Raw genomic sequence first — 144,179 nt, forward strand, 5'->3', positions numbered from 1 at the left:
CTGCTGCTGCCCATGTCGCATGGCTCGGTCGAGCACAATGGCCTCGTATGGCTCGACGAGCCATACTTCCATCATGCTCATGTTCGTGTTTTTGGTTCGTAAAACGGACCAACTTAATTAAAATTAAATTTAATTCACGAACTTGCATTAATTTTATTTTTCAAAAAAAAGTTACGATTTAATTTTCGAAAAACAACGATTTTTAACGATTTAATAAACTTTAACGACAATCCAATTTCGTAAAATTAATAAATCAAGGGCTAACAATATTCAAACTTTCCAGAACGATCGAATCAACTTTAAAGTTTGAACTTTTAATTAATAAAATCCGAAACTTTATATCGTTCATAAACCATTAAATTTCAGATTATTAATAATTTGGTTTAAGTGCGATTAAAATTAACGAAACCATTCAAAATTTTAATCCAATAATTTTTAAAATTAGCCACTGACCCATGAAATTATACCCCCTTCCCCAATTAACCGAATTATTAAACCAAAATTAATTAAAATTCAATTAGGGTTGCAAATTTTACGAATTGGGGAAAGCCAAAATTAGGGTTTATACTTATCGGAAAAATCTGAACATTTTACCATAGATCAAGCATGTACCCAGCAACATTGTGTCCAAATGTCAAGCAATTCCGAGTAATTTAGGTCGACCTTTTATTTGAATTACTGTTCAACACTTTTAATTTTTAATGAAAAATTAACAAAAACGCCCAAAAAACGATACTTCGAGGCATTTTTTCGCAATTCTATTCGCATGAGTTGATTTTAGAAAATCGTTTTCCATCAGATTAGGGTTTTAAAAATCGAAAAAGCGAAGATTTTTTATTTCGGACCTGATTATACGCAATTCATCCAATAATTCGTAAAAAATTCCAAAAAATCAACAAAAAATCCAAAATTTCGACAGATGCAAAAACAATAATAATCATGCTAATTCATGCTTTGAATACATAAGGCTCATGATACCACTGTAGGGTAATACAGTTAAACATAATAACATGTGCGGAAACAATCCCCAAAGCCAGGAAACATGTATAAAGCACAGATTAAGCAAACTTACATTCGAAGCGTATTTTCCCAAGTAATCTGTCAACGAACACGAACAAAGAACTCCACTTTTCGTTCCTCTACTTGGTTCACCGACACGATCAGATTCGTCTTGATAATCGTAGCTTAGACAATCATTCAAGAGTTTGTGCTTTTTGGGAAGAACACATCCATGGAGGCTAGAGAGAATTAGGGTTTCTCTCTCCTCCTTAGGGTTTGATGTATAATCTGAATTTTGCATTCGGTTATTGGAAACGTGAGATAGATTAATATTATAACCCTTAGGTTATAATATCAACCGGCCAAGGCACATAGGCCATGCGCCAGCCAGCCCCGTCCGTGCAAGCCCACACGCGCACAGCCACACAGGCGATGGGCCTTGGGCCGCGCTGTGTACGCTGCTGCTGCTGTTCCTCGCATGCGCACGCGCCCAGCCAAGGCTTGGGCCTTGCGCGCTGGCTCGCTGCTACGCCCAGTGGGCCTTGCGCGTCTTGGCTCGTTGGGCTGGCAGCGTTGTCCCTTTCCATATCCGCGATTAATATATTTCCGATATATTATTTATCGTTTCGTATACGACGAATCACCGTCGTACGATACGATTTATTCGTTTCGCCAAGCTTACGAATATTCGCGATACGATATACGATTCCGATGCAAGGTCGTATCGTATAATACGTTTTCCAACTAATTCCCGAAAAGCTATTAAATGAATTTCCGATTCATTTAATCTGGTGATCTGTTACGTGTCATTGGTGTGACCTTGTAGGTTCAGTCAAGTGTAAGTTGTTAGTTCAAATATGCATTAGAACTCACTGATCGGAAGCATTGCTCCAGCTAGCTGTTCCGATCACTTTATCTCACTGAATTAATTGTTCGCAATTAATCTGAACCTTGGTATTAGACTTAATGCAACTTGGATGAAGGACATATTTCCTTCACCTTCACAGTCAAGTATTGCACCTAATGCGATACGAGCAACACGTTTTAAATGGGTTGTATAGGCTTCAACCGTGACGGAGTCTGATATAGACTTGATCTAACACAATAAGTAGATCAACAAAACAACTAAAATAATATAATTATATAACAGTGAGTATTTGGAAATGGAAAACAAGACAGACAATGTAACAATAAGAATCTTGTTAATTATACTAAAAGTTAAGTCCTTCTTTTAACTATTAATTATGTACTCCCTCCGTCCCGGAATACTTGACCTGTTTTCCTTATCGGGCTGTCCCTTAATACTTGACCTGTTTCTAAAAATGGAAATATTCTAACAATATTATATTATTTCTCACTCCACCCCTATTAACCCACCTACCTCCTACTCCATACAAAAAATAATTAAAAATTGATCAACCCCTACTCTCCCCCAACCCCACCTCTTAACCCACCTCCCACTAACTACATTAAAATAATACCTCAATATCAACTACTACCTATTAAATTAAATAAGTCAATTCAAGTCCCTTAAACTCTGTGCCGGTCAAACCGGGTCGAGTATTCCGGGACGGAGGGAGTAACATATTTCAGGTCGTGTGTGGTGCAAATGATTTCTTTCAATTACAATGGAAACAGTTAGTTAACTGCTCGACAGTACTGGTTTTGAAATGTTTGGGAAATGTGACAACATTTTCTGAATTAGTTGTTGATCATAGTTCCATACATTCAAACTTCACTGCATTATTGTAGAGGAGGTGGAAATCCTAACTCATAGAAGTATATTTGACTAGTGTTGTTCTCAAGTTTCAACATCTTAAATATCTGTCATGTTTTCTGAAGTAGTAGAGTAGTAGATGATTGAGTGAGTATGTAAAGATACTGATATTCTGTATTGAGTGATGGACAGAGAATGTGAATGACACTATCCTTATAGATGATGTTTCATTGAAAATGTGTTAGATCTTGTATCTCGAATTCTCAATAGATAACTAGGAGCCTAGAATTAGGGACGAGTTGTGATTTTCGATTTGGGGTTTTTATTGGTATGAGCTTATTCAAATTTCTCTCCTCAAGTTCCGAATTTTTGGTTTCTTCTAAATTTGTGATTTTTGTTTGATATTTTTTCTGTTTTCTGCGATTTTTGTGTGCAAATTGCTGCGAATTACTTCAATTTATTATGCAATTTAAGATGATAATTATTGTGCGAATGTGCTGAGTTATTCCTCGAATTTTGTTGTGAAATTGTACGAATTTAGTTTTGCGATTTTGTTGCGAATGTTGTTTTGAATTTGAATAGGAATTTCTAGGGTTTAAAGAGGGTTTAATTGGGTTTTTTTGAGGATTTTGGTTGCTGTGATTGCTGATTTTTTTATGGTTTAATTGGGTTTAATCGGGTTCCTCGTATTGAAATGGGTTGTTCAGTTGATACTTGATATGCCTTGTGTAATTAGCTTCAACTGGTATTCTTTTTAATTTTTAATATCTGATGGATATTGTTGGAACTGAGTGCTTCATTTGTTGAATTAGCATTCATGACATAGATTCCAGTTGAGTATAAAACTATACACTGTAATTGCTGAAAGAACGTCTGTCAGTTTGATGGTAATTTCTACTTGTTTACACTGGTCAAGTGGATTCTATTCTCTATGTGTGGTATTTACAGTTGATAAAAAAAATTAAAACATGAATTTTAAGCTCCGTAATCCTCAAAGAATGGCAGACATATTGTCAGGTAATCTGTTGTTGCTGACTTGCTGCTGTATTTTTTTGATGTTGTTGTTGTTGTATTTTACTTGTTTAAGTTGATTTGGAAGAAAATTAGGTCATGTAGCTTTATGTTAGATGAAGAAAATGTTAATATTACAGGAACAATCAAAGGGGATTTATGTTCTTACACTACAACAAAAACAGCCTCTAGCGGCATTTATTTTAGGCTAAGGCGGCATATATGTAAGCCCCTAGAAAACCCAGCAGAGAATACTTGATCATCAATATACACAACACATTTGAGAATGTCGAGTCCTTGATTAGAGACTAATGTCTACTGTCTAGCATGTAGTTGATTAGTTTAAATAGTCCCCAAAAACAGATTGCAGAAAAAGAATGTCCATAGTAAGTATATTCTTCAGTGTGGAGTATGAACACAGCTTGACTCAATTCAATGAACTATGAGTACAGATTGCTGACTCATTGGGCTGTTAACACCCAGTACGGGTTTTGAATGGGATTGCTTTAACTTTTTCGGTCGAGCTCTGAACTTTACAAAGATGGCCCAACTCATATCAAGCTTAAAAAAAAGCTCCAGGGGACTGCTTCATATCAGCCTGATTTCTACTTTATCACGAATTCATAACTTACCAATATAACTATACTACTATTAAATATAAATGTAATTGACCCTAATTGTCTACTGTCATAATGTGGTAAGAGTTGAGATGGGGGGTAGTATAATAAGTAACGAACCTGGCCCAAATCAGTCCAACAATGGCATTGAATCAGCTCCAGCTAAACTGGTGTTGCTTATGAACGAACCAGACTTACTCTAAGTAAACTGAGCTTAAATATCCCAATATGTGGCCACCTCTATCACCACCGTTTCTTCTCTTTACGCCATGTTTGTATCAGCAGATGCATATACACAGAACTTCAAGCCTTCTAAAGTCCCCAGTAATCCCAACATTTGACCTGCAAGCCACCAGATAGCCTGAGAATAATTAAGTTTTTCAGTTTGGATAAATGAGATTTGTATCATGTCTAATACCCTGATTTGTATGCAGCTTGTTTCTCCTTCCTGCAAGCTCCTGCTTCTACTCACCCACCATCCTTCTTAGCTCGCTTCGCGCTCCTGGTATCAGTACCTTATTATATGATGTATCTAAGATATGAAAGAGGCGTATATTGCGGATACTGAGAGTAGCTCTATTCGAGCTCTTGATCTCAACATAGGAGGATCAAGATTGATGGTTGGTGGTGATCCTATTTTCTCATACAATTTGTTTAAGGCAAGTGTCTTTCCTGTATATAATCTGTTCTCATCTTTGATATCTGGTATATTGTGAGCATGCTGCAAGAAAATATAAAAACATGTATGATATGTAATTAGATTTATAGATGCTAGGCTTCTAAATTCTACCTTTGCTGCTTCTATTCATCGTTGTTTTTGTTGTCCTTTTGTTTTCGAGGTTAGAAGATCTTAGGGAAACTGCTGTAGTTTAAGATGTTGATACACAAGAGATGCTCCATGTCCAGTTTGAACAAATAGCTGAATATGTTGGAGATCCAAGCGACACTGGTTATTAAATAAGGATGTGGTATTTAATCCAGTATTGCAAGGTGATATATCTGCTACATTAAACTAATGGTTTGTTCTGATTTATCATGTCCAGTTTACGTTTTTTTTTGTTCTTTTTCAATTTTAGGAGCCTTTTGTTGCTAGCTGGTTTGATTCGCTTGGTGGTTTCATTGGTGTTCGCGCTTCAATTAGGTGAGTATATATAATTCCTTATCCCTTTGTATCCTCTTTTTTATTTTAATCACTAGTATATGTCCGTGCATTAGCACGAGAAGTTAATAATTTAGAAAGTTACCTAGATAATTTGAGAAATACAACGAATAATAATTTAATATACATTATATTTCAAAAAAGTGGTTATGTATTCCTTTCACATCTAAATAATACTCCAACCTAGGTTAAATGTACATTTCGTAACATCCCAATAAAAAATAATCCCTCCTTACATTAAGGTTGTTATTTATTTTACTAATTGGACAAAACCTATTTTTCAATTCATGACTGCTCAATCCCTCATTAAGATTTAAGGACGTAGAAGATTATAGAAAAACATGGTTGGTTTTTAGCTTTTGGTATTTTAAGGATGCATAAGAGCAACAAAATTTGATCAATAGGTCTCCTATAGATGGCGTTAGCATTAAAAAAACTACTTGACTATAAAATATAACCATTTTATTAGATAATATAACTATTTGATTGGAGATTATAATCTATTTAGTAATAAGTTGATCTTATAAGTTTTTGTAAACTTTGGTTAAAAATTGACAATAATTATTGTCCAATTTTCTAATGAAGTACATGTATTTTTCAAAGTTTGATTACATAGGAGAAATACTTCAATTAATAAATAAAAAAAGTGTACATAGTAAGTCCATGTAATAATTTCCCAAAGTCAAACAACCGAAAATGGACGGTTTGAACTTAACTTCACAAAATCATAATCTGTTGGACATAGCCAACAATATCAGTGGCGTGTAATTTGCAGATTGAGTATACTCGTTTGGTTCCTTTCATGTCGGCCTAATCCAACAATTTCACCAAACAACATTAACTCTCTTTGTACGTGGAACATTAACTCTTTGTACGTGGAATATTTTGACTTTACTGCTTAATTGTAAACAAAAACCCAATTGATCGAGATCAACAAATTTCACAGAATAGCAGAGTTGGTGAAGTGAGAAAAAGGAACAACATATGAGAGATCGATAAAAAAAATACATTTATAATGCAACACGTTATAGTAGTCAAATATGTAATCTAAAATAGCATGCTTATTAGTATAGCTGGTTATATTATTGGGCTGTTTATGTCTTATTTCGTGTGAAATTGACGGTGGTGTAAGCGAATTAAGATATAGAATGCAGGTGGGTGTGATGAATTGTAGGTGGATTGTTCAATTCTTTAAGGGTTAGTATTGCATGTGGGTTGTAATACTCTTTAAGGGTTAGTATTGCATATAGAATTAGTAGTATCTTCTCATTCTCACGTAGGTATGGAATGTAGGTGGGTGTGATGAATTCACAACCTGCTTAACTAAATTAACAGAGTATAGGAGAAAGGTTACTGCTTGAATCAATCAGAGGATTGTCTCACAAAAGGGTTGAGTTACAGATTAGCAACTTCAGGTTGCAATTCTCTACTGAAATACACACAACTCAATAATGATTCCCTGCTGCGTTTCACCATCTTATTTGTAAAAGCGGTTCCACTATAACTCCTTGCCTTTCCCCTATGTCTGACTGCAGTTGTGCTTCTTGTCTCTTGCTATTTCATTAATGTGTTTTGCCCACATTTTGCTGCTCTTTTTGTCTCTTTCTGGTGTAGCTATGTTGATGTTATGGGAGGCTGTTGCCAAGTCATTACAGTGGGTTGGTGGGTTCATTGCACCACACCCCCCCCCCCCCCCCCCTCTTTGCTAACCAGTAACACGAGATAGCCATATGTTTTGTGCTTCCTGTTAGCTGCATACTCTCATACCGATCACCACCACACCCCAGTGAACACAATCACTACTACAAAAATAGCCTAAGAAACCGGGCAAAACAAGGCAAAGAAACCTCACATTATACGGTGCCTAGGTAGTAGGTCTCTTAGCATAAGAGACCGGAGTTTTTGCCTGGTTTCTTTGATATATATGAGAAACCGATTTTGACAGGAAATTGGTTTCTTAGGTCATTTCCTGTGAATTTAAATACAAAAAAAAAGAGACCGAATTGAGGAAATATGCGGTTACTTTGACTGTACTAGGAAACCACTTTGTTCCAAAGTGCGGTTCCTTTGATGTTTTTTTAAAGAGACTGCATTTTCAGATCTACGGTTTCTTTGATGCTCCTCTGTTATAAACGTGCAACCTAAGAAACCAGATTTATTAAATTAATAAATCTGGTTTCTTTGATATTTTTTTATTATTATTATTATTAAATTTTAAATGGCTGCTACAACCAATAAATTAGTGACAGATAATATATTTTCAAATTACATGGTACCTATTAGATTCCATTCAATATCCAAATTGGCTCAATTTAATGGTAAAAATCCATTAACTCTATATTATATATATATGCATAAAAATACTCCAAACCGACCAATGTACCTTCTTGTTCTCCAAAACAATAAATTAAATAAAACTAATGTAATATATAACATTCTCCAAACTCCAATCACAGGCTTAAATCCAAAAGAATACTTCAAATGTATTAACTTGCTATGAGATTCGCAAAACATTTATTAAAAAGTGTCAATATGCACTAGCTACAAAGATCATTCATGATCAACGTCCAAAATATCATTTTCTTCATCTTCATCAATCTGATCATTGATAACTTGTTTTTGCTTGAAAAAATATGTAACCAAAGTATCCCGTATCTCATCAATCATCGCTTGAGAATAAGTGGCAGGAACTTGAGGAAAGTACTGCATACAAGACATAAAAACGATTAGAATAAAAGATATAAAGCCGAATGGAAGTAAAGCCATCAATAAAATTGAAGTTGAAATTTGTTTTGGTGTATTAGCAATGATAAATTTATTTTCCCTTATTTATTTTTCAAAAAATTAAACATAAAAAAAATTTATTGAAGCAAGAAAAAGAATAGTACTCTGCTAAAGTAGAGGGAGAAATAATGCAGAGGAATTTAAAGCACTGCATCAGTGTGTACTCAACCTAACTATTTCACATTTGTATCTTAAACTCTTAATCTGATGCAGGATCAAGTTTGAGCATATCACTTGGCAGCAGAAATTTTCAATTGACTTGGATAATCAAGGGAATATCTCCTGTCTCAAACAGGTCATTGTTGCTGTCAATATATCTTATAATTATAACGTGCTTCCATATCTAAATGTAAGACGTATAGGGGCAGTTGTCTAAAATGATTAGTGTCTGTATTTCTTTTTTGTGATGCAAATAGATCACGAGTTATAATCCTGTCAAAAATGAACTTAAACCAACTAGAACAAGTAGCTAGTGTTGGTTCTCAACTGAAACTAGCTAGTGTTCAAATGCAATGTTCATCTCTTGATTTGGAACTGGTTATGAGAAAGTTGCTCATTTTACATTACAGGAATATTGATGACGTGGACCAGACAATGGATGAGATCAACAAGCAGACCTATAATTTAAGACAGATACGGGAGGCACTAGCTTCTCATATTGGTGGTGCAGCTGATTTTGACGAGGTACGTAAGGGTTTTAGTCACAAATACTAGGAAAAAAATGTAGCTCTACAAAGGCATCACTTTTGTACTAACTTTTTTCTCTGTTGATTGTTGGTATAAAAGGATGAATTGGAAGCCGAGCTTGAAGAACTTGAAGGAGCTGAGTTGGAAGAACAACTTCTGCAGCCAGCTATCACTGCCCCTATAGCACCAATTAAGGCCATCCGAACTTAATTTCACTTATCTGAATTTACTAAACTTATTTTGTATGAAGTAAGTCAACAAAACAGGGCCTTATAAAGGTTTGACATTTTCTTTGTACAGTCGTCTTAACTTTCAATTTACTGCCAAGTTATCCTAGAGGTACCTCGGAATTTATAACATGGCCTTGTCTGTTGGCTGAAAATGAAATAGGGATAGATTTTATAATGAACATCTTTTCTAGTGTTTGGTTTGTCATCCCAAGAGTTATCTTACAAGACTAGAGTAGCTGCGTATTAGTGGGTGTGACTAGGTGATTGTATTAACTGTTCTTAAGGGTTTTACGATTAAATTGGAATAGAGGTAGTATTGAATTTATGTTGAGTAGAAAGCTAGGACGAAGGATGGAGGGGCCAAACCAGTCTAATACAAAGCTGCTGGAAAAATGTGTATTTTCAATTGAAATCCCAAATAACTATAGCAACACACTGCTACTTTGAGCTTTTTGATAATGATTCTTCCAGTGGCGAGGAGGCTTAAGCAAAAAAGTCATTTCTACCAACCCTACTTAGACTGCAGATTCTAAGATGAATAAAACCACAACCTTCAATGACTAATGCTAGTTCCTTTAAACAAAATTGCACTTAGTATGCTACCATAAAAGCATTTCAGATGCTGCTGGTAGAAAATCAGAATAAAGGACATATATTCGTTAATTGATCAGACTGGATACCTCATTAATCTGAAATCTAGCAATAACCCTAAAACCGGGTTCTTACACAAAACAATCAGCTGCCTATAGAGAAGTTTATTGTTCACTAGACATAAGCAACCTAGTTCCATCTAGGCAAACAGATTAGGATATTGGTTGTAGGGAAGTCGGTTGTCTAAGAGCCTGCTTACTCAATTGAAAAGTGTATTATTATACCTAAACAATCACAACCAAGAGAACAATGTCTTAAACTCATCTCTTCTAAACTAAAAAACTGCCAAGTTCCTATACGAGGCATCAATCATGACATGCAAGAAAATAGCAGTTCGGCTATTGACAGTAGCAAAGTTTCACCAATAAGCAGTGACTGTTTTTGAGGAAGCATAGAGCCACATAATGAAATTTTTGAATTACAATGCCAACTTCTCATCATGATAAAAAAAAAATTGTGCAAAAGAGTTTCGGGGAAGTACTGAAAACTTGGAAGTGAATGGAAACAAAAAGAAACATATATAACTAAGAAAAAACACATCAATCTTAAACCAAAGTGAGATATATCTTTATTTGGCAAAAAAATGACGGTTACCTTTGGAGGAATTACCAGTTGTTGTCTCTTTGATATTGTCTCTTGCATGTAACGACATACATAATATCCAGAATCATTGGTTCCTTGAGTTTGACGAGGACACTATTTCATAATGAATTTCAAATCAATAATTCAGAAAATATTTGATTGTTTTAAGGAAAATATATCATATTGTATTAAGAAGAACTAAGTTTAAGGTATGAATTGCATACTTGTGGTTGAATCCACATAATTGCTGGATTTTTTTTCATTTTGATATCCTTTCGATGAACAACGGAAAATTTTAACATTCCCCTGCAGAATTTGACAAGTTAGATACAAAACGTATGAGCAAGTATTATTTATAATTGGAATAATGAAAGATACATACGCCAAAATGATCCCCTGAACGAATTCTGGAATTTCATTTTCCTGTCCTGTTGGATCAAGCCAAAACACTGTTCCTTTCCACGGACTAATGACAGCTAACATCCAATGTCGTCTATATAAAATGTATTAGTGAAACCAACAACAAACAAAAAAGTATTAAGAAAGTTCATGAAGTGAACATAACTAACCTTTCAATGTACGGAGCAAAAAATATTTGATTTATATTTTTGCCTCCATTACACCCAAAAACATTACTCAAATAGTCAGATCAATCTTTCTCTTCTGTCGGGGTTAACGGAGAAAGAATATTAACATCGCAAAAGCCATACATTCCCGATACACTCTCCTTTCTACACCCCTCGCTCAAGTACCTTACACATCAAAGTATATATATTAAGTGTTGGTTCTTAGTTTCAAGACAAGGGATATTTTACACGGTGGTGCCTATGTGCTTTCAGGATTTCAGGACAAGTCGGATATATGCACGCATAATTTTCTATATACTAGTCATTATAAGTTCATACTGCATAAACCAAGTACATGAGATGGACCAAATGGCAGCAACAAAAATAGCAGATACAACAACAGCAAAAACAACCGAAATGGCAGCAACACAGCAAAAGCAGAACCAGCAGATCAGAAGCATTAGAAGTAAACCAGTAGCATCAGACGCATATCAGAAGAAGAATATCAGAACCTTGAAGAATATTCGTGACTTACTGATAGAATCAGACGCATATCAGAAGCATTAGAAGCAGACCAGTAGCAACACACATTAATCAATTTGTGACTTACTAATAACATAGGTACAAGTGAAATTTAGTTAAATAAATACAGAGTATGTAGCATGATACATACCGCATGAAAAGTGACATGTGAGATGCTCTAACATCTCTTTGGAAGCACCAATCAAAAATAGCTTCATAATCAAACATAGCTTCTATCTCCTTGCAAAGCACAAAAAATGGTATTGGTAATGTGATGGTCTCATTCTTCTTTCTCATTCCTATAGCTTCATTCTTGAAAACTTCTAATAGACCGGAGGTCACCTTGGCACGATCCTCATCAGTGATCTTATACTTTTTTGTGGATGTATCTTGTGATGATGATGGCGATTGCGAGAAGGGGTTGCTTTCTTTTTCTTTTAGTTGCTTAAAAAACAAATAATATAAATTATTAGTGGAATGCACATAGAAAATAATATAAATTATTAGGAGAACAAGTGCAAATACCTTTTTCTTTGGAACTAACACACTGGAATCACTTTGGCACGATTCTCATTAGTGACCTTATACTTTTTTGTGGATGCTGCTTGTGATGATGATGGCAATTGCGAGAAAGGGATGGTCTCTTTTTCTTTTGGTTGCTTTAAAAAAGATATAAAAACTATAAGTGGAATGCACATAGAAACTTATAAACACTTTATTAGGAGAATAAGTGAGGATACCTTCTTCTTTAGAAAAATTAAGTGAATCGGCCATGGAACAAAACTATCCTTTGCTTGACAAACGAAACTGAATTGTTCAGTAGGACACGGCAGTAGTGCAGTAGACACGATATCTTCCTTTATAGAGACTCGGCGATTATTAGGGGACACATCAAAAAAATGATTCTTAACCACTAATGATTCCCCTGGTATGTACACTTGTCCCGTTGCAACAATCAGGATTACTTTGTGTTCCTCAATCGCCAAACAACAGTCATGCGTACCCTTGTCATATTAAATACATAAGAAATGCAGTTAGTGTTAAGATCAGTAGAGTAGAGTAGCAATGCAGTTAGTGTTAAGATCAGTAGAGTAGAGTAGAAATGCGTTCTTGTTTAAACTTAATGAAGTCAGGAGTTGGGTTATGGGAGCTAGCTTGGTAGGGCTTAGACTCGCATAGGCATACACGGATGAGGAGATCACATGTAGTGGTCACAGGCTAGTCCTGTACTCGTGTCTAATGGGGAACTAGTTATGGACCGGTCCTAGGTCTTGCACTTAACTAGGCCAGTCCATGTTGATCTCATCGTTTTCTATTTATTGGGATTTTTGTTGTAGGAAGACAGAAGCCTTCTGTTATGTCAAGCCATGTTCTGTACATTTTTTGTGGTCTTGCTTGTTGGATTTAGAAGACAACATGAATATAAAGTTCTCTAGTATGCTGCTTGTTTCCCTACCTTATGGAGTTATGGGTAATATGGTTGGAGAGGAGAGAGGATTTTTAGAATCAGAATTCATCACTGAGTTTCTTTGTTGCCCTTGTTGGATAGGGTTGTGTTGTTAACCTACTGGTTCTGTAATTAGAAATAATTCTAGACTTGGAAAAACATCTGATTTAAGCTCTTATTAACTAAAGTTTTGTTGGAGTCTTTTTACATACCGCTTCCACTTAAGGTTTTCCGTGTTCCCCAAACATTGAGCATATCTTTGTACTACAGTTATTCTAAATAATCTGTATTTCAGAGTTGGGGAGAGAACTTAAATAAGTACAGTGTGTTTTGTAATTAAACTTAGAGTAAACTCTAAAAGAGAGAAAAGAGTAATTCAACAGAAGTACGGGTGCAATTGTTAGAAGTAATAGTTGTGTTGAATAAAGATTTCTAGTATTTTTCTAAAGTTTGATTGAATCAGTGTCACTTAATTCGGCATTTATAAGCTTGATTTGAAGATCAATAATTATTCTTCTGATCAATTTGTGCACTTACAGGTTTATGAAGAGTCTTTTCCAACATTTCATTAGATTTTTTGGGAGGATTTTTGGGACTATAGTTTCTATGCAATTAATAAAATATGCATTCAATACTTTCTATAGATAAAGCTGGTCTTAATACCTCAAGATGGTCAGCACTAATCGGTTGAGTGTCGTATGTTTCGGGCCAAGGAATACCACCGTTCTCGTGTTGCGGAGAGTAAAGTTGATGGTCTTCATGCTCAAAGGACTGTTCTGAGTGTGATAATGAAACATGGTAGGGCTGAAGTTCTTTCTCTTGCTCTTGAGCTTGAAGTCGAGTGTCTGGAAGAGGACTTATGACACCTTGACATCCCTGATGAGTACCTCCAGCAAGTAATTGGGTAAAAGAACCAATAGGTTGGGCACCACTCGACCATTGAGTTCCAAGCTCAAGGGAATGTTCTGATTGCGGCCATGAAACATGGAAGGGTTGTTCTGACTGCGGTAATGAAACATGGTAGGGCTGAAGTTCTTTCTCTTGCTCTTGCGCTTGAAGTCGAGTGTCTAGAAGAGGACTTGTGATACCTTGGCCTCCGTGATGTGTACCTCCAGCAAGTAGTTCGGTAAAAGAACCAATAGGTTGTGCACCACTCAACCATTGAGTTCCAAAACTGCCAGATTGGCCACTCCCTTGACCAATGGAACCACCAGATTGTCCCCTAGCACCACAAGCTATCAATTGCTTCAACTTCTCCTGTGCCTCGGCTTGGTTTTGGCCTGACATTAAATAAGATATTAAGAGATTTTGTTGGTTTCTCATCATTTCCATCTCTGTCCTCATACCAGTGAGTTCGGCACGCAATTGGCTAGGTGGTGTTGGTTTGGCAAACCCAAAATACTGCTTATTTGTGATACCTGATCCAACGCCCCTTACACTTCCACCATGCTCCGGCTTCTTTATTGCCCCTGCCAAAATATCATCACGGCGGCTCTTGAAAGAAATTTCACCTCTTTCAGCTTGAGCTTTCAGTGCATACTGAAATCAACAATGAGCAACCAATCTATTTAGCTATACGATAGCAACACAAGTTTACATATATGATTGAAAAAAAGGATATATACAAATCGTTACAATTTTTTCAGCAGTCTCTTGATCGATTGGATTCTTAAAGGTATATTTTCCATCTTTGAAATGTGAATGAGCTCGCAACCAAGTCTCATGTCGAGGCACCTGATCGACATGAATCCCTTTTTTCATAAATTCTTTTGCCTGACAAAAAAAACACGCAGCGTATAATTAATTATATATGCACTAAGAGGTTGGATTATATTGAACTTGAACAATAGTGTAAATGCTAATTGCTAATCACTGGACATTAAAGCAGCCTAAAACACAGATCTGAAGCTTTCTGTCTTAGAATGAAGACTAAACAAACTTTTACTAGATCAGGATAAGGCGGCCTCTGAACTTTACAGTGAACCGTTGGGTGTTCAGTAACTGAAGATTCAACTGTTTGATGTTTTGTTACTAGATTTGTTCCCCTGTAACTGTTACTAGATCAGGATACCCTTAGTTTTACACCCTAACCTGAGAATTTTACGATCAAAATGATGTACAGAGCTCAGAAATAGACAGTACATAAGACCCAATGGAATCATTTTGTTCATAATTATTTACCAACTTTGATTAAATTCCTCCACAAAGTAGCTAGGAAGAAAACTTACTATCTGGTCTTGATAGTATTGGTACCCTAGAGGGCCTCCACAGTAGCTTGAAGTCTTCAGCATTGACCTTGCTCGACTATCTTCACTCACCTCCTATAAAATAAACCAGGTCAAAGTTAGTAGACGCAAATTGTTTTACAACAACTAACATCATAACCAGTGGCAGGTGTTGATATAATTTAATTTAAAAGCAGAGTACTCCATATTACAGTAGATATCTTATTTAATAAGACATTTTATTTTACTCACATTTTGGTCTGAATTAGCATTGTACTTGGTTTGATGTTAGAGCAAGAAATATTAGTAGAATCTAACAGCAAGTACAGTGGAGCAAATGATGGTGTGGCTATAGGTAAACCTGGTGGACTAATGCCGCCACTGATCGTAAAAAGATAATAAACCAATACCTTGAACTTTTCAGAAGTACTCTGTGCAACAAATTTATTCCAAATTTCTTGAGTTAGCCAAGGATATTTCCAATCCGGTGGCCTTGCTCTCAACCTTCCAGATTTATGGTACAACCATTTCTTCCTTAATCTGGTCTTGTATGCTCTCCATCTGTCATCAGCTTGCTGCAAGATATACTTTTTACGCTCTTCTAACACAATGAATCCCTTTTGCATCAATAATCATTATTATTAAAAACATACAGTAACAAGCAATGTAATAATAAAATTATTCAAAGTTACTTATTGTGTACAAATATACTTACTTTTATGCACTCGTACAATCCATCTAATGTTTCTTTTGGAACATCGTTCCACCTCTCATATGTTATGCATACTCTCTCCCGAGTCACTACACCAATGTAAGTCGTAAAACTGAGCTTGTATTCCCCGCATGGTATACCCGAAAGTGGATCCCATTCTAAAGGGATTTTGGTCCCATTTTTAATAGCTATTCCAACCGCATTAACTACTGTACGACCCCTCTCATCCTCACGTCTAACCTGTTCTGCATCAGAATCATCCTCGTCAGTAAGATCGCCTTGAGGTGGGGGCATTTTCCTTTTCGTTCTCGCCATAAACCTTCAAAAATTCAATGTTGTAAGTTAATAAGCTATATAATTAAAACTAATAAAGAGAAATGCAGTGATAAAACTACATAATTATTAGATCAATATTAAAACTACATAAACCTAAAAAGATAGCAATATTATAAGTTAATAAGCTACTTAATCAATAGTATATTGAAATTTGGCAATATATACTGTGGTATAAATGTGTATTCTAAAGAATCATTTATTTCATGTAATCAACACTCCTACTATGCAGTCAGCTTCATGTTATAATACTTTGTTGACGAATTTTATTTTTCAGATTTGTGCGTTATCAGTCCTTCAGGCTGAGTGTTTGACTGTTCTGTAGGGGCTTACGTGCATGGTGGTCATCTGTTGGACTATTCGGCATTGGGAAACTAGTGGTGAGCCTGAGATTATTTCAGTAATAGATGATGTAATAGGCTAGCTAAGTCTCTAGACAGTTGTTATATTATGAAAACTAGTAGAGCCACTGTCCAGGAAGACCATAATCAACCTTACAGTGACAGTAGGGAAGGAAGGGCATTAGCTGATGGTGGTTTTTGCTGTCTAAAACTAAAACACATAGATGATCTTTATCCAATACTTACCATGCGTACAAATAGAAATAAACCATAACAGACTCTATACTAGAAACTAGAAATTGAGTTTGAGTTTGTTATGTCTGTAACTCTATACCAGGTTCAGTGATCTAATTAGGTACATCATCTAATCTCATTATTTCGAACCATATACATTGCAGGTATACATTCATACATGCTGACCAATCATCACAAAATATAATGTCCACCAGCAGCTCAAACACACAAATACACAATCATGCAACGGAAGAATTAGATGTATCTAGCAGATAATTGAAGGGAAGTTTCATGCACTGACACTCTATATAATTAAAACTAATAAAGAGAGATGCAGATAATAGTTCTTATGTTTGCACCTCATTTCTCTTTCCGTCGACGCTTCCGTGATGCACCCTCATTACTAGTGTCATCAACCCATGTTCCTTCACTATGGTCATCACGTATATATGTTACTGAATTATCTCCATAATCGTTGATGACATCTTGGACTTGTACCCCATTAGTGAAATGGATTTCCTCTTCTTCAATATCATCATCTTCATGGTAGTTAACAATTTCATCGATTTCAAACCGAGACCTTGGCTTTATAACAGCAGACCTTTTTTGATCGGATGGATCAGTCATGTAGAACACTTGTCTTGCTTGACTAGCCAATATGTAAGGATCTTCCTTATGACCAAGCTTGTCAAAATTAACCAAAGTAAACCCTATATCTTCATAGTCAACTCCGTTGTTGTATCAACCCATTTGCAACCAAAAACTGGTATCACAAAATCATTGTATTGCAACTCAACAATTTTTTCAATGACACTGTAATACCACATTTTACCATGGGCAGGAGAACTATCTTTAGCACTTGCAAAATACATAGCTTCAGCTTCAACAACAACCCCACTATTCTGCATAGTTCTAACTTCATCTTGCTCCTTAGTATAGAATGTGCAACCATTACATACATACCCAGAATAAAAAGAGGCTCTAAAATTGGGTCCTAACGCTAAACTCTTTAGTCGATCAGAAACAACATATAGTGGATCATTAAGCTCTCTCATCACTTTATCTTTCAACCAAGTTCTAAATGAATTGTGATGTTGACTAAGAAGTGATTTATGACTTGTCTTACGATTGAACTGCTTAAGGTGATCAATGTGTTTGTTAATATATGGTGTAACTTCATCCTCGTTAAACAGAACATATGTGTGGGCCTTGTGCCATTCTTCATAAGACAAGTCACGTTTCTTATGACCTATGATCCCCTTTCCCTCCATTCTACCACTATGTCTTGATATTGGAAGCCCAATAATCTTTGCATTTTCTAGATATTGACTACACGATCCAACAAGATCTTCATAGAAGTTCTTTTCAGCAATACAAGTTTCGGGTCTATAGGCATTCTTCACATATCCCTTATAAGTTTTCATTTGCCTTTCAAAGGACCATTGAGCTCTCAAATGAACTGGGCCACAATACCTTATCTCTCTCACCAAGTGAATAGGTAAATGAACCATGATATCAAAAAAAGATGGAGGAAAATACATCTGTAATTGGCAAATAATGATAGCAATTTCTGTTTCCCAATTATCAAAGTCTTTAGGATTAATGACTTTGGCGTACATTGCGTTAAAGAATGAACACAATCTAATAATGGCATATCGAACATTTTTAGGTAAAATTGAGCGAATAGACACTGGCAACAAATATTGCATCAAAATGTGGCAATCATGAGACTTAAGACCCACAAGTTTCAGATTTTCCATCGAAATAAGGTTGCGAAAGTTTGAAGAAAAACCCTCTGGAACTTTCACTCCAGCTAAGGATTCACATAACACTTTTTTTCTCTTTTCGTGACAATGTATAAGCTGCGGGAGGAAGGTATTTCTTGGGTTTTCCCTCAACAACGTGGAGTTCACTTCTAATCCCCATATCCTTCAAGTCATATCGAGCATTTTCACCGTCTTTTGTCTTCCCAGGAACATTCAACAGTGTGTCAATCAAGCTATCACACATATTCTTCTCAATATGCATTATATCTAAACAATGTCTGACAAATAAGCGTTTCCAATAGGGTAAGCGCCAGAAGTCATAACATTTCTTGTACCCCTGCTTAGAAATACCTGCTCTAGATTTCTTCCCAAAGGTTATCTGGATGTCCTTAACCTTTTGAAACACCTCCTCCCCACTCAAGTCTTTTGGACATTTTTTGAATTCTTGTTTCCCATTAAAAGCCTTTTTTTGCTTGCGGTATGGATGATCACAGGGCAAAAACGGACGATGATCAAAGTAAACCATCTTCTTAGAATTCTTTAGCCACTTTCCCTTCATACGATCCTCACATATGGGACAAGCAGTTTTCCCTTTCACAGTATACCCAGAAACATTACCATATGCCGGAAAATCTTGGATGGTGCAAAACAACATTGCTCTCAGATTAAAGGTCTCATTTTGATGCGCATCAAAAACTTTGACTCCTTTTTCCCATAATATCTTCAAATCATCAATGAGGGGAGCCAAGTACACATCAATGTCATTTCCCGGTTGTTTTGGCCCGGAAATTAACAATGTAAGCATCATGTACTTTCTTTTCATGCACAACGAAGGTGGTAGGTTGTAAGTAACCAAAATCACTGGCCAAGTACTATGCATGCTACTAAGAGAACCAAATGGATTCATACCATCAGTTGAAAGTGCAAGGCGTAGGTTCCGTTTTTCTTTACGAAACTCGGGGTATTTTCCATTAATAAACCTCCACTGCGGGGAGTCAGCTGGATGTCTTAATAAGCCATCTTTGTTCCGCCCATAAAAATTCCATGTCAACTTTTGTGCATCATCCGCATTTGAAAAAAGACGTTTAAATTTTGGAACTATGGGAAAATACCACAAAACCTTCGGCACTCCTTCATTCTCCTTGTATCGCGAGGCATTGCATACTGGGCAATTCTTTAATGATTCACGCTCATTTCGATAGAGTACGCAATCGTTAGGATAAGCATGAATTTTCTCGTATGGCAAGCCCATCGGGATCAATATCTTTTTAGCCTCATATGCACCACTTGCCAAGACATTATCATCAGGAAGCATGTCTTTGAAAACTTCAAGTACTTCATCAAAACATTGATCCGTTAAACCATGACCTGCCTTCACATTATATAATCTAAGTATACTAGATAATCTTGTATACTTGCTGCAACCTGGATATAAGGGTGTTTCGGAATCTTTTAACACCCCCTCAAATGTGGCAGGATTTTCAGCGAACTTATCTTGAGCTGCACGTATCATGTCTCCTAACCTATCACCCTCATTAGCATTAGGGATGTCATTAACATCAGGACCTTCATGAACATCATGAACATCGTTCCCAGAATCACTTGTACGAGTTCCTTCAAAGTTTTTCCCATGCCAAACCCAACGGGTATATGTTCTATCAAAAGTATTCTTGCTCAAATGACCGAGAATTTCATCTATCCGTCTATACAAAAAATTATGGCATTTGAAACAAGGGCATGGTAACCTAGAACGATCTCCGGCATTCTGAACCGCAAAATTGACGAAATCCCTTATTCCAGCTTCATATTGTGGGTCACCCGGTTTTGAATTTGATATCCAACTTCGATCGATCTCTAAGTATTCAAAATATAAAAATTAAAAAAAAAAAAAAAAAAAAAAAAAAAACATTACATGCACACATTCTTACGAATATGCAAGCAGCAAGCAATTTATGCTAGTAAAAATAATTCATCAAATTATTAATTGTTAAATGATTAAAATAAAAAGGAGGAGACTAAGGGATAAGGAATTATATATACTCACCTAATTGAAGCGCGGACACCAATGAAACGAGCAAGTGAACCAAACCAACTAGCAACAAAAGGCTCCTAAAATTGAAAAGAACAAAAAAACGCAAGGTTAAATTTCTAATATTAACTAACGTATGGCCAACATATAAAAACCTGAATTATTTAACACTAAAAGTTATGAGCATGGGAACAGTCTTTTTAACTAGCTTCTGCACAAACTAAAATTCATTACTTATTACTAGAGTGCTTCCTAGATAACCCGCAAAACTGGCCAACTGAATTGTGTTGTCACAATCAGAATACTTGGTCAACAGATACTTGATCTGAATTTTACATACTAGTATACTACTCTTAGCCGCATGAGGATCCCATAATATAAGTTTACTTGGACTGCCTGATACATGCTACGAATTGGAGATCACCTTTGGAAAAATAAAACATATAATAAGCCCTCTAGGCGAAAATACTCCAACTTTAATTTATAACTCTGCTCTATTTGAAAAAACATGATACTAATGACATGATGGTAGCTGACAGCAACTTATGGTAAGAGAAAATCCATAATTTAAGCAAATAAGATAGTCAATTATTATTCCTTCAGCAAGACTGGTAATGGAGGAATGGAGGGAAACTACTGCGCACAGGTACAAACGAGTGCTGCCAAGTGCTAGTAAGATGGTACCAGGGCCTGCTGATAGAAAATGACACTGGTAAGAGTGCACACTGCTGACTGAGTCATTGACATCAGATCAAAGTAGCCGACAGAAGTAGTACGACAGCAAACAAACATGACCGACAGTAAACTAGATGGTAGCACTTTCTAATGGTATAAGGCTGCCGACAGAGGTGTTTAGACTAAGTGTGTATACTGACAGAGAATGATCGGGCTGGTATGACACTTAAATCGCAGCCTACCACATAAAAAGAATTACCAATGAAGCATATTTCAAGAATCAGCAAATCCATTAATAGAGCATATCTAGAGGGTATAGCTAATATAGCACAATAGATTATAGGAGGTTATAAGGCAAGTTATTGAGCTTATAAGACATATTAGGTTATAAGACATACAAAGGCTATTTAAAGGCTATTTCAAGGATATATCAATTATATGAACAAACCGTAGGAGTCAAGGGCGGACCTACATAGACTTATAGGGGCCCAAAGGGACCCCCATTTTTCTAGAAAAAGAAAAACTGATAAATAAGTGACATTAACAGTTAATGTGCGTTAGAATCATCAAAGACAAAATAGCACAGTGGAGCTTCGAACTGTGCGTGAAACTTTACCCCGACTTTGAGGTCTTGAGTTCGAATATGACCTTCGGTATGTTTTTCATTCTTTTTATTTCTCACTTGGCGTGATCTCCTCTTTCTTTCTTGTTTCTTTTTTTTTCTTTTCTTTGTTTTGTTTTGATTTTTAACTATAACAATTTTATCACTTCCTTAATTATATACATAATGGAAATTTAGTACTAGTAGTGGGTTTCTTAACTTTTTTACTTGCCAAATTTGATGCATAAAAATTAGATAGTGCTTAATTGAGTAGGCTTTTAAACGGTATTGGTACTATATTTTTATTTAATAGTTTCTTTGAAAATTTCCAGGACCTAATAAAATAATTCTCCGTAACACAAATGCACAATGCCTCGTAATCGTTGAAAAAAAATTGACAACATTTTACCAGTGTCGTGTATTACATTTTTGGACCCCCTTTAATAAGTTCCTGGATCCGCCACTGGTAGGAGTTGTATTATGTATACTCAAGTCTAAGTTAAGTTAGGTTAAGGAATTCGCTAACGCGAAGCTATTCTATTGATAGGCTAAGCTACAAAGGCAGACTGACTGACTCACCAACTGACTGATCCTTCTTACTAATTGACTGACTGATTTACAGACTAACTGCTCCTTCTTAGTAACTAACTAACTTACTGACTGCTGATAGCAAATGACACTGGTAAGAGTGCACACTGCTTACCGCATTACACGATGACGGAGTCACTGACATCAGACAAAGTAGCCGACAGAAGTAGTACGACAGCAAACAAACATGACAGACAGTAAACTAGCTATAGTAGCACTTTCAAACGGTATAAGGCTGACGACAGAGGTGTTTAGACTAAGTGTGTATACTGGCAGAGAATGATCAGGCTGGTATGACACTTAAATCGCAGCCTACCACATAAAAAGAATTAGCAATGAAGCATATTTCAAGAATCATCAAATCCATTAATAGAGCATATCTAGAGGGTATAGCTAATATAGCACAATAGGTTATAGGAGGTTGTAAGGCAAGTTATTGAGCTTATAAGGCATATTAGGTTATAAGACATACAAAGGCTATTTAAAGGCTATTTAAAGGCTATATCAGTTATATGAACAAACCGTAGGAGATGTATTGTGTATATTCAAGTCTAAGTTAAGTTAGGTTAAGGAATTCGCTAACGCGAAGCTATTCTATTGATAGGCTGAGCTACAAAGGCAGACTGACTGACTGACCGACCTACTGATTGATCTTCTTACTAACTGACTGACTGATTTACAGACTAATTGCTCCTTCTTACTAACTGACTGACTGACCGACCTACTGATTGATCCTTCTTACTAACTGACTGATTGATTTACAGACTAACTGCTCCTTCTTACTAACGGACTGACTTACTGACTGCTCCTTCTTACTAACTGACTTACTGCTCCTTCTTACAGACTGACTCACTTACTGACTTATAAAATCAACCAGACGTAAACAGGCATTCGATCACAACCATCATAAACATACATATAACCACAGGGAGACACAAACAAGAGTGATGTAACCGGGCATTCGATCACAACTTATAATAAATACAATGTAGCATCACATAATCAGAATTTGAGGTAGTGAATAGTGCAGAGAAGAACAATGATTTGACTCAAAGTAATGAGACATTCACATAATGACACAAAAAGGCCAAAGCTAACATAAAAAAAACCAATTACAAATTTGAAGCTTTATCAGAAAATTACAAATTTGAATCTTTATCAGAAAATTATAAATTTGGTGTTCACCCGTTTTTTTTAGCTGAAATTTTCCTAACCCCTGTATTCATTTTTTACAAAAATCGTTCATATCATCATAGAAAAATTAATTTCAAATGAAATTTCAACCAAATTATCACTCAAACACATATTAGGAGAGAAAATTGTAAAATTAAAATAGGGAAAAAGGGTGAGAAGAGGTATTACCTAAAATTACAGGAGCTGACGAACTGGCGGCAGAGACGGAGATTGTACGTGATGGTGGAGACGGTCGTTGCGGTACCGGTGGAAGTTCCAATCAAACCACAAAAGTATAAGAAATTAGAAAGATGGCCAGAGAAGCGAACGAGAAGGAGACGTGTCGACCCTTCGCCGACGGTGGTGCGGTGGTGAATTGCTTTGAGCTCTGTGAATTCGTTTCTTAGGTGAATTGAAGTTATTAGGTTTTACAGGTTTTTTGAGTTCTTGGTGAATTGATAAGCTTGAGAGATCGTGGTTTTAGGAAGAAGTTATTTTGTTTTCTAATACTACGCGGGTAGGAATCGGCGGGAATTGCAGCAATTTTTTTAATTTTCTTTTTAATTTTTTTTTAGGCTAAAAAATTCACAACCTTAATTACATTAAAAATAAAAATGATAATATTTGAAATATATGAGTAGGAGACCGATTTTAAAAGATCTACGGTTTCTTTGATTTTTTTTTTAAATATAATATTATCTAGGAAACCATATATTTCACGTACAAGGTTTCTTATATTTTTTTCTAAGAAACCGCACTTCTAAGATAATTGGTTTCTTCATCTAAGAAACCTAATAAGTGACTTATACGGTGCCCTATCAATGGTTCATTAGCCCATTTTTGTAGTAGTGAATGACTACCACTCCATGTATTAATTGACTAACCATATATACGTACCTAACTAAATCAAATTCATTCTCTAAATAAAAAAAAAGATCAATTTCACTTTCTAAAAGAAAAATTAGATCATATTCCCATTAAAATTGAAATATGGCTAAAAAGAATACTTGTTCTGATGTTGAGAGTGTAAGCATTAGAATATCGTATTCCTATAATTCTTTGTTTGTGTTTATATTTGTATGTTCGCTATACTTTGGTGTTACCTATCAAGGTTTTTGCATGGAAAAATCCATTTGAGACTCCCTAAGAACCTTTTGCATGTCATGAATTAACAGAGTTTAATTGCTTTCCTATTATTGATTATCTCATGTTAATTTATACAATAGTATACATGGATAATTGCCCAACAATATTGGCGTAACGTACTCTTAGAAATAGGGGATTAGTTGACTATTCTAACTCTATTTTATGCGAAATATCCCTTAGAATTACAAGGGAATATTGACTAAATATTTACAAAATATTTCATATTCTATCATGAATAATTGAATCTCCTTAACTAAGTTTAGACATTCTTTCAAAAAAAAGTTTAGACATATATATTTATAAATTATTTTGTATATTTATAAGTTATTTTGTACTGCCTAATAGAATTTTGCGATGGTATTTCTTTTGCAGATCTCAATAGATATTTCACCGGAAAAGTTAATCGAGATCATTCGGTTAAGAATCACAAAGATGGATGAGAGGATGGATGTTGTTTTGGATAAAGCAGACCTCTTGTCAAATAATGAACAAGAAGTTCTAGAAATTTCCGACGACCTTTGCCTTTCTCCCAACATGAGAAAGAGAAAATCGGTAATTTAAGTTCTACTTGATAAATTAATTAGAAAAGAACATTCAACTTCCAAACGAAGTCATCTACAAATCATTAGAGGGTATTATTTTATATTGATTGTTATTCTATGATAGGTGAATAAGTTGATTACTAATCTTGATAAGGGAGAATCATCAACTAGAAAAAGGGTTAGTATTTCCACGTTTCCATTTTCACAAAGGTTATACTGAGCATTCTTTTAATTGATTTTGTTTGATCTACTTATTTTGTTATTTAGAGGGCTATAACACGAACTCCACAAACGGATGTAGCTGGAAAAAAAGAGGTTGTGACATCATTTTACATACAAATAGTTTTATATGTATTGGCATCAGAGGCGTATCTATGGTGTAAATAGGGTAGACAACTGTCTACCCTCTTCAAAAATAATTTGATGCATATAATAACAATGTTAAAATCCTACCTTAGTTGGCAATCTCCTTCAAGCATTGTATATAAGCAACCCGAGTTCAAGACCCATCGAGCAATTTGAGTTTTTTTTTTCTTTTTAATTTCTTTTCCGTTAATGGGTTATAACATATAATCCTCTAGTTTGTCAATGTATTTACTTATTCTGCATTTTATTTATTTAACTTTTAGAAATGAAATTGTAAAAAAAAAAATTACGTAGTACAAAAGATGTATGTTTCTATATTTATATATTTTTAAAAGAATATAATATAAAGATATTTATAACATGCATTACAAATGAAAAAAATTGATAAAAGATATCAATTAGATAAGCAATGATTTTCTAAATAAAAAAAGAATGATGAGATTCTTTAAAATATGGTGAAATTTTTTCGGCAAGAAAAAAAGGAAAATTATCAAGGACTCAATAGGACGTGACATGTGTCATTGGTGTGTCTTTTAGTATATAGTAAAATCCTATTGTCTTATGAAAAATGAATGTGTCGTATCTTTAAAAAAATACATAATAAAATTAATAATTTAAGTAAAGAAATAAGCTGGAATAGGGGTGAAAATAGGAGGAAAAAAAGTTGCAAAAAGAGTAAATATGAGACACTTTTCATAAAGAATTGAAAGAAAAAAATAATTGGCAAATTGTTACCTTATATTGAAAATAAATATGAGTACACTAATTTCAAGGAATATAAGTTTAGATAAATTTAGGTAACTTAAGGCTTTGTCTTATTCGACTTCTTTTCTCTGAACTTATATTATCTCAACTTGTTTTATCTGGAAAAAACTTATTTTGACTGAAATAAACATATTTGTGTGTTAAAGTGTCTGAAAAAAACTTATTTTTTTTAATTATTTGTTTAGGAAAAATTAAATAAATTGGTGTTGATGAACTCATTTTCGAAATATATTTTATTTTATTAACTTTTCTGTAAATGATTATTTATTATGAAAATTATTACATAAAATATTTACGGAGTAGTAATAATCGTGCGTTGCACAGGTACTAAACTAGTTTTATTTTACTTCAAACTCCGTATTAACTACTTATTAAAAAAATGTCTACCCTACTTCAAAATCCTGGATACGCCACTGATTGGCATCTATGGTATAATGTTATTAAAAAAAAAAATTACAAGTCCTCGAATTATAGGGTGTGAATATTCCTATTTGTGAAGCTTTTAGGAAATTTGGAACCTTGTGCTCTTGAAATATTACGCTTAATACTTAAGCGTCAAAGTCAAGAAAGCTTTTTCCTAAACCTAAAGGTTAATTTGTCATGTGAGCGAGGCGAAGTCTGTTCTTCTCGATCAACCGTTAAAAAAATCGGTAATTATCACTGTGTACTTTTGGATTTTTATTATTTTAGAATAACAAAATCTTTGATTATGACATGGTCTTATCAGTTTCTAGACATGCACTTACTAGAGAAGAATCTTGGGGGGCATTCGTCTGAAACTACAAAATTGTATATGCCAACTTCATTGAAAAAGTTTGTATTTTCAAATAGTTACAAGTCGGTAACTCCTGCTACCATTTATCAATGGAAAATTGCAATTTTCCAATATATTCCCTTTGGTGTGAAACCTGGAAATATACAAAAGGTGTTCCATACTACAGAGTAGTTCTCCTATCTATAGAGTAGTACAACCGTATTTAATTTATTTGTTCACGTATATTTGTCATATTTTTATCCCAGTGCAAGACCAAGGGCACTGGTTCTTGGTATTGAGACATTTTGGCGAACAAAAGAATTATATCATTGACTCTTCTGGGACTCAGCAGTACATTTAAAGTGGAAAAGTTGGTGAGTCATTAACCCCTATTTGAGGCACGTCTTTTATAATGTATAATGTGGATTTATTTCATATTGAACAGATGCTTACATTATAATTGCATTGTGTTTCTATATAGCTCCAACAAGCCAAAGATTATTTTAAAGAACATTGTCTTATGAAAATGTATTTTGAGAATGTGTTTGAGACCATCATTATTACTGTCTCTATGCAACCAAATTCAAATGAATCCGGGATCTGTGTACTGCAATTTATCGAATCAGATGAAATTGAAGATTTCTCTGGAGTATTGTTCACGGTAACTATAATAATATTCATTCTTGTTTCAGTTTCCCTTACAACTCCAGTGATAAAAGTTTTGTTTCATTTGTTTAGACGGGCAAAATGAGGAAGGATCGCATTGATTACTTTATGAAGTTGTTTAAGAGAAAAATCAACGACTCAGAGATGAATATGGATATCATGGGAACTAATGGTGTTCAACACAATTGTTAATCCCGGAGTGTTTGACTGAATTCAAGCCAGGAGAACGAATTTATATGACGTCCTATTGTAGGTTGTGGCAGTGTTGAATTTAGGTTTTTTTTGTTTGTTTGTTTACGAATACTCCCTCCGTTGTTGCATTGATAGTGGAAGTTGGTGAACAAGAAATTTGACAACTAAGTGTAGATGGAGGTAGTAAAAATCTGGCCGTTGAGATCATTTTCTTAAAATTATCGGGAAGTTGGTGAACAAGAAATGTGACAACCCTTATTATTACTCACGTATTTTATCTATAATTACTTTGAAAGTGCAGAAATATCATCGTTATTATTGGTTTCTACATAACAGTATGGGGAGCCTGGACATGCCTAAGTGTAAGACGAGTCGTTTGAACAACTTAAAATGCTAACCTAGCAAACCCTAAGATTATTCGTGATAAATCATAAAGAACCGGAAATATACTATAGCTTTTAATTCTTATTGGGACATTGGGAATGATATAAATGTTAATGGTATAAGATATGAATACTGGAAAAGTGGGAAAGATACAGATAATGATTTTCGCATACTTAGCAGTTACTATTCATATCCACATTAGTTGTTCGGTTATCTAGTTTGTTGTGAAGATGGGCATGTGACAATAGTTATGGCCGAAAGTAGTAAGTGAAGCGTCCTTGATGATACGCCACCACATTTGGGTGTCTCATTTGGCAGAGAATTGACCTCCGTTTCCATCAATTACTGACTAGCTAGTAATGGTAAAGCTAGTACTAGTATGTTTTTTCCTTAAAAAAATAAAAAATGATGATGTACGTAATTGGGCTTCAAAAACATTTTTTTGACAGTAGATTGGTTGAATGGGAAATTGATAAAAGATATACAAAAAAGAGAGAGAAAGTTAACTCTTCACGTGCCTAAGTTTTTTTTTTCTCTCTCTTTTTTGTGGGCTTTCTTTCATTATTTCACCACAATTTTGGAGCCCATTTTATCATGAAATTCATTAGGCTAATATCATAAAGTGGATATAAAAAGATATAAATAGCGCTTTATGTCCCATGTCAAAATACAATTGGGAGTAATATCATAAAGTAGATATAAAAAGTTATAAATAGCGATTTATGTCCCATATTGAAAGAAATTTTGGAGTAATGTCATAAAGTGGATATAAAAAGTGTTTCACGTCCCACATTGCAAAAAAATTGGGAGTAATATCATAAAGTGGATATAAAAAGTGTTTCACTTACCACATCGAAAAAAATTGGGAGTAATATAATAAAGTGGATATAAAAAGTGTTTCACGTCCCACATCGAAAAATAATTGGGAGTAATATAATAGAGTGGATATAAAAAGTTTTTCATATCCCACATTGAAAGAAAATTGGAACTAATTTTTATAGTGATTATAAAATTATAACCACAGTTCGTTGAATTAATTGGCTAAAACGTCATTTGGAACTAATTCAAAAATCGGACAAATGCTTTGAAACTAATTTGGTGAACCCATCTAAGAATAAAGTTAATTATCTAAAATATATCAATAACAAACTGCTAGCTTAAAACAACTTAAAAAACCAAATTATAGCATGACATTTGTTTTTATATATATATTTAATTTGTGTTTTTCTGGGAGGTCCTATAAGCATTTTAAATTACTGTACAAGATATTAAAAATAAGAACCTTCAACGTGCATTTTTTACAGTGAAATGTCAAAATAGTGTTAAAGGTAATGTCAAAACAGTGTTAAAGGTAATTTAGACGATTCTTAAATACGTTTGATGTTCAGAAATATTTTACAAACACATGTGGCATTACTTTCATATGCTCACAATTAATTATTTTCACCAGTTTTAAAATGTAATGTTAGAAAAAAAATTGATTATTTTCACACTCACATGACAAATAAAATAAATCACTTAATATTCTTTGAAGGTATAAAATTTAGGCACAACAAGTTTAAAACACTAGGATTTTCTAACCTTATCTATTAACTCATGTTACATTGCACATCTTAATTGATTGCTTTTATAAGTTTTCTTAATTCCTACCAGAAGCTATGTTAGCAATGTGGGATAACTCATTTTGTCAACTTAATAAATACCTTTTCTGTGGCACTTATCTTGTTTTTCGATGTGGGATGTCTCCATTACCTAAAGTAGACTAATGAGTTTAAAAAAAATCTTCTTCTTGTTTTCCCTTGGGGAGTAGCTATGCTAATAAAAAATGTTCAGGTTGAAGATGACCCGATTAATAAAAAATGCTTACCCCATATGATTGACGTGAGGGCTACAAGCTACATTTTTAAACCTTATACTACGTATCTACACTATATATTAAAAAGCATTTATATTACGGTCTATCCTCCCCATGGAACTCTGCTAAACATTTTCATTATGTGTGATTCACATACATATATACTTACACATACAAATTAAAACATGGTTAGCGTAGAAATCCAACCCATGACCTCAAGTTTCAACAATAAAGACTTTACCATTGGGTTATACTAAATTACGTGTGATCTTTTCAACAGAGAATATATACATAGGAAAATTTAATCAAAGAATTACTCAGTCATAAGTTTCATATAAAGTCATAACCGTAAATCATAATACATGTAATAACTCGAGGCGTAAGCAAGCCCAAAAACTAGTTATACAATTTATTATAAGTCTTCCCACCACTCAAAAAGTAAGAATCCGCTTGCTAATTAAGACACTAATTACATCTAACTTCAAGCTTACACTATATTCCTGCATAAACTACTCCTCCATTTTCCTTGATCATCATTCAAACATACAAAATCATCCGCTTTTATTTTTTCAAACCCAACAAATAAATGTTACATCACTTTCATTTAAACATTACATAATCGGCGACTTTACTTAAACACAATTTGTTCTATAGAATCGTAACTCTGTAATCTTTATATAATCAACCATAGAATAATTTTTTATTATTCACATGAGTTAATTGCTTTATCGATAATTGACTTCCACAGAGTTGATAAATGTCCATGCCTTATCCCTAGTTTTTAACTTGTGTACTTTCATATTAGCAGTAGGATATGTAGTTTCCACGATCGAGGTTCTTTACTTGGATTGTCCAACTCTTAAGGATACTACATACATTTTTATTTTTAATTGTCTCACCTCAAACATAATTAATATGGCACATTTTTTTAGTTGTGCATGCCCAAAATTTTAGGGTAAAATAAACATTTACACTATATTAGGTATTACGACCTTCCTATTTTTCAAAATTAAAATATTTATTTGAATGATGGTAATATTAGGACTTTCATATTATGATCATTTAAGCAAGAAAAAAAATCTGCATTCAAAAATTAAAAGGTCTTAAATATGTTGTATAAATCTCCTATTTTTTAAAAAAGAAAAAGAAATGCATTTGGATATGTATCTACTACATATTATAGTACTATATTCATTATTTATGTTTTTTGAAAATAAAAGGTTATACAGGTATTGTACAACTCTCGTATTTTACAAAAAAAACAAGGTATTTAAATATATACTTCCTCCGTCTTTTAATACTCGCAACGTTTGGACTTTTGCCACTATTCATATAATCTACTTTGACTATTCGTAGTGTTTTTTATTTAAGATAAAACATAGTCATGTGAGATCTTGTTAGATTTGTCTCAATGTGTATTTTCAAAATATCAACTTTTTATAATTTTTGCATAAATAGAATTTAAGATATAAATGATCAAAGTTGTGCATCGGCATGCGTGAAACTAACAAACGTTGCGAGTATTAAAAGACGGGGGAAGTATTTAATAGGTCTAATACAAAGTACAATACATATTTTTAGTATTTCGGTTTTCTGAAATAGAGGTGGTATATATTTCATATAAATCAAGTATTATACATAAGTTTCTAATACGGAGTAGAATACAAATATTAGTATTTTTGATATTGTATTTAAAGAAAAAAAATCAAAAGATATATTCTTGTAAACCGGTACTGGAAAAAAAAATCTTCATCTAACCGTTTTTCTTAATTAAAAAATAAAAAATAATTAAAGGGATTCATGTAACCGTATTTTTAAAATAATAATAAAAAAAAAGCTTCAAGTTGCAACAATGGTGCCATGATTCACGTAACCATGTTTCTTAAATAAAAAAGAAAGAAAATTAAAAGTATTAGGAATTATAATGTATATAGAATTCCTAGTGTTATGTATAGTTTCCTATTATTAATAGGTTTATGTTTTAGGAGTTTGTGGTGTTAGGGTTGTGTAACCGTGTAATATATATACGTCAATAATAGGCTAAGCCGTTTTCTCCTAACCTACTCCGAGTTTAACATGGTATCACAGCCTCTCTAAGAGATTTATTTCGATCCTTTGTCTAAACACAACCCTAAAGATTTTTTTTTCTTCAGCATATTCTATTGAGAGAATTCGTGACTTCAATTATTCGATCAAGTTATTAATTTTGATCATCTCTACGCAAATATTATCGGAGAAGTAGTGTACCTTGTCCGTTGGTTTGCGCAATATCACACAGGAGTGTACCTGCATGTTGGTGCTTCACGTTATCATACCACCGACAAATATACAAATTGTTACGAGTGTACCGTAGCAACACCAATATCACCCACCTGACAATTTAATTTGTCAATTTTTTATGGTCTCGTAGTGTAACAATACGACAGCATCAATTTTCAACTTGTCTTCCAAATCGGTAATTCAACTCTTAGGATGATTAAAATTTTGTTTGTTTTCTAACAAATTTTATAATGGTTGAAGGAGAGAAGCCGGGTAACACTGGTCTTGCTCGTTATGAGCCATTCTCAGATTATTATCTTCATCTGAGTGAAGGTACGCACTTGGTAATCAGTCATATCTTGCTTACGGCCGACAATTATGAGGAGTGGTCTAGATCTCTTCGTAATAATCTTCGAGCAAAAAGCAAACTTGGGTTCATCGATGGGTCTATTACTATGCCAGATGAGGAATCTCCTGATTTTCGACAGTGGGGTATTGTTAATTCTACTATTGTTGCTTGAATTTATAATACTCTTGATGCTAGTGTTCGATCTAATATTACTTTTCCTGATGATGCTAAAATTTTGTGGGATGATTTGAAGCATACATATTCTCTTGGTAATGGTCCTCGTATTCTCAAAATAAAACATGCTATTTCTGATTGTAAACAAAGGGGTAGGCATGTTGCTATTTGTTATGGTGAATTAAATAAGTATCAAAATTTATTGTCTAGTTACTCCAAATTGTCTGCTTGTACTTGTTCTGCTGCGAGTGAATATACTAAAATTCGAGATACTGAGATGTTGCATCAGTTTTGTATTGGTCTTGATTCAAAGAAATTTGGTATTGTTGTTTCTACATTGTTAATGAGTGATCCCCTGCCCAATATGAATGCTGCTTACGCTAAGATTATTGCTGATGAACGTAAACAAGCTATGTCTGAGGCCAATGAGGTCTCTCGTACTGAGGCGGTTGGTTTTACTGCCAGTGGTACGACATCTGGTCGTACAACAGAAAGGAAGGAATGTAATCATTGTGGCAAATTTTGCCACATTAAGGAGACATGTTATGAGCTTCACGGATATCCTGAGGGTGCTCGAGGGGGTCGCACTACTGGCCGAGGTGGTCGAGGTGGCCGAGGTGGTAGGTATAATGGAAGTGGCCGCGGTGGCTTCACAGCCAATGTTGGCGCTGACATAAGGGTTGGTGCCCATGAGCACGTATCCCAGGCAGATTGTGGGAGTGTACCCACTATCACAGATGCTCAATGGCAGGAACTTATGGTTGCTATAAAGGGTTCCAAGGCTTCTACTTCGTTAGATGCTAACAAACTTGGTACGTTTAATTCCGTTGAGTGGATTATTGACTCAGGATGCTCGAATCACATGTCTGGTAATATTGATCTGTTTACATAATTGTTTAATATTTCGTCGTCTGTTGGTCTGCCCAATGGAAAAAGTACTACTGCTATAAAGGAGGGAAATTTTATTTTGTCTGATAATTTAATTTTAGATAATGTCCTATTTGTTCCTGCTCTTACTTGCAATTTAATGTTTGTGTCTCAATTATTAGAGAAACAAAAATTTATTGTTATGTTCACTAACAAGCTATGTGCTATTCAGGACCGCGGTTTGAGTTACCTGATTGGCGCGGGGGAGAAGATTAATGGGGTCTATATTTTTCGTCCAGTTCGTGCTCGAAGTCGTCAAGCGAACAAAGTAGTGGTTTCAGATGCAATTTTGTTATGGCATAGGCGTCTTGGTCATCTGTCAATGCAAGTAGTCTCTTCTCTTCCTGGGGTGACTAATAGTCGTAGTAATACTCATAGTAGTGGTTCTTGTTCTTTCAATTGTGATATTTGTTTTATGGGGAAGCAACCCCAAAACTCTTTTCCTTTAAGCAATAATAAAGCATCTGAAATATTTGATTTAATACATTGTGATATTTGGGGTCCGAATAAAATCGTTGCAAGTTGTGATGCAAGATTTTTCCTCACAATCGTTGAGGATTTTTTTCATGCTACATGGGTATTTCTTATGGTTGGTAAATATGAAGTTGCAAAATTAATTCAAGAATTTTGTGCCATGGTAAAAACCCAGTTTCAGCGCAATGTAAGGTGCTCCGGAGTGATAATGGTCAAGAGTTTCTAAGCTTAAAACATTTCTTTGCAAAAAAGGGAATTTTGCATCAAACATCTTGTGTCGACACGGCCCAACAAAATGGTAGGGTGGAGCGTAAACATCATCATATTTTAAATGTTTCCCGTGCTTTATGGTTTCAGGAAAAATTGCCTAAGTACTTTGGGGTGAGTGTGTTATGACTGCGGTTTATCTCATTAATAGGACACCTACTCCAGTTCTAGATGGTAATACACCTCATGAGTGCTTGTTTGGCCAGATTCCCTCGTATGATAGTGTTCGTATTTTTGGATGCCTATGTTATGCTGCTAATCGACCTCGAGTTAAGGATAAGTTTGATTCACGGTCTCGAAAGTGTATTTTTGTTGGTTATCCGTTTGGGAAGAAAGGTTGGCGTTTGTATGATTTGGAGACTAATGAATTATTTGTGAGTCGTGATGTACAATTCTTTGAAGATCAATTTCCTTATCTTAAGTCACTTCCCGAAGATAACCGATTGCAATGGGAGAAATATTTTGCGTCACCACCTCAATGGGACGATGTGTCGTATGATGCAATGAATGGGCCGGTGATTATGAGTATTGATGGGTCTGCTTTACCCGCTGGAACAACCAACTTGCCCGCTGGATCTACTGATGCGCTACGAGGCGTTGTAGTGACTGGTCGAAGCGCTGATGCAGTAAGGGCGAGGCGATGAGACTTGTAGGTTGTCGCGTCAAGACAGCAACATGTTTGATGCATTACGTGACAAAATTTGTGAGAAACAAAACACTTCACGTGATATATCAGATGTAACTGGTATTAATATGGAAAATACTATTAATAATGAAATCATAATTTCTAACCCCTCAAATAATGCAAGTGGTATTATTATGTAAAATACTATTAATGATGAAGCAATTATTACTACACCCCTACATTTAAGGGGGAGTTTGCATCAGACCTCGGATACTAGTGAGACTATTGCTTTTGGTCGTGGACATCGTACAAAAATATCATCGTCTAAATTGCGTGGTTATGTCACTAATACTGTTATTACTGAAAATATAGACTCTTCAACATCATTTGTCGCTCCTCCCCAATCGTGTAACTCAGGTACTCCTTATCCTATAGCTTGTTATGTTGAATATGATAAATTTTCTGTAAGACACAGGTGTTTTTTGATGGCTATTACAAAAGGGAAGGAACCAACTTCTTTTAAAGAAGCAGTTAAGCATCATGGGTAACGAAAAGCTATGCAGGAGGAGATAGATGCTCTTGAATGCAGTGCTACGTGGACTGTGGAAGATCTTCCTCCAGGTAAAAAGGCTATTGGTAGTGGTTGGGTGTATAAAATTAAATACATTGACAAGTCGATAGTTGAACGTCTTAAAGGACGATTGGTTGTCTATGCTAATAGGCAGGTTGAAGGAGTTGATTATAATGAGACTTTTGCGCCTGTAGCAAAAATGGGCACTTTTCGTTTGTTTCTGTCCGTTGCGGTATCTATGAATTGGGAATTACACCAGATGGATGTTCATAATGCCTTTCTACATGGAGATTTGGAAGAGGAGGTATATATGCAATTTTCGCCCGGTTATAGTACTCCTACTCTTGGAAAGGTGTGCATACTACGGAAGTCATTGTATGGCTTAAAACAGGCTCTGAGACAGTGGTTTGCAAAGTTGTCAAGTGCCTTGAAGGTCGATCATCATATGCAGATTACTCATTGTTTAGTTATGTCCAAGGAGGTGCTTCTTTGCATGTTCTTGTTTATGTCGACGATCTGATTATTGCAGGCTCTTCTCATGATGCGATTGAGCGGTTTAAAACTTATTTGAGCACCTGTTTTTATATGAAAGATCTTGGTTTTTTGAAATATTTTCTGGGCATAGAAGTTGCACGTAGCCCTGGAGGTATTTTTTTATGTCAACGTAAATTGTAACGCCCCGACCTCTAATTCAATAATTAAAGCATAATTAGCAGCGGAATTAACCTAATTGGTAGGGACATTACCAGCCGTAACTTCCTTTTCGGAAATTACAAGGCAAACATCAATCATAAGCCTTTAAATACTCCAAAATATATATAATAATCCTTTATATTACCAAAATGAAAGTACATAACTTACTAAAAGTCTTTAATTAAAATTTTTAAACTATTAGAACCGTAACCAAAACTAGGTGGATAATATTAAAGTGAAACTCCTCGCCACTACTCGTGTCCATCATCCCCCGCAGTACCTAAAACGGAAAACAAAACGGTGAGCCGAAGACTCAGTAACGAACTATTCTAGCAGCGTAAATTCATTTCAATTCATTTTATTTAATAACACAGGGAGAATAGAATAAGTAAAACATTTAATAAAACATCATATTCAATTCATTCATAAACTTTGCAATTTAACATGCTAGTTGTCGGCAAGTACGAACCGTGAAGGAATTCTCCACTGGGCCTGGGCCCATAAGAGTCTGGGCTCATCATCGTAACATGGGCCTGGGCCCTGAGCCTGGGCTCATAAACCATGGGAGCATGGGCTCGTGATCCATGGGTGGACAGGTGTCCGTGGTGCATGCATGACCGATAGATAGGAAGATGGTAGTTTATATACCGCCAGACAAACCAGGTCTTTCACTTTCATTTATCATGTTTTATGTATTTTTACTAAGCCTTGGCTTGTATTTCAGTTGAAATAACATAACTCTTATATCATAAATCATCATTTTGATCCTGGGATCAATAAAATATCAATTCTTTCATAGCATTGCATAGACATCATTTTATGAGAAAATTCAATCAAATCATATTATAGGAAACAATTCAATCAAATCATATTTCATCCCACAATCCATAAAACACATCAAAACATTTAATTCAGAAATTCAATCATAACGTCATATTTTCATAAATCATATTTATAAGGGGATTGCGGGTACTAGCAATAGCCGTTACCTCACTTCCACGCTAAGGATTTTCGTTGGGTTCGTTCGTCCTGAGCTCCGAGTCCAATTTCTTTAAAAATATTAAATAATTGAATTAGTACCAAAATGATAAATAATTTAACTTAATAATTTCGAAACTTTATAATTAACCAATTTTCTAATAATAATGTTAAAAAATATATATATAATTTCATAGTTTTAATGAAAATATAATTAAACGCCAATTTTAGTGAAGAATATAATTAATTGAAATTTCAATCGAAATATATATTTTTTCCTTAATTAATTTACACGAAAATCTTATTTAAATTTTGTCCTTGATAAATCCATTTAGTAACTTATTTTAGTTAAATCGATAATATAATTTAAAATCAATATTTTATAAAATCATAAATTTTATAAGTAATGAATTTTATAAATAACGAGTTTTAATATAAATAACGAATTTTTAATAAAATTATACTTTCGAAATTTAACGAAAATGTTATTATTAATCGAATTTTCAATCGAAATACATATATATTTTATAATTGATTTTCATGTAAATAATATTAAAAATTCCGTTTTTGTTAATTCAGGCTAAGTAATTTATTTTAGTAAAATCGATATTTGGTAACTAAACCTGAAAATAATAACAATTTATTAGTAAATAATTATATCATAAAAATTATTAAAACATAAATATTGCTAAATTTAAATTCTGAAAATTCAGATTGGTCTTACCAAAGGCCCAAATGGTTAGTTGGCCCCAATTTAATATGGGTTTGAGGGAGGATAAGAATCAGGTTTCACAAAGAAACTAATTCCTCTTGTTTTTCGAATGAGGGCACGAAGGGAGCAAGAAGGGAGGAAGAGAGGAAGAGGTCGTGGAGGCTGGGCTGGGCTGGGCTTCGCCGGGGATTTCGACGGCGATGGTGGAGGTGGTTTAGCGGCGGCGGAGCAGTTAAGGGGATGTGGTGAGTGGCGCGACGAAGGGAAGAAACAGGGGATATTTGTGTGGCGGTTCTGCGGCGGTTCTAGGAGGAGTAGGGGGGTGGTTCGCTGGTGAAATTGGGAGGCGGAGGTTGGTGTGAAGGGTGGTGATGGTGGCTGGAGGTGGTGTGCGGCGTGGGTAGTGTAGCGTGGCAGAGAAGGGGAGGGAGACAGGGGAACGGGGCAGGGGAGTTGCGACGTAGGGAAGGAGAGGGAAGGAGGTGGTGCGTGCGGTGGTGTTGTGGGGAGTGACGGTGGTTAGGGTGGTTGTATGGTGTTGGACGGAGGTGGCAGTAGGGGTGGCTGGTGGTTGCAGTGGTGTTTGCGGTGGTGGTTCGTGGACCGAATCAAAAGGGGACAAGGGAGTGAGTTTGAGATTGAATTTGGTTGTTGTTGAAATTCCATCTAAAGTTTCTGAATTTGTAAGTAGGAAGAGTGAAGATCAAGAAAATTTACTTGGGGTCCAAGGATTGCATTTGGACTGAATTGAGGGAAGGAAGGAAGTTTTTGACTTCCTGGTTTGTGCGTGGGGAGCAAGGAAAATAAAGCAAATTTTTTTTTTTGTTTTATATTTAATAAATTCACAATATTTGGCAAAATTTCAGAATTTGTAATTAATTTTCAGAAATAAAAATGTTTAATTAAAATAATTCCTTAAAAATAAATAAATTATCGTTAACGAAAAATAAATAATTTCAGTTTATAAATTCGTCGTTTAAAATAAATCGTAAAAACGATTAAAATAACGAAACTCGATTATTCGTAATTTAATTAAAACGAAATCAAGTTAATAAATATTTTTAATTTTAATAAATCGAATTTAAAATTTCGGGGTATTACATCCTTACCCCCTTAGAAAAAGTTTCGTCCTCGAAACTGGAGCTCAGTAGAACTAGCCATTCATAGAAATCATACAATTCATACTTATTCGTTCTATTCGCTATACAAACATGGCGGAATAACATTATAACATAATCATTCAAATAACGTATTAAAATTCATACATCTTATCGTTTCTAAACGAATAACTGGTGATATTTCGATCTCATTTGCGCTTCGACTTCCCATGTAGCTTCAGATGTCAAGTGATTGGCCCACAAGACTTTAACCATTGGAATTACTTTGCTTCTAAGTCGTTTCTCTCTTCGTTCTAGAATTTCAATTGGTTTCTCCTCGTAAGTCAAATCATTTCGCAATAACAAGGGTTCGTGCGTAATCACATGGCTAGGATCAGGAACATATTTTCTTAACATCGACACGTGGAACACATTATGCACCTTTTCCAAGTCGGTTGGTAAAGCTAGTCGATATGCTACTGCACCTACTCTTTCTAATATCTCATATGGCCCGATGTATCTTGGGCTCAACTTTCCTGTTTGACCAAATCTCACTATTCCTTTCGTTGGCGAAATTTTCAAGAACACGTGATCTCCAACCTCAAACTCTAGTGGTCTTTTGCGTTGGTCTGCGTAACTCTTTTGTCTACTTTGTGCTGCCATCATTCTTGATTGGATTAAACGAATCTTGTCAGTAGTTTCTTGAATCAATTCTGGTCCTATAACACGTGCTTCATTGATATCACTCCAACATAATGGTGTTCGACATTTCCTTCCATAAAGTGCTTCGTAAGGTGCCATACCAATAGTGGCCTGATAACTGTTGTTGTACGAAAATCCAACCATAGGTAGAAACTTCTCCCAGGTTCCTTGAAAATCCAAAATACATGCTCTCAACATATCCTCGACAATTTGATTGGTACGTTCTGTTTGTCCATCAGTCGTTGGGTGAAATGCTGTACTGAAGTTAAGTTTCGTCCCAAGAGCTTTCTACAATTCTTTCCAATAGGTTGATTGATACCTCGTATCACGATCAGAAACGATCGAACTAGGCACTCCATGCAATCGCACAATAGTGTTCACATATAGTTCAGCAAGTTGATCTAAACTCGAATTGCTCTTCATTGCTAAGAAATGCGCTGACTTTGTTAATTGATCAACAATGACCCAAATAGCATTCATTCCCTTGGTTGATCTTGGTAAACCTATGATAAAATCCATTGAAACTGAATCCCATTTCCATTCTGGCACGTCCAGAGGTTGCAACAAACCTGCTGGTCTTTGATGCTCGATCTTGATTCTCTGACATGTCAAACATTTAGCCACATACTCTGCCACTTCTTGCTTCATGTTGCTCCACCAATACACTTGCCTTAAATCCCTATACATCTTATTTCCTCCAGGGTGAATCGAGTATAGGGAACTATGAGCTTCTTCTAAAATTCTCTTTTTCAACTTCTCATCATTAGGCACACATAATCTTCCCTGAAACCTTAACGTGCCATCCTCTTGAATGACAAAACCAGGTGACTTCCCATTTTCCACTTCACTCCTTATTCTTTCTAATTGTGAGTCCTTACATTGCGCTTCCTTAATCTCATCAATCAAAGTTGGCTTCATTACCAACACATTCAAGCAAGCATCTCCTTTGATAAACTCAATTTCCATCTTTTGTAGATCATCACGGTTGACTCGGGAAAAAGTTAGGATAGAATTTAAGTGAGACTTCCGACTTAATGCATCTGCAACAACGTTAGCCTTTCCGGGATGGTATTGAATATCAAGGTCATAATCTTTAAGAAGTTCTAACCACCTACGTTGCCTCATGTTGAGTTCTTTTTGGGTGAAAATATACTTAAGACTCTTATGGTCGGTGAAAATTTGACACGAAACTCCATACAAATAATGTCTCCAAATCTTAAGGGCGAAAACAACAGCTGCAAGTTCGAGGTCATGGGTAGGGTAATTTTGTTCATGGACTTTGAGTTGGCGTGAAGCATAAGCTATAACTTTTCCGTTTTGCATCAAGACACATCCTAACCCATTCTTGGAAGCATCACTATAGATTACAAATCCGTCAGTTCCAGATGAAAGGGTAAGAATAGGGGCAGTGGTGAGACGTTTCTTAAGTTCTTGAAATGCACATTCACAATCATCATTCCACACAAATTTGGTATTCTTTCTAACTAATCGGGTTATGGGTAAGGCAACCTTAGAAAAATCTTGAACGAATCTTTGATAGTATCCAGCTAAACCCATAAAACTCCGTACTTCGGGTACATTAGTTGGTCTAGACCATTCCACAATTGCTTTTAGTTTCTCAGGATCAACAGATACTGTTTGGTTATGATACATATGACAATTCATAAATCATGCGGAAAAACCATTTAGCCAGGAATACATATTATTTACACATAATCATATAGCATAGTCTAGATGCATACTCTTTGTTGCGTGCCTTCCCTAGCTGCGCCCGAACCGAACAAGAACAAGTCTTTAGGACTCCAAGTGTCGTCCCTCCGTAGATAGTCCACAGCACGTCCGGATCCGCCTTAAGATTGACCAACTAGAATCGCCCTTAAGGTACTAAAGATTTTCGGCACTTACAGTCAAGGAATGTGTCTGAATTTTCTCTCAAAAACTCACTTTGAATACTTGAATAATCTATTAAAATATGTGACCCTAGGCACCTATTTATAGAGTTATGGAAAGGGTTTTGGAATCCTATTAGGATACTAATTTATTTAATTATAACCCTGCTAGGACTCTAATTAAATAATCATTATCTAATAGTTTTAGGATTTAATCACACTTCGAATCCCGATTGCTTCAGGATTCCCGCACAAGCATTGCACGAGCACCGTACACCCGCGCAAGCCTTGCGGCCCACGCTAGGCGCACAGCGCTCGGCCCACTGCTGTGCTCCCGCGCGCGCGCCCAAGGCCTTGGCTGGGCCTGGCCTTGCGCTGGGCCTGGTCGAGGCTTGGCGTGCGCTGGTGTGCGTTGGCTCGCTGGGCGACGGCCTGGCTTCGTGCTGGGCCTTCGTCTAGCGGGCCTCGTCCGATGCTAATTCGTACGATACGCTTCCGATTAAATTCCCGATTCCGGAATTCATTTCCGATACGAACAATATTTAATATTTCCGATTCCGGAATCAATTTCCGTTTCGAACAAATATTTAATATTTCCGTTTCCGGAATTTTTTTCCGATTCCGATAATATTTCCGATTCTGACAATATTTCCGTTTCCGGCAATATTTCCGATTCTGGCAATATTTCCATTTCCGATAATATTTTCCGATACGTACCATGTTTCCGTTTCCGACAACATCTACGACTTGGATAATATTTATATTTCCGATACGATCCATATTTCCGTTTCCGGCAATATCATCGTTTCCGGAGTATTCATTTCTTGCCCGTGACGATCTCAGCTCCCACTGAAACCAAGATCCGTCGATTCCGAATATCCATAGATGGAGTATTCAATGCCATTAAATACTTGATCCGTTTACGTACTATTTGTGTGACCCTACGGGTTCAGTCAAGAGTAAGCTGTGGATTAATATCATTAATTCCACTTGAACTGAAGCGGCCTCTAGCTAGGCATTCAGCTCACTTGATCTCACTGAATTATTAACTTGTTAATTAATACTGAACCGCATTTATTAGACTTAACATAGAATGCATACTTGGACCAAGGGAATTATTTCCTTCAGTCTCCCACTTGTCCTTAGGGACAAGTGTGCATTTCCTAATTCCTTTGTCGCTCGATGCTTGCTCTTGAACATAAGGTAAGAGTTGTCATCCTTATTATGTCCAGAGGTGTTTCTCGGTTTCAGAGTTCAACTGATCAAATAAACAGATAATCATAGCCTATGATTCATCCGAGCACGGCCATGCATTTCACAGTTTCTAGCTCTCCGAGTGGCCTTGTACAACTTTTAAGCATCTCATCCCGATTTCTGGGAGGACAATCCCAATCTTGTGATCTTGAGATTAGACTTCGTTTGATAGGTGATTACCTGAGCGTTGCCTTTATAGCCTCCTTTTACGGTGCGACGGTTGGTCAACGTCAAAGCAACCAGTTCTCAAACACGTAATCTCAAATCACTCAGGTATTGAGGATTCAGTGTCTAATAATTTAATGAAATTTACTTATGACAGATTTTCATCTCTTACAGTAAAGTTTCATAGGTCTTGTCCGATACTAGTCTTCCCAAAGTAAGTATCTATGCAAATGATTATGACATTGCCATGTCCACATAGTTCAAGAAACAGAACTACTAGTCATCTTGCATTCTAATCGTCTAACGTTTTCTATGCGTCCAATTTTATAGAAAACTCCGACTAGGGACCATTTTCAACCTTTGACATTCAAGTTCACTTGATAGACATTTCTTAGTCACATGACTGGTCCTGACAGTCTATCTTGAATATATCGTCAAATTGAAGGGACTCATCATTTAATAAACCACAAATTAAATGGAAAAATGAATTCTTTTCATTTATTGTGAATGATTAACCAATAATGTTTTACAAAGATTTAAACTCTAAAACTTTAAAACATTAAACAGAGACATCAAAGCCATTCTCCAATATGCTTGATTCCCATAGCTGCAGTGTGCGAGTTGTGCTTCGCCTGCGGCAGAGGTTTAGTCAATGGATCTGATATGTTGTCATCAGTCCCAATCTTGCTTATCTCGACTTCTTTTCTTTCAACGAACTCTCGTAGAAGGTGAAATCTACGAAGTACATGCTTGACTCTCTGGTGGTGTCTAGGCTCCTTTGCCTGTGCAATAGCTCCGTTATTGTCACAATACAGGGCTATTGGTCCTTTAATGGAGGGGACTACACCAAGTTCACCTATGAACTTCCTTAGCCATATAGCTTCCTTTGCTGCTTCATGTGCAGCAATGTACTCCGCTTCAGTTGTAGAATCCGCAATGGTGCTTTGTTTAACACTTTTCTAGCTTACTGCTCCTCCGTTGAGGCAGAAGACAAACCCAGACTGTGATCTGAAATCATCTTTGTCGGTTTGGAAACTTGCGTCCGTATAGCCTTTAACAATTAATTCATCATCTCCACCATAGACCAGGAAGTCATCTTTGTGCCTTTTCAGGTACTTCAGAATGTTCTTGGCAGCAGTCCAATGCGCCTCTCCTGGGTCTGACTGGTATCTGCTCGTAGCACTGAGTGCGTACGCAACATCCGGGCGTGTACATATCATAGCATACATTATTGAACCAATCAATGATGCATATGGAATCCCATTCATTCATCTACGCTCATCAAGTGTTTTTGGGCACTGGGTCTTGCTTAGAGTTATTCCATGAGACATGGGTAGGTAGCCTCGCTTGGAGTCCGCCATCTTGAACCTATCAAGCACCTTATTGATATAAGTGCTTTGACTAAGTCCAATCATCCTTTTAGATCTATCTCTGTAAATCTTGATGCCCAATATGTACTGTGCTTCTCCTAGATCTTTCATCGAAAAACATTTCCCAAGCCAAATCTTGACAGAGTTCAACATAGGAATGTCATTTCCGATAAGTAATATGTCGTCGACATATAATACTAGGAAAGCAATTTTGCTCCCACTGACCTTCTTGTATACACAAGATTCATCTGCGTTCTTGATGAAACCAAAGTCACTAACTGCTTCATCAAAACGTATATTCCAGCTCCTGGATGCCTGCTTCAATCCGTAGATTGACTTCTTTAGCTTGCATACCTTTTTAGCATTCTTTGGATCCTCAAAACCTTCAGGCTGTGTCATAAACACAGTTTCTGTTAAAACGCCGTTTAAGAAAGCAGTTTTGACATCCATCTGCCATATTTCGTAATCGTAATATGCAGCGATTGCTAACATTATCCGAATAGACTTTAGCATTGCAACTGGTGAAAAGGTTTCATCGTAATCCACACCATGGACTTGCCTGTAACCTTTTGCAACCAATCTAGCTTTGAAAACTTCAAGTTTCCCATCCTTGTCCTTTTTCAGTTTGAAAACCCATTTGCTTCCAATGGCTTGGTAGCCATCTGGCAAATCGACCAAATCCCATACTTGGTTTTCAGACATGGAGTCTAATTCAGATTGCATGGCTTCTTGCCATTGCTTGGAGCTAGGGCTCGTCATAGCTTGTTTGTAAGTCGCAGGTTCATCACTTTCAAGTAATAGAACGTCATAGCTCTCGTTCGTCAAAATACCTAAGTACCTTTCCGGTTGAGATCTATATCTTTGCGATCTACGCGGGGTAACATTTCTAGATTGACCATGATTCTCACCAGATTCTTCTAAAGATCTCTGAGTTTCATCCTGAATGTCATCTTGAGAATTCTCTAGAGTTTGTTGTTCGACTCGAATTTCTTCGAGGTCTAGTTTTCTCCCACTTGTCATTTTGGAAATGTGATCTTTCTCCAAAAAGACACCATCTCGAGCAACAAACACCTTGTTCTCAGATGTATTGTAGAAGTAATACCCCTTTGTTTCCTTTGGATAGCCCACAAGGATACATTTGTCAGATTTTGGATGAAGTTTGTCTGAAATTAATCGTTTGACGTATACTTCACATCCCCAAATCTTAAGAAAAGACACATTTGGAGGCTTTCCAAACCATAATTCGTATGGAGTCTTTTCGACAGCTTTAGACGGAGCTCTATTTATAGTGAGTGCAGCTGTATTTAGTGCATGTCCCCAAAATTCTAATGGAAGTTCGGCCTGACCCATCATTGACCTGACCATGTCTAGCAAGGTTCTGTTCCTCCGTTCCGACACACCGTTCCATTGTGGTGTTCCTGGAGGAGTCAATTCTGATAGAATTCCACATTCTTTCAGATGGTCATCAAATTCATAGCTCAGATATTCACCGCCTCTATCAGACCGCAGTGCCTTAATCTTCTTGCCTTATTGATTCTCTACTTCACTCTGAAACTCCTTGAATTTGTCAAAGGATTCAGACTTATGCTTCATTAGGCAGACATAAGCATACCTACTGAAGTCATCAGTGAAAGTGATAAAGTAGCTGAAACCACCTCTAGCATTTGTACTCATTGGTCCACATACATCTGTATGGATTAAACCCAATAGTTCATTTGCTCTTTCTCCAACTTTAGAGAAAGGTTGCTTTGTCATTTTGCCAAGTAAACATGATTCGCATTTACCATAATCCTCTAAGTCAAATGGTTCTAGAATTCCTTCCTTTTGAAGTCTTTCTAAGCGTTTCAAGTTTATATGGCCTAATCGACAATACCACAGATAGGTGAGATCTGAATCATCCTTTTTGGCCTTTTTGGTATTTATGTTATATACTTGTTTGTCGTGATCTAATAAATAAAGTCCATTGACTAATCTAGCAGATCCATAAAACATCTCTTTAAAATAAAACGAACAACTATTGTCTTTTATTAAAAAGGAAAATCCCTTAGCATCTAAGCAAGAAACTGAAATGATGTTTTTAGTAAGACTTGGAACATGGAAACATTCTTCAAGTTCCAAAACTAGCCCGGAGGGCAACGACAAATAGTAAGTTCCTACAGCTAATGCAGCAATCCGTGCTCCATTTCCCACTCGTAGGTCGACTTCACCATTGCTTAACTTTCTACTTCTTCTTAGTCCCTGTGGATCGGAACATAAGTGTGAGCCACAACCTGTATCTAATACCCAAGAAGTTGAATTAGCAAGTATACAGTCTATAACGAAAATACCTGAAGATGGAACGACTGTTCCGTTCTTCTGATCTTCCTTTAGCTTCAAGCAATCTCTCTTCCAATGCCCCTTCTTCTTGCAGTAGAAGCATTCGGATTCAGAAGTGGGTTGACTGACCTTCCTCTTTACAGATTTGGCGCCAGTTTGCTTAGTTGGGCTGGCCTTGTCGCCACCTTTCTTAGCATTCCTCTTCTTTCCAGATTTCTTGAACTTGCCCCCACGCACCATAAGCACATCCTGCTTATCACTTTTGAGCGTCTTTTCAGCGGTCTTCAGCATACCGTGAAGCTCAGTGAGCGTTTTGTCCAGACTATTCATACTGTAGTTCAGTTTGAACTGATCATACCCGCTATGAAGAGAATGGAGGATGGTGTCTATAGCCATTTCCTGAGAAAATTGTTGATCCAGCCGACTCATATTCTCAATGAGTCCAATCATTTTGAGAACATGTGGACTTACGGGCTCGCCTTTCTTAAGCTTGGTCTCAAGAATTTGCCTATGAGTCTCGAATCTTTCGACTCGAGCCAGATCTTGGAACATGTTCTTCAACTCACTGATGATTGTGAAAGCATCTGAGTTGATGAACGTTTTCTGCAGATCCGCACTCATGGTGGCGAGCATTAGACATTTCACATCCTTGTTGGCATCAATCCAACGATTGAGGGCTGCCTGAGTGACCCCGTCGCCTGCGGCTTCGGGCATCGCCTCATCTAGGACATACTCCTTTTCTTCCTGCATAAGAACTATTTGCAAGTTCCTTTGCCAGTCAAGGAAGTTTTTCCCGTTCAACTTCTCCTTTTCGAGAATTGATCGAATGTTGAATGAATTGTTGTTTGCCATATTAAAAACTACAATTGAAAAGAATAAACAAATAAATAACCATTCACAGTTTCTCTTAATAAACTTAAATTCTAGCATACATGCATAATTCAATGTTTATTAAGCATTTTATTCAAGTTATGTGTTCCGGCAGGTGTGAATAAAATGATTCCAAGATCCTAAAATCATTGAAGAACTAAGCACAGTTTGTCGACTTAATCCTAAAACATCTTAGGTAAGCAAAAGCCTTTTGCTAATAGTCTAGAAACTATTCTTGGTTGATAGGTACGTCTAAGAACTTATTAGGTAAACCTATTGATTTTGCCACGACATAAAAGGACTCCTTACTTATATCGTTGAGTTTCACCAAAACTAACATGTACTCACAATTATTTGTGTACCTTGCCCCTTTAGGACCAATAAGTAACACCTCGCTGAGCGAAAACTATTACTAGATTGATGTAAAGGATATCCAAGCAAGTGTATATTCTGGCATGGCACCTTTTAACTCAATTTTTAAGTTTGGAACTTAAGGCTCTTACTATGTTGGTTAGATTTTAAGTGAACTAAAATCCTTAATCATGCAACATAATCAAGCCACAATCTTATGCATAATTAAGACATATTTAAAGCAATAAATAACTTAAAGCATGCATAAGATAAATGTGATCTAGTATGGCCCGACTTCATCTTGAAGCTTTGACTTCAAAGTCCGTCTTGAAAATCTCCGTGGGAGGCACCATTTTCTTCAAATAGGATAAGCTATAACTAATTACAACTATTTGATGGTACGCAGACCATATTTGAATTGAAAAATAACTTTGGTACTTTAGACCAATTACATTCAAATTAATGGTTCGCAGACCATATTTTCTATCCTATTTGGGCCATACTAGTCACTTCATAACCTGCAAAACAGTACATATACAATATATACCATTCACCCATTCATTATCATGAATGGCCCACATAGCTGGTTAGTAAACACATTATGCATCACGTAAACATTTGAAGCAATTAATCAAGGGCATCAATAATCTACCAATTATTCAGTCCTTATTAATTCTAATCAAGTTGTTTTAACCTTAAGGATTTGTAGACCTAATCAAGAGTTTATGACTAAAAGGGCTCCCACTTAAACCAATAAATTTATATGCTTTACTAATTTTAAACATAAAAATGTATTTCTAGTCTAACCGGAAACATACAAATTTAATTAAAATTTAAAGCTCATATGAATTTATAATTGAATCCAAAAAGTTTAATTTAATTTTAGTCGTATCTAAATTAATTCATGATTTTAATTTTAGTAAAATAATTAGAATAAATAAAATTTATTATAATTACAATATTCAAAATTAAAATCCAAGAAAATAATTTAAATTATTAATTTTTTAAAATTAAAATTACGTAAACTGAAAATTTCAAATTAAACATTCAAAACGAACTAATCGCAACGCAAACACCCTACGCATCGCACGCCCATGGGCCACACGCACACAGCCATCGCTGGCCATGTGCGCGCAGCCCATGCGCTCGTCGCATAGCTGCTGCATCTTCCCATCGCAAGCCATCACATAAGTGGTGCTCGCTGCGCGCGCGCCAGCGCTCGACGCACGCGAGCCATCGCTCGCTGTGCGCGCTCGCCAGCGCTTGCTGCGCGCGCTCCAGCGCTTGATGCACGCGAGCCATCGCTCGCTGTGCGCGAGCAATTGCGCGCGATCAACGCTGGGCGCAGCGCTCGTGGCACGCGAGCTTGCGCTCGCTGCGCGCGAGGCTGCGCGCGCTTGCGCGAGGCAGTGCGCGTTGTGGCGCAGCTCGCTTGCTGCCCACACGCGACTGCCATGCCTTGCATTCGCCCATGCCCATTCATCCATAGCTCATGGCCCACGACACAAGGCAGGGATGCTGCCTTGTGCTCGTGCACCATGCCCCTGCTCATTGCATTCGTGCCGCACGGGCGACGAGCTCCCTTGCTCGTCGTCGCATGCCCGCACTATACAACACCCCTTAAGGGTAACACGAAGCGTCCATTGCTTTGTGCGTGCAAGTTATATGAACGAATCGCATAAAAATTTAAAATTTATATTTAAAATTAATGACAAATTAATAAATTAATATTAATTTCATAATTTTAGGGCGAAAAATCGAAAATTTATTATTCAATTGATTTCCGATTATCATGGATTCAAGCCTAGGTCATAAAAATTTAAAATTTATCATAAATTTACAATTTTTATGGTGGTTTTTAATCATAGGTTTCTAATTAAATTATAATTAATTATGAAAATCAAATTAATTCTAAATTATTCTAATTTTCAACTAATTAATCATAATTACAAATTAGATTGCATAATTAACAAGGCTAGGCATTCAAACTTGTTAAACATATACAGTAGGTCAATCAAAAATTCAAGATTTATCAACAAGAATCGCAAATATTTAATTTAACATCTTAAATTTACGAAATTTTGCATTCGAAAAACTAAAACCTTCGAAAAGTCATAGTTAGGCTTCGAATTTGAGAATTCTGGGTTCGGCAGAAAAATAACTATTTTTGTCAAAAATTTAGAATGCCTTTTACATGCGGAATTGACACAAAAATCACTCGATTTGGATGAGTAACGAAGAAACTGCCGAAAAACTGCGTACGTATAATTAAATAAACGCAATTTGCAATTAATTAACAATTACGAAAATTAATCACCCCTTTTAAATCTTGCAAATTTGTAATATTTAACCATGTTCATGCAATTTAGATTATGAAAATAATAAGAGGCTCTGATACCACTGTTTGGTTATGATACATATGACAATTCATAAATCATGCGGAAAAGCCATTTAGCCAGGAATACATATTATTTACACATAATCATATAGCATAGTCTAGATGCATACTCTTTGTTGCGTGCCTTCCCTAGCTGCGCCCGAACCGAACAAGAACAAGTCTTTAGGACTCCAAGTGTCGTCCCTCCGTAGATAGTCCACAGCACGTCCAGATCCGCCTTAAGATTGACCAACTAGAATCGCCCTTAAGGTACTAAAGATTTTCGGCACTTACAGTCAAGGAATGTGTCTGAATTTTCTCTCAAAAACTCACTTTGAATACTTGAATAATCTATTAAAATATGTGACCCTAGGCACCTATTTATAGAGTTATGGAAAGGGTTTTGGAATCCTATTAGGATACTAATTTATTTAATTATAACCCTACTAGGACTCTAATTAAATAATCATTATCTAATAGTTTTAGGATTTAATCACACTTCGAATCCCGATTGCTTCAGGATTCCCGCACAAGCATTGCACGAGCACCGTACACCCGCGCAAGCCTTGCGGCCCACGCTAGGCGCACAGCGCTCGGCCCACTGCTGTGCTCCCGCGCGCGCGCCTAAGGCCTTGGCTGGGCCTGGCCTTGCGCTGGGCCTGGTCGAGGCTTGGCGTGCGCTGGTGTGCGTTGGCTCGCTGGGCGACGGCCTGGCTTCGTGCTGGGCCTTCGTCTAGCGGGCCTCGTCCGATGCTAATTCGTACGATACGCTTCCGATTAAATTCCCGATTCCGGAATTCATTTCCGATACGAACAATATTTAATATTTCCGATTCCGGAATCAATTTCCGTTTCGAACAAATATTTAATATTTCCGTTTCCGGAATTATTTTCCGATTCCGATAATATTTCCGATTCTGACAATATTTCCGTTTCCGGCAATATTTCCGATTCTGGCAATATTTCCATTTCCGATAATATTTTCCGATACGTACCATGTTTCCGTTTCCGGCAACATCTACGACTTGGATAATATTTATATTTCCGATACGATCCATATTTCCGTTTCCGGCAATATCATCGTTTCCGGAGTATTCATTTCTTGCCTGTGACGATCTCAGCTCCCACTGAAACCAAGATCCGTCGATTCCGAATATCCATAGATGGAGTATTTAATGCCATTAAATACTTGATCCGTTTACGTACTATTTGTGTGACCCTACGGGTTCAGTCAAGAGTAAGCTGTGGATTAATATCATTAATTCCACTTGAACTGAAGCGGCCTCTAGCTAGGCATTCAGCTCACTTGATCTCACTGAATTATTAACTTGTTAATTAATACTGAACCGCATTTATTAGACTTAACATAGAATGCATACTCGGACCAAGGGCATTATTTCCTTCAGATACACCTTTCTCAGAGATAATATGTCCTAAAAATGATATTTCCTTAAGCCAGAATTCACATTTCGACAACTTAGCATATAACTGGTTTTCGATCAACATATCTAACACTTTTCTCATATGCTCCTCGTGTTCCTCATTACTCTTAGAATATACCAAAATATCATCAATGAAAACAACTACAAACTTATCAAGGTATGGTTTAAAAATACGGTTCATCAAATCCATAAATACAGTTGGCGCATTGGTTAACCCAAAAGGCATCACAACAAACTCATAGTGACCATATCTAGTTCTAAAGGTTGTCTTTGGAATATCCTCAGGTTTAATTCGAAGTTGATGGTAACCTGACCTCAAATCAATCTTAGAAAACACTTTTGCACCTCGAAGTTGGTCAAACAAATCATCAATACGGGGTAAGGGATACTTATTCTTAATAGTAATCTTGTTTAACTCTCGATAATCTATGCATAGCCTCATAGTTCCGTCCTTTTTCTTCACAAACAAGACAGGAGCTCCCCAAGGTGAAACACTAGGTCGAATATATCCTTTTTCAAGTAACTCATCTAATTGTTTCTTTAATTCTTGTAACTCAGCTGGTGCCATTCTATATGGTGCCTTAGAAATAGGGGTGGATCCTGGAATTAATTCAATGCTGAAATCTAATTCTCTTGGTGGGGACATACTAGGTATTTCTTCTGGAAAAACATGGGGGTACTCACAAACAATAGGTATGTCGGTAATGGAAGGTCCAGAGGTATTTAAGTCAATAACACTACACAGATAACCAGATAAACCACCCTCAATCATTTTACGTGCTCTCAAAGCATGGACAATTTGAATCGTTGGTTTTCTTACTAACTTATGGAATGAAACTCTATCTCCATCTGGCGTTATAAGGGTCACACTTTGCCTCGAACAATTTAGGTTAGCTTCATACTTAGTCAACCAATTCATTCCCAAGATTACATCAAATTTAGATAGGTCAAAAGCTATTAGGTCTGCTCGAAACTCGACTTTCTCTATTACAATAGGGCAATCCTTATACATGGTTCTACATTTCACAATTTCCCCACTAGGAAGGGAAACACTCATAGCATGAAAGTCACAACATGGTTTCAAATTTAAATATTTTGCAAACAATGGAGAAATAAAGGAATGTGAAGCTCCAGAATCAAAAAGAACATGGGCTGGTAAAGAATGGATAGAGAAGGTACCGGTGATAACATTATCATTCTTATCTGCCTCATCCTGTCTCATCACAAAAACTCTTCCAGCTGGCGGTGGTCGGGGTGGGTTGCGGTTTGAACCTCCTGTGTTGTTTTTTTTCCGACCACGATCGTTGTTAGTTGAAACTGGTCCTCTCGTGGTTGGAGTTACCTGCTTCGGACAATCTTTGATGTAATGATCATGGCTCCCACATCGAAAACAAGTGTTCGATCCTACACGGCATTCACTCTCGATGTGGCCTCTTCTCCCACACTTGGCACATTCTTGTGCCCTATTATTCTGGTTTCCACGATAACCTTGTCCTTTGTTTCCAACATCGTTCCTCCTTTGGTTTCCCTGATAGCCTTGGTTAGGCTTCTTTGCTCCTCCTTGACTTTGGTTTTCATTTCTCCTTTTATACCCAACATTCTTCGCTTCTCGAAGCAGTACCACTCGCTCTACATTAGCTGCAATATCAACCATATCCTGGTATGAAGTAAACCTCTGAGTGGACAACCTATCCTGGTACTTAAGGTGCAGACCTCGCTCGAAACGGTTCATCCTGGACTGCTCTGTCGACACCAAGTCTGGTGCAAACCTTGACAACTCCATAAACTTATTTGCGTATTCCAACACGCTCATTGTTCCTTGTTGCAAGTGTAGAAATTCATCTTCTTTTTGTTTCCTCAAGGATGGTGGATAAAACTTGTCTCTCATTAAATTCTGTAGTTCGTTCCAACCAAATCCAGGTCCATTCTTTCGTTCCTTGTTAACTTTCCACCATAATCCTGCTTGACCCGTCAAGTAAAACACTGCGAAATCAACTCTCCATTTCTCAGGGCATTGCAGGGTTTCAAACAACTGATCAATGCGACTTATCCAATCCTCGAACTCAACTGGATCGGGCTTACCATCATAGGACGGTGGGTTGAGCGACGAAAAGTTCTTGAACATCGTTGCGCTCTCGTTCCCACTAACATCTTTCTTTTTCCGAGAATCATGGACTAATTCAGCCAACATTGCACTCACATTTTCCAATCATTCCATCCTTTCCTCGTGGCCATTAACATGGACATACTCCTCGTGAGTAATGTCGTTATCATCGTGAACATGATGCTCGTTGCGAGCTCCGTTGGTAACATCGTTGATAGCATCAATGGTCGACATTCTGCATAACATATCTTATCAGATTGAAGCGAAATAATAATATAAAATAAACCCTTTGATCCCGTTCCTACACTCACACTCATATTCATTTTAACTTAGCAGGATTTTAGAAAATTCTTTTTAACTCATTCCTTAAAATTCTTTACTTAAAGCTTAATGAATTCTATTCGTGCGAAAACCCGTAAGGTTTAGCACTTATGGTCCAGAACCTTTGCTCTGATACCAAACTGTAACGCCCCGACCTCTAATTCAATAATTAAAGCATAATTAGCAGCGGAATTAACCTAATTGGTCGGGACATTACCAGCCGTAACTTCCTTTTCGGAAATTACAAGGCAAACATCAATCATAAGCCTTTAAATACTCCAAAATATATATAATAATACTTTATATTACCAAAATGAAAGTACATAACTTACTAAAAGTCTTTAATTAAAATTTTTAAACTATTAGAACCGTAACCAAAACTAGGTGGATAATATTAAAGTGAAACTCCTCGCCACTACTCGTGTCCATCATCCCCCGCAGTACCTAAAACGGAAAACAAAACGGTGAGCCGAAGACTCAGTAACGAACTATTCTAGCAGCGTAAATTCATTTCAAATCATTTTATTTAATAACACAGGGAGAATAGAATAAGTAAAACATTTAATAAAACATCATATTCAATTCATTCATAAACTTTGCAATTTAACATGCTAGTTGTCGGCAAGTACGAACCGTGAAGGAATTCTCCACTGGGCCTGGGCCCATAAGAGCCTGGGCTCATCATCGTAACATGGGCCTGGGCCCTGAGCCTGGGCTCATAAACCATGGGAGCATGGGCTCGTGATCCATGGGTGGACAGGTGTCCGTGGTGCATGCATGACCGATAGATAGGAAGATGGTAGTTTATATACCGCCAGACAAACCAGGTCTTTCACTTTCATTTATCATGTTTTATGTATTTTTACTAAGCCTTGGCTTGTATTTCAGTTGAAATAACATAACTCTTATATCATAAATCATCATTTTGATCCTGGGATCAATAAAATATCAATTCTTTCATAGCATTGCATGGACATCATTTTATGAGAAAACTCAATCAAATCATATTATAGGAAACAATTCAATCAAATCATATTTCATCCCACAATCCATAAAACACATCAAAACATTTAATTCAGAAATTCAATCATAACGTCATATTTTCATAAATCATATTTATAAGGGGATTGCGGGTACTAGCAATAGCCGTTACCTCACTTCCACGCTAAGGATTTTCGTTGGGTTCGTTCGTCCTGAGCTTCGAGTCCAATTTCTTTAAAAATATTAAATAATTGAATTAGTACCAAAATGATAAATAATTTAACTTAATAATTTCGAAACTTTATAATTAACCAATTTTCTAATAATAATGTTAAAAAATATATATATAATTTCATAGTTTTAATGAAAATATAATTAAACGCCAATTTTAGTGAAGAATATAATTAATTGAAATTTCAATCGAAATATATATTTTTTCCTTAATTAATTTACACGAAAATCTTATTTAAATTTTGTCCTTGATAAATCCATTTAGTAACTTATTTTAGTTAAATCGATAATATAATTTAAAATCAATATTTTATAAAATCATAAATTTTATAAGTAATGAATTTTATAAATAACTTGTTTTAATATAAATAACTAATTTTTAATAAAATTATACTTTCGAAATTTAACGAAAATGTTATTATTAATCGAATTTTCAATCGAAATACATATATATTTTATAATTGATTTTCATGTAAATAATATTAAAAATTCCGTTTTTGTTAATTCAGGCTAAGTAATTTATTTTAGTAAAATCGATATTTGATAACTAAACCTGAAAATAATAACAATTTTTTAGTAAATAATTATATCATAAAAATTATTAAAACATAAATATTGCTAAATTTAAAATCTGAAAATTCAGATTGGTCTTACCAAAGGCCCAAATGGTTAGTTGGCCCAATTTAATATGGGTTTGAGGGAGGATAAGAATCAGGTTTCACAAAGAAACTGATTCCTCTTGTTTTTTGAATGAGGGCACGAAGGGAGCAAGAAGGGAGGAAGAGAGGAAGAGGGCGTGGAGGCTGGGCTGGGCTGGGCTTCGCCGGGGATTTCGACGGCGATGGTGGAGGTGGTTTAGCGTCGGCGGAGCAGTTAAGGGGATGTGGTGAGTGGCGCGACGAAGGGAAGAAACAGGGGATATTTGTGTGGCGTTTCTGCGGCGGTTCTGGGAGGAGTAGGGGGGTGGTTCGCTGGTGAAATTGGGCGGCAGAGGTTGGTGTGAAGGGTGGTGATGGTGGCTGGAGGTGGTGTGCGGCGTGGGTAATGTAGCGTGGCAGAGAAGGGGAGGGAGATAGGGGAACGGGTCAGGGGAGTTGCGACGTAGGGAAGGAGAGGGAAGGAGGTGGTGCGTGCGGTGGTGTTGTGGGGAGCGACGGTGGTTGGGGTGGTTGTATGGTGTTGGACGGAGGTGGCAGTAGGGGTGGCTGGTGGTTGCAGTGGTGTTTGCGGTGGTGGTTCGTGGACCGAATCAAAAGGGGACAAGGGAGTGAGTTTGAGATTGAATTTGGTTGTTGTTGAAATTCCATCTAAAGTTTCTGAATTTGTAAGTAGGTAGAGTGAAGATCAAGGAAATTTACTTGGGGTCCAAGGATTGCATTTGGACTGAATTGAGGGAAGGAAGGAAGTTTTTTACTTCTTGGTTTGTGCGTGGGGAGCAAGGAAAATAAAGCAAAAAAAAAATATTATTTTTTAATTTTTTTATATTTAATAAATTCACAATATTTGGCAAAAATTCAGAATTTGTAATTAATTTTCAGAAATAAAAATGTTTAATTAAAATAATTCCTTAAAAATAAATAAATTATCCTTAACGAAAAATAAATAATTTCAGTTTATAAATTCGTCGTTTAAAATAAATCGTAAAAACGATTAAAATAACGAAATTCGATTATTCGTAATTTAATTTAAACGAAATCAAGTTAATAAATATTTTTAATTTTAATAAATCGAATTTAAAATTTCGGGGTATTACATAAATACTCTCTAGATATTTCGAAGGAAGTCGGGATGTTAGGTTGTAAGCCTATTGACACACCTATGGAGCAAAATCACCGTCTTGCGCATGCGTCTGGTGACCCTTTTGAGCATCCGGACAAGTATCGTCGATTAGTTGGTCGACTGGTGTACTTGTCAGTTACACGTCCTGAGTTAAGTTATTTTGTACATGTTCTCACCCAATTTATGAGTTGTCCGCAAGTCCCGCATTGGGATGCAGCCCTTCGTGTCCTGCGGTACCTAAAGGGTACTCCAGGGCAGGGGAATCTTGTTACGTCCCATGTCAGACATGAGTTTGACAGCATTTTGTGATAGTGATTGGGCAGCTTGTCCGTTGACTCGACGATCGTTGACAGGTTATTTGGTATTTTTGGGGTGTACTCTTGTGTCCTAGAAAACAAAGAAACAACCTATTGTTTCTCGTTCAGTTGCTGAAGTAGAGTACCGTTCTATGGCCGTAGCCACTTGTGAGTTGAAGTGGTTGAAGTCGTTGTTGTCCTCCCTTGGTGTCATGCATTCCAAGCCTATGCAGTTATTCTGTGATAGTCAGTCTACCCTACATATTGCTAAAAATCCGGTGTTTCATGATCGTACTAAGCATATTGAAGTTGACTGCCATTTTGTTCGAGATGAAATTTTGAAGGGTAATGTGTCTACGTCGTATGTTCCTATAGGTAATCAGTTAGTGGACATTTTGACTAAAGCGCTTGGAAGACAACATTTGGGATTTCTGATGTGCAAGTTGGGCATTCGTGATCTACATGCTCCAACTTGAGGGGGAGTATTAGGAATTATAATGTATATAGAATTCCTAGTGTTATGTATAGTTTCCTATTATTAATAGGTTTATGTTTTAGGAGTTTATGTGGTGTTAGGGTTGTGTAACCGTGTAATATATATACGTCAATAATAATATACGAAAGGCTAAGTCGTTTTCTCCTAATCTACTCTGAGTTTAACAAAAAGCTTCAAGTTGCATCAATGATGCTACTGATTTATGTGCTTTGAGAGATATGAGGTTATCCAATATTTAACCTTTTTTCTTTCTGTATAACAATAAATAAATAAAGCTTCAAGGTGCATCAATGTTAGAAATAATCAAGTAGTACTCCGCAAATTTCGAAATAACTAATGAAAGTATTAATAAAACAAATAAAAGTAGAATAATTATAGGTTTAGGTAGAGGATGAAGGTTGAAGATGAAGGTCAAATGTTGAAGATGAAGGTGGTATGAGGTTGAAGATGAAGGTGGTATGAGGTTGAAGATGAAGGTGGCATGAGGTTGAAGATGAAAGCTTGCTGCAAGGTTGAAGATGAACGTTTGTACCTGAACGTTTGTTTATAATTTTTTATAGTGATTTTAGAATAAATAATATAAGTTAAAATAAAACAAATAAAAAATAAAAAAATTCCCCATCGTTTTAACAAACCAAACATGTTAATATATATATATATATATATATATATATAAAGAGAGAGAGATAGAGAGAGGCTCCCGTAAGAACACTTCTTACGGTGAGAACACTTTTTTACGGTAAGAACACTTTTTAATAATGGCATTTTCGTAATTTTTATAAACAAATAAACCAATTTAATTATTTTTCACGTTTTTTTCATTATTTCGGGCACCCTTCTCTCTCTTCAATTCCTTTCTCTCTCCTATTCGAACACCGCCGACGATCTTCCTCGATGATCGCCGCCGCAGTTGGCCGCCACCGCTGCTCTCCTCTCGCCGCCGATTCTTCTCTCCTCTCGCCACTGCTTGCCTCTCTCCGCCGCCGATGTTCGCCTTTCGCCGTCGCCAGTCGCAACAATTAAATCGCTGAATTCAATCGCCGTCGGTTGTAGATCTCCGGTCACCGCTTACATCTCGCCACTCGCCGCTTGCAACTCGCCGCGCCGCTCGCATCAATTCCAAATCGCCGCTCGCCGATCGCAGCAATCCGGCGACTTCACGGTTATCTGGTAAGAAATTGATTGATTGAAATAGATTGAATTGGAGAAATTGGTTGAAATAGATTGAAATAGATTGATTAAAATAGATTACCGAATTGAAATCGATTGAAAAATCGAAATCGAATTGAGGCGATTATCCGGAAAATTCAACTTCTCAATCTACGAGCATCGAGTTTTGAATTGAAATCGATTTCTCAATTCACAAAATCGATTTCGAACAATCAGGCGTTTTGAATTAAAATCGATTTTTCTGCGTCTGAGCTGCTGCTTCAGGCGTTGTTCTGATGTAAGTTGTGTCCTGCTGTTGCAGGTGTGACTGGTTCAGGTTACTGGCCTGGTCAGGTTGTTGATGCAGTTTCTGGCCTGGTAGGTTCTGGCCAGTTTCAAGTTGTTGTTTGGATATTTCTTGTTTTACTTCCTTTTGATTGTTCGAAATGTACTCGGATTTTGCAAAATGCAAAAATTAGAACATACTATAATAAATTTAGAACATGCTTGAATATATTTTAGAACATGCTTGAATAACATTTGAACACTGTTGAATAAAGTTAGTACATGCTTGAATAAATTTAGAACATGTTTGAATAAAGTTAGAACATGCTTGAATAAATTTAGAACATGCTTGAATAAATTTTGAAACACAGTTGAATAAAGTTAGGACATGCTTGGATAAATTTAGAAAAATTGAATAAATTTAGAACATGTTAGGGAATAAATTTAGAACATGCTTGAATGGTTTTAGAACATGTTTAATAATTTTAGAACATGCTTGAATTAATTTTGAAACACATTTGAATAAAGTTGGAACATGCGGAAAGCTTGAATAAATTTAGAACATGTTTGAATAGATTAAGAACATGCTTGAATAAATTTAGAACATGGTTGAATAAATTTATAACATGTTTAATAATTTTAGAACATGCTTGAATTAATTTAGAACATGAGCTTGAAATTTTAGAACATGTATATATGTATATGTGTTGACTAGGTTCTCATGTTCTAAATTTAGAACATTGTTGAATAAATTTAGAACATGCTTGAATAAATTTAGAACATGGTTGAACAAATTTAAAACATCGTTGAATAAATTTAGAAATGCTTGAATAAATTTAGAACATGAGCTTGAAAATTTAAAAAATAGTTGAATAATTTTGTAACATGCTTGAATTAATTTAGAACACGAGTTTAAAAATTTAGAACATGGTTGAATAAAATTAAAACATACTTGAATAAATTTAGAACATGAGCTTGAAAATTTAGAACATGGTTGAATAAATTTAGAACATGAGCTGAACATGGTTGAATAAATTTAATTAGAACATGGTTGAACAAATTTAGAATATGATTGAACAAATTTAGAACATGGTTGAACAAATTTAGAACATGGTTGAACAAATTTAGAACATGAGCTTGAAAATTTAGAACATGCTTGAATGGTTTAGAACATGTTAGAATAAATTTAGAACATGTTTGAATAAATTTAGAACATGTTTAATAATTTTAGAACATGCTTTAATTAATTTTGAAACACGGTTGAATAAAGTTGGAACATGCTTAAAGCTTGAATAAATTTAGAACATTGTTGAATAAATTTAGAACATGCTTGAATAAATTAAGAACATGGTTGAACAAATTTAGAACATCGTTGAATAAATTTAGAATATGCTTGAAAAAATTTAGAACATCGTTGAATAAATTTAGAACATGAGCTTGAAAATTTAGAACATGGTTGAATAATTTAGAACATGGTTGAACAAATTTAGAATATGATTGAACAAATTTAGAACACGGTTGAACAAATTTAGAACATGGTTGAACAATTTAGAACATAATTGGATAAATTTAGAACATGGTTGGACAATTTTTGAACATGGTTGAACAAATATAGAACATGGAGAGTGTAAAAGTGTTCTTACCGTAAGAAGTGTTCTTACATAAGGAGGTGTTCTTACCGGATCCCTCCCCTATATATATATATATATATATATATATATATATATATATATATATATATATATATATATATATATATATATATATATATATATATATATATATATATATATATATATATATATATTAACAAGTTAAAATAAATAAATCAATGGCTGATATTCAAACAAAATAATGAACGGTTGAGATCGTTTTATATTTAATGTAGTCGACGATAGAAGCTTCGGGCTTGGTAATAGTTTCCCACGCCACCAAATGCACCTTCTGTGACTCTTCTGTCTCCCCCCATAAAAATTTACGAGCTTTTCGATCAATGTCATCACACATTGATCTAGGCAATTTTGTCGTCTGCATAGTAAAAATTTACTTATATGAATACCAGTAACATATTTTCATAGATGAATAACCATGGTAACATGAATACGTCTCTGTTCCGTTCGACTTATTTTCACTTACTCAGACAAAATAAGTTCAGATAATATAAGTTCAGCAGAACTAAATTTTTTTCAGACATTTTCACACACAAATAAGTTTATTCCAGACAAAATAATTTCCAGATATTTTCACACAAAAATATGTTTGTTCAAGACAAAATAAGTTATTTTCAAATAAGTTCAGATAATATAAGTTCAGTCAAATATAACAAAGCCTAAATAATTTATACAATTTAGAGAGAAGTCATTCATAACTTTGTTTACTATACGACAAAAATAAAATTCCTATACAAATCGGAAATTTATTCTTTTCCTATTTTGGTAAAACCAATAGTGTTACATACAGGTATCAAAAATACAATTAGTAAGAAGTTACATTCTCAATATAACAAATACAATATCATAGCCTTATTCTTAAAAGCAATTTTAGATTGGATCGAGCAAATTACGTCTCATTTTTCAGCGGGTGTTTCACAAGGGGGAAAGTGGCAAATCGGCCCTTTCATAAGTCAAAGCCTCCACTTCTTGCCTCTCTGAAGCAAACAACTCGGTAGATAAATAACGCTCTCCAAAGCTAGGGATAAGCACCTATAACAAATAAGTGTGTGAATAAGTTGCTTGATATAAAATGTTATAATTCGTATTATTTTGCACAAATTACATTATCACGTCACGAAACTATACCCCTTCTTTTGCAAATCGTAATTCTCTTTCTTTTTTTCCCACGGTCTCCAATTCACACCTATGACTATCATTATTTTGATGCAACTTAATTTTAAAAATATGCACATACATGTATACTTCGTAGAATACTCCTTCATCCCTTAACGACTCATTACTACAAACGTTCTCCATCTCTTAAAGATTCATTACATTATCATGTGTTTGTCCCTTGAATATATTCACTTAGCATTTTCAATGTTTAAGTTTTTAGTTTTCGTCAAACTTTATCTTTCTTTATTCCATAATTTGTGTAAATTAGGAATAAATGAAAAATCGCGCAAAACCATAACTAGCAACAGATCTTTCATGCCAAGTAGAAAACATCCCACTTACAACAATCAATTTCTCAGCAAACTCAGGCTTTTTTGCTAGCTTAATAGCAGCAGCAACGGCAGCTCCCGACGATATCCCAACCTAATTTCACGTATGATGTGTGTATATATCAAAGAACACCCATCAGTAAGATATAAACAACAATGAAAATATATTAGCCCAAGGAAATGACCTTACCAGCAAACCTTCTTTCAATGCAAGAAGCTTAGCAGTTTCAAAGGCTTCATCACTAGATACCTGAAATATCAAATTAGATCTTCGTCAGATTGTTTTAAAGCCAAAATAAAGCGTTAAAGTTGGATCGAATTTATGCTGATGACAAAGTGAATATGAAATGTATTATTAGTCTAAGACTGATATACGACTTGTACCGTTGTACGTACTGCAGGAAGTGTTGTAGTCTCAACAACTCCCTTTCTTTAAAGACAAAATACCAAGTTTCTTTTCCTGTCCTTCACTCAATCAAATATTTTTCTGCAGGAAGTGTTGTAGTCTCAACTTTATCCTATGGAATGTACTGATGACCAAAGTACGGGCGAAGGCTCAACTCAATCAAGATACTTTCTGTTTAGCATTTTCCATGCAATAGCCATTCTGATTTCTGAGTGTTTGATTTGAGTTTGTGAAGGAAAAATGTTTCAGAAAATTATGTACAGAAGGAAAATGGAGAGTAGTCTTCTGAATCTTACCTTTACAACTTCCTCAATTATGTCAAAGTCCAGTAATGGAGGGATGACACCAGCACCAATCCCTTGGATTTTGTGCTTGCCTGTTGCATGTAAAGCGTCGAGTCTACTTAGCAAAATAGCAATTTGCACAAGATGCATCACAGCTCCATCAAAAATTAATTTGAAATTCAGAAGCAAAAACCAATAAAGATGTCAACAACTTTAGATTGTTGAAATAACAACGAAAGCACTTCAGCGATAACTGGGAAAGGCGAGGCTTGGCAGTTTCTCACGTGACAGGCTTTTGAACGAAAATAAATAACAATGATGTAGATATGACTGGAGGTTGATCCATAAATCTAAGCAAACTGATACTATTGACTATAGAGTCCATACACATTACAGATTTATAGACTCACCAGGCTTTTCTCCATTTAGGACTGCACTTTCAGTTGGCTCTACACCATAGACCTAATAGTAAACCAACAAAGTTAAACAGATTAGAAAAATACTAGCTCAAATTCAGCGTTTACTTTCTGAAAATATGAAGAGCAAGGGAAGTCTTCCTATATGTGAACACAGAAAGGAAACAATGACCAGAATTGTGATTAGATATCACATTTTGAATAAAGTTGACTCCCAAGGCCAATCAATAATTTTTCAAGCAAAACAGCACTACTGCACAAGTGTCATTGGCAGATTCAATGGACCAAAGCTAATGAGTTCTTCCAAAAAAAAAAGAGGTTACAAAGTTGATTTAGTAGCTCAACATTGCTTTAGTTCATGCATACTCCTCTGGGAAGATCACAGTTGCCAATTCAGAATCAAGATGGGAATTGGAATCTATTGATATGGAATGTACATAATCACTACCAATCCAAATCAGGGTCGAGAGTGGAATCAGCGTATTTGAATTGAATTGTCTCGGAAATCAGGAAGGAGAAATTCCATATTCTATAAGCACAAACAATCCTTACTTTGCGTCTACATTGGAAGATTCAATTTCCAAGCACTACTTCAGAAGACCGACTAACAGGAATACATATGTTAATGTGCATACTCTGCAATATACAAACATGCTTTCTGTCAGACCAAGGGGAGGACTATGCTGATATGCTCATCTTTTCTTTCAATAACAGGTTTTCTCGTGATATGTTTTAGGAAGAATGTTTTCTGTCAGACCAAGGGGAGGACTATGCTGATATGCTCATCTTTTCTTTCAATAACAGGTTTTCTCGTGATATGTTTTAGGAAGTATTGGTATTTAGTAGCAGCAGTCTAGATACTGAAGCATGGTGCAAAAACAAACAAGCTTTTGAAGGAAGAACCACTGTCAAGTTAGTGTTAGAATTGAAAACAGTTTGGAGATCAGCACTCAATAATTATCAGAGTTTTCTTTATCCCCGTTTTTGGTTCTTGCTTTAAACTTGCATTTTTCTCTTTGGTTATGTTGTTTACGGAATTTGGAGCACAGGAAATTTAGTTTGTTGCAACAGTTATGTACCCTTCTTAGTTCTCACCAAATATGCAAATACACCACCAACAGCAAAGCAACCATAAAACTGCTTGGATTTATCATTTGCCAGTGTATGCAATGGTCAAAACATACTCCGTTTTTCCTAACAAGCATCCCAGCCTTCCTCTCACCACCCCCACAGCCCGCCTCTAAGGCTCAAAAATAAAAGAAGAAAAAAGGGAAAGGGGATTAGACAGGCAAATGGACCGGTAAAAGAACCTTGATAGCAGAATTTTTCTCTTTAAGGAATCTTCCTGCCCCAGTGACGGTACCACCAGTCCCTATGCCAGAGACAAATGCATCCACTTTCCCTTCCGTGGCTCTCCAGATCTCTGGCCCCGTAGTTTCAAAATGAGTCTGAAAGCACAAAAACCAACAAAAATAAAATCAAAATAAACCCCTTCAACTGTGGATGTACAGTGATTTTTAGTCCAAAAACCAGCATACCTTTGGATTCCCAGGGTTTTCGAATTGATTAATGTAATAGCCGCCTGGAGTTTTGTCCAATAATTCTCTAGCTTTGGCCACGAAATCAGGAAAGCTTTTCGTTGGACCCATGAGGTGCAACTCTGCTCCCAAGGCTAGAAGGATTACTCTTCTCTCAAGACTCACATACGAAGGCATTACAATGATTAGCTTATAGCCCTTTGCAGCAGCAATAAACGCCAATCCAATGCCAGTATTACCACTTGTCATTTCTATGAGAACAGTCTTTAGAAATCCAGAGAAAAATTCTGTATTTAGCAACAATATTTTGTATCTGAACTGCGACCATAGAATACACGTACAAAAACGTAGTGAAGAAAGTTTAAAATGACAAATAAGGTATATACAGACACACCTTCTCAGGAGAAATCAAGCCTTTTTCTTCAGCATCTTTGATCATACTAACTGCAATCCTGAAAATGAAATAAGTCCAATTAAATGTTTGTTTTTTCTTTTGGTTGGACGGGAATTGATGGGTGTGCAGTTGACTTGTACAAATTCATGAGGTGGTATCACCTGTCTTTAACACTGGAGTATGGTTCCATCATTTCAAGCTTGGCTGCAATGCGTGCAACACAACCCTCTGCGACATGATTAAGATAAACTACAGGTGTGTTTCCCACCAGCTGCAAATCAAAGAAAGTAGAAACACATAAAACGCTTGAAGGATACATAACTTTCCTGTTATTGTAAATAAGCCACAAAATTTCCCTCGCTTAGAAAAAGGGAGCGAGCACATGTACTCTGTACAATTGAAGTGACTTACTTCAGTCACATCTTTTGCAATGCTGCACTCTCCCTCCATATACCCAAGCAAAGCTACACAACTGCAAAAAGTTATAGCTGTGAACAGATTTACCTTTGCAAATTAACAGAGCAAACAACAACACAATCTTCTATTCAATCAACCAATAACATGGCGTGATTGAAATGCAAAGTACAATTGAAGTGAAGAGGGGGGAGCAAGTTTTCAAACAAAAACAGCACTTATATAAACCACTTCTTATTTATTTATTTTAAAGACAAGAAATACTCCTTAAGAGGTACTACTATGAAGAATACAAATTCAAGTGAAATTCCAGCTCTCATATTGAAGTTCGAAACAAAAATAACAGGAACAATGTGTATCCAGCTATGAGCGGGAGATCCATGCACACAGATTTACATATTAGGCCTTATAACAAATCAATCTACTGCACAAGGGTTTTTCCCTAATGAATTAGGCTCCGTTTGGTAGGGTCTAACACGTTTTCATGGAAAACAATTTTCCTCTTTTCTATCATTTTACGTTGTTTGGTTTGGCAAGGAATGGAAAACAATTTTCCATAACTCACCCAAAGATGGAAAAACCTTTTTCATTTGAAAGGGAGGAAACCACTTTTCCACATTTCCTCTTTACCTCCCTCTCCCTTCTTCCCCTCAATCTTCACCATCTTCTTTTAAGGAACCGAACAAAGGAAAACTAGTTTGGAATTATGTTTTCCCTTGGAAAATCTTTTCCATGGAAAATCATTTTGCAATGAACACGTTTTACACCAAATCGTACGGAGCCTTATTGATAACGAGTCAACAATAACAAAGGGGCTTTAGTAATATCATGCAGACATGCAACATATTTAATTAAGAGGGGTTTGGATAATGTGACAACGACGATTCAATAGGAACCGTGGACTTATTTCTCTAAACAAATACTCGTATAATGTTGTCTTATGGTCTTACCTATCATGGTTATTTCGGGAGTTTTTGGTTTGGTGTAAAACGTTTTAATGGAAAATATTTCTCCCCTTTTCAATCATTTTACATTGTTCGTTTGGCAAATGATGAAAATCAATTTTCCATAATTGTCTCAAAGGTGGAAAACCTTTTCCATTTGAAAGGAAAGGAAACCACTTTTACTCCTTACATCCCTCCTTACCTCCCTCTTCCTTCTTCCCATCCATCTTCTCCCATTTTCCTTTTCTATGAAATATTTTTATAAGGAACCAAACAAAGGAAAACTAGTTTTGAATTGTGGTTTCCTTGGAAAATCCTTTTTCACTTAAAAAGTTTTACGCCAAACCAAATGGAGCATTTCATGGAGACACTACAATCAAAGTGAAATGTATCGTCTCCACGGCTCCACTAACCTCCGATTCCACAACAAACAACAAATATAAACCTTTCTATCTGAATTGATTTAGTCCACTAATTTGTTCATAATTAATTTTAAATTATAGCCCAAACCTCAAAAGTTTATACACCACCAGTAGCAGTTTTTGCCACTACAATTACATTACTCTAAGTTTCAACCCAATTAAAACGGATAGATGGATAAAACACTAAGGTGGATTAAAGAAGAACATAATCCGGCACCACGAAAATCAGACTCGAGTACACTAAGAAAATTTCACCATGTTCCCGGGTGCATATATAAGAAATTCAACTAATAAAAGGGTTAAACAATCAACACAAAAGCACCAAAAAACAACTCCAGAATACATGAATTACTAACTTCACTTTATTTTCTTTTTACCCTTTTTCATTTCTGGAACCAACTTAGGAAGCAATTGAAGTTAAGAAACTAATAAAGCAAACGATCATCGACATTAAATTAAGAAAGGAAAATAAAAACAGAAAGCAAATTAGACAAGTGTTTTTTACTTCACAGCTTCAAACAAACAACCAATAACGGGAGAAAAAAAAATTGAAGCTGGAAGATAATTGGGAAAATAGAGAAGAAATATACCCAAATTTCCAAAGTAGAATCAAGAGAACATGCAGTTGAATGTTAGTATATGAGAGCTTTCTGTATCACTTGAGTTTAAGGTTTTGGATCTTGATAAAGGTTGGAAGTCAAAGGAGGTTAGCACTTAGCAAGCAGGCAGGAGTGGCGGGTAGTGTCTAATTAAATACCCCATTATTTGTGATTTATGGGTAAAGAAATATACAGTCATGTGGGATTTTGTTTGATTCGTCTCGACAAATATTTTCGGAATATCAACTTTAAAAAAAAATATGAATACAAAATTAGAGATATTAATGAACAAACATTTACATTGGCAAGTGTGAAAAGGTGAAATTGTTCCCATTATTTCAGAGCAGAGGGAGTATGGAGTACGGACTGCAGAGTAGTGTATTATTTTCTCTTACTCCCTCCGAATCTAAATGTTATTCCCGTTTCTTTTTTTAGTGTCCCAAAATAATCTTCCCATTTCTTTTATTTCCTTTTTAATCTCTTCCTTGTAATTTGAACTTTGTAATTTGAACTTTGTAATTCTATTGGTTTATTAATAAAAAACCTTGTAGTCTCATTGGTTGGTTTAAGTTTGGATGGATTAATGAGTTGGCATTTTTATTCCTTGAATTCTATTGGTTCAACTATTTTGTTTTCTTGTGAAAATGGAATAAAAAAACAACAATTCCCCATAAAACTACATTAATAATAGTTAATCTTATAATGTTTCTTTTTCCTTAATAACCGCGTAAAATGACAAACGGGAATAACATTTAGGTTCGGAGGGAGTAGCATTTATCTAATTCATATACGGCCAAGTCCCAACTGGGAAATATTTGGGAGGTGGTGGTTCAATAGGGTTTATTTTTCGTTAATTTTTTTTAAAAAAAATGTATGTACTCCTTCGATTTTATTTATTTATTTTCTTTTAAACTCCTATAATCCGTACGTATTTCAGTTTCGTTCTATTCAACCTGTTTTATTTAGTTTATATTAATAGAACTTATCTAAATCAATTCTCTAAAAACGGCAACAAAGTAATCGACTTTTCCTTTTTTAAAAGTCAAATAGACGAGTCACAAGGTCAAAAGGCAAACCTCAAGAATAAAGATGGTTGTGGGGCCCGGCACGAGCACGAAGTCGTGGGCCATGGGTCGGGCCTGTGCCTTGTTTTTTTGGGAAAAGCACGACAAGGCACGGCACGACTCGACCCGGCATGACAAAGCACGTTAAATTTAATCAAATTCGCCTTAGGCATGACGGGCCGGCACGAAAGCACGTGGGCTTGGGCCGGGCCTGGGCCTTATTTTTAACTTTTCGGCCCGACACGGCACGACACGAAACAACGTGGCCCTGGCGTAGGCCCGACACGGTTAGGCCCACGACCCGTGGGCTCGACACGAAGCACGACCCGGCCCGGCCCACAACCATCTTTACTCAAGAACGTACCTAATTCTTCATAATTTGTTGATTTAACCCAAATATAGATGTTTAACAAATCAAAAGCTTTAGTTCGTTATGCTTATCCCTTCTATAAGTAATTTTTGTATAAATGCTTTTAGTATCCCTACATCAATCTACTCCATGTCATACTTGGGAGTGACTCAAGCGATGACATGCATAGTTGAACTGGTTAACTTGTGTTAAGTGTTGGTTCAGTTGGATCATTCTTCTTACCTATTAAAAATAATCTACTCCATATCATATACTCTCATCTTATATTTTTTATCCAGCCTACCTACTAGATTCTCCTTGTTGCTACTCACTTTCTGCTAACCTCGCCTACAACTAACACAAGCAGGCCATCATCTACTTGATGAGGTTGGTAATCACGCTAATCATTAAATAAATAAGAATTGATTTAGGAAAGAACAACGTGAAGATTGAATTGGTTTTGGATTTCAAAGTAATAGAGTCCCACATGGGAAGAGAAAGAGAAGTAGGAAAAGGAGAAGGGTATAATAAGAAAGGATAAAACGACATAAAAACTTACATACCTGGACGGGGCTAATGGGTGATCAGGAAGGCCCATGGCCTAGGCTGGTGGCTTCCATTGCACATCATTGGCGAGGTGCACCCGCCTAACATCTCCCTTGATGGGAGACTGTACGTCGTAATTTGTTGGAGAGAGGGCCTGCGCTCGTCGCGGCCCTTACCTAATTTGTCATCACTAAATTTTGTTTTTTCTGGTTTTCTTATCATAAATGTACTGTTTTGATTTATGGTCGTCGACTAGATAAAAAAACTAAAATTTGTATTTTAGGCGGTTTAATGGAAGTAAAGAGCGAAGGGTGAAAGAGTTAAAGAAAATCACACAAGGAATGTATACAATTGGAGAAAATTTGAATTAGTTAGTCATACATAAATGTTTCATCTATTTTTTTCATTTTTTAAGGTGGTAAAAAACAAGTTTTAATTATTTTTAGGTGGTAAAATACAAGTTTTAATTTTTTGTAGGTGGTAAAAAAAAAATTGTCCTTAATGGTATGAAAAATAGAGTGTCAGGATACATAAATCATATTTTGGTGCGAGAGACAACTTATTCCCACTTTCCGTCATTGACTTTAATTTCCTAGTCTTTGACCATCTGTACAGGTCATGTATTGTGAAAGTTGACTATGTTTATCCCTTTTCCATCAGAAATTCCCACATATAAAAGCCAAAAAAAAAAAACCCTATATTTTCCAAGTAAAATCAGGTAATCTACAAATTTACAAGGTACCTTTGTGGATTTTATTTTATTTTTCTCTAATCAATCATTCGGTAAATCCCCATCATAATTCGAGTGTGTTCGTCCACAATTTGGTAAGATTGGTGTTGTAATTTTGTGTATTTTTAATGTAGAAAAATTAGGGTTATTCCCTAAATCTGTAAATTCAATTGAATTGGATGTTGTTTAACATTCGTCATTGGGAGCATACCGTTGTTGTCTCTTTGACCATTGGAACAAATGCGCCGACATTTCACCATCGTTGATAGTCTTTATTGCCTGAATTACCCGCGTCATGTTGGGTACGGTACAATTTGAAGTTTGTCCAATTTGGGTTTCCATTTCAGGCCCCCATTTCCACCTCTTCACTATCTCCACAAGTTTTGCTACTGTTGAACCATTCAGAAACGACTTCTTAACCCCATCTAACATTACATGATCATCAACACCCGGTTCGACGGAGGGAACGCCTTTACCGGCATAAATAACACTACCCTTCTCATCTAAATACTCTATCTCCTCGGTCCACTCACCCGAATTCGGCTTGTCGAAGCAGAAACTTCTCACAAATCTAGGGGTTTTATCTCCTTGTTTGAAATATTTTACGTAGATTAAGTAATGGGTAAGTAGAGTATTATTTTGCATTAAATGAGTACTTGTAGTTAATTCAGTTTTGAAGATTGAATTGTTGATTTTTTTTCAATTTTTCTTCAAGGGTCAAGGTGTTAATTGGATTAAAGGTGTATTCTGCTCATCTAATTTTCATTTGTGTTTCTAAACTTATATGAACTTAATTGCGCTTATTAGAATTTGTTGTGACTTGTTTTAGTTACAAGTTGTACTTAGGTAGCCTTTATTTCCTTTGAACTTATTTTATATAGACTTTTCTTGAAATAAGTAGAAAAAAATAGTGTATGACATGCTTAGTATAGGTAGCTTTTTTGTTCATGCGATAATGAGTAAACATGTGTTGAATAAATGTTGGGAGTGGTAAAGGTGGATTGATTAAATTTTTTTTAAAAAAACATCGACTCAGCAAATAGAAAATGAATTATGACACAACAAAAGTAAAAAAGTTGATGACAAATGGGTAAATGAAGTTGTATAAATATATAGAGACTATACACGTTAAAATATTTTTGATACACACAATTAAGGAACACAGGAAGATGAATAGGAAACAGAGGGATATCAGCATATCAAGACGAAATTAATAAGACCTTACTAAATTTTTCTTAAAGGGGCGTTTGGTTCATATATTTATAGGGAATGAGGAGGAATGGAAAATAAACTCTTTTGATATGAGGTGTTGTTTGATATTATTTTGTCATTTCACCTCCCTTCCTTCTCCCTTACCACCGTTCCACAACAATGTTGTCATCGATCCTCCCCATTGATATCTCTGTCTCTCCTTCCCAATTAACGTTGCCGCCAACACTCCTCTATTGATGCTATCGTCGCTCCTCCATTGACCCAACCGCCTCAAACCCCCCCCCCCCCCCTCCATTTTCTTTTTTTGACACCCATATCTCTCCCTTCTCGTAATTGTGTCACAACCTTGTCCAATTTGACGCTTTAAACGTCAATTCGACCATGAAAGCTTCATATCTTTTACCATTTAAATTATGTTTATGTTGGTTGGTGAACTTTGGGTTGATGAATGTTGGTTTCGGGTGGTTGCGGGTGTTTGTGGTGGGTCACAATGATTTTAGTTGTCATGTGGTGGTTTGCATGTTGTTCTACGATGGTCGCATATGTTTTACAGGTGTTTTTTTTCCAGAGTTGTCTTAGGTTGTTGTGGTTGGTTTCCCAATGGTTGTTGGGTGGTTTCATGGTGGTTTCCATTGGTTTTGGGTGGGATATATGGTCGATCGGTGGTAGGATGGTTTTTCGGTGGGTGGTTAAAGTGGCTAATGGTGGTGGGGTATGCTTTGGGGCTGGGGTAGATCCAGATGGTGGTATATAGTACTATAAGGTTGGTCAAAGTTGGTTAAAAGGAAGTCAACGTTTTAAGGGGTAGTGGGGGGAAAGAGAGTGAAAATACTTGGGGGAGGGAGTGGGAATCTATCTAGAAGATTTTTGGGTGGAGTGAAAATGGAAAGAGGGCGAAGGGAATAGCCAATTAGCCCAACAATAAAGGGCATTGTTCCAGTTTATTCTCTTATCTTTAAATAAATATCTCGAACCAAACGACCCCTAAATAAACATAACAATAATTAGTAAAGGGTAAGACCTTAGTGTTATACGTATTACGAAGTATGTTGCAATGGAAGGGGGAAAATAGGAACTTTTTTACGTACTTATTTTAGTTTACAAGTCCATGTTGTTGCTATTATGTTGTACTGTTTAACTTGGCATCACTAATCTCTTCTATAGAAAAAGAACTTTTGAGATCTTTGATATACATGTAAACTTTCTGGATTACCCTGTTCACTTACTCCCTCCGTCCCTTAATACTCGCACCGGTTTGACCGGTGTGGAGTTTAAGACATTTGAATTGACTTATTAATTTAACGGTGTTAGTTGATAGTGGGGCATTTTTTTAATATTGTTAGTGAGAAATGTGTAAGAGGTGGGGAGTGGTGAGTGGAGGATGTGAATTTTTAAATATTTTTTTGTAAATAATAGGGGTGTAGGTGGGGTAGTAGGTAAGTGTGAGAAATAATATAATATTGATAAAAATTTCCATTTATAGAAGCGGTGCAAGTATTAAGGGACGGCCCGAAAAGGAAAGCGGTGCAAGTATTAAGGGGCGGAGGGAGTATTATTCAAGTATATTTTGGAATAATGAATAACTTCATAAATACAAATGCAAATATAGGAATGAGGCTTCTTTTAAAAATAGAGTACATGTTTTCCCTTCCTTTTAAATGAAATGACTAACCCGACCCATAAAGTAGGTCAAATTGTAATAAAATACAAGTGAAAGTGAGAAAGTTTACATGAAAAAAGCTCCTATAATACGAAAATGAAATAAAGTGACAATGAGAAAAATTTCATGAAAAAGTTTGTAATGGAAAAGCTGGGAAAATCTTCAGCGTTTTTTTAATAGCGCATTGCCCATTTCGCTGTTAAAGATATCAAATAATGCATTTAATAGTGCTTTTAAGATAAACGATGTCATATGTACATTCTACTATAGTGATTTCAAATAAACCGCTATTAAACGTTCAAGAAAAAAAATAAAAAATAAAAGAACCGTCTATGAGAAAATTAAAGGACGGCTTATTCATGTCTCTCACGGAGATTGCTCTACGCCCCCTAACCTCACCTCCTCGCATCTCCATCTATCTCCTCCTTAAACCAGCCCCTCTCTCCTCCTCTACCGTCCTTGATCTTGTAGCGTCTATGGAAACGGTATCGCGACGGTGGCGTTGTGGGCGATCGATGTCGGTGCTTGTGGCTCTGTAATTCCAAGATTAGGGTTTCTATTTTGGTTTATTCGGGTATGAGCTTCTTCAATTTTCTCTCATCATGTTTTTAATTTGGGTTCTTTTGCATAGTTCACTAGTTTAAATGTTAGGTATCATCAGACAAGCAAATGGTTGCCAAATTAATGAATGCATTCGGTATTCTCGCTATGGCGGCGGAACTACTGCTTTAAAGGTTGTTTTTTTTCCTCCCTCGTTTCAGTTTCTTATTGTTAATAATTTTTAATTTTGTTCACTTTGTATGAATTGTTAGGTTATGATACATATGACAATTCATAAATCATGCGGAAAAACCATTTAGCCAGGAATACATATTATTTACACATAATCATATAGCATAGTTTCGATGCATACTCTTTGTTGCGTGCCTTCCCTAGCTGCGCCCGAACCGAACAAGAACAAGTCTTTAGGACTCCAAGTGTCGTCCCTCCGTAGATAGTCCACAGCACGTCCAGATCCGCCTTAAGATTGACCAACTAGAATCGCCCTTAAGGTACTAAAGATTTTCGGCACTTACAGTCAAGGAATGTGTCTGAATTTTCTCTCAAAAACTCACTTTGAATACTTGAATAATCTATGAAAATATGTGACCCTAGGCACCTATTTATAGAGTTATGGAAAGGGTTTTGGAATCCTATTAGGATACTAATTTATTTAATTATAACCCTACTAGGACTCTAATTAAATAATCATTATCTAATAGTTTTAGGATTTAATCACACTTCGAATCCCGATTGCTTCAGGATTCCCGCACAAGCATTGCATGAGCACCGTACACCCGCGCAAGCCTTGCGGCCCACGCTAGGCGCACAGCGCTCGGCCCACTGCTGTGCTCCCGCGCGCGCGCCCAAGGCCTTGGCTGGGCCTGGCCTTGCGCTGGGCCTGGTCGAGGCTTGGCGTGCGCTGGTGTGCGTTGGCTCGTTGGGCGACGACCTGGCTTCGTGCTGGGCCTTCGTCTAGCGGGCCTCGTCTGATGCTAATTCGTACGATACGCTTCCGATTAAATTCCCGATTCCGGAATTCATTTCCGATACGAACAATATTTAATATTTCCGATTCCGGAATCAATTTCCGTTTCGAACAAATATTTAATATTTCCGTTTCCGGAATTATTTTCCGATTCCGATAATATTTCCGATTCTGACAATATTTCCGTTTCCGGCAATATTTCCGATTCTGGCAATATTTCCATTTCCGATAATATTTTCCGATACGTACCATGTTTCCGTTTCCGGCAACATCTACGACTTGGATAATATTTATATTTCCGATACGATCCATATTTCCGTTTCCGGCAATATCATCGTTTCCGGAGTATTCATTTCTTGCCTGTGACGATCTCAGCTCCCACTGAAACCAAGATCCGTCGATTCCGAATATCCATAGATGGAGTATTTAATGCCATTAAATACTTGATCCGTTTACGTACTATTTGTGTGACCCTACGGGTTCAGTCAAGAGTAAGCTGTGGATTAATATCATTAATTCCACTTGAACTGAAGCGGCCTCTAGCTAGGCATTCAGCTCACTTGATCTCACTGAATTATTAACTTGTTAATTAATACTGAACCGCATTTATTAGACTTAACATAGAATGCATACTTGGACCAAGGGCATTATTTCCTTCATGAATTTGGACTTGGGTTTTTTCAATTTTATGATTTTATAACTGCGAAATTGAGGGATGGGGATGATATTTGGGGAAATCAGAAATTGTAATTAATTAGAATGGTGATCGATTGGTATGTTAATTTGGTACAATATATTTATAATTATAATTTTTATGTTCAACGGAATTTAAAATTTGAAATATTGCATCAGTTTAGAGAAATAGCTCATTAGAATTTCAAATGTGTTGTATTGCTTGTATAGAAGAATGATAGAAAGGCTTGAAGAACACTGTGTATTTCACAATGATGTTGTTAGGTGAATTTTACAGTTGTTTATTCTAATCTTTTTGGGACAAAATTGAAATGTGGGTGGTTATGATTCAGGACTAGTATCTCTCGACTGGTTAGAGGTTACTATGTAGGTTTTTATGTTCTTGGTTATCTGTTGTTTTGGCATTTCTATTCTTGTTTTAAATATTTTGATATGGAATACATTTGGTGATTATTGTTGATCAACATAATCCTTATCTATTGGTGCGTCGTGGGATATCTTTAAGACTTTTTGGTTTAAAGGAAACCCTCATGAATTAGCAAAAGAGGGAGGAGCTACAAAAGTTGGATCATAGGAACCAAAGTATAGTAGCTCGATAGAGATAAGTAAAACAATGAATGGTTTTCGTTAGAGGTTTTAGGCTTATTAATTAATCAGATAAACAAGTTTTAGCGTAAGAACTTGGGGTTATGCATAAAAGCAGTTACGGGGGTTAAACCTAAGTTATCCCGGGGGAGTTCATCCTCTGAACTTGGTGTATTTCGTATATTAGCTAGATATGCATCAATATGGAACATTTCAATTCTTCTTCTTTGTTGTCTTATGTGTTTTCCTTTGAAGCTTAGCTCTGGTTGTCCAGATATTGATATTGTACTTATTGAGGTTAGTTTTGTGAACAATTAGGAAACGAAGCCATCTGCTTTACTCTTAAACCTCTTCTCATAATCACTTGATTCAGCATTGTATATAAATTTTTGGTAACTGGATTTATGTAATTGTGTAGTCTTCTAACGAGGGTTGTTGTCTATGTTTCAGCGTGTTAAGATTGATGTTCCTGATCCAAAGGCCGATGAGGTTTTGCTAAAGGTTGAGGCTGTATCTTTAAACGCATTTGATTGGAAGATACAAAAGGGCATACCTCGTCCCATATTACCCAGAAAGTTCCCTTATGTACCAGGTTTGTCATACTGCATTTTTTCTCAATTTACACAATTTCCTTGAGGCTTCACTTCATGCTATTAAGATTGCATACTTTTACAGCAGTTTGAATGTCATCTTCTTTTCAAATTTTCAAAGCTTGATGTTGCAATGCACATTGCAGTTTTCTGAGCATGAGGTTCGGTATGGATGGAAGGCATTTCATCTCCTTTCTTCATCTGATACATTACTTGATAATATAACTGCAGTTCTTGTATATCTCTTGACATATTAAGTTGTTTTGTTCTTCAACCTTCCCCTTCTCCTTTGAGAAATCTGTGGATGGGGTACTTACTATTTTAGTGGCGTTCTTTTCATGGAAAATGTGATTTACTGATTTGTAATGGAAAGCTCAAAAAATCTTATAGAATCTCATTTACACGAGTGCCCAGTTCAAATTTTAGAGTATTACATATTAGTGGTCTGTTTCAAGAAATAAATGATTCTTGTTCTTGCCAGGATGTATTTCTTGCATTACTCTTCATAGCTGAAGGTCAACTCTTGTTGTTTGTTCAGGGACTGATGTTGCAGGGGAGGTAGTCAAGGTTGGGTCTTCTGCAACTAAGTTCAAAGCTGGTGACATGATCCTGGCCTTGTTAAGCCATGATGTAAGTTTCTTGCTTCTCAATTCCCATTATTCTTTCAGGCAGTTTTGGGAACAATGCTTAGAGAGAAAACTATCTCCTCTAAATTTATACTCAAAGGACTGGCCTTTTGCAATGTGTGATAAAAATTATTTTATGTACTGGATCTATAAACTCCTAAACCTTTGTTAACTTATTTCATTGAAAAGCTTTATGATTGAATATTGGTGATGAACTTGTAGCAACAGTATATCCTTACCTGCACATATTATCATCACAACGGTACTAAAGACAGCAGGTGTTGATGGTGTTGTGGTGAGTATGTGTGTAACGATGCCTAGGTTTAGATTTAACCACTAGTAGGTATGCCTAAGTGATTGCTGCACGACGGAAAATCTGATAGATAGCCATAGTTCATCCCAGAGAGGTGCAAGATAATTAAAGTAAAACTTAATTGTTGATCCCAAAGAGGTTAGTCTGAATTCTGAAATTCTTTTGAGTCACTTTTTTCTTACACCAGCTCTATGTAAGTTGCATTATTAGTTCCATTTTTAATATGTTTGTTGGGGGACATTGCAGCCCATTGTATAATTAATACTAGATTTGTTCTTCGGGTGGTTATTATTGTTCAGGATCGAAGGAGAGGGAAGAGAGCTATAGAGGTCAGTGAATTTTACATTATGTGAATTATTTTTTAGCACTTACAGAGATTTACATTGGCTAATTATTTAAGTTGTTAATTTTTTGTTGGCATCAGGTGTTCAAGAAATTGGTTCGTTGTAGAATTTTTTTTATAATTCTTATTGCATGTAAGTTCATGGTTATGTCTCTTCTACAAGTCTACAACAAGCTGGTGATAAAGGCTCCGAGTTTACACTAGTTCATGGTGTAGGTTCCTTTCTGTTTACGCATTTTTTCGCACTTTGAACTCCTGACAATTCGCGTGACTTTGAAATTTACACAATTTCTTCTTTTAATGTAGTATCATGGGGTTTTTTCTCTAAGGCACTGCCTTCATCAATCACATTGGTTACCAACATTAGAAGCTACCCTGGCTCTTGATGAGGAGTCTGTTCGAAAAGTGGGGGATGACAACATTGGAAGTCATGCTGTTTCTAGGAAATTGTGTCTGATTCGATTACTTATGAGGGTCTCTTGATAGGAGTATGATTATCATTACTATTACGAGTATTAGTCCATCCACGTCTTATGTATGTGCACTTTCTTGGAAGGTTTTGCATAGTTTAATGTTTGTAATATTATTTTAGAACATATCTATGTAATCAGTTTTATTAGGGTGACAATTACAAAATTCTTTTAATCAAGGCTTAATAATATTAAACTATTTACTGTACTTTTTAATATATGGTGTTATTTTAAAATGTATAGTTATTTTGTGGTATAAAATAAAATATATTGCGGTGACCGAAATTATATATATAAAAAATTTAAAAATTACTTTAATAGCGCTTCATGTACATTCCCTAGTAGAAAATAATTTAAAAGTTGGCGGCAAAACTTTAATAGCACATCTTTTATAACGCTTATAATGTGCTATAAAAGAATCATTTGAATTTTCATAACAATATTTTTACAGCGCTTTTGAAAAGCGCTATTAAAGATACATTTTAATTTTAATAGCGGTGCCATCAACAACACTCCAAGAAGCGCTGTTAAATGCAATATTAAGCGCTATTAAAAGCAATTTTTGTAGTATAATATAACTTTTTATTACTCAGTAACATTTTTTGTAAATAGATGATTAAACATATTACGTAATACTATTGCCAGGAAAAATTGGCTTGACAAACGATTTTCCGGCTTACTTTTATTACTATAACGTAGCTAATTGTGGTCGCAAGCGCTCGTATTTCATGAATTATACGACAAATCTTTGGTTTCTATAGCTCCTCCAGTGTTTGAGATTTTGTATAGCTACCTTGCAATCTGATTTGACAATGACATTTGAAGTGTGCTTATTTCCTTCCTTAAGGAAAAAAACAATAACGAGTCATTCAGCTTGTAGAGGTGAAGAGGTAAAGATACATTAAGACCCTAATATGTTGTTGAAACTACTTCTTTCCGCAACCCAAGCAATTGTTGCACCCCAGACATACACGAAATTATTTTGCATTACCTTTCATGTCGCATCAACCCAATTGGGATGATAATAATGGTGGAGTTGAGGAGACATATTTTCATAAAGTAATTTGATTGTGACTCGAATTGCAAACTACGTTCAATGAGCCTAAATACATAATCTTTGTGGTGACCCATACTACTCCCCCATCTCTCTCGTTGGTTGTCAATGCCCTGTAGGACCATGTTAACGTCTATTTTGCTACCTCTGAAGATGATCTCATTCATGTGTATCCAAAATCCCCAGGTAGTAGCCAAGAACTGAACCACTCACTCCTTTTTCCCATCTCCCTTTGCAATACCCCGTATTTTTATTATTGTATAAATATAGTTTCAATATATTTATAATTTAATTAAGCATTTTAAAAGCATTTGCCTAATTGTTAAATCACATGAATAATAAAAGAGATTTTAAATTCAATTAATATTTATTAAGTTTTATTAAATGCATTTTAGAAAAAGAAAAGTTTTAAATATTTCCTTAACGGAAAAAGTTTTTATAAAAAGGATGAAGAATCTAAAAGTGGAAAAAGATGGCAATTTAATCATTAAGGGTAGTAAAGTGTTTTCAAACTTGGTTTCCAAATCCTACTTGAATCCCATGTATGGGTTAGTACAAACAAGGCCATGGTTCAAGGAATATAAACCCTTAAAATCAAATTGCCTCCCCACCTAAATTCTCTCCCTCCCCTCTCTGTTTTCTCTCTCACTCTTCCCCTTGGCCTTGCGCGAGAAGAAGGAGCAGTAACAGCAGCCGACCGCTGCCCCTCCCTGTCGCCTTCGTAGTTGTTGTCGCCCCGCAGTCCGCCCATCGCCGCCTTTGTGGTCGCGCACGGTGGTGTGTGCCATTCTCTCTTGCGTTTCGTTTTTCATTGTTTTAAAAAAATAAAAAATAAAAAAACCTTCAATCTTTAATTTTCTAATTATGCTTGTTAAATTAGCTAGATTTCATATTTCATGCATAGAATTCAAATTTATATATTAGTTAAAGTATGCATGTTTTAAACCCTAAAATGTGGATATTTAATGTTTTAATTGCATGATTAGCATGTGATTTGATCATAGTAATTTATTAGGGCTAAAGAATGTTTATTTAGGGTTTTAATAACTCTTTAAAGACTTAAATAGTTGTTGAAAATTTATTAAAGGATGAATAATAATTAGTTTATTATTTATTTTAGGAGGAACCTTTAATTGATTAAATTATTGAGAAAAGTGGCACCTTTGAGAACGTAATCAAGGTAAGTACATGTTTAAATTACGCTTATGTGTGTAGTATTAATCTTGTAGCATCATGTCATATGTGAATGTGGTGGTTACTTGATTCAAGAAGAAGTTATGATTCATATTTTATTGTGTAATCATTTTTAGAAGAGGGTGTTTGTCATTAATATATGCAAGCATGCGTTGTGGATTATTCTAGTGTCTAACTTATGCTAAAGTCAAGAAGTTTTACATTGCATGTGTGTCTATGTACCCATATAATTGACAAAGATATTTGGTGGCAAGTCAAGGCTTCGTTTACTAAATAAATGAAGGTCTAGCTAGTAGATAGGTTATTTTGGATAAGCACTAAAATCCCATGTACCGTATATCTGAAGTGAACGTACATATGGGGAGGTCCCTATTCGCAACCCTTTGAAAATTTGTTGTAGTTTAGGATGTTGGTCCATATTTTATTATTTAATGCGCTGGAATTCTGTCACAGAACTGTGACATAGCCTGGAAGCATGTGTAGCTCCCGTCCTTACCTTCCCTTTTGTGGACATAGTATTAAGAAACTCGGTTCTTTGCTTATATTCCATCTAGTAGAAAAGAAAAAGTTGATTAGTAGAAAGCCAAGAATAAAGTCAAGCATAAAGTCAAGAGTAATGTTCATTATTAAATGTTGTATTGCATGTGGAATTATTAAGCATGTAGGTTGTTAGTGACCATCTCAGTTGTCAAGTTTAGTATGTTTAGTTGCATTTCTATTTCATGTATGTACTCAGCTTTGCTAATTCGTGCTTTCTTGATGTCTTGGTCATGGTCAGTGCCTTAACGACCCCGTGATGATCCATATTTTACACTTGTGATTATGGTGAGAAGTTCACAAGTGTCTTAAAACAAGAAGCATTTTCAAGTATTTATTATCTTGAAGTGTCAAAATAATATGAGTGTTTTATGCTTCAAACGCTTTTATTTCAAGCATTAATTATTTTGAAGTGTTTAATGAATTTCAATGATTTTGAATTGCAAGTTTTGTGGGCCTTTAATGGTTCCAATTTGTATGGACTTTAATTTATAGTTGGACTTTGCAAAGTAAGTTTTAGTACGTAGTCAAGTTCCGCGGTAAAATTCTGAAAACAACCTTAACCATTTCAATGGTAGCGGTAATGCCTTGATAATTCCTTTTATTTATTCAAGAAAATAGTTTTAGAAAAGCAAGAAATTATTAGGGTGTCACACCCTTGAACAAGTGTAGAAGGATATTTCTTACCCATTCACATAGAATAAGAGAAACTTGTTGATTTTAAATGATTCTAAGAAGACCGCTAGCCATATTCTAACACAAAGTTCACAATTCATAAAAATAACTTCTTGTGTTTCAAGTTTATTTTCATATAAAAAACATACCCCATCAATTGGAATCCCTCTCTTTAGCAAATTATCCTTCGTAGGCACTGCTTTGTTGACAATTTGGATTCACATCCCAAAGGGCTGCCCCTGAAATAAGGTGTCCGACTCGTACCAAAGAACTATCCCGAGTTATCCCGAGTATGATATTGCTATTCTCTCTTGACCAACCCAAATATCTTGTTCAATACTAGTATTGCACCCACATCCCGCCAAATTCTGGAGACCTCGTTTGAATGAGCTTACACTCTGTTGAATACTTTGTGCTAGCCCAACTCTTGTTGGAGTGTAGGTTTGCAATTGATGGTGCTCCAATGGTGGAGCCTTTGTATTTAGAGTGGTACAACTTCTTGCCAACAAGGAATTTTTTGAATGAATCCTCCACTCTAGGTTGAAAAGCAAGGATGCGTTTAGGAACTTGACATTCTTAAGCCCGAACCCTCCCCGATTCTTGTGTTTCAAAAGGAGTTCTTTTTTCCTCCAATACACAGGTTTATTTTCCATGGAGGAAACCCCAAAACAATGTAAAAGAATTGAGGTGATACGACTCAACACTAATTCCACTAATTCCAGGAACATATTAATTGACATTATATGTGATACCTTGAAAGCCAAGATTGTGTTGATCAACAAAAGTTTTCCCGGATAAGAGAGATTATTATACTTCCATTTATAGACCTTTCTAACAATTATGTCCACCATAGAACCAAACTTTGCATCTGATCGTTCGTCTATTTCCATCGAGTATCGCAAATACTCTCCCAAATCTTGCTTATTTTAGATTCCTAGAAACTCGTGAAGGAATCTACTAAATCTAGTTGGAGTATTATTGCTGGAAATTTCATAAGACTTATCATAGTTGGTAATTTAACCAGATACTGACATAACCCATATATACATTTCCTTATCTCCTTACAAGAGCCCGATGTCTCTCTAAAGAAAAATAATGCGTCATTGACAAAGAACAAGTGTGTTATTTTTTAGGCATTCCTAGAAACCTTGATGCATGTTATCTTCTTTTCAATCTGTAATGTTTTCAACCCTTTTGAGAGCACTTCCATGCTCAAAGAGTCTCCTTGTCTAAGCTCCGCCTTTAGTTTGAAAGCTCTTGGAGGCTCGTTGTTGACCAAAACGACATACGACACCATCGTGACACATTGCACTATCCATTGAATCTAGTTAACCGGAAAGTTGAAGGCCCCCAAAGTATTTGCCAAAAATTCCCGACTTAATCTATCATACACCTTACTAAGACCCACCTTCAAGAAAATTTTAAAAATACAACATTTCTTTCTTCGCTTCACCGAGTTCACCAATTATGAGCAATAAACAATTATCCGTTAAAAGCCTCCTTCGGAACAAATGCGTTTTGGAAGTCTCCCACTAAATATGGCATGATAAGCTTGAGTCTCCCCACCATACATTTAGCAATGATTTTATAAGTTGAGTTGCAAAAACCGATCGGTATGAATTTTCCCACTGTTTAGGGTTTATCCTCTTTAGGAATCATAGTGATGAAGGTCTTAAATGTGTGTAGAGTAATAAACCCAAGACCATAAATGTTAAAATTCTATACTAATATATTAAAAAGAGTTGTGAATAATGTTTATATGCCACGTAGTACTATCCTCTTTAGGCCACGTCATCCATTTTCCAAGTGTTATGTTATGTCATGGACCACCAAAAATCAATACAACGAGGTTCGGACACCAGACCTCAAGCGTGTACGATGATCTCATTATCATCTTAACCAACCACCAATTTTGGTTGATCTCTTTACATTAATTTATAATTAAATGTTAACATGAATTCTAAATCAACTAAATTTTTATGTGACTTTATTTTCTATGACTATTTTGGAATAAAAATAATAATTAAAGTATTAGGAAAACCATGAAGAAACATGATGTCATAAGTCGCATAAGCATCAACTATAAAAATGTCTTGCATATATCTAATTCGGTTTTTATTAATTTGAAACACTTAGTTCCACTAGGGAAAAAATTATACAAATTGTAAGTAAGATGATCCAATTGAAAGATTACTTGGCATGACAAATGATGTAGTGTGTTTGTGTTTTTTTCACTTTATGAAATACAGTATTTAGTCAAATATTGAGCTCATGAAGAATCTAGAATTTAGTTATTCAATGTAGCAACCGGAGCACCGCCCGTACCACACATTAGTTTAAAAATCATTTGAAGGTTACTTACCTTTAGCTCTTTTTTTCCTCAACAATAATTGAAGATAAAAATCTAGAAAACAAGTTTCTTCACGAGGTGTAAAACACTGGTGGTAAAGAAGTTAATTAAGTAGAAGAAAATTTTGAACACATAATTTAATAGAACAATCTATTTGGGTTACAAAAATTCACACAGACATCACGTACATAAATATTAAGGCTGAATTAATGAATCAAAATGCTCAATAGTATTTTTTTTTCTAGAGTTTTTTTTTCCAATGTGGTGGAAATTGGAGTTGGTTGTGGAAACGAGCTGAGCATGATACTACCACATTCATTTAACTTAGTCCGAGTTTGAGCTTTCAAGCAAACTCTAAAATTTGTTCGTTTTGTAAGTTTAAGGGGACTTTCATTTCATCCGAGTTCACTTATTTGAATTGAGTATAGTTGTAAATTGTACTGGTTGGCCCTTATTTCTCTCAAGCATATCGTGTCTAGACTAATTTGAATTTAACTTTACTTATTTAAATTTATACTCCGTATTTTTTTTCATGAAACGGTGGAAATAAGGTGAACAAAAGTGGCCTTAGTGGTCGTGAATGCAAGCGACTTGTCTTCATGAATGAGTTTTATGCTTTAAATTTGTATACATAATTGTATTAAATTGATGGATCATAATAATTGTAAATGTGTTGTTCATTTATTACTTGGGTTATCACTATTCATAAATACTCCCTATGTTCCTAAATATCCGTCTCTTTAACATTTGCGCAATAATTTAGGGTTAGAAAAAGTAGAAGTTTTATTTGTCTTACACTCCACTAAACGCGTTTGGGTTAGAAAAAGTAGAAGTTTTATTTGTCTTATACTCCACCAAAAGCGTTTGCTATAATATCAATCATTTAACTCATGCAAATATGAAAGCGCACCAATAAGCGACATAAACATTTTCTTTCCAATGGATACACACCTATAGAAAGATAAAGAACTATTTCCCAGAACACAACTCTTTAAAACAAAGAAACACGTACCATTGACCCATCACTCACAAAAGAACCACCGCAAACCAAGTTTTACAAAGCTAAAAAAACATCAATACAATGAAGCCGCTGGGGAAAAAAACATCGTTTGGAGAAACGAACACATGCAGTATGAAATACAAATTATTATAGAATAAGTTGTCATTTTTTATGCCCTCTTTGCATTTCACAGTTGAAATACTAAGCAAAAGTTTTTGCACGCACAAGGTGTACAATAAATTTATTATACAACGAAATAACTTTTATCTAGTTTTTTGTAACGTTTACCAAATTTTTGTTTGTAACTTTTAACATATTTTTATTAACTTTTATATTATGAAAAAAAAGTTGATGGATAAACATTTAAAGGGTTAAATAGTTACCTTTTATACATTATTAGTGATTTTTAAGGAATGATTTTTATTTAAATGAAAAAATTAGGACAAATTTTTTTTACCACCTAAAAAAAACCAAATTTTGTTTTTTACCACCTAAAAAATAAGTTGTAAAACCACCTAAAAGAAAGTTGTGTTTTACCACCTATATAATAACGGGAAATTTGAAGAAATCGTTATGTGGGGCCCACTTATTCACACTCCCTCCAAATTTCTATGTTCATTCTACAATTCTCAGCCTTTACTCCCTTCACCCTCCTTAACCTCCACTGTACATCCATTCAATTCTCCATTATTATGTTGTTGTACCTAGAAATGTAGAGCGAATCTTTCCTTCTCTCTCCCTCGTTGTCACGTTCGTTTATGGTCCCTGATTTTCGCATAGGAGGTGGCACCACACAAGGACAAAGACACATTCATTTCCCATTCTCCATCATTGAAAGCTTGGTCTTTTACTGCAAAAAAGTACAAATTCATCTTTAATATGAATAGTGTGGTCCAAATTGACAGTCAATTTTGCAATTTTATTCGTAACTAATTGTTGGACCGTGCGCTAGCGCGCACGATCCCCCAAGATATAAAAAATTGTTTCTTAAAAATGTTACATAAAAGAATAATTACAATTTTATGATAAATTCAAGATGTACACTAAATGCTTAAAACACGATAAATATTAGAAACACTATGCAAGAATGCATGCTATTGTTGGATTTGCACATAATAGGTAAGACTAAACCATTAATACCTACATAATGATGGATTACCGATAAATCAAAAACACATTAGCAAGCCAAAAAAGTATGTGGGTATTTTTTAGAAATATTGCAATTACGACTGCCACTTCTCCATGGTCCTCTAAACCCAAGAAAAGTAAGTGTTAATACTAAAGTTTTCACAGTAATGCACAACTAATGTTTTAATTTTGTGCAGAATGCATAGATGCACATGATAATTAAATTACAACTAATTTACTCTACACATGCTAAACATGCTAGCTAGACAAAGCAAGGGAAGATATGTATCTGCAAGCACGAATTCTTCGGCGCCATCATCCAACTGTTTAAGGCGATGACATCACTGCAACAAAATGCACTTGGAAAATGTCGTTGGCCAAGTTTGATAAGAACATGTTTGTTGCGGATAATGCTTTTCCCAGGAGGAATTTGAGACTTCTCATTCCTTCCTTCCATCAAATCCCTATTCCCAATTAGTTACATTAGTAGTGGTATAAGCCGAGAATGGAAAAAATATGCTAATAAATGGCAAGAACTAATAATCATTGACCAACAATGGAGACTTGAACCTTGACAACCTGTATTAAAATGTCTTGTTCATAAGACATATAAATAGAAAGAACACTAAGCATCTATATTGCAAATTTAAAGATAGAGGAAAAGGGTTCTGAACAAACCTCTTTAAGCCTAACAATATTTGGGTGTCTCAATGATGACCTCTCTTTAAACATTCTCGTCTATCTGCAATAAGACATAGCCAAAAGAGAGACGACTCAAAATCCTTGTCAACAGTTTCATGTTCAATACTTGTTAGATTTCACATTGTTAGTTCAAACAATACCAACACAGTACCAACTTATGCTTTATGAAGGGAACATTATCACGAATATACAAAAATACTACATTGGTAACCCATAAATATCTAGATCGATAATAGTATAATACCAAAGTAATACCCCCTCACCACTTCATTTATTTTATTTCGTCACTTGTGTCTTATGGTTTCACAATTTTCTCAAAGACTCTTGCTATTTGCTAGTGTCACATTTATTTTGATGGAAAAAATAGTATTCCTCTCACTCTCTCTTCTTTACAAGTTCTATTCTCGACCCCTCATCTTCATTTTTTCCCCTCTTACACACTTCCTTCCCTCTCTACCTCCTCACCCTCAATCTCTTCTCTACATCCATTCCTCTATCACTTTCTATTGTCTAAGGAAAAATAAACTTCCTAAAAGTATCTCTCCCCTCCCCCTCTCTCTCCAAGACCTAACATGTGAGGATAGTAGGCATGCTATTAAAAATTTATTTGAGTTAAATTTGCGTTGAGATCGCAATAACCAGTGGGTCTTTATTCTAAATAAGCTAAATTATTGTAAGCTTTAAAACTGCATGACTAACACAATTGGTATCAAGAACTATGTTTCGAATAACTAATCGTAAAAAAACATATGCTAAAACACTATTGTATCCCCTTATTGGCAAGAATTTCAGGAACAACGTAGTTTGTCTCCCACAAGTTGTATTTAGCAAGCCATTAGACTGTAAAATGTTCTTAGCAAAATGGTAAGATGAAAAGGTTGTATGCGGTTTGAGAAATGCCTAACCATGAGTGGATTAGGGACAAATGAAGAAATAAAAATTGCAGGGAAGACACTGACTACAACTTACAACTTACTGTAAACAAGCGTAATCAAGAGGAAACATTTAATAATGGCACATACAAGATAGAAAACCTAGAGGAGATAAGAAATTGTAACCCATATGTGACTTGCCAAGTCATAGTGTTGTGATTGTGTGACCAAGCTCAAGAAAATATCTACCTAGATTATGTTAAAGAACCCCATTTCTCAATGCACCAGCTTGAGCAGAAACTTCGCCGTTTCGGACTGATGTCACGGATGTTGCAGCCTGCAAGCTTGTTTTGAACAATTTGGATAGTAAGCATCATTTAGGGATAATCAAGTATAACACATCAAGACCTCATGCATCATTTAGCTCTGACTTTTGTTTTATAGTTGTGTTAAATCATGTTGGGTAATAAAAGGAAACAATAAGGAAAATTTAAAAACATTGCCTATCTTCAAGAGTTGGTATTCAAGCTACTTAAATGAACCACATCATTGTTTTATTTCAAGATGGATGAAAAATAAGACCCCCTCCGTTCGATTGACTTATAAGACATTATTCATCAAGCAAAGCGATCTTGGGAGAAAAAAAATGCAGCAGGAAGTATGCCGCTCTATGAAAGGAACATGTAAAGTATTTGAATCCCCGAGTTTCTGACAACTTGGAGTTTGACACATGAGTCACACAGTCACACTTGCAAGGTCGGCATTTAATCTACACAAAATGTTGGCCTTTTAACATAGTGAATAAATTAACAAATTACCAACACACCTTTTCCCTATATACTGACACCAAGTCTTCACGGCCATATAAAGTATTTGAATCCCGAGTTTTTGACAACTTGGAGTTTGACACATGAGTCACACAGTCACACTTGCAAGATCGGCATTTAATATACACAAAATGTTGGCCTTTTAACATAGTGGATAAATTAACAAATTACCAACACACCTTTCCCTATATACTGACACCAAGTATTCATGGACATAAAGTTTTTCTTCATCACCGATAATTGGATCACAAAGTGAGAAGTAAAGTGATGGAAGAAAAATCAGAAAAAAGAAAATCGTTAGACATTTTATGGCCTTTATGCACAAGAGAACATAAATAATTTAACGACAGCTAGCTGAAACAGAGCAAACGAAATTCCAAACAAGGTACAAGAAGCTTAAATATTGTAATACCCTAAGTTAGAATTGTATAATATGATTATTGGTGTTTAAAATAGTAAAAAACTAACCATGTCCATGAGAATAGAAACCTAAAAGAATAAGATAATCACACACTATTTAGGTTAACAAAGTAACCTTTCACTGGTACAGTTATGCTAGAAGTTATTCTGCATTGGCCAGAGTATTAGAGAAAATATAACACCCTTGAAGTGATTTATTTTTAACGAACATCATACACGATGTAATATTATACTATGGAATGACAACATCCATTGAAAGAGAATAAATAACACTCTATAGTAACCCAAAAAAAGTTACACACTTAGTAATTGTGTTCAAAATCAGTTCTTTCATAATAAGGATTATCTAGAAATTCAGTTTACAAAACATAAGATAAAGATGCTAACACATCAGATTACCCATATAGAGACATATATACTAAAGGCACTTCTGTCAATTATATTTTAGTTGCATATCAATACAATATCACTATTTTCATCTCAAAGTGTAGACGCCATCCCTAATAAAAAAAAGATATTCTTCTTCTTATACTACATGTCAAGGCATTTCTTTCTGAAGATCGATTTTCACCTCCCATATTACAGCCAAAATCAGAATATACACACAATGTGTGCTAGTATAAAAAAATACGCAAAAACCCTTAGTAATCTATAAAAATGAATTTGAAATTACCTGGTGGAATAATGGGGAAAATCTAAGGTATTCATTTCTTTCAATGCTGCAACTTTTGGGTTTAATTCTTGCAGACCTAGCACAAAAGAGAAACACAAAGAAGAGTCAGAATTTCGAGATCACGAGCTGTTTGCGAAATACAATTCAAAATACGGACATACAAGAAAATTATTTTATGTGGATATCAAGGGAGGAGGTTCAGGCTGAGGCTCTGGCTCAAGATCAGGGTTTTCTTCTGGCTCTTATGGTTTCTCTTCCTCTTTTTTCTCTTGATTTTGTTCGTTCACTTTTGTTTTGGGGATCCTTCTCTTTCTTGATACTCCTGCACTTCAAATAAAGATTAGTTTTAAACTCTGAAAGTATTATATGTCTCACAGGCTCACAACATGCCTTTAATGTAAAAGAAACCTTGAACATCAAATTGGAGTTATATGAGTGTTATGTAAGCAATAGACTACGAAACAGGGTATTATGATACTTAAAATGTACATTTAATTGGTGAAAATTCTCTCCAATCTAAAAAACTAAACTAACTCACATTAAACACAACCCATGAGGGAGCTTCAGACTCCCATAATTGATCTTAGCAAAATATCCATGCAGCATGTTTGAGATGTCCATTACCTAGAGTAATAATGTCCTCGATGACGAATGCACTTATATGTTAAGAGTCACGAACATTTGAACATTCAAAACAAGAGCATGGCTAATGCAAGATGAATCTGTTGTGATGGAATGTCTTTCATACCTGTTTTGAGGAGTGAATCCAACAGGTGAACATGAAACGGGGCAGGGGGGATTCAAACACTCAAACTCATGTCACTTGAATTTTGAACCCTAAATGTAATTTCATGGTAAAGTCGGTAAATTTGACATCTAAAACAATTACCAGGAGCTAATTTCTCTCACTTATATAAAGCATAATGCAATTTACACATGAACATAACTAAGTTTGTGACGGTATAATCAGCCAATGTTCACAATATGATACTTTTTTCAAGTACTTGTTCAAAGCACTAAAGATTGAAGTTCCGCATCCCATTTTCATATCATGAGGAAAAATTGGGAAAATCATCAAGTTTATTTCCTATGATTTTTAGTTGTTAAAAAATGCATCAAATTTATTTCCACAAACCTAGGTTCAAGAATATATATTCGACACCTACAGAGAATGCGATTAATTGGCTCAACCATTCAGAGTTTCATTTACGAACTTCATGTGAGCAATCAATGTAAAAAAAGACAATGGTGGACTAGTTTAATCAGTACTAATTGTCACCCAAGATTAATCTCATTAGTTAGCTTGACAAGAAAATACTACTTATATTAATTAAGGAAGATATGCACAGAAATAGAATGAAGTGCTCAAATTCATACTGACCTCTGTCTCATCAAATAAACACCACACTACATTACACCTGAAAGAGATCGGGAAAAAAACAAATAATTGTAGAAAGAGGGAAATTACTCATTCCCATTCTCAGAAATCTCAACCTCAGTGTGTCGATGCATATATCTCTGCAAATCAAACATCATCAAACAACAACAACAACAAAAAATTAAATACCCTAATAATAAATGCAAAATCCAATTCCAAGAACTGTTACCTTCGCAAGATTAACGCAGAAGAAAAGAGGCTTTTGTTGATGGAAACTTGAATTCAGTTCGGGGTAGTAGGAGAATTAGGGGGGAGAAGGCAGGGAGGAAGAGCCGATAATGAAATGGAAAAGTGAGGAGACAGAAAGCAACAAGGAGATGAAACTCTGAAAGAGACCGAATGAGGTGGGCAACGAAGGAAGCAGGGGAAAAAACTAAAGATAAGGGCACATTAGAAATTTAACTATTGTTAAGGAAAAGACAAAAAATAAAGTATGAAAGAATTGGAGGGAAAATCTGATAATCCACTGTTACAGGAATAGTAACCAAAGTTTGTGACTTTATAAGTGTTAGGATTGTGGTATTTTTGGAAAAGTGTTGGAACCCTAAACTATGCCAAATACGGAAATCAGTTATTAATTTGTATGTATTTGTAATACCTCGTAATTTTCCGTATTTATAAATATATTTTTATTATATTTATAAATCATTTTTATGAGTTTTAGAATTTAAATTGCATTTACATATTATTTAAATGTATTTTTAATTAATTAGAATATTTATTATTTTAATTAATTACAAAATTAATTTATTATTCGAAGTCGGAAATTAATTGAGTTTCGATTTTTAAGTGTTTTGAATTAATTCTAAGCCCAGCTTGTTTTAATAGTTGAGCCCAACTAAGATTTCTAATTTAAATTCTTATTTCAAACCCAACCATCAAAGCAATCCCAATATCTAATTTCCTAAGCCTAGCCCATTAGGGATTGGGGGAAACCTATAAATATACCCCTTACATTCAATTGATCCCCACTTCATTAAACCCTCATTAATTTTCTCTCTCTTTCTCTCTCATACCCGACCCCTCTCTCTTCCTTGCTCTCTTCTCTCTTTTTCCTCGCCTGCCCAGCCGAGCACGTTGCTCGTGCATCAACCCGCACAGTTGGGCCTTGCTCGATGTTGCCTCGTGCCCTCTTTACTTCTCGTGCTTGATGCACACTCGATGCCCTCACTCCCTCTTGTCGTTGCTTGCTGCTGCTCTCACCGCACACTCGTGCACCCTCTCTCTCTCCCCTCGTTGGACACACTCGCACACTCATGGCCCCTTGCCGAGTGTTGTTGCCTTGTTGTTTTCGAGCACCGTATGCCCCCTACCCCTGCTGCTTGCTGTCCTTCGCACACCCGCACACACGCAAGCCATCGTGTGTATGCCGTGCACTATACTCCGTATTCTTTCGATCTTTTTGCGCCCAATCACATCCAATTCGTGATTGTACCGTGCTATAGGCCGGTCTATTATAATTCTCTTCTTCCTAACCTATTCTATTTCAATTACGTATTTTAAATTTTATTATTATTATTATTATTATTATTGGTTTTTGATTAATTAAAATGATGAGATTGGTTATGAACACCGAATTTCGATTTGTATTTTTGGATTATTGAAGAATGTTTTGTATTGGAGTATTGTAATTTTTATATTTGAATCAATAAATAAAGTGTCAATTTTTTATGTTTTAAATTGATTTTAATGGTGAATTAGGGTTATGGTTTTAATCTAAGCCTAATGACTAATTAATTAGCATAATTAGATGAATATTTTAATTATGATAAGCAATTATATTTTTCAGAATATTATAACGACTTCAAACGTCGATTTTTAATGGTTTTATGCATGAAAATAAATTAATTTCATATTAGGGTTTTAACCGTTCAATTGAGGCTATTATTTTATTAATAAATGAACAATTCCTAATTAATTCAAGTGTTTTAAATATTAATAAAGTTGCTGGAAATTTAATGAACATGAATAATAATTAACTTTCATTGTTTTAATGATAGGAGGTGGTTTCTAATCTAGAGTCTTGATTCGCAAAGTGTCCCCCGTACTTAGATATTCGAGGTACGTACATGTCTAGGGTGACCACCATTTACATGAAGATACTTGTGATACTTTATTATTGTGAATCATGTGGCTTAGATTATTATGTATTCATGTTTGACATTGTGAACGAACATATTATATTATTATAGATTCATGTTTGATGTGGTGAAACAAGCATGTTGTGATTATTTATGATCGTTGGATTAAATGTCAAGCATGTTGTTCAAGTATTATATGCATGTATGGGTTGTTTCACATGAAAGGGATTGTTTTATGCTATCGTACTTAATGTCTAGCATACTTTGAGCCAAGTATCCGTGCCTTGTTGCACTATTTATGCTACCCCGTCTGTAGGGTATGTTGGGAAAATATATGTGAATTGAACTAAGGATTTTCGTGCCTAGTGCCCACCTCGCATGTTAATGGGAATGTCGGGTTATCCCAATAGTATATTGAGAAGGAACCATGGGAGTAATATCACTTGAGTCTTGTATGTTTGATCACAAGTCCTGAAGGATTAAAAAGGTAGTGTTGTTTTGTTGCTTATTGTTATATGCCTTGTGTAATTGTGTTGTGTCTTGAGTTCACTTGGTCAGAAAATATTAATAAACGTAAAGTGCAACTAGAACAAGCTTCAAAACTCTTGGAACGCATATACCTCGAGTATGAACAATGGGGGGGAGTCTTGTCGGAAAACTTGTACTCCTATTAATGATACAAGACGTTGTTTCATTATCTTTATGCGGTGAAATTCCGTGGTATGGTCCAACAAGTTATTTTTATTTTATATTTTGGTGTTTGGTAGGCTCCCAAAATCCTTCCTTTTATGGATATTTCTTTTGGGCTCGTTCGAAGCTTATTCTTAATTAATCTATGAGTCAAGAGTTTTGTCAAGAGTCGAGTCTTGTCTCCATGATTAATTGTTTACCTATATGGCTTTAATTTTTTAGTTACATGGCTTTTTCATGTGGATTATTACTGTGAGTGTAGCATGTTAGACTAAGATTTCATTATATCTTGTTCGTACTCAGCTTTCGCTGACTTCGTGCTTCGTGTTTTTTCTGGTCATGGCATTTGCCTTAATGACCCTATGATGATCCACCATTGCATTTGTGTTGTTGGGGAGTAGATTTTTAATAAGCAGGTTTGTAGAGATAACTTGCAGGAGAAGTTATCTAGCATGTGATTGTGTTTGAGCGATGTTTTTCTCCTGCATTCTAAACTCTATTATTTTAATAGTCTAGACTACTTAAACTATTTAAACTGCTAGTTAATGGGTTTTGATTACTTAAACGTTTTGTTTTTGGGCCGTTATGGTTCCAATTTGTATGGAGGTCATTAACTACTATTTAATGTTTTGAAAGTTATTTATTCCGCTGCATAATTCTGGTAATAGCCTTAACCGTTATCACGGCGACGGTAATACTTTAGTAATTCCTTTATTTTAAGTTGGAAAATGGTTTATAAAGGCAATGAACTATTAGGGTGTTACAATATTAATCATCTATTATGGGTAATTCGCCGTTAATAAGGGTTGGTTGAATGAATAATTATTTTTTATGCAATCAATTTAACTGGGTCTATGAATTGTGATTTGTTATAATTTTATGACTTAGGGATTGAGGTTGCCTAATTAAACAATTCATGATATAATATGCCTAATTTATTAATTTAATTAAGTTGGTCTGCTCTTACTAAGGTACTGTAGATACTACAGTTAGGTTTGGGGGTAGTTTTTTGCCGAAAAGAATTGGTAAAAATATAAATATACTTTGTTGGGATGGCAGACTCGTTTATGTGAAGAAAAAAGTAATTGTTTCTAAGATGACGGTGGATTATCTTAGGGAAGTTGTAATACATGGTTTTGTGTTCTATAATGTGGAAGTGCCAAGGAACGTTAATATCTGGTATAAATTCAAGGGGAGGACTTTTACAACCGGTAAGAGAGAAGTGGTGAATGGTGAAAAAGTTAACGGATTTTTGGAGACAGTAAATAAGGAGGGTGTTGTTGAACCATTTTGCACTATTGAGAAGATACTTAATCCCCAAAAAGATCCTACACCAATATCCACCATTCCACCTAAAAGGAAAGCCATCCAACCCACACTAAATATCACACCACAAAGAACCTATCATAGGGTTAAGACAGTCGCAAGGAAAGAAAGTGCAAAGGGTAAAGGGAAACTAAAATTACAAGCAGTAGAGGGCCATGGGATTTCAGGGGGGAAGGGGAAAAAGATTGCAGAGGGTATAGGGAAGGAAAGATCTAAGAAAAAGTTATTTGTTAATGAGGAGGTGAGTGAATCTGATTCTGGAGATGGAATTATGTTTGAATCAAGCACCGATTTCAATGATCTTGACATTAACTAGGAGGCATGGGAAGAGGATCAGGGGTATGGAGATGGCGGAGAATGGTTTAGGTAATCTACATGGAACATTCTAAATGAGATCTGAGGTAGTTTTGGATCAGATTCAGAGGATTCTAATGGGAAGGCGGTGAAGGATCCTAGGTTTTCACAGATTAATGAAAACCTATATTGTAATGAAGTGAACATCAAAACTGAGATTGAGGATGATTCTGATGAGCTTAGGAGTTTGTCGGGTGATTCTGATGAGGAAGTGGACAACAGTCCATGGTTCAATGGAGAAAATGATTTAAAATAGCCTATTAAGCTAGTGATAAGGCTTAAGTTCGGGGATGTTTACGTACTTAAAAAGGCTTTGAGAAATCATGCAATTGAGAATATGTATGACTACTACTTCCTACATAATGATCGTACTAGGATTACTTCTCGTTGCAAAAATAGATGTGCTTGTGTTTATAACAAGAAAAGAAGTAAGACGCCTAAGTGTACTTGTGTGGGGGGTGTGACGTGTTCTTTTAAGGTTCATGCTGCAAGATTAGTGAATAAAGAAACGTGTCATATTAAGAGTTTGGATGCAATCAAGCCGCCAATAAGAGCAGCACTAACCACCACTACAGTTTTGACAGCAACCAACATTTTCCTGTGTCTTGAAATTGGTTGGTTGGTGTTTGGACTGTTTGGTGGTGGAATTGTTGTTATCGAGTAACAACAATGTTAAGCTCGACATTTCAGTTAGAAATTTTAGGAACCAACACATTGTTGCATCAGATTCACACGATGTGTTGTTGTTGTTGTTATTGTTACGCATCAGATTTCAGAACCATGACCAAAGTTGACTTAGGTTGACTTGGTCATAAATCTGCTGTTGGTTTGCTATGCTTCAACCAATTCATCTAAACAACAAATCAATTTCCTCGGTTAATAATATCATGTTTATAAAGCTTTAATATAAATAAAAAAACATTCAAACAGCAAATGGCAACAACAACAACTATGTTTAATAAACAAGAAACTGCATTTTATTTCATTCAGCACCGGAAACTTACATTTTTCAAGCCCTTACAAATTCAATTCAACAACCTAAACGCTCTACTTCTTTGAGCACAGTTGATTCTTATCCTAACCAACTATACTAGCTTATCTTAATCAGTAAAAACATTCCTACAATCATGAAAAAACAACAAATGGCAACAACAACAAGATAGGTGTTCACTGAGTTTGCCCCCTGTCCCCCTTCAATGTTCATTTGATTCATGTCACAGCTCATAGCCTTGTTTATCACCTTCGAGATATCAATTTTATTAAGCAGACACCTCTGTTGCCCAAGTCAAATTATCAACCTCCATCTTCAGATCACTAACTTCACCCTTCATCAGCTTCTTATCCAACAAAAGATTGTATATCACCTTTGTTTGCCAGACTGTTCCATCTAGTTCATCCACCCACTCGAAATCTTTGCATCCCCGTGTTTCTGTGATTGGATCGTAAAACTTGCATGATCTGAATTTCCGGCCAGGATTTTCCCTAGTCTAACCAGTCAACCTTGCAAGAGGAACTCCACAACCATATTTTTTCTCCGGCCTTTAAAGGAGAAAAACTAAGACCAAGTGATGTGGCCTAAAAATAGTAAATTCCACTTGTGACCTACTATGGGGCAACACGTGGCCCATGCATGCTGGGCAGATGTACACATCTAGCAAAATCATTTATGAAGGCAAAACAAAAAAAAACCCAAAATGCTCGAAAAGACCCATACACCAAAAGAGCCATTGGTTTGTCTCTTTTATTCCATATATCGGATTAGGACACATGTCCCTATCTTTGAGGTCATCCAATCATATGCTTAGGGTTTTTAGGACACTTCCCAAAACCCTAGTCCTATAAATAGTTCAAATCCCAAGGTAAAAGGGGAGTTCAATTCCTTCCTACCTACCTAAAACAATTCTGCTATGCCTTCTTTCTAAATTACTTCTCTCTCTAGCTAATACTTACTTAGGCAGCGGAGGGAATATTCCTACGGGAATATTCTTGTTTTGCAGATTGCAGGGAGATCATGCTAGCGCATACTTGATACCTCCGAGGGAAGGGTGACACATCATCATCAACAAAGTTCCCACAACATTTGGCGTCGTCTGTGGGGAGGTATAGTATCATGGCGGAACTGCAATTTGACGGTGAACGGCATAATGAAAACTCAGGAGAAAGGCGTCCGCGTGAAAGGAGCCAACACAACATAGATGAGGCTAATTGGATTTCCAATGCCGGGAACACTCCTCGCCGCGTCCAGGAAGCCGAAGTGATCATTAAGGAGGAGCCGGACGTCGAGGAACCCCCTCCTGGTGGACATCTTAGTCCCAGTATAAAGGATACCGCACTGGATGAAAACCTAGACCTGCCGGTTTCAGTAGGAACGCTGCGAGAAATCCTAGCAGGATTCCAGCAACAGATGAATCAAACCTTTCAACATCATATGAGCACCACGCTGCAAGACAAAATACAAAGGAGTATGCTAATCTATAATACCAATACTGAAAAGACAGTCCCACAAGGACCCTTTAGCCTTGGCGTCAACCAGATAAGCAAAATGCAGCTAAGATCTAATTTCTGGAGAGCGGGAGAAAGTTCTCGACCAATAGCTAGCAGAGGTGCCAACCCTTTTGCAGAGCATCTAGGGCTGGCAATATCACCCTAACCCGATGGATATCCGATCCACCCGACCCGATTTTATGGATGAAAACCCGAAGGCAAGCGGATTTGAAACGGGTGACGGGTGGATCGGGTGGTGGATCGGGTCGGATTCGGGTTGAGGTAAATCCGACCCACCACCCGATCCACCACCCAACCCACCCATCCACCCGGTTTGTTTTTTTTTAAAAAAAAAAAATCTGAAATTGTTTAATATAAATACCAAAAAATTAGGGTTTGAGACTTTGAGTTTCATTTCACTCGACACTCGCAGTCACTCTCTCACTCTCACCGGTTTGGCTCCTGAGTCCCGTCGTTCCGTGTCTCTCAATCACTAACTCCGACGGATGCTCAACGATCTCAGTCACTAGCTCCGGCGGAGGCTCAACGGCTCCTTCTCTCTCAGTCACTCACTACGGCGGAGGCTCAACGGCTCCTCCTCTTTCATTCACTCACACCATCTTCGTCGTCGTACTCGCCGGAGAATCGAAGATCTTCATCTAGTGCGGTAGTTTTTTGACTTATTTTCTCTTCCCCTTCTAATTTTCCATTTAATTTCTGTAATTTTATCAATTTCAATTAATTTTATTAATTTTAATATTAATAATTCAAGTATGCAGTCAATTAGTAACTGAAAATGTAAATGTAATCTAACTACGGAGTATTAGTTTTGTCATACTGAAATGATACAGAAATTTAGCACAATATATTGATTAATTTGAGAAATTCGTATAAAATGGCTTGCTTTAGAGTTTAGACATAAATTACTCTTGTTGTAATTTGGTGCTGATTAATAAGACAACTATTGTAGTGAGAATTAATAAGCTCATAATTGGACCTCTTTTTAGGTAAATCTAAACATTATTGGACCTCTTGCAGTAGTCTTGCATCTATTTGTCAGTTATTTTAATTTATCAATTTGATGGAATAACTCATCTTTTAACAGTTTGTTGTATCTTAGAATGGAATGTTTTGTCAGTGTTCTGTAAAAAGATTATGATTTGCTTTCTTCTATATGTGAAAATATTAATTTCCTTGTTTTAATGTTAATGTATGGCAAAAATGGAAATGGGAGATAGTAGTGCTGGATCCAAGTCATTCTCATTTTCCCCGTCTCCTCCGGTTCCTCTTCCTGAAGTATCAATCCCAAACCCGTTATATTCTCTTCCAATTAGTCATTCACAATCCCCAACTCAACTGGGAGAAGAGGAAGAGATGGGACCTCCACCTCCACGACAGCCTGCTAGGAGACTCAAATCTGAAGTGTGGAATCACTTCGAGAGGAAGGTGATCAATGGTGAACAAAAGGCCAAGTGTTTGCATTGTAATCAGTTGTTTTCGGGCAACAGTAAGAATGGGACTTCTCATTTGAAGGACCACCTTGTTCTTAGATGCACTAAAAAGCATATGAAGGTTGATGTGCGTCAAAAGTTGCTGGCAGTTAATCGTAGACAAGATTCGAGCACAAGGTTGGAAAATCATGTCTTCAATCAAGAAGAATCAAGAAAGGAGTTGGCTCATATGGTTGTTCTCCATGAGTATCCATTGTCAATTGTAGAGCATGTTGGGTTTAGGAGATTTGTTATTAGCTTGAATCCAAGTTTCAAGATAATAAGTCGCAACACTTTAAAGAGTGATATTTTGAAGATGTTTGTGAGTGAGAAAGCAAATTTGAAGAAGTTATTTGATGGTCATGGGGGAAGAGTGGCGATAACAACTGATATGTGGACTGCTTCACCTCAAAAGAAAGGTTACATGGCCATTACATCACATTTCATTGACGACCAATGGATTTTGCACAACAAAACTTTGAGGTACTTAAAAATTTGAAGCTTCCTGTTATTTGTATTTACTGTGTTTTGGCTGTTTTTTGTATGTTTTTCTAATCTATGTGTTTTATTTTCCACCAATTTGATATGTTTTTTCCAAATAGGTTTGTTTACGTTCCTTGTCCACACACTGTCAATATGCTTGCTCAAGTCCTTGTTGATACATTGAATGAATACAACATAGCTGAGAAAATATCTTCTGTTGTTCTTGATAATTGTACCACAAATGATGCCATGGTTGATATTTTACATGAGAAGTTTGATTGTGACACCCTTATGTGTTCTGGTCAATTTTTACATGTACGTTGTAGTGCGCATATATTGAATTTGATTGTCCAAGATGGTTTGGAGATGATTGGTTCTGGGATTGAAAGGATACGTAATTGTGTTGTGTTTTGGGGTTCAACTCAAAAAAGACTTCAAAAGTTTGAGGATAAGGCTAGGGCTTCTAAGGTTGATTGTTCTAGGAAGTTGTCTCTTGATTGTAAAACTAGATGGAACTCAACCTTTCTAATGCTTCAAAGTGCTTTACCATATAAGAATGTTTTTGCTAACTTAAAGACTCAAAATCCAAAGTTTAAGTTTGTTGTTCCTACTCAACGTGATTGGGAGTCGGCTGAAACTATTTGTGATAAATTGAAAAGATTTCACAAAGTGACTGAGTTGTTCTCATGCAGGAAATATCCTACTGCCAACTTGTTTTTTCGCCAAGTATGTGAGATTAAATTAGCTTTACGCTTGTGGAAAAATAGTAATGAGCAGTTTGTTAGGGATATGGCTGAGAAAATGATTGAGAAGTTTGATAAGTATTGGTCTAATATCAATGGAATATTGTCAGTGGCTGCAATTTTAGACCCTAGAAATAAGTTGGAATGTGTGGAGTATTATTTTTGTGAAATTTTTGGTGATGAAGCTTCTGTTGAGGTTGAAAGGGTAAAGACTTTGTTGTATGATTTATTGCATGAGTACCATGAGAAATCCGATAAAGAGGATGTTGGGTCTTCTAGTTTTAGTCAAACAGTTCTTGGAAAGAGACCTAGTGACTTGATTTCTTCTGATAATGTTAATGGCGATGACTGTGATAAATGGACTTTGATTAAAAAGACCAAGAAAAGAAAAGCTAATGTGCGGTGTGAGTTAGACCATTACCTCGAAGATGAAGCGTTACCCGAGAGTAGTCAGTTTGATGTCCTTAATTTTTGGAAGACCGACTTGAAATATCCAACTTTGAGGAAAATTGCTAGAGATATATTAGCAATCCCTGCTTCAACCGTAGCTTCTGAGAGTGCTTTCAGTATGGGCGGTAGGGTGGTTAGTCCCCAACGTTCATCTCTTCACCGTGACACAGTGGAAGCACTTATGTGCATGCAAAATTGGCTTCTTGGGGAGTATTCGGGTATACTTTTTCACTTGCATTTACTTGTGGCTTTTTATTTTATAAAATATCAAATTTATTTATGAGTTATGGCCTTGTGGGGTTTTTCTTTGACAGATGCTTGTTTTGATAATGCACACGCATGTGCAACTATTTTGGTTGATGCCGATGTGGGAGGTGATGGAAGTTGTGCAAGTGAAGTCATTGATGTTAATTCGGTAAACTAGCTAATCCCATTTATTTTATAGGTTAATGTTTGAGTACATAAGTTCTTTTTTTTATATGTATTTTTGTTGCATAATGGTAGGATGGAGAAGAGGAAATGGATATCCTATGAAGAGCTGTTGGTTGTTGCTTGCTGTTGGGATGGGATCGTGCTTGTTGTTGCTGTTGGGATGAGATGGTGCTTGTTGTTGCTCGTTGGGATGGGATCATGGGATGGTGCTATTGCTGTTGGGTTGTTATTTTGTTGTTGCTTGCTGCTATCCAGTTCCGTTGTTGCTAGATTAGCACTTGGCTATATTGACACCAGTTAATTAGGGACTCAAATTAGTACGGAGTATTATTAGAAATGGCATGTACTTTGGAAGTTAAACTTTATTTATTTCTGAATGTTATTATTATTTGCCTTTGGCTCCTTGCCCATTTTGTGGTTGGGTGGTCGCATGCTTGGAGCATAGGCACGGCTTGTAAAAACGATAATTATTTCATGTACTTCGTTTCAGTTTTAAAGAGTAGTTTTGACTTGATTTTTTAGGTGTGAATGGGCATAATTGTCACCCGCAAATGACCCAATCCACCCGATTCACCCGTGGATGATGGGTGGGTTGGATATGGATGAGAAAAATTAGGGTTATGGATCGGGTGGATGATGGATGGAGTCTTAACGGGTGGAGGCGGATTGAGCTCCACCCGATCCACCTCCGATCCATTGCCAGCCCTAAGAGCATCCGGTCGGAGACCGAGGCAATCGAGCCCCTCCAGCTCGGCGAGAACAAATGGTCCGTCCAGTTTCCCGAGTGAACCCTTCCACCACCTTGCGCCCGTCAACAAGGCGGCAATAACGCTATGAGGCCGAGTCCGAATTATCAGACACCGGATCGACACCCGTCATGGAAGACCGTCCTTTCTACCCCTTCACTCGAGGACAAACTCATATAACCTCTCCCAGAATGAGTGTGCGTCACAGAATGGCTTCCAGCCGTCGTAAACCGACTTATCACATCCAACAAGGATTGAACAACCTGACGTTAAGTCATATGAGTACTCCTTTCTGCGAGGCTATAATGAACACCCCCCAAAGAGCCCAAAGTAAAGACTCCTACCATAGAGGCCTACGACGGCACCTCTGACCCGGATATGCACTTAGTTGCATACCGTCACCATATGTATGTGCAGGGGACCAATGAGGCTACATGGTGCAATTACTTTCCGGCCACTCTCAAAGGTGTAGCGTCCAAATGGTTCGAAAGACTACCTGCAGGATCAATCGCCTCCTTCAATGATCTAGAAACATTATTTTCCACAAGGTTTATGGCATACAAGGAAGAAAGGAAGACAAGTATGCATCTAGGCCGCATTCAGCATGGAAAAGACGAGTCTTTGCGAAGCTATGTCAAACACTTCAACTTGGAAGCTAGGCAAATCCCAGACCTGCCTGATGGCGTCTCCTTCGATAACTTCATCAGGGGCTTAAAGAAGGGATCGTTTAAATTTGATTTAGTCAAAAAGAGCGTGCGGGCGATGGTAGAAGTCCTCAACGAAGCCGAGGCATTCATACATGCCACAGAAATATGTAGTGTATCCAAACACGGTAAAACTAGAGAAGCGACGAAATCATCCGGGAAGAAAGAAAGGACTGATCGGAAAACCTCACGGGTCAATGGCACCTAGGCAATATCTAAAGAGCAAGACCCCACCTCTACTGTAAAAAAGAGGGGACGGCCGCAAGAGAAGGAATTTTTTGAGTATAACACGGATCTCCTTACCATTCTGGTAGATGTAGGGACCAGATTCGACCTAGAACGACCATTTCCAATCAAATCCCCCGCTGAGAGCCGAGATCCCAAGTTATACTGCCAGTTTCACGAAAATATAGGTCACGATACCAAAGACTGAAGAAGTCTAAAAAGGGCTCTGGACTGGCTAGCTTCTAAAGGGCACTTGAAAAATTATCTACAGAGGAACACTCACGACATGGGGAAAAGCCATTACAAGAAGAACAAATCACCCGTTTCAACTGGAGAAGGAAATCAAACTGAAGGGGGATTTGTAGGTTTCATATCAGGAGGTCCTATCCGGGGGACCAACCATGAGGGGACAAAAAGACTATGCTCGTCGATTGAGACAAGTAATGTTATCAAGAAAGTCACGAATGGACTCTTTCCCCCGAATTGAAAATTGTGAGTCCGATGGAAGACGCATACATGATGACCCACTAGTCATAGAAATCAAGATCTCCAACATGAGAGTAAAGCGTATACTTGTAGATACAGGAAGTTCTTCTAACATAATGAGTATGGAGTGCTTAAGACGCCTAGCCCATGATCCTAAGACAATCGAAAGCATTCACTATCCCATCATTGGCTTTGGGGGAAGCACATACACCCTATAGGCGTCATAACCCTACATGTACGAATAGGGGGACGCATCGACGAAAGGAAAATGAATGTGGACTTCCTGGTTGTCAAAGACCTAACATCATACAACGTCATTCTGGGACGCCCTACTCTGAACAAGATAAAAGTTGTGGTTTGTCACTCATTTAATGCTCTTAAAATACGTATGTGACGATGGTTCGATAGGAACTATTCATGGAGATCAGCAACAAGCACGAGACTACTATCTAACCACCCTCAACCCGTCCGCATGGAGGAAGGAGCCGGCCGGAACCGGAGTCAAAAGAAAGAACGAAGAAAATCCTCCAACAACTAAAGAAGGTATCTCCATCAAGGTTGAAGAAAGTGGCTAGATAACACCCCACTCAATAGACCAGTCCAGTACTATGTAAGGGCCAACAAAACAGCCGGTATTATGTAAGAGCCAACAAAACGGCCAGTAGCATGTAAGAGCCAACAAAACGGCTAATCTTTGTAAAAGGCCAAACAAAACGGTCTATATTTCGTTAAAACTAAAGCAGTTGAAATATTTGAGTCAATATTGAGCTAAATTTATAATAGTTATATTTTTGCCGATAACATCAACTCCGAACGTTCACTATCTACATGGCACAGCAAGGCGCCCAATGGATAGAAATTCTTACCTATAAAAGACGTAAACCGCAAATATTGACTCAATAAGATAGTCAATCAACACTGACGCCTTCTCATTGACGGTGCCAGAAAAGACTAATTGGTTGACAGCCTGAGAAGTGGTCTAGATTAGCGCCCCAATTAGGCTGATCACCTAAAACACTGGGGTTACTTTCTAAATATGGGCAAGAAGGCCCATTCCCAAACAAGAATATTCCCCAAAAAAGAGGAGCCCTCAGAAAGCCCTTGGGAGAAATGCAAATCCAGACCAAAGAGTCAAATAAGGACGAAACATGAAACATAAGAAGTAAAAAGTGCATAGGAGGCACAAAAATTCATACATACGCCCATGGCGTAGAAAAACTAACAAAAAAAAGGTGCTCATAAGGCACCAATGTTAATACAAGCTCCCATGGCGACGCAAAACCAACAGTAATTCAAGAAATTTGTTTTTAAGGATGAGGAGCGGTCGAGTCGCCCTCATGGATGTCTTGTCCGGCTGGAGAGTTCACCTCCTCTTCCTCCACGTCCTCCTCCTCTCCATCGCCGACAAACTCAGGAGGTTCAAGCCCGAGACGCAGGGCCGTCATGACTGCCGTCTGATGCGAAACCCAATGTCTGAACCAGGAGAAGTCCTTACCCTCCATCTCCGGGTCCCAAGCCCGCCGGGTACCCTCCAAGACGGCTTTCTCCCCAAGCTTAAAAGAGCAAGCAGCTTCTCCCCAGATGGTATTCACTTCATCTTGGGTAGCCTTAAGCTTCTTTTCAAGGGCGTCCACCTTTGAGGAGAAGTTGGTAACACGCCCACAAACAACAACATACCCAGCCTTGAGTTCAACTAGTTTCTCCTCATGCTCCTTAAGCCTCTCCTCATAATCTTGGGCACTTGCCTCGGCTTGCTGGAGAGAAGAAGCTTGCGACCTGATGACCACGTCCATTTCATCTCGGATTAGCCTCGCCTTCTTTTCGGCGTATTTTTCATGGTTCTCAATCTGATCCTTATGATCGAGCAGCTCTTGATGCATGTTAACACGGTACTCACGAGCCTCGACAAACCTGATAAACAACTACACCAACAAAAGAATAAATTAGTCAGCTACACAAGACGACACGGGAACCTGAAAAACAAGTTGAAAGGAAAGAAGCTTCTAAAAAACTCACATCTAGCGCAAGGGACTGCATGATTCCAAAAAACCCATTGTCAATCCCCGGAAGAGATTTCACATACTCCCTAGGGATCGCAGCATACACAGAGGAAAGAACTTTATTCTTCTCCTCCGAGCTGAAGTCGCCGGAAGGGGGAATTTGTGCCACCTCGGCATACCTCATCCGCTGAAAATCAAAGCCAGCTGTGTTGGCATACAAAATGAGCATTAGCAAAAAAAACTACTAAGTGTACACTAGACGCCTCGATTATTAAAAAATTTACCTGGGGCCGTTGGCGAAGGCACCAATGAAGATTGGGGCAACGATTTATCCTTGGAAGGAGGGATCACCTGACTCCCTACTCGTCTCCTTCCTAGTCGGAGTCCAGCAACAGGACCAGCACTTGTCGCCGCTTTGGCAGATGCCTCCTTAGGCTCTAGGCCCCCAGCCAAGGACGCCACATCTTCCGCCACTACCGGAGTAGACCTGCCAGCTACATTGGCCACAGGAGGATCTTCTCTATTAGGAGAAGAGATCCCCACTTCCACAACAGGTGGAGCTGTCAGCACCAGCTCAGGCATCACATCATTATCCGCGCTCCCTTTCTTCTTAAAAAAGGGACGCTTAGCCTTTGGAGCGACCGAAGAGGGACCTGGATGCTTCCCGGTAACAGAAGTGGTAGGCGCCTATAGAAAAAGGAAAAACACCTATCAACATAAGTAAAATCTACATAGCTTCTAACTTAATAATTGGACGTACCTTGGGGAGGTCACAAAAGGCAGCCTCATCAGATTTCTTCTAAGACTCTTTCTTCTTAGCCTCCACAACCTTAAGAACCTTCTCGGCATAATCCTGAGATAGCAGGCCACTCAAGAAACTTCACTACCCCCTTGTCTTCTGGGGACAAACGGCTCATATCGGACTCTGCACAAACCAAGGGGGTCAGCGAAAGAAAAAAGGAATCAAAATTCGCATAAACATATTTACTACTTCCATAAAGAAAGCTACCTCTGCGTAAATACGGGCACAGGCCGACGACAGCAAGGAAAACCCTATTAGTAAACTGGCCTACGTGTGGAAGCCAACTGTTGGGTACCCAGGCATGACTCTTAGCGGACAGTCTATACATTTGTGCTTCAAATAAAGGCTTTACAAGCCTCCATTCCTTTGAAAGAAGACGAGGAAGAGCCTCAGTCTCATAAATAAAGGGCGGCCTATAATTCCAACGAGTAAGACGTCTTGAAAGGGTAAGGTCCTCCATTCGTATGATGGACCACTTAGTTCTCCACCACACCCAATTGGACGACTTGCCTACCACTGTCTTATAACCTCTCCGGCTATAGAGGGTAAACCATCCCTGAGGAGAACGAGAGGAGGGTGCAATATCTAATAACCTAACGAAGGACGAGAAGGAAGGGACACTGTAATTAAAAGAACATTTGGAAATAAAGCCAAAGACATTTGCCCAAGAATTGGGTGTCAACTGGGCCAGTCTTATGTCATACCCATCCAAAACAGCAAGAACAAATGGATGCAAGGGAAACCTAAAACCTAGCCTAAAAGAGGCGGTGTAGACAACAACCTCCCCTGAGGACAGGTGATCTACAGTACTATGGGAACTAGGACATTTGAAGCTAAAGCCTCAAGGTAACAAAAGGAAACGCTCAAAATCACGTCCCTGCTCCTTCAGGTATCGAAGCCATTTTCTACTTGGGAAAATATCAGATGGAAATAAATCCAAATCCTATTTCCCTTACACCATTGGAAGCTGATGCTTAGTTATCTCCTTGTCTAAAGAACTAGAAGAATCATCCTCGAAGTCCTCTCTCGGGACCAGAGGACGGCGAGCCACACTCTTATGCCTCATTTGAGAACGGGCCGCCTTGGCACCTTCTCCCCTAGAATGATGTGAAGAACAAGCTCCCCTCCTAGTCACATAAGGGGGGCTCGAAAAAGGAACATGACTTTCTCGTTCTCGGGGTGCTTCCCATGCACCCACATTAGCCGTTTTCCTAATATGTGCCATGTGGCCCTGCATAAGAAACGGGACGTCCGACTTAAAAAGAGAAGAAAAAAAGCAACGACGTTGTCCAAATATAATAGAAACACGGGGATAACAAAAAACGCATCCCCAAGAATTGGATAACCAATTAAAAATCACCAAAAATGAAAAACAAGAAAAATAGCAAAAGAAGTACATGCAAATAATCAAAGTGGGTGAAAGCTTTTGTCGAGCAAATTGATCCCCAAAGCAAAAGCGAAGAAAAGTGGTCACAAACACTTTCAGCTCAAGCAAAGAACTCTTGAAAAACTTATTTCTCTCTCTAAAAACTCTCAATTGTCATAAGAGAAATGAAAGACTAAAATAAATCCTTGCTTTGGTTTTAAAAGAAAAACTGAAGCTCAGTAGATGACAACACGTGGTGCAAACCTGCATCAAGGAGAATGCCCTAAAAATATTAGAGCATCCCCCTTGAGGGGAAAATGATGTGGCCTAAAAATATCAAACTCCACTTGTGACCTACCATGGGGCAACACGTGGCCCATGCATGATGGGAAGATGTACACATCTAGAAAAATCATCTCCGAAGGCAAAACACAAAAAAGCCCAAAATGCTCGAAAAGGCCCATACACCAAAAGAGCCCTTGCTTTGTCTCTTTTATTCCATATATCAGATTAGGACACATGTCCCTATCTCTGAGGTTATCCAATCATATGCTTAGGTTTTTTGAGGCACTTCCCAAAACCCTGGTCCTATAAATAGTTCAAATCCCAAGGTAAAAGGGGCGATCAATTCATTCATACCTACCTAAAACAATTATGCTATGCCTAATTTCTAAATTACTTCTATCTCTAGCCAATACTTACTTAGGCATCAGAGGAAATATTCCTACGAGAATATTCTGGTTTTGTAGGTTGCAGGGAGATCGTGCCAGCGATTTGATACCTCTGAGGAAAGGGTGACACATCATCATCAACAAAGTTCTCACAACACCAAGCATTATCTCCTATAATTGACATACAAAAACGATCCTAACTAGTTCATAATATATTCAATTACCATTTCCTAACTTTAATTTTGCTTCTCTCTCTCTAAACCTCCTTATCCTAAAAATTCTCGGGGTTAGCATTTTTTCTCATCCTCTGCTTGAACTCGCTGGAGACGGAGCTGGGTTTGTTCATCCTTTTCCGTTCTCCGATGGGTTGATTTAGCTTCGTAATAATCCTCCTTTTTAGTGTTTAGGTATGTTTATTGCAGGATCTTGCACTTCTTTCACTAACCCTTGCGGTGGTTGGAGATTTTGGCCTACCTCCATTTAAGGTGCAGAGCTTGGTCTCTTACTTTTGTTAGAGTTTTTATTTATTTATTTATAACTTTGTTAGATTGGAGTAGGTGTTTGAAATTTGGTGGCTGGAGCCGCTTGGTTTTCTCGTGGTTTGGTTCTTTTGAGTTTGTTTGGGTTCTCTTGTATCTTCATGATGTGCTCTGTGAAGGTCTATGAGAAGTTTAGGAAAGAGCTCAATAAACTCCTCACATAAGGGGAAAATCTGAAGGAAGAAGATGAAATTTTGATTGGGCTTCTTGCTAACTCAAAAAATCCAAGAGGTGTTTTTGATTTAGCTCTGAAGATGAAAGAGGAAGGGAACTTGCTCTTTAAAAAAGGTCATATTATTGATTCTTTGGAGAAGTATGGATATGCGGGGATTATCCTTGGTTGTTTTATATTTGAAGAGGAGGAGCATCTACGCAAATTTTATGACCTCTCTATTTGCATCCTTCTAAACTCAGCAGTTTGTTTTAGTAGGAAAATTGAATATGAGCAAGTTGGTCTTATTTGCTCCGTAATATTGGAATTTGACTCGAACAATGTCAAAGATTTATACAGGAGAGCCATGGCGGCGGGAGAATTGTGTAGGGGAGACTTTGCTTTTTTGGACTTATTATTGGCCTCTTAAGTGGATCCTTCTAACCGTGAAATAGATGGGAAGCTTGAGAAGGTTAAACTCTCTCTCATGGTGAAGAAGGGAAAGGACCATGTCTAGGTTTCTGTCCCTTTAGGTCTAGGTCTTGGTTTACCTCACTCCCGGAAAAAGGTGAAGAGAAGTATGGTTGAGGATTGCAATAATGGGAATGACCAGACTTCAGAGAAGGAGTCCATAAAAGATAAAAATGAAAGGAAGAGTGATAATGATTCAGTTTGGAACAATGATATGAGAGTGCAGAGTTCTATAACCGTGGAGGATTTTCAGATGCAGGATTGCGCAAGTATTGTTGAAGACAATCAAATGAGTGATGATATGGAAATGGTGGAAAATAAGGTGTTGGAAGATTGTGAGAGTGTCAACAATTTTGATAGACCAAATATGTCAGAGTCTAAGTATCGGTTTGTTAACCGGAAAAGGTCGGGCTCTTATCTTAACATTTCACGAAAGGATTATATTCTCCTAAGCCAAGGGAAATCGATCCAATATTGAAACTCTAGATTCGTGTCTCCTATGGATATTAGAGTAATTCCTATACCAAAGAAGGAATCTGTGAGGCCAAGTGAAAGTCATGAGAAGAGCCAGTGGCAGTTTTAAGGGGGGGCAAGGGGTACAACTGCCCCCCCATTCCTTAGAAAAAATCTGGAGAAAAAAAATTAGAATTGGCCCATGTAAATATTTTATAGTAAAGCCCAAGGCCAAAAGACAAAAGTGACTCAATTGAACCCATTTTACCCGACTTCGTTCTCTTTCTTCGTAACCTCAAGCGACACTACCTTACAGTCTCCCACTTTCAGAGTTTCAGATCTTAACATCTTGAACGCCACCTCAAAATTCAGCAGTCCACTAGTTCGACAATCAATGAACTGAAATCCGACAGTCCTTCTCCAGTAAGTTTGTTCACTTATATTTTTTATTTTTTCAATCTTTAATTCAATGGGTCAAATGTGTAAGTTACGAAATACGAATTGTATTTACATGATTACATCATCAGATTTGTTTAATTATTTAGAGAATTAGAGTTGGCAAGTTTGACTAATTTGTTTCTTTGTTATAGATTTATACTAATCTATTAAACAAGAATTTGAAAAAGAAATTGGGAGTAACATGTTTACATCTTTTACAACCATTTAATTTCAATTCGTATAGTATCTACATTAGTAAAACTTCAGATTTCAATCAATTAGACAATTAGAAATTTAAAATTAGTTCATAATTGTATAATTGATTTACTGTAATTTTAGAGTGAATAATGTGAAATTAGTTTGTTGTCTTATTGTCTAATTGAGGATTGGTTTTAACTGCTAGGTTGTTAGAGTTGAAATTTACAAAATGAAGAACAAAAATTTAGAATTCTTTTGGAGGAAAGGTGGAGGGAAGTCACAAAAATCATCATCTTCATCCTCACCGACTTCAAAGGAACCACCAATTGAAGAAATAGATCGTGAGGTTCCCATTCAAGAAAATGAAATTGAAGATCTAACACCATTTCCACCAATTGAAGAAATCAATTGTGAGCTTTCTCCAATTCAAGAAAATCAAACTGATTTTCCAGACCCACCATTGCCGCAAACTGAAGAAAGTGATGATGCTGAATTTTCCAGTGAAGATGAAGTCCCATGTGAAACCACTCCTCAAAGTAGAGCAGGAGCTTGCGGGAGAAATGATATTTTTGATGTTAATCTTCTGCCACATGATCCTGGATTAAGAATACCAATGTCATCTTATCATCCCAATGATCGAGACTCCGTAAGAAGAGGATATATTGTTAAAAAGCCTTGTCAACCACATACACATGCTTTCCCTCAAACGAATAAGGGTGGTATGCGTTGTTTTTAGTGTATCTTGGTTTAAAAAGTATGATTGGCTCGAGTATAGCGTTCACAAAGATGCTGCGTTTTGTTTCATTTGTTACTTATTTAAAGATAAAACAAGTTATCCAGGAGGTGATACATTTGTCAATGGAGGTTTTAATACATGGAATAAACCTGAGAGATTGAAAAAACATGTTGGGGGTATTGGCAGTGGCCATAATGAAGCTGTAGAGAAGTATGATTTTTTCATGAATCAAAAGTCATCAATCCCCAATCTTTGTCCAAGCATAGTACTAAAGCTAGTTCTCTTTATAAAACTCGCCTCACTTACACACTTAGATGTTTGAGATTTCTTTTGCGACAAGGTTTAGCATTTTGTGGCCATGATGAAAGTGAAATGTCAGACAACAAAGGACATTTTAAAGAGCTTTTGTTATGGCTTGCGGAGAATGATAAAAAGGCTAAGAAAGTTGTCTTGAAGAGTGCCTCGGGAAACAATCAAATGGCCGCTCCTTCCATTTAGAGAGAACTTATTAATTGTTGTGCCAAAGAGACTACTAAGCTCATTATCGAAGATCTAGGTGATGAGTTTTTTGGAATCTTGGCTGATGAGTCGAGTGATATATCTCAAAAGGAGCAATTAGCCCTTTGTGTTCATTATGTCTGTAAACAAGGGAGGGTTTGTGAGTGATTTATTGGTATTGTGCATGTTGAGGACACCTTTGCTTTGTCACTTAAGAAAGAAATCGAGTCTTTACTTATGGAGCATTCTTTAAGTTTGTCTAAAGTTCGTGGTCAAGGTTATGATGGGGCTAGCAACATGAGGGGTGAAATAAATGAATTGAAAACTTTGGTTATGAATGATAGTCCTTCTGCTTACTACATACATTGTTTCGCACATCGACTTCAATTGACTCTTGTTGCGGTTGCTAAGGAAAATGATGATTGTATTTGGCTTTTTGAACAACTTGGTTATTTGTTGAATGTTATTGGAGTTTCTTGTAAGAGTAGAGAAATGCTTCGAGTAGTTCAAGCTCAAAAAGTTTTGGAGGCATTAGAATGTGGTGAAATTGAAAGTGGGCAAGGTTTGAACCAAGAGCTTGGTTTGGGGAGGCCCGGACAAACTCGATGGGGGGTCACACTACAAAACAATTTTGAATATCACTACTTTGTATTCTACAATCATGAAGGTACTTGAGATGATTGGCAAGAATCCCTTGTATGGGGATGATCGTGGGAAAGCTCAAGCTATTATGGAGAAATTTGAGTCATTCGAGTTCATTTTCATAACACACTTGATGCTAGAAATATTTGGGTATACGGAATTCTTGAGTCAATCTTTGCAAAGGAAGGACCAAAATATTGTTAATGCTATGGCTCTTGTTTCTTTGACTAAGGAACGTTTGCAAACGATGAGAGATCATAGATGGGAGGTATTTTTTCAAAATGTTTTGTTCTTTTTGTGCTAAACATGAGATTGAAGTTCCCGATATGGATGCATTGTATGTTCCGAGTGGAAGATCAAAACGTTTCTTTGCTAAGGTTACAAATCTTCATCGTTTTCGTATTGAAATGTTTCTAAGTGTCATTATTGAAATGTTTCTAAGTGTCATTTATTTACAACTTCAAGAGCTTAACAATAGGTTCAATGAGGTGAATATGGAATTGCTACTTTGTATGGCTTGCTTGAGTCCCACCAATTCGTTTGCTCTTTTTGATGAGATGAAGTTGATAAGACTTGCTAAGTTTTATCCAAGTGAGTTCTCAACCAATGATTTGGTAAGTCTTCGGTTTGAGCCTTTTATTGATGACATGCGAAAGGATATAAGGTTTCGAGAAGTGAAAGATCTTGGTGAACTTTCTACCATGCTCGTTGAAACCGATAAGCATACTACTTACAAGCTAGTCTACCTACTTTTAAGGCCAGTATTAATTCTTCCTGTGGCAACGGCAAGTGTGGAAAGAGTCTTTTCCTCAATGACTATTGTGAAGAGCAAATTGCGGAATCGGTTGGGTGATCAATTGTTAAATGATTGTTTAGTCACATTTATTGAGAGAGGTCTTTCTTCTAAAGTTAGTGATGAAGATGTAATAAATCGTTTCCAAAATATGAAATCTCGTCGGATGCAAATATAATTTTTATTGAATATTGTGTACTTGAATTAGTTGTAATTTAAATTGGTAATTAAATTTTGGTATTGGACGTTTTTTTTATTATTAATAGTTAGTACTGTCTACAACTCCGTACCCCCATTCCCCAATTCCTGGATCCGCCACTGAGAAGAGCTTGTCAGATTCTACCTTGTAACCCATGGAGGATATCACAAAATCTATAACTTCAGTGGACCAACACAAGGAGGATAATTTGGCGATGGAAGTTGGGTTGCCTGATTTCAAGTAAAGTGAAGAGCACAATGAGGATTTGACCAACGTCTGTGATATGACTATATGCATTCAGTTTCAAGTTGGGTGTTTGTGCAAGTCGTCTTCTATCATCGATTTCTTCTCATGCCGGAGGAAGGAAAAATTTAGCCCGAAGTTGTGGGAAGGGAACCAGAAGAGTGCATTCGGTGAATATGGAAAAGAACTCATTTCATTCTCGTGTTGATGATGCTCGCAGGTTCAAAGTAGGAAAGAAGAGAAAGCTTGTTGGCCCTCCACCTAGTTTTTTTTTTTGGTGTACCATCCGGTTCACCCTTAGGGCTAATCCGGATTCGGGGCGAGTTCTGAGTGGATAGGTTCCATTCCCCTCCCAATTGTTGTTGCGGGGGATCGAACACAGGTCCTCCCTACCAAGTTCAGCCTCAATCACCACTGAACCAACAGTCAATTGGTCCCTCCACCTAGTTTAGTGTACCGTCCGTGGAAGAAGCTTCATTTTATGTTGCATTATAGTAGTACGAGTGGTATTTCTGAGTCATGTGTAGTTTCTTCTGTTAGCAGAGTCGAGTCTTGTTCTTTGAGTTGTTCAGGTAGTGTTAGTTATGTTTCCCATGAATCGACAGTAGGCTGATTGTAATGGGCTTTTTTCTTTTCCTATTATGTTGCCTGTTTGTAATTCCTGCCCAAAAAAAAAAATTTAATTTTAAAAAACGAATCACATTCAAGAAATCCCCAATTCGATCAAAATTGTTATGAACCCTAAATTTAATTTCCTATTTTTGGGGTTAATTTAAGCCACTGAATCATAAATTCAGCAAATTGCTCAACATACATAATGTTTTCGAATCAATTACACACACAAATTGGTTTAATAAACACAATTAACATCGTTTCAATTACTCATTACGAAACGAATTGATGAGATATTATTTTTGCACAAATAAATCATACCTTAAATGAAGCTCTTCAATCTCCTTTGCAAAGCTGGAAAGATTAACGATTTGAGTATATATTTTCGTGAATTTTAAGAAGTGTTCTTTCAATTTGGGTACCTCATTTCGCAAGAGCTAAACATTCTATCTCCTAACATTCTCAAGCTGCGAATTCTACTCCATCTTTCCTTCTACCTATACTTCTGTCATTTGTAACTGATTTTGATTTCAGCTTTTTTGATTGATTTTTTTGGAGGAAATCTGGGTACAACATTTCGCAGGTTGGAAGAGAGAACGACAGGGAAGAAAATGCAGAGTACTAAAATCGTGAAATATGTAAAATCGTGAAGATAAGTGAAAAAATCTAAAATATCACCGTTGTTGTGGGTCCCACGTAACGATTTCTTCATTGTAAAAAAAACTTTTAATTTTTTTTAGGTGGTAAAATACGATTTTTTTTTAAGATGGTAAAAATAATTTTCGGTTTTTTTAGGTGGTAAAAAACAATTTGTCCAAAAATTTATCACTAAAAATAGATAACTTTTACATATATCAAAGATTCAAAGTAACTTTTGTACAACATTTGTATAAGATCTTGTGGTGACAAAGCTTGAAACAATTAATTGTCTCTATGATACATATCGGCACTCGAATGTTGTGTCTAACATTTATCTGCTGAACACTAAACATAGTATGACATTCTAAAGTCCCACATCGAAGATATTTTTAAGAATGTGGAAAGGAAATGGTATAAATAATGAAGGCTGCACATTGTTCAAATCACTTACCTGGACGGGGTCAATGGGCGATCAATAAGGCCCATGGCCTAGGTTGGTGGCCTCCATTGCACATACCGGAGGGGTGCCTGCCTAACGTCTCCCCAAGTGGGAGAGCGTACGTCATAATTTGTGATAGTGGGGGCCTGCGTCCGCGCGGCCCCTGTCCAATATCAGTGCTAGTTTTTCTCAAATATCCCACTTGGATTATGTAAATACCACTGCTAGCTCGAACAGGGAATCCCCGTTACTCGATCCAAATACTTGTTATATTACTGCTGCTTTCCCTTTTACAATAACAAGGACGTTCTGTCGGCCTCTTAATACAGTCAAAATGAATGGTAGATAATTAGAGATAGTTGCCAAAGCTTCGTTTAGGAGACTAGCAATTAAAACGGTTATTCTATTTTACTTCTACGCTAGGTGATACTGAGATTGGAGTGATTTTTGGGTGACATGAACAACATATTTTTCGTTATTGATCAATGATAAAAGAATTATCAATTGAACAACTCTTCCTTGAAATATACAATCATGATCCGAAACCAATTGGAGGATGTTTTTAACACCTTAACGAGTTAATTGTCTTGTTGAAAATTTAACAAAGTACAAGCATAGGGAATGATGTATCATTGATAGAGGGCCTACAAGAAACTCAAACTTGAATTAAATTGACAAAGCTTTTGAAATCCATCTGATATGATAATCCTCAGTTCCTTATACTGTGGGATTTGATTTATTTCAACCAAACTTTTAAACTAACGTTGCCTTCCTCCCAGTCAAAAAGTAACTGACAAAATCAAACAAAAATCACAATTCAATCTTCGGTAATGTAACTTTGCTAACTAAAACAACTTAAGAAGACATAGATACTAATACTAAACAAATGAGAAGCAGCAAAACAGTATTTCACCATTCTCCCACATCGACTGTGAAGGAAACTAGATAAATAAACAACAGTATAAGTATGTGGCATTGGGCTAGTGGATTCCATACTTACCTGGACGGGGTCAAATGGGTGATCATGAAGGCTCATGGCCTAGGTAGGTGACTTCCATTGCACTTTGGAGGGGCGCCTGCCTAACATCTCCTCAAGAGGGAGAGTGTACGTCATAATTTGTGATAGGGGGGCTTGCGTTCGCGCAGCCCCTACCCTAGTTATACTCAGAAAGTTTTATAATTCTAGCACTTTTAGGGTGATAAAAGTTCATTGACTGGTGATCGGTGATAAAAGTTCATTGACCGGGGTATGTTTCGAAACTTTTGTAATTATCGTGTATAAAAATGATAATCAAAACTGGAGAAATAAAGATGTGTGTAGTACGCAGTTAGTTCCAACAAAAATGTTGCTATCGCTTATGTTTACCTATCTGCTCGTCTGTTGTGTTTTGTACTCACGTCGTTGTTGATAAACATTAATAGAATGTAATGGAGGGTGGTAAGTTTTATTCCAATCTGGCTAATTACCAGGCTGCTGTCTATCACATGAAATCCCTTAGCAACTTAGCCAAGTTTGAAGGCTGCTGTCTATCACATGAAATCCCTCATCAACAATATGTAATGGAAGAACATGAAAGAGTATTTTATACATCACAAACCATAGTTGCCAGTGCATGATGACCAAACATCAAGGACACAACTGACATTGTTCTAATACAGAAGGGCCACGATTTGCATGTCTACGAGAAAAGAAAAGGAAAACAGAAGAAAACTAGGATTTAGACCACATGAAAAGACCAAAGCCTGTGAAGTATCCAAGACCATTAAAGGAGAACTCGAACTTAGGACTCAATAACCATGCTCTCTGCCTCCTTCCTCACTGAATCAAACAACACCGAGGATAAATATCGTTCGCCAAAGCTGGGAAAGACAGCCTGTTAAGGTAAACAAGGATACAATAATTAGTCAAAAGAAGCATTCATCCTTTCATCTTTTTTACTTTGGTTGGTGCAAGTAGGTTACAAGTATATAAGAACACAGAAATAAGCTTACGACGATGAGTTTTCCAGCATTTTCAGGCCTCTTTGCCACTTTAATGGCAGCGGCAGCAGCAGCACCAGATGAAATCCCAACCTGAAAAATGAATTTCCCAGTCATCATAAAGAACTATCATAGTAAATGGAGTACTTTATTATTTAGATAGCAAATAGGATGATAGAAGCATGTGAACTACATAGCAAATAAACATACCAAACATTAAAGAACTTACCAGTAGACCTTCCTTGAGGGCGAGCAATTTGGCCATTTCAATAGATTCTTCACTGGATATCTGCATAATTTAGAACCCCCAACACAAAAGAAAGAGAGAAAGAGAAAAGTGGATGAGTTGTCCATTTATACAAATATTTGGCAGATATACTCAAATAACATATACTCCTACTTGTATGTAATACCAAGAAGTTAAAGCTAGAGTAGAGCATTCATCCAATCATCCCAGTCTAGTCAAAGTTGGTTAACATTATCTGTAGACAACGGGTGATATTCAGGGAAAAAAGACTTACAGTCTCATGTACAAACCCCCTACCCCGTGGACGAAATAACTAAACTCATTGCAAAAAGGATACTAACAACTTTCAGTCACTTTCCTCTTTTTCAAAAAAGTTAACCAAACATGGCAAAATCGAACTGAGATGATACTATAAGACATCTATGCGACAAGCAATGAAACTTATGAACATATTAGCATATAACATAATTAGTGGAAGTACACAACAATCCAAAAGAATAAAAGGCTCACCTGAACCACTTCATCGATAATATTCACATCCAGAACACCAGGTATGAATCCAGCTCCAAGTCCTTGAATCTTATGTGGGCCTATAAATGTACACAAACATGCAATTCCACCAAGTTTAAGAAAATTGTCTGATAAACCAACAGACTGGATTTTCTTTTTCTTTTTTCCCACAGTTCAAAAAAAGATTAACAGCACTCAAAAATCAGAAATACAAGAACAATTTTTTGACAAGGGGTTTTTATAAGCAAAGTTACAAACTACAGACTACATAGTATATAATAACCCTACCAATTGTATAGAAAGTTAGAAACCAATCAAGTTCCTCTCTACAGCAAAGAAAGCTATGCACTTCATGCAAGTGAGTACATTTTCCCGCACTTAAAAGCTTATATTGTGTGGATTTCCTCTGAAAGCAGTACATACTGGCAGCACAAATGTCCATGTTTATTGACAAATAGTAGGTGTATGTTGAACAAAATTCAACAAGCTTGAACTGTCCCGGAAGATAACTAACTATATAAATAAACAGGTATAACCCAAGTAATGTTTTTGACATCTTTACCCAGCAATAATAAGAGGTCACGACTCATGAACAAGAGATATTCAAGGATCATAGCTTTGTTAATTACCAGGTTTTCCTCCAGACAATACAGCACTTTCCACTGGTTCCAGGCCAATTAGCTGAAGCATGAAGACAAATACCACAAGATAAGGGCATGAAAGAACAGAAGAAAAGGAGAGATATTCACAAAGAGCGACTTAGACTTCAAATAACTTTAGGAATTTTGTTACACATCAATGCCACAACTGACCTTAACATCCGGGTTTTGTTCCTTTAGGTATTTTCCTGCACCTGTTATTGTACCTCCAGTCCCTATTCCAGAGACGAATATATCAATTTTTCCACCTGTGCCTTTCCAAATTTCTGGTCCAGTTGTTTCATAATGAACCTAAACAAAGACCATTAACGTTAGAGTGAATGTTCCAATAAGCTATAAATCCAAATATCCAATGAAGAATGACACAAATACATCAAGGAGCATTACCTTTGGGTTGGCAGGGTTTTCAAACTGTTGTAGTATATATGAATTAGGAGTTTTGTCACGGATCTCCTCAGCCTTCTGAACAGCCCCTTTCATACCTTTTGCTGGATCAGTAAGGATAAGCTCAGCACCAAAGGCCCTGAGAATAGTCCTCCGCTCAAGACTCATTGATGCTGGCATCGTAATGATGAGCTTGTAACCTTTAGCTGCTGCGATGAAGGCTAATCCAATGCCAGTATTTCCACTGGTGGGCTCAATCAGGACACTCTGAACCATTGAGAAAAAAGAAATAGTACAAGCAGAACTTCAACCTCTAAATGGTTAATGTAATAATTCATTCAGATAATCATTGCCTTAACCAGGTACTACATCCTTAATGTAATAATTCTAGATTCAGAAGTGTTACTGACTACTAACCTCTCCAGGTGTAATAAGCCCGCTTTTTTCAGCATCAGTAATCATACTGAACCCAATCCTGCAAGAGCACAGCAATTTAGACATTCAGCAATGACACATGTATACAGCAGATTATAGCCATGCCAGGATCTCAATCACCGAGAAATACACACACACTCACACAGAATAAAAGAAAAGAAAAAAGTAACCTGTCTTTAACACTAGAGCAAGGTTCCATTCCTTCCAGCTTTGCAGCAACACGAGCAACACAACCATCGGCGACAGTGTTGAGATATACCAATGGCGTTTTCCCAATCAACTACACAAGTCACATATTTAACAAATGAATGATAAGATCTAATAAACTATGGCTTATAACTACAAGGGTACAAAAGGGTCAGGCTGCTTACTTCAGTCACATCTTTAGCAATGAAGGCCTTCTCCTCAACCATTTTGGGTTATATACTGCAACCAACATAAACAATGAAGTGATGAACTTAAACATTATGTGTTGGTAGTCAAACAGCTTTTGCACAAAACCATATGTGAAATTAAATAACAGTGAACAAATAACTAACTACTCCGTACGGCATATATCTGAGAACATCACTTTAGACCATATAACTGGCAGATAAACTTTAGACGTTTGAGAATGCAATTCTTATCATGAACAAAAATCTGTAGTACGGGTATGGAACTATAGTCTATAGATTCAGCACAAAATGATCAAAATATACGACAAAATATTCATTTAGTAAACGAGCTGAATAGCAACAGACTTAGAGCTATCTAATGTTGGTGACTACTGTATGCAGGACATAACAAGGTAAAATTTACGCTTCCACGTTCTTATTTCAATTGCTGCTTAATTCATTTGTTCAGTTTGTGGAACAAATTGGTGCCAATAAACTGTGATATTGCAGTAATCCTACAAGTAGTTCAGATCTCCCATTTGGGAGAGAGACGTGACCTGGATCATATGAGACAGTTACTATTTCCTAGGTCAACCCCCTCTCAAATAACAACACTGAAACCTTATTCCCAAAATGGACGGGGTCAGCTACCTTAAGCAATAATTTATCTCCTATTATCATCCATAACAATCCTATTCCTCAATTCGCTTCTATCTAGTGCGACAGTCACTTGCAAACCCCTCCCAAACAAAACCACTGAAATTTTCTTACTGATGTACAATTAGTGTTCACTACTCCATTAAGGTTAGCTACACAAAAAAGTTCAACAAAGATAATCACAGGAAAAACATATGAAAAAGAACAAGAAATACCCATTTGGTCATTTAACATTCAAATCCCTCAAAACACCCACACACAAAAAAAACATCCACAAGTCCCAAAATATCCATCAACAAAGGAAAACCCCCTCAGAATTACCCCAGAAACATATGATTTTTATTCAGAATTCAAGCAAACAAAACCAGATGTAAATGGGACGAATCATCAATAGAAATTGAAAAGACAAAGAAATGGAAACAATTAAAATCCAACAAAAGGGCAGAAACAAAGAAATTCAAGCAAATAAAAAAATCAAATAGAGAATTTTGACATACCCAGTTCATGAAATGGAAAAAATAGCATTGAAATGAAATAACACAGCAAAGGAATTTAAAGTCAAAAGGGAAAGTTGGTCTACAAACCTTAAAAGAGATAGAAATCTGAGAAGAATCGAGACTGATTGCAGATTAAAGAGATTGAATAATCCAAGGAAATCGGTTTGGATATTACTTATAGTAGAGTTACATCAATTTGTTAATATTTGTTGTTTCTGCACGATTACTACAAGAAAATCTGTAGGGGATTATTTCACATGTGGATATGTGTTGGCATGACATGCCCATTTTCCACCGGGCCGAACTTATTGATGTTTAATTCAAACCATTGATTTAAGGGATTTTTATTCGACGTCCTAATTAGCTAATAACGTCATCATTTCTCGCATGAAAGTACACTTTTACCCTTTGTAAAGAAAGTCACCCTCACCTTCTCTCCTGTGTTTGCTCAGCCCCCCTCACCACAACTTGGATCACACTCATCGGACTTTTTAACTCTATTAACGCTAATTTTTAACAAATTAATGTTAATTTATAAAAATATTAATGACAAATAAAAATTATATGAACAAACGAAATATTAAAAAAATATTGATAATATACTTAATAAAAAGATTAACAATATACTTAACACTCAATTAATAATATACTTAATAAAAATTAATTAAAAAAATTATATTACAAATTATTCCTAAAATCAATAACACTCATTTATGACATAATTTACACATATATTTTAATTAACATTAATTCTTAATCTCTAACTCACGTAAAAAAGTTAAAAATTAAAAATTAAATTTTAAACATAACCCGCGCACAAGATCTGCTTGGCTCACATGGTACTCGCGCACGGTTATTGCGTGGGTACCATGTGTAGACGCCTACATTTGTCCCTAGGCCCGGTACGGTGTGTTCGATGATGAAACCAAACACCGCTTGACTAAGCTTTCCTAAGTATGCGACTAACGATCCATGACTACCTGATAATCCCGTAAACCATACTTCCATTTTTAGAAACTACTATTTATAGTAACTGCCATGCCCGAGCGCTGCCCAAAATGGTAACTGTGAGGGGGTCGAAAAAGCACGAGGCTAATGCGTGACCTTGTCCCTCGTGGGTGTGACGATTCTTTTTATTCAATCAAGTGTAATTGGATTTCCTGTGAGTATACACCCAATTGACTAGTAATATAGGAGTCGCCATTCAGTTTTTAACGACAATGAGAAAAACTGACAAAACCCGGTTATCGTGACATAAAGGGAGTGCAATTATGTTTTGAAGGAAATAATGCCCTTGGTCCAAGTATACATTCTATGTTAAGTCTAATAAATGCGGTTCAGTATTAATTAACAAGTTAATAATTCAGTGAGATCAAGTGAGCTGAATGCCTAGCTAGAGGCCGCTTCAGTTCAAGTGGAATTAATGATATTAATCCACAGCTTACTCTTGACTGAACCCGTAGGGTCACACAAATAGTACGTAAACGGATCAAGTATTTAATGGCATTAAATACTCCATCTATGAATATTCGGAACCGACGGATCTTGGTTTCAGTGGGAGCTAAGATCGTCACAGGCAAGAAATGAATACTCCGGAAACGATGATATTGCCGGAAACGGAAATATGGATCGTATCGGAAAAATAAATATTATCCAAGTCGTAGATGTTGCCGGAAACGGAAACATGGTACGTATCGGAAAATATTATCGGAAATGGAAATATTGCCAGAATCGGAAATATTGCCGGAAACGGAAATATTGTCAGAATCGGAAATATTACCGGAATCGGAAAATAATTCCGGAAACGGAAATATTAAATATTTGTTCGAAACGGAAATTAATTCCGGAATCGGAAATATTAAATATTGTTCGTATCGGAAATGAATTCCGGAATCGGAAAATTTAATCGGAAGCGCATCGTACGAATAAGCATCGGACGAGGCCTGCCGGACGAGGCCCAGCACGAAGCCAGGCCATCGCCCAGCAAGCCAAGCGCGCCGCACAAACAGCCACGCCAGGCCCAGCGCAAGGCCAGGCCCAGCAGGCTGCGCAGCGCGCACAGCGCGCACAGCACGCGCAGCGCGCAGCGCGCGCGGGCGCTGCGTGGGCTGCTGCTCGCGCGCACGCATGGGGCCCATCGTGGCAGCCGTGCGTGTGTGTGCAAGTGTTTGTGTTCGTGCACGTTTCCTAAAACATGCAGAGTTCGGTTAATGATTAAATTCCTAATTCTATTTGATAAATTAATTAAAATTAGAGTTCTTGTAGGATTCTAGGTTTAATTAATTTGTATCTGAATAGGATTTCGATTCCCTTTACATACCCCTATAAATATGAGGCTAGGGCTCACAATTTATAACAAGTTTCAAAGTATTCAAAAGTGAGTTTTTTGAGAGAAAATTAAAACACACATCTTGCTCATAAAAGTGCCGAAATTTTCTAGTACCTTAAGGGCGATTCTAGTTGGTCAATCTTAAGGCGGATCCGGACGTACTGTGGACTATCTACGGAGGGACGACACTTGGAGTCCTAAAGACTTGTTCTTGTTCGGTTCGGGCGCAGCTAGGGAGGGCACGCAACAAAGAGTATGCATCTAAATTATGCTATATGATTATGTGTAAATAATATGTTGTCCTGGGTTAATGGTTGTTTCCGCATGATCTATGTAATGTCATATGTATCATAACCTAACAGTGGTATCACGAGCCCCTTATTATTTTCATAATCTAAATTGCATGAACATGGTTAAATATTACAAATTTTCAAGAATTAAAAGGGGTGATTAATTTTCGTAATTGTTAATTAATTGCAAATTGCGTTTATTTAATTATACGTACGCAGTTTTTCGGCAGTTTCTTCGTTACTCATCCGAATTGAGTGATTTTTGTGTCAATTCCGCAGGTAAAAGACATTCTAAAATTTTGACAAAAATAATATTTTTCTGCCGAACCCAGAATTCTCAAATTCGAAGCCTAACTATGACTTTTCGAAGGTTTTAGTTTTTCGAATGCAAAATTTCGTAAATTTAAGATGTTAAATTAAATATTTGCGATTCTTGTTGATAAATCTTGAATTTTTGATTGACCTACTGCATATGTTTAACAAGTTTGAATGCCTAGTCTTGTTAATTATGCAATCTAATTTGTAATTATGATTAATTTGTTGAAAATTAGAATAATTTAGAATTAATTTGATTTTCATAATTAATTGTAATTTAATTAGAAACCTATGATTAAAAACCACCATAAAAATTGTAAATTTATGATAAATTTTAAATTTTTATGACCTAGACTTGAATACATAACAATCGGAAATCAATTGGATAATAAATTTTCGATTTTTCGCCCTAAAATTATGAAATTAATATTATTTATTAATTTGTCATTAATTTTAAATATAAATTTTAAATTTTTATGCGATTCGTTCATAAAACTTGCACGCACGAAGCAATGGACGCTTCGTGTTACCCTTAAGGGGTGTTGTATAATGCGGGCATGCGACGACGAGCAAGGGAGCTCGTCGCCCGTGCGGCACGAATGCAATGAGCAAGGGCGTAGTGCACGAGCACAAGGCAGCAGCCCTGCCTTGTGTCGTGTGCCACGAGCAATGGACGAATGGGCATGGGCGAAGGGCGAGCCAAGGCAGTCGCGTGTGGGCAGCAAGCGAGCTGCGCCACAACGCGTGCTGCCTCGCACAAGAGCGCGCAGCCTCGCGCGCAGCGAGCGCAAGCTCGCGTGCCACGTGCGCTGCGCCCAGCATTGCTCGCGCGCACAGCGAGCGATGTCGCCCGCCCAGCGAGCGATGTCGCCCGCCCAGCGAGCGATGTCGCGCGCCCAGCGAGCGATGGCTTGCGCGCCCAGCGAGCGATGTCGCGCGCGCACTGCGAGCGATAGCTCGCGTGCGATGAGCGCTGGCGCGCGCAGCGAGCACCAGTGCGTGCGGAGGCTTGCGATGGAGATGCAGCAGCTATGCGACGAGCGCATGGGCTGCGCGCACATGGCCAGCGATGGCTGTGTGCGTGCGGCCCATGGGCGTGCAATGCGTAGGGTGTTTGCGTTACGATTAGATCGTTTTGAATGTTTAATTTGAAAATTTTAGTTCACGTAATTTTAATTAATTTTAAAATTAATAATTTAAATTATTTTCTTGGATTTTAATTTTTAATATTGTAATTATAATAAATGTTATTTATTCTAATTATTTTACTAAAATTAAAATCATGAATTAATTTAAATACGACTGAAATTAAATTAAACAATTTGGATTCAATTATAAATTTATATGAGCTTTAAATTTTAATTAAATTTGTATGTTTCCGGTTAGACTAGAAATACATTTTTATGTTTAAAATTAGTAAAGCATATAAATTTATTGGTTTAAGTGGGAGCGCTTTTTAGTCATAAACTCTTGATTAGGTCTACAAATCCTTAAGGTTAAAACAACTTGATTAGAATTAATAAGGACTGAATAATTGGTAGATTATTGGTGCCCTTGATTAATTGCTGCAAATGTTTACGTGATGCATAATGTGTTTTACTAACCAGCTATGTGGGCCATTCATGATAATGAATGGGTGAATGGTATATATATTGTATATGTACTGTTTTGCAGGTTATGAAGTGACTAGTATGGCCCAAATAGGATAGAAAATATGGTCTGCGTACCATTAATTTGAATGTAATTGGTCTAAAGTACCAAAGTTATTTTTCAATTCAAATATGGTCTGCGAACCATCAAATAGTTGTAATTAGTTATAGCTTATCCTATTTGAAGAAAATGGTGCCTCCCACGGAGATTTTCAAGACGGACTTTGAAGTAAAAGCTTCAAGATGAAGTCGGGCCATACTAGATCACATTTATCTTATGCATGTTTTAAGTTATTTATTGTTTTAAATATGTCTTAAAATGCATGAGATCAAAAGCTTGATTATGTTGCATGATTAAGGATTTTAGTTCACTTAAAATCTAACCAACATAGTAAGAGCCTTAAGTTCCAAACTTAAAAATTGAGTTAAAAGGTGCCATGCCAAAATATACACTTGCTTGGATATCCTTTACATCAATCTAGTAATAGTTTTCGCTCAGCGAGGTGTTACTTATTGGTCCTAAAGGGGCAAGGTACACAAATAATTGTGAGTACATGTTAGTTTTGGTGAAACTCAACGATATAAGTAAGGAGTCCTTTTATGTCGTGGCAAAATCGATAGGTTTACCTAATAAGTTCTTAGACGTACCTATCAACCAAGAATAGTTTCTAGACTATTAGCAAAAGGCTTTTGCTTACCTAAGATGTTCTAGGATTAAGTCGACAAACTGTGCTTAAGTTCTTCAATGATTTTAGGATCTTGGAATCATTTTATTCACACCTGCCGGAACACATAACTTGAATAAAATGCTTAATAAACATTGAATTATGCATGTATGCTAGAATTTAAGTTTATTAAGAGAAACTGTGAATGGTTATTTATTTGTTTATTCTTTTCAATTGTAGTTTTAATATGGCAAACAACAATCAAAACATCATCATGGGTTCTGAGCTTATGGTCAAGCTGAACCTGACAAATTTTCTTGAATGGGAAGCTAAGCTAGTTGAAATAGTCAAACTCAATGGACTTGAGTATATACTGTCACATCCCATGCCAAGCTACTATGCCAGAGACATGACCCCTGAGAGATTTTACGCCTGGGATGCGGATCTCAAAAAGGTTATGAGTCTCATGCTGAACAATATCCCTGATGATTGGGCTAAAAGGTTTGTAGCCTATGAACCTTTTACGCTCATCAAGAATCTGAGGGATATCTGTCGTGGAAGTACGGAGGACAGGGACCTGAACGTCCATGAGTTGATTGAATCAATATCTGGTCTAAAGGTTAGTTCTCCCAACAGGTGTTATAGGATGGAGGTCCAAGAAACACATGTTCAGCTCCTTCGCACTAAACAGAGGGTAGGCGTCCCACTGAGGTTCCATGTGGATCTTATGTGTTCATACTTTGATCGCCTAAGTCTACTAGGAACACCAATAAGCGAAAGGATGGCAGTCTCTGTCTTGCTCAATTCACTACACAGTGGGTTTGGTCGCTTCAAGCAACTATACCTAAGTGAAGCAAGAGAAGAAACAGTTGCAGAATTTGTTCACCTTGTCAGAAAGGCTGAAATAACACTGGACTGTGAAGCCAAAGATTTACTCAAGGCTAGAAAGAGACCGTTCAAGAAAGGTGGAAAGTCCAATGGCAATGCTAAATCAAAGCAGGACAAGTCCACATCAAGCTGTCTTTATTGTGATGGAATAGGCCATTACAAAAGAGAATGTCCAAAGCTAAAGGAAGATCAGAAGAACGGAACAGTCGTTCCATCTTCAGGTATTTTCGTTATAGACTGTATACTTGCTAATTCAACTTCTTGGGTATTAGATACAGGTTGTGGCTCACACTTATGTTCCAATCCACAGGGACTAAGAAGAAGTAGAAAGTTAAGCAAGGGTGAAGTCGACCTACGAGTGGGAAATGGAGCACGGATTGCTGCATTAGCCGTAGGAACTTACTATTTGTCGTTGCCCTCCGGGCTAGTTTTGGAACTGGAAGAATGTTTCCATGTTCCAAGTCTTACTAAAAACATCATTTCAGTTTCTTGCTTAGATGCTAAGGGATTTTCCTTTTTAATAAAAGACAATAGTTGTTCGTTTTATTTTAAAGAGATGTTTTATGGATCTGCTAGATTAGTCAATGGACTTTATTTATTAGATCACGACAAACAAGTATATAACATAAATACCAAAAAGGCCAAAAAGGATGATTCAGATCTCACCTATCTGTGGCATTGTCGATTAGGCCATATAAACTTGAAACGCTTAGAAAGACTTCAAAGGGAAGGAATTCTAGAACCATTTGACTTAGAGGATTATGGTAAATGCGAATCATGTTTACTTGGCAAAATGACAAAGCAACCTTTCTCTAAAGTTGGAGAAAGAGCAAATGAACTATTGGGTTTAATCCATACAGATGTATGTGGACCAATGAGTACAAATGCTAGAGGTGGTTTCAGCTACTTTATCACTTTCACTGATGACTTCAGTAGGTATGGTTATGTCTACCTAATGAAGCATAAGTCTGAATCCTTTGACAAATTCAAGGAATTTCAGAGTGAAGTAGAGAATCAATTAGGCAAGAAGATTAAGGCACTGCGGTCTGATAGAGGCGGTGAATATCTGAGCTATGAATTTGATGACCATCTGAAAGAATGTGGAATTCTATCAGAATTGACTCCTCCTGGAACACCACAATGGAACGGTGTGTCAGAACGGAGGAACAGAACCTTGCTAGACATGGTCAGGTCAATGATGGGTCAGGCCGAACTTCCATTAGAATTTTGGGGACATGCACTAAATACAGCTGCACTCACTATAAATAGAGCTCCGTCTAAAGCTGTCGAAAAGACTCCATACGAATTATGGTTTGGAAAGCCTCCAAATGTGTCTTTTCTTAAGATTTGGGGATGTGAAGTATACGTCAAACGATTAATTTCAGACAAACTTCATCCAAAATCTGACAAATGTATCCTTGTGGGCTATCCAAAGGAAACAAAGGGGTATTACTTCTACAATACATCTGAGAACAAAGTGTTTGTTGCTCGAGATGGTGTCTTTTTGGAGAAGGATCACATTTCCAAAATGACAAGTGGGAGAAAAGTAGACCTCGAAGAAATTCGAGTCGAACAACAAACTCTAGAGAATGCTCAAGATGACATTCAGGATGAAACTCAGAGATCTTTAGAAGAATCTGGTGAGAATCATGGTCAATCTAGAAATGTTACCCCGCGTAGATCGCAAAGATATAGATCTCAACCGGAAAGGTACTTAGGTATTTTGACGAACGAGAGCTATGACGTTCTATTACTTGAAAGTGATGAACCTGCGACTTACAAGCAAGCTATGACGAGCCCTAGCTCCAAGCAGTGGCAAGAAGCCATGCAATCTGAATTAGACTCCATGTCTGAAAACCAAGTATGGGATTTGGTCGATTTGCCAGATGGCTACCAAGCCATTGGAAGCAAATGGGTTTTCAAACTGAAAAAGGACAAGGATGGGAAACTTGAAGTTTTCAAAGCTAGATTGGTCGCAAAAGGTTACAGGCAAGTCCACGGTGTGGATTACGATGAAACCTTTTCACCAGTTGCAATGCTAAAGTCTATTCGAATAATGTTAGCAATCGCTGCATATTACGATTACGAAATATGGCAGATGGATGTCAAAACTGCTTTCTTAAACGGCGTTTTAACAGAAACTGTGTTTATGACACAGCCTGAAGGTTTTGAGGATCCAAAGAATGCTAAAAAGGTATGCAAGCTAAAGAAGTCAATCTACGGATTGAAGCAGGCATCCAGGAGCTGGAATATACGTTTTGATGAAGCAGTCAGTGACTTTGGTTTCATCAAGAACGCAGACGAATCTTGTGTATACAAGAAGGTCAGTGGGAGCAAAATTGCTTTCCTAGTATTATATGTCGACGACATATTGCTTATCGGAAATGACATTCCTATGTTGAACTCTGTCAAGATTTGGCTTGGGAAATGTTTTTCGATGAAGGATCTAGGAGAAGCACAGTACATATTGGGCATCAAGATTTACAGAGATAGATCTAAAAAGATGATTGGACTTAGTCAAAGCACTTATATCAATAAGGTGCTTGATAGGTTCAAGATGGCGGACTCCAAGCGAGGCTACCTACCCATGTCTCATGGAATGACTCTAAGCAAGACTCAGTGCCCAAAAACACTTGATGAGCGTAGACGAATGAATGGGATTCCATATGCATCATTGATTGGTTCAATAATGTATGCTATGATATGTACACGCCCGGATGTTGCGTACGCACTCAGTGCTACGAGCAGATACCAGTCAGACCCAGGAGAGGCGCATTGGACTGCTGCCAAGAATATTCTGAAGTACCTGAAAAGGCACAAAGATGACTTCCTGGTCTATGGTGGAGATGATGAATTAATTGTTAAAGGCTATACGGACGCAAGTTTCCAAACCGACAAAGATGATTTTAGATCACAGTCTGGGTTTGTCTTCTGCCTCAACGGAGGAGCAGTAAGCTGGAAAAGTGCTAAGCAAAGCACCATTGCGGATTCTACAACTGAAGCGGAGTACATTGCTGCACATGAAGCAGCAAAGGAAGCTATATGGCTAAGGAAGTTCATAGGAGAACTTGGTGTAGTCCCCTCCATTAAAGGACCAATAGCCCTGTATTGTGATAATAACGGAGCTATTGCACAGGCAAAAGAGCCTAGACACCACCAGAGAGTCAAGCATGTACTTCGTAGATTTCACCTTCTACGAGAGTTCGTTGAAAGAAAAGAAGTCGAGATAAGCAAAATTGGAACTGATGACAACATATCAGATCCATTAACTAAACCTCTGCCGCAGGCGAAGCACAACTCGCACACTGCAGCTATGGGAATCAAGCATATTGGAGAATGGCTTTGATGTCTCTGTTTAATGTTTTAAAGTTTTAGAGTTTAAATCTTTTGTAAAACATTATTGGTTAATCATTCACAATAAATGAAAAGAATTCATTTTTCCATTTAATTTGTGGTTTATTAAATGATGAGTCCCTTCAATTTGACGATATATTCAAGATAGACTGTCAGGACCAGTCCTGTGACTAAGAAATGTCTATCAAGTGAACTTGAATGTCAAAGGTTGAAAATGGTCCCTAATCGGAGTTTTCTATAAAATTGGACGCATAGAAAACGTTAGACGATTAGAATGCAAGATGACTAGTAGTTCTGTTTCTTGAACTATGTGGACATGGCAATGTCATAATCATTTGCATAGATACTTACTTTGGGAAGACTAGTATCGGACAAGACCTATGAAACTTTACTGTAAGAGATGAAAATCTGTCATAAGTAAATTTCATTAAATTATTAGACACTAAATCCTCAATACCTGAGTGATTTGAGATTACTTGTTTGAGAACTGGTTGCTTTGACGTTGACCAACCGTCGCACCGTAAAAGGAGGCTATAAAGGCAACGCTCAGGTAATCACCTATCAAACGAAGTCTAATCTCAAGATCGCAAGATTGGGATTGTCCTCCCATAAATCGGGATGAGATGCTTAAAAGTTGTACAAGGCCACTCGGAGAGCTAGAAACTGTGAAATGCATGGCCGTGCTCGGATGAATCATAGGCTATGATTATCTGTTTATTTGATCAGTTGAACTCTGAAACCGAGGAACACCTCTGGACGTAATAAGGATGACAACTCTTACCTTATGTTCAAGAGCAAGCATCGAGCGACAAAGGAATTAGGAAATGCACACTTGTCCCTAAGGACAAGTGGGAGACTGAAGGAAATAATGCCCTTGGTCCAAGTATGCATTCTATGTTAAGTCTAATAAATGCGGTTCAGTATTAATTAACAAGTTAATAATTCAGTGAGATCAAGTGAGCTGAATGCCTAGCTAGAGGCCGCTTCAGTTCAAGTGGAATTAATGATATTAATCCACAGCTTACTCTTGACTGAACCCGTAGGGTCACACAAATAGTACGTAAACGGATCAAGTATTTAATGGCATTAAATACTCCATCTATGAATATTCGGAACCGACGGATCTTGGTTTCAGTGGGAGCTAAGATCGTCACAGGCAAGAAATGAATACTCCGGAAATGATGATATTGCCGGAAACGGAAATATGGATCGTATCGGAAAAATAAATATTATCCAAGTCGTAGATGTTGCCGGAAACGGAAACATGGTACGTATCGGAAAATATTATCGGAAATGGAAATATTGCCAGAATCGGAAATATTGCCGGAAACGGAAATATTGTCAGAATCGGAAATATTACCGGAATCGGAAAATAATTCCGGAAACGGAAATATTAAATATTTGTTCGAAACGGAAATTAATTCGGAATCGGAAATATTAAATATTGTTCGTATCGGAAATGAATTCCGGAATCGGAAAATTTAATCGGAAGCGCATCGTACGAATAAGCATCGGACGAGGCCTGCCGGACGAGGCCCAGCACGAAGCCAGGCCATCGCCCAGCAAGCCAAGCGCGCCGCACAAACAGCCACGCCAGGCCCAGCGCAAGGCCAGGCCCAGCAGGCTGCGCAGCGCGCACAGCGCGCACAGCACGCGCAGCGCGCAGCGCGCGCGGGCGCTGCGTGGGCTGCTGCTCGCGCGCCCGCATGGGGCCCATCGTGGCAGCCGTGCGTGTGTGTGCAAGTGTTTGTGTTCGTGCACGTTTCCTAAAACATGCAGAGTTCGGTTAATGATTAAATTCCTAATTCTATTTGATAAATTAATTAAAATTAGAGTTCTTGTAGGATTCTAGGTTTAATTAATTTGTATCTGAATAGGATTTCGATTCCCTTTCCATACCCCTATAAATATGAGGCTAGGGCTCACAATTTATAACAAGTTTCAAAGTATTCAAAAGTGAGTTTTTTGAGAGAAAATTAAAACACACATCTTGCTCATAAAAGTGCCGAAATTTTCTAGTACCTTAAGGGCGATTCTAGTTGGTCAATCTTAAGGCGGATCCGGACGTACTGTGGACTATCTACGGAGGGACGACACTTGGAGTCCTAAAGACTTGTTCTTGTTCGGTTCGGGCGCAGCTAGGGAGGGCACGCAACAAAGAGTATGCATCTAAATTATGCTATATGATTATGTGTAAATAATATGTTGTCCTGGGTTAATGGTTGTTTCCGCATGATCTATGTAATGTCATATGTATCATAACCTAACATGTTTGACCACGACGGCCGTAGGTTCCCTTGTGATCCCTGGTGTGGGGATCTCTCAATATACACCCGCAAGGTAGAGATTGAGGGTTCGGGGGACTGTAACTACCGAGAGGAGTAATTCGCTCGTCGATAACTCCAGAGGCAGGATATCCTTACTAGCTCAGCATAAATAATTGAAGGGACATGCGTTAACTATTAAACTAATCTGAATTGATTTTAGCAATATGCAACATATAATACTAATTCGATCGTGATTATCTGATTTAAATAGCATTAAGGGACCTAGCATGATAAGCCGATTTCCCAAAAATATTATATTTGTTAGGCGTGATAGAACAATCATATTAGGTTAGTTTAACAGTTCATAAAAAGGGCGAGGAAAGCAGTAAAATCATCGAAGAGGGACACATTACGACGCACCCTTGAGAGGTGCATCACGGTTCTCAGAAAACTAACCACTTTGACTTTGCTATTTCTCCTTTTTATTTAACGAATCTCAATTATGGGACAGGATACGTTCTGTTCGATTTATGGATCGATTGCGACAGAACGCGTGAACAGTTTCGCAGCGAGAGGCTTAGGCTAAGGGGTTTAGAGTCAATACTCAGAATATATTATGTGTTGTTGTCGTTTCACGTCGAAACTAGGGGCCTATTTATAGGGAAGAGTTCGTGGAAAGATAGAATTGCAGAGTTCTAATCCATAAAGAATTAGGAAAAAACACGTCCCAGGTAATTTCGGCGCCCAGCTCTGGGCGTCAAAGATTTCGGCGCCCAGGGCTGGGCGTTGAAAATAGAGATCCATGCAAGTTCAGCGCCCAGGGCTGGGCGTCAAAGATTTCGGCGCCCAGCTCTGGGCGTTGAAAGTGATGTCTGGGCCGAATTCTTTGTCAGATTCGGATTCCTGAAATCCGTAGAGTTTGAGATTAATTCGAGTCTTTTAGCGCGTATCAATTTTTATGACGGAATGCGTCTGGGCCCGTTACGAACTCTAGGCTCGTTAGGATTTTAATTAATACGTAACTCTTATTTCCGAATCCTATTAGGAATAGGATTCTCGCAGTTTTCTATCTCATTTAGGATTTATGTTGGAATGCAACACCTAATTCTGACAGGTTTCTATCTTTTATGATTTGCCACTTTTAGAAGCTACCTTTTACGGCAGTTACTATTTTTAGCAGGTTTCCATAAATAGCAAGTTTCGGGTGAAATGAAATGGGGAATCGAGATTCGTTTATTTTATAGGAGATGCGTTTTCAAGTAGAGTTTTTATGCTTTCATCATCGAACCTTTCCCTTGCGGGAACGGGGACAAAAGTAGGTGTCTACAGTAACTATATAAGATAAAATATCCGAGTGTTTAAGTCGCATTACGATTTATCGTTGGATAAAGGATAAGAGTTGCATCCTAACTCATATTATAAAGGATAGAAACCGTGAGTGAGATTCGGGTAAAAACCGAATAAAACTGGAAAAGTGAAGTAAAACACCAACGCTAGAAAATTGTAGCGCTGACAACGTACGCGCCACAATATTCCAGCGCACAAATCCAAAGCGCCATTATTTTCTGGAGCTGCAATTTGTTTCTCACACAATGACGCAAGATAAAATTTTAATCCAGCTGCCAAATAACACATCTGGCGCTGACATGTGAAGCGCTAGAAAATAACAGCGCTCCTGATCCGAAGGAAATAATGCCCTTGGTCCAAGTATGCATTCTATGTTAAGTCTAATAAGTGCGGTTCAGTATTAATTAATAAGTTAATAATTCAGTGAGATCAAGTGAGCTGAATGCCTAGCTAGAGGCCGCTTCAGTTCAAGTGGAATTAATGATATTAATCCACAGCTTACTCTTGACTGAACCCGTAGGGTCACACAAATAGTACGTAAACGGATCAAGTATTTAATGGCATTAAATACTCTATCTATGGATATTCGGAATCGACGGATCTTGGTTTCAGTGGGAGCTGAGATCGTCACAGGCAAGAAATGAATACTCCGGAAACGATGATATTGCCGGAAACGGAAATATGGATCGTATCGGAAATATAAATATTATCCAAGTCGTAGATGTTACCGGAAACGGAAACATGGTACGTATCGGAAAATATTATCGGAAATGGAAATATTGCCGGAATCGGAAATATCGCCGGAAACGGAAATATTGTCAGAATCGGAAATATTATCGGAATCGGAAAATAATTCCGGAAACGGAAATATTAAATATTTGTTCGAAACGGAAATTAATTCCGGAATCGGAAATATTAAATGTTGTTCGTATCGGAAATGAATTCCGGAATCGGGAATTTAATCGGAAGCGTATCGTACGAATTAGCATCGGACGAGGCCCGCTAGACGAAGGCCCAGCACGAAGCCAGGCCATCGCCCAGCGAGCCGCACGCAGCAACGCACGCCTCGACCAGGCCCAGCGCAAGGCCAGGCCCAGCCAAGGGCGCGCGCGCGCGCAGCACCGCACATGGGCTGTGCGCTTGTCGTGGGCCGCAAGGCCTGCGCGGGTGCACGGCTTGTACGATGCGTGTGCGGGAAATCCTAATCCTATTAGGATTCGTGCGAAGATTAAAATCCTAATCCTATTAGATTTGCTTTGTTATTTAGAGTCCTAATAAAGTTCTAATTAACAAATCCACATCCTAGTAGGATTACAATTCCTTTTCCATACCTCTATAAATAAGGGCCTAGGGTCATTATTTGAAAACACGATTCAAGTATTAAAAGTGATTTTTGAGAGCAAAAATTCAGTCATATAATTGCCTACATTAGCCGAAAATTCTAAGTACCTTAAGGGCGATCCTAGTTGGTCAAGCTTAAGGCGGATCCGGACGTGCTGTGGACTATCTACGGAGGGACGACACTTGGAGTCCTAAAGACTTGTTCTTGTTCGGTTCGGGCGCAGCTAGGGAAGGCACGCAACAAAGTGTATGCATCTAAACTATGCTAAATGATTATGTGTAAATAATATGTTTTCCTGGCTTTATGGTTTTTCCGCATGATTTATGAATTGTCATATGTATCATAACCTAACAGTGGTATCACGAGCCTCTTATTATTTTCATAATCTAAATTGCATAAACATGGTTAAATATTACAAATTTGCAAGAATTAAAAGGGGTGATTAATTTTCGTAATTGTTAATTAATTGCAAATTGCGTTTATTTAATTATACGTACGCAGTTTTTCGGCAGTTTCTTCGTTACTCATCCGAATCGAGTGATTTTTGTGTCAATTCCGCATGTAAAAGGCATTCTAAAATTTTGACAAAAATAATCTTTTTCGGCCGAACCCAGAATTCTCAAATTCGAAGCCTAACTATGACTTTTCGGAGGTTTTAGTTTTTCGAATGCAAAATTTCGTAAATTTAAGATGTTAAATTAAATATTTGCGATTCTTGTTGATAAATCTTGAATTTTTGATTGACCTACTGTATATGTTTAACAAGTTTGAATGCCTAGCCTTGTTAATTATGCAATCTAATTTGTAATTATGATTAATTTGCTGAAAATTGGAATAATTTAGAATTAATTTGATTTTCATAATTAGTTATAATTTAATTAGATACCTATGATTAAAAACCACCATAAAAATTGTAAATTTATGTTAAATTTTAAATTTTTATGACCTAGACTTGAATCCATGTTAATCGGAAATCAATTAAATAATAAATTTCAATTTTTCGCCCTAAAATTATGAAATTAATATTGTTTATTAATTTGTCATTAATTTTGAATATAAATTTTTAATTTTTATGCGACTCGCTCATATAACTTGCATGCACAAAGCAATGGAAGCTACGTGTTACCCTTAAGGGGTGTTGTATAGTGCGGGCATGCGACGACGAGCAAGGGAGCTCGTTGCCCATGCGGTACGAATGCAGCGAGCAAGGGCATGGTGCACGAGCACAAGGCAGCAGCCCTGCCTTGTGTCGTGGGCTGTGAGCAATGGGCGTGTGGGCAGGGGCGAGAGCAAGGCACGAGCAGTCGCGTGTGGGCAGCAAGCGTGCTGCGCCACAGCGCGCACTGCCTCGCGCAAGCATGCGAAGCCTCGCGCGCAGCGAGCGCTAGTGTGCGTGCGACGAGCGCTGCGCCCAGCGTTGGCGTGCAGCGTGCTTGTTGCGACGTGCGACGAGCGCTGCGCCCAGCGATGGCGTGCAGCGTGCTTGTTGCGACGTGCAACGAGCGCTGCGCCCAGCGATGGCGTGCAACGTGCTTGTTGCGACGTGCGACGAGTGCTGCGCCCAGCGATGGCGAGCAGCTTGCTTGTTGCGACGTGCGACGAGCGCTGCGCCCAGCGATGGGCTGCGGCAGCATGCTTGTTGCGTCGAGCGCTGGCGCGCGCAGCGAGCACCAGCTCGCGTGATGCCTTGCGATGGTGAGCAGCAGCGATGCGACGCAGCGCATGGGCTGCGCGCACATGGCCAGCGATGGCTGTGTGCGTGTGGCCCATGGGCGTGCGTTGCGTGGGATTGTTGCGTTGCGATTAGATCGTTTTGAAATTTTAATTTGAAATTTTCAGTTTACGTAATTTTAATTAATTTTAAAATTAATAATTTAAATTATTTTCTTGGATTTTAATTTTGAATATTGTAATTATAATAAATTTTATTTATTCTAATTATTTTACTAAAATTAAAATCATGAATTAATTTAAATACGACTGAAATTAAATTAAAATTTTTGGATTCAATTATAAATTTATATGAGCTTTAAATTTTAATTAAATTTGTATGTTTCCGGTTAGACTAGAAATACATTTTTATGTTTAAAATTAGTAAAGCATATGAATTTATTGGTTTAAGTGGGAGCCCCTTTAGTCATAAACTCTTGATTAGGTCTACAAATCCTTAAGGTTAAAACAACTTGATTAGAATTAATAAGGACTGAATAATTTGTAGATTATTGGTGCCCTTGATTAATTGCTGCAAATGTTTATGTGATGCATAATGTGTTTTACTAACCAGCTATGTGGGCCATTCATGATAATGAATGGGTGAATGGTATATATTGTATATGTACTGTTTTGCAGGTTATGAAGTGACTAGTATGGCCCAAATAGGATAGAAAATATGGTCTGCGTACCATTAATTTGAATGTAATTGGTCTAAAGTACCAAAGTTGTTTTTCAATTCAAATATGGTCTGCGTACCATCAAATAGTTGTAATTAGTTTTTAATTATAGCTTATCCTATTTGAAGAAAATGGTGCCTCCCACGGAGATTTTCAAGACGGGCTTTGAAGTTAAAGCTTCAAGATGAAGTCGGGCCATACTAGATCACATTTATCTTATGCATGTTTTAAGTTATTTATTGCTTTTAAATATGTCTTAAAATGCATGAGATCAAAGCTTGATTATGTTGCATGATTAAGGATTTTAGTTCACTTAAAATCTAACCAACATAGTAAGAGCCTTAAGTTCCAAACTTAAAAATTGAGTTAAAAGGTGCCATGCCAAAATATACACTTGCTTGGATATCCTTTACATCAATCTAGTAATAGTTTTCGCTCAGCGAGGTGTTACTTATTGGTCCTAAAGGGGCAAGGTACACAAATAATTGTGAGTGTTCATGCTTCAATGAATGTTTTAATTATTGTTTATAATTAAATATCTTGCACTGTAATAAATCCTTTTAGAAAGGTAACAGTAAATTTCCTCGATTGGTAGTGAATACAAGAACGATTCACGGAAATGAGAGAAAATGAGAAATTTAAAATGTACGTTTCTTTTAGCGACTTTTATGGTTGTTTTCGAACATCAAAATCGAATGGCGAACCAATTGGTGCTTGTGAAATCAAAATACAATGTAGTTTTGAAATCATGAAGCATTGAGTTTAAACGCTCAGCCTTACCAATGGTTAACAACCTAATATCTTTGTCCATTTAATTCTCGAATGAGTCTAGTCCCTAGACATTCGAATAGATCGATGCTTAGAGAACTTTAGAAGCTTCTAGTAAGATCATCTAGTTGAAACAAAATATTCAACATAAATTAAAATGGTAAAGAACCTTGTTGGTGACATTGGACATGTCTAACAAAGTATAAAAGTCAACACTATAGAATTCAATTCTTAAGACTATAAGAAAGGGTACAAGAAATAGGAAAACAAGGAACAAATGAAAGGAATTTACGATTCCGTTTCTACCTATAAGTTTATGTTTAAAGAGAAGTGACCTAGCAATCAAACTTCCTTGGTATCATATACCGCTTGAGGTTCTTACTTCGGTAATAACTCAAACAATGGAAGCTAGGCTACACTAATGACCTACAAGTGGGAAATGAAGCATGGCAATGCTACATTAGTTGTAGGGTCATCTAGTTTGTTTTAAGTCCTTTCAAAGGCTGGAACTTAATGGATATTTTGTTCCATAATCAGCATACCTAAATTTCTGTTTCAAACACAGAAAGACTCACATTCAGAAGAACAAAAACAATGTTTGTTTGTTTATTTGAATGAAATGGTCATTTACAGGTTGAGTCAATATGCTTGATTAAAACAAACAACTCTTTAAAGAACTTTACTAGGTTCAAATCAACCCCTTGATTTGAGTTCCACTAATATTTTGCATTGTTGCTTAGACCATATCAATAAGTTAACATTCAAAAGCTCTATTTTGATGGACTTTTGAAAGTTCATTGATTTCTAAATCAATTTAAGACAACTAGTCTTACTTGTTGAAAGTAACAAAAGATATGAACTATTGTTAGAACGCCTAGACAATAGAGTTCAAAGCTAAAGAAAGATTTTATGACTTTATTATTTCACACGGATTTGAGTGAATATAGGTTTATTTACTCAAATGTGATATAAGTTGAATCTGTTTGGCCAGTTCAAAGATTCAGAAGTATAAAATCCACTTGGAAAGAAATCATAAAGATCTAGGTTAGATCACGTTGATGATTACTTGAGACCAAATATGATCATCAATGATTGTGTGTTGTAATTTCACAATCTAGGTCCATAAGATATGGCATATCTTAGTTGGAATAATCGAAGTCAATTAGTACTTGATTCGATTAATGATGAATCATAAAGACTTTTCCTATAATTTCTAAAACAAAATGCTCAACTACCACCAAACTAAACCAAATTCGTCAAAGCTATTGAAAAGTAATTTCAGAATAACTTTTCATAAAATATATCTAGAGAGTTGCAAAACTCAGTGGGAGCTTAGTGTTTGTCATTCGACAAACTAAGGCCCAAGTATAGATATATGTTTCATTATGATTTATTCAAATGAGACACAAGGGTATTGTTTCTACCACGAATTTTTGAGAACATAATGTTTGTTTGCTCGAAATAATGTCCTTTTGGAGATTCGTTTCCAAAATGACAAGTGGGAGAAAATAGACCTCGAAAGTCTTCGAGGCGAACAACAAACATAAACGGACATTCCGGAGGCTTTTCGAAGTGCTTTAGAAAATCCGAACTTATTCTGTAAGGACTTTACAAGTGGCTTTAAAGAATAGACATCTCTTAGAAGACTTTACAAGTGCTTCAAGGAGAACAGAATATTCAAAGGACTTTCAAGTGGCTATTGATATTCTATTGTTTGATGTTCTATACCCAAGTAGGCATAGAGTTCAAGTCACTGAAACTATGAGATTCTTCTATTAGATAGTGAAGAAACATGGAGTTTAGGTCACTGAAGCTATGCAATTCTTCTATTAGATAGTAAAGAAACCTACAACTTGCAGTCAAACTATTAATGAGTTTGTGACCTGTAAAAAAGCTATGACGAAACCCAGATTCCCTAAAATGGTTAGAGGCCATATATAGACTCAAATGTTTTAGATGGTTAAAGGCCATAAAACATAACCAATGTTTTGATGACAAAATTGAAATTTTGTTGATTTGCAAGAATAGTTTCACACGTATTGGTTGCAAGTTTGTTTTAAGGATAAAAACCATCAAACATGAAATTGTGTTCACACACAAAGCTAGATTAGTTGCTAAAGGTTACAAGCAAATTCACGGCGTGGATTGTGTTGAAACCTCATGCATAATCGTAATGCTCAAGTCTATAATTCAAGCAATGATTGCATATTGGTACATATGACAATTGGATGACAAAACATCTTCCTCAGTCAAATGTTGGAAGAAACTATGTACATGGTATGTCATAGGATTTGTGGATCCAAATAAATGCTTGAAAAGAATAGCTAGCTTATGAAATCTAAGTACAGATTTAAGCAAGCAATTGGGAATTAGAAATGTATTTTACTGAAGCTAATAAGTATTTTAGTTTCATAAAATGTACATGATTCTTATAGATATATAAGAAGTTTAGTGGGAGTACATAAAACTTAATTGGTCCTATGTGTATCACACACATATCTCTCTATTGTGAAATAACATTCAAATGCTAAATACTTAGATTTGAGATTATTCATCAATGATGGACCAAGGCGAAACTTAGTACATACTGGGTACTAAGATCTATTTACAAAGATCTTATATTATTGTTTTGGATTAAGTAATGGCATTTACTAAATCAAACACGAAATACTCCATTGGAGATATTCGACCCATGTGAATAAATCCAAGTAAAGAATGTTTGAACTATGTATAAGCATTTACTAAGTTAACATCAAAGAATCTAATGAGATTCTTCACCTATATTATATGTCAAAGAATTTAGCTGGATTCAGTATCTACTGAAATTGAATGAGCTAAAGTTACATGAATAGAATTCAATTGGGAATTATTCTGCAAAAGAATTTATCATGTATGATATAATATGAGGATCGCCAAAAACGTATCGTATGACTTTAGGCATGACGAACATATACCAATCTCTATTGATCTAAGTAAAGATCAACTAGATTGAGATCAAGAATACTTATGGTACTTGAAAAGGTACATAGGAATAGTTCTTGATTCAAGGAAATAAAGATATGCTAAATATTGATGCTACACGCATAAACACTGGCAAAGGATCAGGCAAAGACCCTTTGGAGTTAACCATTGACAAGGACGAGCTAAAGAGCATCGTGTTTTAAAATGGCAACATGGATTGGAGACCATGAGTTGTTGCGTGGGAAATTAAAATATTAATTTCTATGTTCAAAGATACAGCTGGAAAGTCTTCCACATATTTGTGAACTGCTTGGATAAGTAAATCCAAACAAAGCATCACTAGCAACCTAAACAGTTGAAGTAGAAGTACTTATTGCCTAAGAAGCAATAAAACAGAGTTGTTTGTATTAATGAGTTCTTCATTGAACTTAGGTAGATCACATGTCTGCTGACTTGATGATTCTTCATTGAAAAATGCGTAGAACCACTCTTGTAGCTGGACAGACTAGATCACAAAATACACATACTCAGAAGATCTTATCATCCTATCTCAAAGAACATTCGATGAAAAGGATATTAAGATTGGCAAAGCATGATAACTAAACCTATGCAACAAGTGAGAAGCAACACTCACATTGTAGCACTGGAAATCAAGCATAGCTTTGAATTCCATGAAATGTTTTAAAGATGGGTTAGAGGCCCATGGTTGTAAAACGTTGGGGTTGAACATTTATCATATATGAAATGTATTTTTCATATTCCATTTAATCTTGGTTTAGTATTAAATGATGAGTCCCTTCAATTTGACGAAATATTCAAGATAGACTGTCAGGACCAGTCCTGTGACTAAGAAATGTCTATCAAGTGAACTTGAATGTCAAAAGTTGAAAAATGGTCCCTGGTCGGAGTTTTCTATAAAGATGGACGCATAGAAAACGTTAGACGACTAGAATGCAAGATGACTAGTAGTTCTGTTTCTTGAACTATGAGGACATGGCAATGTCATAATCATTTGCATAGATACTTACTTTGGGAAGACTAGTATCGGACAAGACCTATGAAACTTTACTGTAAGAGATGAAAGTCTGTCATAAGTAAATTTCATTAAAATTACTAGACACTAAATCCTCAATACCTGAGTGATTTGAGATTACTTGTTTGAGAACTGGTTGCTTTGACGTTGACCAACCGTCGCACCGTAAAAGGAGGCTATAAAGGCAACGCTCAGGTAATCACCTATCAAACGAAGTCTAATCTCAAGATCGCAAGATTGGGATTGTCCTCCCATAAATCGGGATGAGATGCTTAAAA

General features: G+C 36.7%; 10 protein-coding genes and 3 non-coding genes across 16 annotated transcripts; 10 read left to right on the forward strand and 3 right to left on the reverse strand.

Moving 5' to 3' along the window:
• Window positions 1-5,195: 5,195 nt before the first annotated feature.
• Window positions 5,196-9,385, forward strand: LOC130459965 (vacuolar protein sorting-associated protein 32 homolog 2-like). Of its 3 annotated transcripts, none has more exons than XR_008919739.1 (5): window positions 5,196-5,334; window positions 5,421-5,485; window positions 8,501-8,636; window positions 8,857-8,971; window positions 9,074-9,385. XR_008919739.1 is itself a non-coding variant. In XM_056827605.1 (4 exons), exons 1-4 carry the CDS (start codon window positions 5,308-5,310, stop codon window positions 9,182-9,184), a joined length of 318 nt encoding a protein of 105 aa, XP_056683583.1. In that variant the 5' UTR covers window positions 5,196-5,307; the 3' UTR covers window positions 9,185-9,385. The 3 variants fall into 3 exon arrangements, 1 of the variants encoding a protein (XP_056683583.1); XR_008919738.1 differs by having other exon boundaries at window positions 8,501-8,582; XM_056827605.1 differs by lacking the exon at window positions 8,501-8,636.
• Window positions 9,386-18,638: 9,253 nt separating this feature from the next.
• On the reverse strand, window positions 18,639-21,404 carry LOC130471442 (uncharacterized). Its single transcript, XM_056841568.1, has 3 exons — window positions 21,297-21,404; window positions 20,628-20,692; window positions 18,639-20,286 (listed from the first exon to the last, which is right to left on the reverse strand). Exons 1-3 carry the CDS (start codon window positions 21,402-21,404, stop codon window positions 18,639-18,641), a joined length of 1,821 nt encoding a protein of 606 aa, XP_056697546.1.
• A 3,621-nt stretch (window positions 21,405-25,025) lies between these two features.
• On the forward strand, window positions 25,026-26,064 carry LOC130459902 (uncharacterized). Its single transcript, XM_056827526.1, has 3 exons — window positions 25,026-25,347; window positions 25,462-25,515; window positions 25,605-26,064. Exons 1-3 carry the CDS (start codon window positions 25,150-25,152, stop codon window positions 25,722-25,724), a joined length of 372 nt encoding a protein of 123 aa, XP_056683504.1. The 5' UTR covers window positions 25,026-25,149; the 3' UTR covers window positions 25,725-26,064.
• A 9,887-nt stretch (window positions 26,065-35,951) lies between these two features.
• Window positions 35,952-58,369, forward strand: LOC130471443 (uncharacterized). The gene is made up of 3 exons (XM_056841570.1): window positions 35,952-36,269; window positions 36,357-36,446; window positions 57,989-58,369. Exons 1-3 carry the CDS (start codon window positions 35,952-35,954, stop codon window positions 58,367-58,369), a joined length of 789 nt encoding a protein of 262 aa, XP_056697548.1.
• A 3,800-nt stretch (window positions 58,370-62,169) lies between these two features.
• LOC110788527 (cysteine synthase) lies at window positions 62,170-68,548 on the reverse strand. Its single transcript, XM_021993167.2, has 11 exons — window positions 68,389-68,548; window positions 66,430-66,490; window positions 66,180-66,289; window positions 66,019-66,076; window positions 65,625-65,888; window positions 65,397-65,534; window positions 64,081-64,132; window positions 63,683-63,762; window positions 63,171-63,230; window positions 62,994-63,074; window positions 62,170-62,525 (listed from the first exon to the last, which is right to left on the reverse strand). The coding sequence occupies exons 2-11, from the start codon at window positions 66,466-66,468 to the stop codon at window positions 62,409-62,411; spliced, it is 999 nt and encodes a 332-aa protein (XP_021848859.1). The 5' UTR covers window positions 66,469-66,490; window positions 68,389-68,548; the 3' UTR covers window positions 62,170-62,408.
• Window positions 68,549-70,365: 1,817 nt separating this feature from the next.
• LOC130460299 (U1 spliceosomal RNA) lies at window positions 70,366-70,531 on the forward strand. Its single transcript, XR_008920211.1, has one exon. It is a non-coding gene; the product is annotated as a U1 spliceosomal RNA (small nuclear RNA).
• Window positions 70,532-100,132: 29,601 nt separating this feature from the next.
• Window positions 100,133-102,810, forward strand: LOC110787853 (zinc finger BED domain-containing protein RICESLEEPER 2-like). Its single transcript, XM_056841571.1, has 4 exons — window positions 100,133-100,884; window positions 101,004-102,295; window positions 102,392-102,492; window positions 102,592-102,810. Exons 1-4 carry the CDS (start codon window positions 100,133-100,135, stop codon window positions 102,808-102,810), a joined length of 2,364 nt encoding a protein of 787 aa, XP_056697549.1.
• Window positions 102,811-103,129: 319 nt separating this feature from the next.
• On the forward strand, window positions 103,130-104,167 carry LOC130471445 (uncharacterized). The gene is made up of 2 exons (XM_056841572.1): window positions 103,130-103,240; window positions 103,673-104,167. The coding sequence occupies exons 1-2, from the start codon at window positions 103,130-103,132 to the stop codon at window positions 104,165-104,167; spliced, it is 606 nt and encodes a 201-aa protein (XP_056697550.1).
• A 6,135-nt stretch (window positions 104,168-110,302) lies between these two features.
• Window positions 110,303-110,629, forward strand: LOC130471446 (70 kDa peptidyl-prolyl isomerase-like). The gene has a single exon (XM_056841573.1). It carries the CDS (start codon window positions 110,303-110,305, stop codon window positions 110,627-110,629), a length of 327 nt encoding a protein of 108 aa, XP_056697551.1.
• Window positions 110,630-113,230: 2,601 nt separating this feature from the next.
• LOC130471447 (uncharacterized) lies at window positions 113,231-114,606 on the forward strand. The gene is made up of 3 exons (XM_056841574.1): window positions 113,231-113,605; window positions 113,661-113,903; window positions 113,947-114,606. Exons 1-3 carry the CDS (start codon window positions 113,231-113,233, stop codon window positions 114,604-114,606), a joined length of 1,278 nt encoding a protein of 425 aa, XP_056697552.1.
• A 1,958-nt stretch (window positions 114,607-116,564) lies between these two features.
• On the forward strand, window positions 116,565-116,726 carry LOC130460265 (U1 spliceosomal RNA). Its single transcript, XR_008920192.1, has one exon. It is a non-coding gene; the product is annotated as a U1 spliceosomal RNA (small nuclear RNA).
• An 826-nt stretch (window positions 116,727-117,552) lies between these two features.
• Window positions 117,553-117,713, forward strand: LOC130460253 (U1 spliceosomal RNA). The gene has a single exon (XR_008920185.1). It is a non-coding gene; the product is annotated as a U1 spliceosomal RNA (small nuclear RNA).
• Window positions 117,714-118,089: 376 nt separating this feature from the next.
• On the reverse strand, window positions 118,090-122,486 carry LOC110788511 (cysteine synthase-like). 2 transcript variants are annotated; one of them, NM_001426396.1, is made up of 11 exons: window positions 122,391-122,486; window positions 121,147-121,201; window positions 120,946-121,055; window positions 120,758-120,815; window positions 120,344-120,607; window positions 120,110-120,247; window positions 119,927-119,978; window positions 119,298-119,377; window positions 118,770-118,829; window positions 118,553-118,633; window positions 118,090-118,434 (listed from the first exon to the last, which is right to left on the reverse strand). In NM_001426396.1, exons 2-11 carry the CDS (start codon window positions 121,186-121,188, stop codon window positions 118,342-118,344), a joined length of 978 nt encoding a protein of 325 aa, NP_001413325.1. In that variant the 5' UTR covers window positions 121,189-121,201; window positions 122,391-122,486; the 3' UTR covers window positions 118,090-118,341. The 2 variants fall into 2 exon arrangements, with proteins under 2 accessions (NP_001413325.1, XP_021848851.1); XM_021993159.2 differs by lacking the exon at window positions 122,391-122,486 and adding an exon at window positions 122,304-122,371 and having other exon boundaries at window positions 118,122-118,434.
• Window positions 122,487-144,179: the final 21,693 nt, after the last annotated feature.

Source organism: Spinacia oleracea, chromosome 4 (assembly GCF_020520425.1).
Source record: "Spinacia oleracea cultivar Varoflay chromosome 4, BTI_SOV_V1, whole genome shotgun sequence".
Classification (NCBI taxonomy): domain Eukaryota; kingdom Viridiplantae; phylum Streptophyta; class Magnoliopsida; order Caryophyllales; family Amaranthaceae; genus Spinacia; species Spinacia oleracea.

Excerpts from the sequence above, each read along its gene's own strand:
- LOC130459965 (XM_056827605.1), top strand. The coding sequence starts at position 5,308 with ATGTGGTATTTAATCCAGTATTGCAAG. Across the intron at positions 5,486-8,856 it reads GGTGTTCGCGCTTCAATTAG|GAATATTGATGACGTGGACC; the intron begins GTGAGTATATAT and ends TTTACATTACAG. Across the intron at positions 8,972-9,073 it reads GTGCAGCTGATTTTGACGAG|GATGAATTGGAAGCCGAGCT; the intron begins GTACGTAAGGGT and ends TTGGTATAAAAG.
- LOC130471442 (XM_056841568.1), bottom strand. The coding sequence starts at position 21,404 with ATGTTTGTTTGCTGTCGTACTACTTCTGTCGGCTACTTTGATCTGATG. Across the intron at positions 20,693-21,296 it reads TTTTCTATCAGCAGGCCCTG|GAGCCTTTTGTTGCTAGTTG; the intron begins GTACCATCTTAC and ends TTTCAATTTTAG. Across the intron at positions 20,287-20,627 it reads GGTGTCCGCGCTTCAATTAG|ACGGATAGATGAAATTCTCG; the intron begins GTGAGTATATAT and ends TTTTTTGTATAG.
- LOC130459902 (XM_056827526.1), top strand. The coding sequence starts at position 25,150 with ATGGTATTTCTTTTGCAGATCTCAATAGATATTTCACCGGAAAAGTTA. Across the intron at positions 25,348-25,461 it reads ACATGAGAAAGAGAAAATCG|GTGAATAAGTTGATTACTAA; the intron begins GTAATTTAAGTT and ends ATTCTATGATAG. Across the intron at positions 25,516-25,604 it reads AATCATCAACTAGAAAAAGG|AGGGCTATAACACGAACTCC; the intron begins GTTAGTATTTCC and ends TTTGTTATTTAG.
- LOC130471443 (XM_056841570.1), top strand. The coding sequence starts at position 35,952 with ATGCAGGAGGAGATAGATGCTCTTGAATGCAGTGCTACGTGGACTGTG. Across the intron at positions 36,270-36,356 it reads ATGGAGATTTGGAAGAGGAG|GCTCTGAGACAGTGGTTTGC; the intron begins GTATATATGCAA and ends GGCTTAAAACAG. Across the intron at positions 36,447-57,988 it reads GTTTAGTTATGTCCAAGGAG|AAAACAAAGAAACAACCTAT; the intron begins GTGCTTCTTTGC and ends CTTGTGTCCTAG.
- LOC110788527 (XM_021993167.2), bottom strand. The coding sequence starts at position 66,468 with ATGGAGGGAGAGTGCAGCATTGCAAAAGATGTGACTGAA. Across the intron at positions 66,290-66,429 it reads TTGCAAAAGATGTGACTGAA|CTGGTGGGAAACACACCTGT; the intron begins GTAAGTCACTTC and ends TTTGATTTGCAG. Across the intron at positions 66,077-66,179 it reads TACTCCAGTGTTAAAGACAG|GATTGCAGTTAGTATGATCA; the intron begins GTGATACCACCT and ends TTTCATTTTCAG.
- LOC110787853 (XM_056841571.1), top strand. The coding sequence starts at position 100,133 with ATGGAAATGGGAGATAGTAGTGCTGGATCCAAGTCATTCTCATTTTCC. Across the intron at positions 100,885-101,003 it reads TTGCACAACAAAACTTTGAG|GTTTGTTTACGTTCCTTGTC; the intron begins GTACTTAAAAAT and ends TTTTCCAAATAG. Across the intron at positions 102,296-102,391 it reads GCTTCTTGGGGAGTATTCGG|ATGCTTGTTTTGATAATGCA; the intron begins GTATACTTTTTC and ends TTTCTTTGACAG.
- LOC130471445 (XM_056841572.1), top strand. The coding sequence starts at position 103,130 with ATGGATCGGGTGGATGATGGATGGAGTCTTAACGGGTGGAGGCGGATT. Across the intron at positions 103,241-103,672 it reads GCATCCGGTCGGAGACCGAG|GGGACCAATGAGGCTACATG; the intron begins GCAATCGAGCCC and ends ATGTATGTGCAG.
- LOC130471446 (XM_056841573.1), top strand. The coding sequence starts at position 110,303 with ATGAAAGAGGAAGGGAACTTGCTCTTTAAAAAAGGTCATATTATTGAT.
- LOC130471447 (XM_056841574.1), top strand. The coding sequence starts at position 113,231 with ATGGAGCATTCTTTAAGTTTGTCTAAAGTTCGTGGTCAAGGTTATGAT. Across the intron at positions 113,606-113,660 it reads CCGGACAAACTCGATGGGGG|GTACTTGAGATGATTGGCAA; the intron begins GTCACACTACAA and ends ACAATCATGAAG. Across the intron at positions 113,904-113,946 it reads TGAGAGATCATAGATGGGAG|ATTGAAGTTCCCGATATGGA; the intron begins GTATTTTTTCAA and ends GCTAAACATGAG.
- LOC110788511 (NM_001426396.1), bottom strand. The coding sequence starts at position 121,188 with ATGGTTGAGGAGAAGGCCTTCATTGCTAAAGATGTGACTGAA. Across the intron at positions 120,608-120,757 it reads GGCTTATTACACCTGGAGAG|AGTGTCCTGATTGAGCCCAC; the intron begins GTTAGTAGTCAG and ends TCAATGGTTCAG. Across the intron at positions 118,634-118,769 it reads CCCTCAAGGAAGGTCTACTG|GTTGGGATTTCATCTGGTGC; the intron begins GTAAGTTCTTTA and ends TTCATTTTTCAG.